Below are 144,179 nucleotides of genomic sequence, written 5' to 3'. Positions count from 1 at the left end.
CCAGAATGCAAGGTGTTGAAGGCAGTGCAGAAGCGGCTGGCCATCAAGTCCACGTGGCGTTGATATACCTCAATTGGCATGATCCAGAAACTGTAGCAAGAGGAAGGTGATTAAGCATGATGAACAAGAGCAACTAAGAAACTATTTAAAAGCCACTGGTTGGCGGGGAGAAACCAAGATGGCGGCATAGGTAAACACCAGAGTTTGCTGCCTCGAACAACCACTTCAAAAATACAACTAAAAGACGGAACGAACATCATCCAGAACCACAGGAAGACTGGCTGAGTGGAAGTTCTACAACTAGGAGGAAAGAGAAAAGCATACCGAGGCTCAGAGGAGGCGCAGTGCTGAAGTAAAATACTAAGGTTCGGAGTGCATGCTGAGCGGGCTGGCTGCTGAGGGCGCGGTTGTCGTTTTCAATCGGGAGGGAGTCTCAGGCTCTGAGCTCCAGTTCCTGGCGAGTCTCTAGGGACCCAGACTCATACGGGAGAAGCAGGACTATCTGGCATCGCTCAGAACCCTAGGGCAGCTTTCTCTCCATGGGGCTTGCAGTGATTACTGGGACACTGAGAAGCAGAGCCTCTGAGGGCAAGACTGAGAGCAGCCATAATTGCTAACCCCGCCCTGTTGATCCCGTGGGACCCACCCCGCCCAAGCCCTGCAGGGAGACTTTTGCTGGATAGCTTCAGGCAAAGGCTAGATTAGCACCTCCCTAGAGATCCAGGAGCCAGGAAGCCCAGAGGTCAGAGTGGGACCATCCAGTTTGCAGCTCTGTGGAACCATAAAAGACACACTCAGGTGGCAGACTCAGTGAGCACCAAAGCCCCATCGAAGCAAGTCTAGCCCCAGAGGGGTGTCTCCAGCACAGAAGTTCTCCCACTGCAGACACAGCTGATTCTCACAGCCAATTGGCCTGGAGGTCAATTCCTCCCAGTGATAACTACAACAATCAAGGCTTAACCACAACAAGACTGTGCACAAAGCCCACAAGGGGGTGCCCCAAGAGTGTCTACCTCAGGTAATTGGGATACTTAGTACAGAAAGGCACTCTATCTACAGTGAAGCATAAAAAATGCCGAGACAAAGAAACAGGACACAAACGACAGAATTGGAGGAAAGCAAACTGTTGGATATAGAGTTCAAAATCACACTTTTAAGTCTTTAAAGAACTGTCTAGAAGCCACCAATAAATTTAATAAGGCCCTCGAAAAGACTGGTGAGACTGCCGATAAATGTAGTGAGATCTTTAAGAAGACTGGTGAGACCGCCGATAAATGTAGTGAGATCCTCAAGAAATCTAATGAGACCCTCGATGTTGTGATAAAGGACCAACTAGAAATTAAGCATACACTGACTGAAATAAAGAATATTATACAGACTCCCAACAGCAAACCAGAGGATCGCAAGAATCAAGTCAAAGATTTGAAATACGAAGAAGCAAAAAACACCCAACCGGAAAAGCAAAATGAAAAAAGAATCCAAAAATACCAAGATAGTGTAAGGAGCCTCTGGGACAGCTTCAAGCGTACCAACATTAGAATTATAGGGGTGCCAGAAGATGAGAGAGAGCAAGATATTGAAACCTATTTGAAGAAATAATGACAGAAAACTTCCCCTACCTGGTGAAAGGAATAGACTTCCAAGTCCAGGAAGTGCAGAGAACCCCAAACAAAAGGAACCCAAAGAGCACCACACCAAGACACATCATAATTAAAATGCCAAGAGCAAAAGACAAAGAGAGAACCCTAAAAGCAGCAAGAGAAAGAAAATCAGTTACTTACAAGGGAGTACCCATATGACTGTCAGCTGATTTCTCAACAGAAACTTTGCAGGCCAGAAGGGAATGGCAAGAAATATTCAAAGTGATGAATACCAAGAACCTACAACCAAGACTACTTTATCCAGCAAAGCTATCATTCAGAAGTGCAGGCCAGATAAAGAGCTTCACAGATAAGAAAAAGCTAAAGGAGTTCATCACCACCAAACCAGTATTATATGAAATGCTGAAAGGTATCCTTTAAGAAGAGGAAGAAGAAGAAAAAGGTAAAGATACAAATTATGAACAACAAATACACATCTATCAACAAGTGAATCTAAAAATCAAGTGAATAAATAATCTGATGAACAGAATGAACTGGTGATTGTAATAGAATCAGGGACATAGAATGGGAATGGACTGACTATTCTTGGGGTGGGGGAAAGGGGTGTGAGGGTGAGTGAAGAGACTGGACAAAAATCATGCACCTATGGATGAGGACAGTGGGTGGGGAGTGAGGGCGGAGGGTGGGAACTGGGTGGAGGGGAGTTATGGTGGGGAAAGAAGAGTAACTAATGTAATAATCTGAACAATAAAGATTTAATTAAAAAATAAAAATAAAAAATAAAAGCCACTGGTTGGAAATCATGCAAAGGAAAGGACCTTACAGAGCACCATACCCTCAGCACTGGGCATGGGTGTATTGAGGACACAGTAGGCAGTGCTGCCCTCAAGGAGCTATAGAGCACTTAGAGAGGAGACAAGCACATGCACCCTGGGAGCACATCCACACAGTGCCATAGAGATAGGCCTTTGAAAACCATGAAGAAGAGTTGGTGGGAGCAGAGCCAGCTGAGAAGCATCTAGGGTGGCAAAATGAGAGTCATTCCCTCGCCTAACTTCATCACATCCTCCAACTATTCACAGCCATGCAACAGAGCTGCACCTTTAAGAAAGCTATACTCATCTTCTTTCTATGTCCAGTGTAGGGTACTTTGCTTAGCAGAGCATGCTTTATTAAGAGGAAGAAATGAGACTTGTGAGGTGAAGAGAAGTCTGAAGTCCTTTTTTTTAAAAAAAAAAAATTATTTACTTATTTATTTTCTCCCAGTGTTATTGAGATATAATTGACATGAGTCGACATAAGAAATACCCAAACCTATAGGAAATTTTTATAAGCTTATTTGAGCCAAGTTGGCCACAATTGCTGGGAAGCAAAATCTCAACAGATTGGGAAAATGCTCCAGAAAATTGCAATTTTACCACTTATTTTATACATTAGAATCAAAGGGGAAGAAGTAATGGGGCTAAATGCAATCCACTGGTGGTAGATTAAAGAGGCAGGAGAAAACAAAGCAGGAAACCTCTGGGATTGGAAAAAAGTAAAACAGATACACACTTCTTTTACATTGGTGGGTACAGGACAGTTAACAGTGAACATTTACAGCACATAGAGATGGTATGTGGGAGAACAAGATAACAATGAGGCATTCTGTGGTCTCTGCTCTGGTGGGAGATTGTACTCTGAGGGGTCTGGAAAATAGGGGCTTACTCTGAAATTCCAAAGATATGTTATCTTAGATGCAAAAAGTCAATAGACAAGCTCAGTTAAAGATTGACCTTTGTCAAGGAAAATACTGGCCTAGGACATGACTACCAGCCATGAGTCTCTTTTAGTCAGGAAGTTTTAATTTCGAACTATCGTATGTGGTTACTTTTTGTCTCTGAGTTCGTAAACCTGCTATGCAGGCCTCTCCTGAGCTTGTCAGGTTTAGTATGTGGCCCCTTTTTCATCTACACATGTAACACTGTATTAGTTTAAGGTGCACAACATAATGATTTGATATATGTATATGTTGCAAAATGATTAGCACAATAAGATTAGTTAACATCCATCACCTCACATAGTTGTAATTTTTTCCTTGTAATGAGAACTTTTAAGATCTACTCTCCTAGCAACTTTAAAATCTACCCTACAGCACTGTTGACTGTAGTCACATGGAATGGTCAATGAGGAGGCAGCTGCTGGGAGCACATGAACCATGGGAGCACATCCACACAGTGCAGTAGAGATAGGCCTTTGAAAACCACGAAGAAGAGTTGGTGGGAGAACCAGCTGAGAAGAAACAGCTCAGCCATTGACTGCATGAGCAGCCTTTAGGAGCATTCCTAGGGGCTGCTTCTCCAGGGCCCCCTCCTCCTATGCCCACTCCTGGGGTCTCCCTGACTTCAGAGAATGCTGTTCAGGTCATTCAAGACTGAGGAGAAATTCTGGCTCTGCTACTTGCCAGCTGTGTGACCTTGGGAAAGTTGCTTAAGACAACTGAGTCTCATTTCCCTCTCCAATGGGGTAATAATTCTTGTAAGGAAAATGCATGGCACTAAGCAATGGCTTGATGTTATAGTCATTTTCAATTACTGTCTCATTTCTTGGTCATGAAAATGATAATTCCCTCCTTCCCATTTCTTTCATTCCGCTATATTGAATAGCAGAGAGCCTTCCCCTGGTCAGATGGATTTGGCTCAAGTCATCATTTGCCTGCACTGGACTGTTATTGCCTAATGCCTGCCTTGTCTCACACACACACACACACACACACACGCACACACAAGCCCCATTAAGCACTACTGAATCTGAATCTTGGAGAGGTGAGGCCTGGAATCTATATTTTTAAAAGCTTCCATCCCTCATTAAGAACGTTGTACCTATTCAGACTCATGTCTCCTATGAGAATACTTAACAATATTGTTTGAAAATAGAGGAATTATTTTCTATCAGGCTATCTTCAGAGAATGCAGCTACCTCGGTGACAGCATAGGAACACATCTGAAAGGAATTTGTCCAGTTGGGGACTGGGCATTGCACAGGAGCCCACCATCAAAAACAATATTCTTGTTTGTTTTTTGTGATACAGTAAAACAGTCTAGAGTCAGGCTTGGGTTTGCTCCAATTATTTTTCTTTTGGGGGTTGAAAATAACCAAGGATCTCCCCCCACTTTACCTGTCACATGTGATTCATGTCTTTCTGAAGAGTGAAGAATGGAGGCCTGCACTGAGGAGGACAGGAGGGGTGCCTAACAGAGGAAGGAGGATTAGAGGCTGAGAGGGTGCTGGGAGAAGAGAGGCAGGGAGCAGGGGCGGGGACTGACTGTGAGCTGAATGCTCCATATGTTCAGTTCCCGCCGCGTAAAATTCAGCAAATCGGCTCTGAGGAAATAATTTTGAGACATTTCTAATGTCTTGCTTAGTGTCCTGCACCTTTAGTATGTGTGTGTGTGTGTGTGTGTGTGTGTGTGTGTGTGTGTGTTGGGGGTGGGGTGGTTGTACACTCAGAGTTGAAAATAAAAAAGCTCTATTGACTCCTGAATGGCTGAGATAAAGAGAACCACATGGGACTCATTGTCAGAAGTGAGAGCTCAGAAGCTTGCCTCCTTTTTCCCCTTTATTGTGCTATTCTCTTCCTTCCCCCACCCCTCCAAGCCTCAAAACGTCCTCCCAGCCCCCACCCAACCCCATCTTTCCACCCCCTCCCCCACCACCCCAATAGTCCAAAGACCCTCTTTTCAAGCTCCTACTGCCTAGGCCTCCTCAGTTGGGCCCAAGACCTCCATTCAGAGTCACTGGTTTGGGTAAAATCCCTTATTCACCTCCTACACACACCCCTGCCCATCAGCTGAGCCTCAGTTCAGACCTCACAAAGCAGAACAAAACCAGCCCATAGAATTGATGGTTGCTGCTGGAGCAGCTCCCTCCTCCTTCCCCCAGGGGTTCCTGCCCAGGCAGCTTCTATTCTCCTTGGATCCCTCCCGCCCTGCCCCCAACTCCTGCTGGATCTCTGTAGCTAACAACTGCACCCTGTTATTATTGTGCCCCCTATCATATTTATTCCCTTTCGGGGTTGATATGCACTTTTGTTGGAGGCAACCCCGACGCGTCTTCTGACATTTTAGCGCTTCTGTCTGCTGAGGGGTGATGACGGTAGTGGCCGCAGGGGCAACCCATGCTTCCAAGGTGCAGCAAGCAGCACAGAAATGAGGAAGGAGAGAACAAAACCCCAAACAAGGGGACTGGAGAGGAGAGAGAAGACATTGTAACTTGTTAGTGACCCAATGCCAAAGAGGCAAGGGGAGGGCGACGCTAATGAGTGTGATGACAGTTGTATTTAGGAGAGCGGTATTTCCCGCAGGGCTGCAAGGTGGCTAACTTTGTTACATTACAGCACTCAGCTAAACTTCCATTTTCACAAGTTTCCTAAATTTGGGGGAAATCAGAGAGAATGAGAAAGTGTGAAATCCTGGGAGACTCAAAAAGCGGTAACAACAAAAGGAGAGGAAAACAGGGAGAAAGAAATGAACACATTTTTGATGTCTTCATGTAACACAATTGAAAGCACCCAATAGACTTGGCAAAGGTCTCTGTGCCTTTTTAAAATGTAAAGCTTAGGAAATGTGATGTGAGTCCTAGAAACTGTAGTGATTAGTCAACTTACCAGATTCCTGCACATCCATTTCCATTAGGAATTCTGTGGTCATGAGTTAGAAGTAATGTCTGAAAGTATAGTTCCAATTAATGACGGTAGAGAGTGCTCAAATATCAATGGAGAGGAACCTGAGGGAAACACAGATAATTAATATTCACTTGACCCCTCCTCCCCAGAGAGCAGCATTTTCATTTCAATTGTACGTATGAGGAAAGGAAGACAGACAGCACGGTGATCCCCCCAAAGCCCAAGGTAGAGTGAGGGATCCAGAACATCTGGTGGCTGGACCCTGGGAAGCTCCTGGGAAAACCGCAGCCTTCTTCTTTCACTATCTGGTTTCTAGGGAAGAATGCATGTGATGAGGAAATCTGAACACAAAATTCCAACATATCCCTTTAGGAGGAGAGCCAGTCCAGCGCACATGAAGGGGACAGATTAGCTTGTGGGATTAGTCATCTCCAGACTTGGTTTTCTTTCCTTATAAGACAAAAAGAGGAATCTTGTGAAAAGGCAGTGTAGGGGGAGATGCTCCATGTCTTCTCTGACAGTGCTCTTCCACTTTTCTAAATAATGTGTTGTGTTCTTGGAAATATCCTTTCAAATTGCGTAAAGCATTTACAGTTGTAGGTGGCCTGCATTATACCCTCGGCTTTCAGATGGAGAAACAGGTTGAGAGAAATTGAATCTCTAGTGCAAGGTTACTCAGAGGCCCCGTGGTAGGAGGAGGCCTAGAATGCAGCATTCCTAGGCTGAAATCCACCCACCTTCCTGTAAGATCAATGTTATCCAACATGTCCTCCAACAGAATTTCCAACAGCTTATTCTTATTTTTATACCCAAGTTTTCCCATCTCCCTCTTGTGCAAACGTAAAAAGGTGCCCATTACACCTTTTATGGTCTCTCCTGAGAGAGCAAATCTAACATTTCTCACAGGTTTTACTTCAGAATAAACCCTTCAACCTTTACTTTATTCTCCCATCTTACAATTTCTCCTCACACTAGGCTTGACTCACGTCTATCCGCAGGCAGAAGCAGGATACCTGCCCCAATGTCCCTTTCTCAGGATTACAGGTACCCCAACTGGTATTAGCACAAAAAATACTGCTCCATGATATTTGTATAGTGCTTCGTAGTATGTAAAAAGGTTTCATACAGCCTTTCAGTTGGAGTTCACTACAGCCCTGAGGGTTTTACAGGTAAAGAAACTGAGTCAGGCTTAAAGAGGTTATGTGACCAAAGTCACAAAGCTACGAAGGTGTGTGCGTGTGTGTGTGTGTGTGTGTGTGTGTGTGTTTGGGGGCAGGGAAGTGGGGAGTTGATGGGGAGAATATGAGAACCAGGTCTTCTAGGATTCAGGTGCAGAAAGTTTTAAGCTAGTGCTGGAGAGAGTGACTGGAGAATAAATTTTCTGTTAGACTAATGAAGTTAACATTGACAATACAACCTCTGGAAATAATTCAGCCTCAAGAAAATCTGTAGGCATTTTTCAAGTCTTACTAAGGAACCTAGGATCACTACTTAAAAGTCACAAACACTGCAAAATATGGGGTAAAATGTAATCTATTTTGATGCATGGACTTGAGATCTGGGTGACCTTGAAATGTTCTGCCACTTTGTGGGCATAATTTATTCACTTAACATGTATAGTATAGGGGTCAGAAATATCACCCATTGTTAGAAAAGAGTGTGTCTTCAGTAGGTAGATGTTAGGTGAAGTGTTCTGAACTATTAACCAGGTCAGATAGCATTGTTCACATCATCTATCACATCATCTATGTCTTTACTAATTTTTTGTCTAGGTCTATCAATGGCTGAGAAAAGGGTATTAAAACCTCCACTGTGACTTTAGATCTCTCTTTAATTCTGTCCATTTTTGTTTTGTGTATTTTGAAGCTCTGTTATAAGGTGCATACTCACTTATTATTTTATGTCTTCCTGGTGAATAGACTCATTTATCATTATGAAATGTCCTTCTTTACCTGGAAATACTCTGTCTTTAAGTCTATTTTACCTGATATTAATATAGCCATTCCACAATTCTTATGCTTACTGCTTGATGGGTTATCTTTTTACCCAGTCACTTTCAACTTACATTATCCACTGAGAATCAAATGCAATGAAACTCCTGTTTACTTAAGAGCCTTTAGTGGATTTTAATAGTTTGAATAAAATATTAAAAGTATGACCATCTCTGGATGAATCAATAAGAAGAAATTTCTGAACTAAAAAGTTAAAATCAGGTGCAGATGGCCTAGTTGACAGAAGTGGCCAGTTCCCTTGACCCATGTTAAAACCTCATCATCTGAACTCTCCATCTCTTTCCCTCCCTCTTCTCATTCACACTTCCTCCTACTCTTATCACACTTCTGGTGGCCAACTTTTTCTCTTCCTCTCCTGAAATTAAATATTAGCCATGATCATCCCACCTTTATTCATGATCATTAAGTTTTCTTCAGTGGGACATCCCTGTCTCTCCTCTCCAACCAAAAGACTCAGCAGGAACTCCCATGGAGTTCTCTCTTCTCTTGGGACTTTCTCCTCAATGCTCCTTTGGTTTCCCTTTAAAGCCCTTGGTTTGGTAACTTTCTTGTATGCCTCTTGAACTAGCTCACATTTTTCATGCTCCTTTTTTCCTTGTCAAATCCCTCCTGAAAACTACTTCTTTTTCTTGTTCTCCTAGTTTTTTCCTTCTTTCCAGCCACATCAACTCAACTAGATGTCTCACTGTTTATTCAGTTTTTTGTTTATGTCTAAATCAGACAGTCAACGCCTTGAGGCTGGGGATTCATTCTTAGAGTTCCATGCTTTGCAAAATGCCATCTGCACTTACCACACTCTATAAATAATAAATAATCAGACCAAAGAATCAGTAAACTGGTGCCAGATCACTGATTAGCATAAGTACTCAACACATTGAGAGAGTTGCTGCTGCTGCTGCTGCTGCTGTTGCTGACACAAAACCTTTTTTTCCAAGGAAAACAGCACTGAAAAAAAAAAACAACTTGGAAAAAATACTTGGTCACAATTCAATTTGGACGAGGTAGAGGACAAACTAACTGTGAGAGGAAGGCTCCCAGGGCTCTTCTCACCCTCTCTCTCCTTAAATGAATTCCCATGTGGACCGAGAGCTCTTTAGGTTCCCAGCCCTTGGCACAGTGCCTGACATTGAGTAGCCATAGAATAGACATAATCTTGAATTGTTGATCTGAATCTAAAGAATTAGGAGAACATTTAGTTCATTCCAGTGCCTAGCTATGGATTTCTTCTTGAGACAGAGCCTCACTCTTAACTAATTTTTAGACATATCCAATTGCTATAGGATCTGGATTAATATGTTTAACCATATTGGATATTCAGAACATAGAGAATTATGAGTGGGGGGGGGGGGTAATGGGGGATAAGGACACATATGTAGTACTTTAATCAATAAACTAAAAAATAGAAGGAAGCAGATGGGGTACACACACACCACACACACACACACACACACACACACAGAGTCATGAACCACATAATGATGTTTCGGTCAAGGACCAACTGTATATACAATGGTGGTCCCATAAGATTATAGTGGAACTCAGTGACAACATAGCCATAGTAATATCATAGTGCAACACATTACTCATGTGTTTGTGGCAATGCTGTTGTAAAAAATACTACTGCACTGCCAGTTGTATAAAAGTATAGCATATACAATTACAGTACAGTAGTAGTCCATACCAAATAGGTTTGTGTAAGTGCATGCTGTGATGTTTGCTCAACAACGAAATCACCTACTTACACATTTCTCAGAATGCACCTCTGTCATTGTGGCACATGATTGTGTGTGTAATTTTCATTTAATATATATATGCCAAATGAAAAAAATATATAACATATATGAAAATGAATATAGTTCAATGAAAATATTTGATCCTTCAAGGGATATATCCTCAGCTACATAGAAAACACATTACAGAGGACTTGTACTGAGGGTCCTGGTGGGTGGGGGCTGAATTTTGTTTACTGACATTATATACTCCAGCGCTATGCCTAGGCATTTGCATTCTAGCTCGCTCTAGAAGCACATATGCTATACATTCTCATATGAGGAATAGAGTTGGAGTTCTCCAACCACTACAATGTAATGTTTAGGTGCTCTGGGCATTGCTCTCCTCAGCACTCACATCCAACAAGGCTGGGAATGGACATTCAGCACACATTTCCTGAGCTCCTTCTATAAAGCAGATTCTTCATGAGTAAGATGTGGCCTCGGCCCTTTAGGAAGACTATAGCAGGGCCCTCAAGTCCTGCATAACTTGGAAGGTTCTTATAATGTAGCATTGCTTTGGGTAAAATAGCTTTATCTTGGGAGATGAGGTTGAGGCTGGCATAGTTAAACTACACTGTGCCCCTGGGTTTGCATTAAAGTAACATATTCCACATTGATTAAGGGCAGCATAAGAAGTCAGCTGCTTACAGAATCCAAACTGAGGGACCAGAATAAAGATTCCTCTCTCCAGAATTCATTTGACCACACTAGGTGCCTCTAAAGTACCCCTAGCATTTCAGTTCATGGTCTGTGTATATACGTGTGTGCTAGAGAGCGAGAGAGAATTTGAGTTGTGTGGAACCAGCAGTGTGCTAGTCACTGTGAGAAGAAAAAGGCCCTGGTTTGTGTGTTTGCTGACTTCTGTGGTGTAAGTACTTCCACCATGGCTGATTTGAAGCTACCAGTGACTTGACTTAACAACCTGCTCAGACAGTTTCTGAATATTTTAAAAGTGACTGTCATCACCAGTGTAAGCTGACTCCAACATTCAGCTGCCTGGAACCTTCCTTTACCTTTACCTTCCTTTGTTTCTTTCTCACTTACTATTTGTCTCTTCTCATAACTCCTCAGCCAGAAAGAGCAGGCTTTCTTTTCATCCCAATGTATCACATTCTTATTCTATTATGGAGTGGTAGGCTTCTTGGCTAGAGGCATCATATAATTTATGATCCAAAACAGAACTTTTTTGAGAGTAAAAGGGAGCGCTCTCAATTATTCATCAGGACAATAGGAATAAATCAGGACTGTCCAAAGGACTGAAATGTATGATTACCACATGCATGGCCTAGTCTTCATCATCAGAAATTGTATCTTCTATAAAATATGGGAGATACTCTATGACCTGAGTTTTCTGTGCTTACTTCTCAAAGAAATTTAGAAAATCTTTCTCAACCATGCCTGGTTCTTAACCCTGTTTTCTTGTTAAATAGGCCTCCAATAGGGATGACTACAAGGAAACATCTGGTTATTTAATATTTTCTTACCTTTCTCTATTAATAAATATCCTTATAGGCCATTGAAAGGAGAGGCCCATCTTTGAAGTCAGACTGGGATACACGTTCAGGTCTGGAGTGTCAGTTTCGTAGTCAGTGGATTGAGGGACAGGCGGTACTGGACTTTAATGGGGTTACCAGCTCTTCCTGGTTCACCTGAAACTATCCTGATTTTAAACCTAGAATTCTGCATCCCAGGAACTCTCATGGCTCTGGGAAAACTGAGATGGTTGGTCAGCTTACAACCCTGCTGAACTGTTCAGAAGATCACACATCATGTAACAGTGCATTTCATCTGGATGGAGCTGCTGTCCTCAGGGCAGGGTGAGTAAGTGTTAGAGGACAAAAACCAAGCAATGTTTTCAGTTTTGCTTTGCTCTGTGTCCCCTCTGTTCTACTTTATTCCCAACTATGCAGAGCCACCACCTGTTCAGTAGACACATCTAGATGACGAGTTGGTCTTTTAAGTTGTCTCAGTAATGCAATTAATTATAGGTACAACATAAGAATTGTGAAGATTAATCTGATATAATCCTTCTTCCCCCACATGAGCCCCCAACAAGATTCCTTAAAGAAAACCTCTGTAATCCCCTCACCAAGGGAAGCCCACGTTGCCAAAGGTGGACTTGATTTTCCTGGGACATCGCTTGGAATGTTCACTGCAATCAGAGGCAGAGGTTCAAGCAAGCTGTGCACTCCATCCACCTCCCAGGGACCAGCACGAAACTGTTCTCTCACAAAGGCTTTATTTACACTGGCTTAATAAGAAGCTCATTCCTTAAAACATAGTGTGAGTTTAATGCCAATGACAGGGGGTGGATGGCAAGTGCAGAACCAAACCTTCTACTCCCTGGGACGGTTCAGCTGGTGTCATCGCAGCACAGGTTTCTCTCTGCAGCCTGAGAGGTGCAACCCTGACAGGTAGGAAACAGCCCTAGAGGGGCCTGCTTGGTCTCAGGGACTCATTCCAACTCTGACACCTCTGCCACAGCTGCCCCATTATACCAGGCAGAATAAATGACGCTTGCAGAGGCAGGCTTGAAATGACATCAACCTTTTTCCATCTGGAAAAAAATTGAAATCAGCATCGTTTTGGTAGTTTTGTAGGGAGTAAAGGTTGTGACTTAAGAAGTTATGACTTGGAACTCAACTTAGGACAAAAGATGCCTTTTTCCATTTGCACCAGATGGTACATACACAGCACCTTCATTATTAGCTCTTCAACCACACACCTCTTTTCTAGGTTGGCAGGCCCTTCGAATTCTTCTTAAAACAATACATATTCAATGTGCTGGGTGGGATTAATGAGCTTCAGTTCTTCCTTTAATTCCACCCTGCCCCTCCCTACTTATTGGACACAGCAGTAGGCAGAACAAGGATTGGGAGCCATCACAGTACCTGGTACATAGCAGGGATAATGAATAAGGCCTGGTTTTCTGGCCCTGGCTGCGTTGTTAACTAGCTGTGCGACCTCAGTGTCATTTTACCTCTTTGGCTCTGTTTCCACAACTCTAAGAAGCCCCTGCGTCTCTAAGAACCAATGCATTGTACGCTTCAGCGGCTTTTCTACCTTCTCCTGATTTCTTTGTGTTCCTCTCTGTCTCTCCCTAGAAAGTGGGTAGGCTGATGGGATGGCCCTGGCTGGGGATGAGGCGAGGATGGTGATTAAGATTGGCTAGGAAAAACCACAGGTGTTTCCTTCCTCCCCTTTACTCAAGTCCTATTTTCAACAGAAGCCTCCCCAAGACATTAGATGATTTTGCCTTCTTCTGGAAACTGACTTCACAGGAGCCTCCCAGTCCTATTTCATGTCAGATTCTTCCTAACTCCCAGTCTATCATCTCCAACTTTGGGAGATGGTAGCTGACAGCGATGTCCTGGTAAACTGGGTCTCCAAAAACAAAGTCCGAATTGGTATCATTCATCTATTTTCAGGGCAATTATGACTTTTGTGGCTGATTTCAATCTAACAGTGGTTTAACAATCTGCTCGAGAATTTCCTGAATAATTAACACTCTGTTCTCATGGGCTGGTATGAACTAATGCCAGCACACCACTGGCCTATATAGACTAAAAGTGGGAATCATACGTATTTCTTTCATTGGTCATGGTATCAACATAGCGCAGTGCACACAGTAGGAACATACATGAAACCCTTGATTGACTGAGCCTCTTCATGTCTTGATTAGTACAATCTTCCTTACCTTCTACTATAGACTGAAGAGTTGTATCCTTCTAAAATTCATACATTGAAGCCTAATCCCCAGTGTGATAGTATTTGCTGGTGGGGCATTAGGAAGGTGATTAGGTCATAAAGGTGATGTCCTCGGAATAAGGATTAGTGCCCTTTTAAAAGAGACCCCAGAAAGCTTTCTCACCCCTTTCTTCCCTGTGAGGACACAGTGAGAAGATAGCCATCCGTGAACCAGCAAGGGGGTCCTGGCCAGACACCAAATCTGCTGGCACCTTGATCTTGGTCTCCAGTTCCTCCAGAGTTGTGAGAAATAAATTTATATTGTTTATAAGCCATCTAGTCTATGGTATTCTGTTATAGCAGCCTGAACAGACTAACACAGTCTTCATAATCTTTCTTGTGGAAAATAATTGCAATAATTTATCAACCTGGTCTTGGCCCCTGGCCCTAATTCATTCTATTTATTGTGATTTTTTTTAAGGATAAAAATTAGTCCAGTTTTGTTGTTGTTCCTTTCTTCTCCTGGTACTTTGATTGTTAATGCACACATATATACCCATAAAAAAAAAAAAATTGACGCTTTCCCAGTTTGTATCTTAGAAAAGGAAAGGTTTTCTTAGAGCTAAATTTAAGCAGCCTGAACTCCACCACACACTGGAGTCTTATTGAGGTCCATGGCAGGTTGTGATTTATTCAAGGATTCCTTCTTGAAATCCCATCTCTGGAACTGACCATTAGGTCAAAAGAAAATTTTAGAGGCCAACCTATGACCAGCAAATCAGATATTGATTGCAGAAAGCTTTAAGAACTTAAAGACCTTCTGCTGTTGGACTCTTGTTTTAGTTCGTTTTGTTTAACTTTTGCTCTAACTTTGTTGTGCAAGCTCTCATTGAAGAGCTATGCCAGTTGTGGCTCTTGGACAAAGTGTTCCTTTTTTCCTGCAGGGATGTTTCATCGGGAGCCAGCCTTGACTTTTCTTTCAGCCATAATGTAAGCATGAAAATACTATGAAAATGAACAACAAAAATAAGGTTTTATGGCTTTCTCCAGCAATGTAGAAAGCCAGGAAAGGCAATAACAGAATTCAATCATTCATCTTCCTTTCCTATTAACTTGATTTCAATTTCTCTTCCAGAAAAAATATTTGACAAATTTCTTCATTAATGTGGAGTTGGAGAAAGTGCAATAATTTTGGCTCAGGTGGGTTCACACTGCTCTACCCTGGCAGTTCTGGCCCATGGAGCTTAATGTTGGGTTTATGATTCATACCAGGTTATACAGCAAAGACTTAATGAAGAAGGCAATAAGGTTGCTGAGTGGGGGTCCAAGATTGCAACAGCCAAAAGCAGACATCATAGGTCAAGGCTGAGGTGTGCTGGCAAAGTTGGGCAAGGACAAAACTGTATCCACTAATTATACTCATTCCCAGAAATACAATCCATTCTCCAAAGTGGAAAAATACAAGAAGGCCACTACAAATAGAGTGAGCTGTCAACAAATTAAAAGCAGTCATGATATTCACAGACTTCTGGGGTTAAAATGTTAGGTGGTTATTACCAATCAGATTAGGGAGCAGTGGTGCATTTACACATTCCAAAGAGGACACAGGAGATAATTCTGAGAAGACTTAGTCAGGGCCAGCCTGAAGCAAAATTATGTGATTTATCTTGGTTTCCCCTACTTCTGTTATTCTACCATTTATCTTGCTTCTCAAGTCTTATGACTCCCCACCCTTTCCAGGAGCTTTCTAACTGCACTCATTCATTGAGGCACTGAATTCTCATTAAAAATGCTTCCAGGAGAATGTTATATGGTGAATTTGATAATTTGGGACTCAGATTTAGATGTAAATACTGCCTTCCTATTGCTTTCTAGTCCAATAACATGCAAACTTGACTGCATATTTAGAACTTGGGAAGCCTTTTAAAATATCAGTCCAGCCCGGTAGAGTGGCTCAGTTGGTTGAGCATCAGCCTGTGCACTGAAAGGTTGCTGGTCCATTCAGGGCACATACCAGGGTTGTGGTTTGGATCTCTGGTTGGGGCACATATGGGAAGCAGCAGATGAATGTTTCTCTCTCTCTCTCCCTCGCTCTCTCTCTCTCTCTTCTCTGGTGCGGATTAAAAAATAAAATAGCCCAGCTAGTGTTGCTCAGTGGTTGAGCATTGACCTATGAACCAAGAGGTCATGGTTTGATTCCTGCTCAGGGTACATGCCCAAGTTGTGGGCTCAATCCCCCGTAGGGGGCATGCAGGAGGCAGCTGGTCAATGATTCTCTCTCATCATTGATGTTTCTATCTCTCCCTCCCTTTCCCTTCATCTCTGAAATCAATAAAAAATATTTTTAAAACTAAAATACAAAATAAAATTTTAATCCATTTCCCTCCCTCTTCACCATCCTCCAAGGAATCAGGGCAGTGAGGGGAAGGGCTGTTTGGATGGTGGGAGGCAGCCTGATGGCTAAGGAATAAAGTGAGGAAGATGCAGAGGTGACAGGTGAAGGAAGGCAGGTTTGGGATGGGTTAGGGTTAGGATCCACATTTTTCACCCTCTGAGACAAGATTTTCAAACATAAAAATAGGGAAGCTAGAAAGATCCTGATGTGTTGGATTGAAATTAGAAGTACTGGTATGAACTTAAAAATTTTAAATACATGTACATAGATACAGAGGTAGTTATAGATACATGTAGCAATAAGCACAACAAGTGCGCAGATCTTGGCTTTTAAATACCTCCTCCATTAAAAGGAGCCAAGTCTTCTTAGAGGAATGGCTATTTGTAGGGCTAGGGCAAGGAAAGAACAAGATGACCCCGAATCTTGTTGTAACAGAAAATAAATACTCAAAGAATGATAGGGACATGTCAATGAGGCACACAAGTCAGTTCGAAGGAGCTCTTACTGGCCAAGTTCAGGAAAACTTAAGAATCAAAATATTAATAAGAAAATTGGATGGAAACTTAATGAATATAAGAATCCATGAGTTCACACTAATATAAATAAATGTATAAATAAACAAATGAAGGAGAAGAGGATGACACCTAAGTGTGGAGGTTTGATGAAGGATAGTACGTTGGTTTAATATTAGAATATCTCCCCACAAAATACTAATCAAATACAAGAGGGAAACGGTGACCTCATAGTGGACACCACCAATAGTGAACAGGTTAGTATAATATAGCCTCCTAATATGATGCATTGGGAAGAGCACAGCATCATTTCTCCAAATTTTCTGCCAAGAATGTAAGGAAACATGTTGCATCCAAGTCAAGTGTCTTCCTGGTGAATGAGAGTCTGTGTTCTTTAAGACTGGCAAGAACACAGAGTCAGGGAAAGAGGGGGAACTGCTTCAGAATGAAGGCGAACAACGAGGCAATGGGAGTTCCTGGAGAAGAATGAGGAAACAGAACATTGTTGGGACAGTTGGAGAAATTTGAATGTCAGTGGATTGGTGTTGTGTTGATGTTGACTTTCAGACTGGGAAGATGGTATCATAGTACCACAGAACAGTGTTCTTGTTTTGTGGAAGTAGACATGTAGTATTTAGCTGTCATGGGTCAGGATGTCAAAAAAACAATGAGCTCTCTCTCTCTCTCTCTCTCTCTCTCTCTATATATATATATATATATGTATATATACACTTTTCTACAAATTAATCATGTTGGGAGCATGATTACAAACTAGAGGCCTGTTGTAGGAAGATTCCTGCAAGAATAGGGCTTCCTACGGCTGGAGCGAAGCAGAGAAGGGAGTGAAACCCGCTGAGGTGGGCTTTGCTCCCGTCTCTGCCGCCCGGCTTATTTCGCCCCCGCCTCCCTCCGCCGCCCGGCTTGTTTTGCTCCCGCCTCCACCATCTGGCTTGTTTTTGGCTGCCTGGCTTGCTTCGCTCCCAGCCGGTATATGCAAATTAACCGCCATCATCTTTGTTGGCGGTTAATTTGCATACCGCGCTGATTAGCCAATGGGAGGTGTAGCGAAGGTATGGTCAATTAGCATGTTTGGCTATTATTAGATAAGATATGTGTGCATATATGTATGCCTGTATGTGTGCCAGAGTTACTAGAATTAGGCTAAGTATATAGAGCCCTAGGGGAGTGATCCAAGAAATAAAATAGTAACTTCTAATATTATCCCCATCTTTACTTGTCATTATTTGGATCAAACACACACAGACATCATGGACCCATTCTACTCCCTCAGAGTCCCCTAAATAACCCTCTTTGGTTGTCATGTTAAAATGTAAGTCCATGACCCTACACTATCGTTCATTTATACTGATATATATCTTTTTGTTTTGTTTTGTTTTTTTAAAAAATATTTTATTGATTTTTACAGAGAGGAAGGGAGAGGGATAGAGAGTTAGAAACATCAATGAGAGAGAAACATCAATAAGCTGCCTCCTGCACACCTCCCACTGGGGATGTGCCTGCAACCAAGGTACATGCCCTTGACCGGAATCAAACCTGAGACCCTTGAGTCCACAGGCTGACGCTCTGTCCACTGAGCCAAACCGGTCAGGGCCTGATATATATATTAAAGATCCTTCAAAGCCACAAGTAGCATTCATCCACCCAGCAAATGTTTAATGAGCACCTAATAGGCGCCAGGCCCTGCTCAGGTTCTTGGGACACATCAGTGAACAAGAGGTAAGATCCCCTGCCCAGTGGCGCTCTACGTCAGGGTGATGATGATTTACGTGCATCATCCGTGACATCCACCACCTAAGTTGTGACCATGTCACAGCAGTGTTGATATATAGTTTTTGTTCTGACTCAAAAAAAAAGGAAACTGTTCATATTGTGCCTGCAGGTAGAACCTTTCCACAACACCAGGAACCTGGAGAGGCTCTTTAATGACAACCAAGTTTCCTTCATGATCCGCATGTGCTGTAATTCTTCTCCTTTGGGCTCTGGGGGACACATGTGGCCTTCAAAACAGTCAAACCCGTCTGACTGAACAGAGCCACATGCTCTGGAGTATCTGGGCTGGAAGTCATAATACTACGTCTTCATTATTACAGCTGCTAAGTATGAGGGCACGGAGGAAGTGCACACAAACACTTACAAATACTTGGTTACTTCTGACGTTACCTGAGTGTGACTCTGACAGGCCCTGCTAATGGGGCTTAACATGCTGTCAATTTAGGAGAGGTGGGACATCGACACCTTGGCAGTGCCGAGATGCGCCCTCTTCTCTGGGTCGGCTTAGGTAGGACCCCCAGCCTTGGCCTTGCGCCTGGCCTACCCCTGGTTGCCCTGGCATGACCCCAGCCTGACCCTGGCTGAGCCAGCCTCTCCCATATAAGAAATGCATGTTAGGGTGGTTGGGGCAGGGAAGAGGGGTGTTAGGTGAGAGGCTGAGCTACAGGTTTCTCTTACCACAGTGTAGACATTGTGGTTTTGTTGGAATCACATTCAGGTTTATGGGCACTGGTTTTTCTGAAAAACCCAGGGCCATTTGCCCAGGAGTGAAATGAGTTGACCCAGCTCAGCCACAAATGATACTTTGGCTAGAGATAAGCTCCTGTAGGGAAGGGGGAACCCCTCCGTCCTCTAACTGTATTTTTGTTTATTTATTTTTTAATTGATTCTTAGAGAGAGAGGAAGAAGGAGAGAGACACATCATTGTGAGACATTGATCAGCTGCCTCCTGCACACCTCCTACCGGGATCGAGCCTGGAACCCGGGCATGTGCCCCAGCTGGGAATCAAACTGGTGAGCTTCTGAGGCACAAGACGACGCCCAACCAACTGAGCCACACTGGCCAGGGCTCCCTTTTCTAACTTTAAAGATGGTGTGATAAGGGAGGAAGAACACTGGAAACCTGGGTTCTCCTGCTGCTCTGCCAATTAGCTGTGTGACCGAAGCTCTGTGTCTGTTTCCTCATCTCTAAATGGGTGGGGTGGGGCAGCTGACCTCTCAAAGTCCTCCAACATTCTGCAGTTCCATGCAGGCCTGTCTACATAATTTGTGTGGTTGGGTAGGAATGAAAATGCAGGGCTCCTTGTTAAAACTTCTTAAGAATTTCAAGGCAGCCACAGCCGAACATTGAATCAAACATAGGGTCCTTCTAAGCACAAGCCCTATGCACCTTCCCAGGTAGTGTGCCCACGAAGCCGGCCTCAACTCTATGCGCGTCCTATCACCACCCTTTGCTCATTACACCCAATGGGGAATCTGTTAATGCAGCGGGAAGACATGGGCTTGCAGTCAAAAAGCCTTGCCCTTTAATCTTAGTCCTGTGCCCTGGTGTGTGATCTTGGGTCACTCGCTTACTGCTCCTTGCCTCAGTTTCCTTGTGTGTGGGAAGCAGGGACAATCTCACCCACCTTGCTGAGCCCCACAGAGTTACATTAAACCGGGCTCCTTCTGAAATCGGGTTTCATGGAGCTGTTGCTTTTTAAGGCAATGTTGTGTGCTGCTGGAGAGATGGACTCAAAACAGACTTTCTTTCTGCCAAAAAATGTCACGAGTGGTTTTTTACAGCAACGGCATCTGCGGTGCTCTGCTCTCTGGACCACACACTCTACGATTTAGGAAGTCATTCCGTTCCCAACTGTAAATTATCTCTTGGGCCTGTTACTTTTTTCACTCGGTTCACCATCCTCCCACCCTTCCCCCTGCTATTCAGGACTGCATATGGGTTTTGAGAAAAACCATTTGCATTTCACATTTATTTCACGGCTATCATTGGTCTTGTTTACTTTTAGTTCACGTGGATCCACATGTGCAGCTTCCCCTGCTCTGGTGCAGCCAGAGATGACCCGGGTCTCTCTCAGCTCTAGTAAATATGCTGGTGGAGGTCAGTCCTTCCTATACAGGGTGGGGCAAAGGTAGATGTACAGTTGTTCATGTAATACAGTAATTAATAATAATAAAAATAACATCTTTCGTGTACTCACAACTGTACACCTATTTTTGTCCCACCCTGTATTCCTTCCTTCCTTCATTCACTCATCATTTTTTGAGCACTTACTATGTGCTGGCCATGTTGCAGGCACTGGGAATATAGAGCTGAATCATGACCTTTGAGAAGTTCAAGATTAGTGGGAGAGACAAATGAGTGGACTTAAAAAGCTTAAAATACAACATGGTAAATATTTTTATAAGGACTGTGGGGTGTGGGGTGTGGGGAAAGTGACTCCTGTGAGTTCAGTTTCCACCTGGGTGAGCCAGAGAAGGGAACATTTGAGCTGGGTCTTGAAGGGTGAGTAGGAGTTTTCACGAAAAGACATGGCCATCTGAAGGGAATCCTGGCACCTCACTGCTGCTGTGTCAGCCTTCATATTGTTTCTTGTCACTTCCCTGAAACGTGTGTCTCGGGACCATCCTCATGTTTTGCCAACTTCACACACTGGGCAGGCCGCGGCACACCATCCACCCCTTGTTCTAGCAGATGAGAATGTCTGCGGCTGAGGTCCCTTCACTCTCCTCTGTGCCTGAGTTAGGTGATTCTTCACTCCTCCCCCTTTCCTTTCTTCTCTCTCAGAGGAGCAGGTCCTTTCTCCTTCCAAAGCCATCCCACCTCCTCTAAGACTTGCTTATATAGTTTTTTCTCTCATAGCTTCAAAATCTCCCACTTCCCAGTTCCTTTCCCTCTGTCAACAAACAAGATCCAGTCTCTCCCAGCCTAAAACAAACAAAACTTCTGGGAGCCCTGCGATGCCCTAGAGCTGTGGGTGCTGACCACCTTCCAGGACATTGGCACAGGTGCTGAGGAAATGGGCTTCCAGGCATGACATGTTCACTGCTCCTTCACTCCTAACCTTCCAGCAGTCAACCCTTCCCACCCCCCCCACACACACACATTAAATCTTATCTCTCAAAAGTCAACAGACCTGCAAATGGAGGAATCCACAGGCCTATCTCCAGCCCTCATTCTCACCCACTTCCGCAGCATTAAAATCCTTGGAATGTCATTCTCTCTTGTCATTGTGCTTCCCACTCCTTCCCTCATTCCCTGGTTGCCTCCTTGCCTTCCCTACCAGCCCTTCTTCTCTTCCCTTGTCCCAGATCCCACCCCTCAGTATCTACACTGCCCCCTGGCATCAGCTTATAACCAACTCCCACACCCCATGTTTGGGTTCTGCTTCTCTAAGCCTCATTCATGAACGTCCAATGGTCTCCGTGATGTTTTTATGGGTGTGGTTTGCTGACACCTCAGCTGCTGAGCTCATTACCTTCTTCCCCACATCTTGATGGTTTGGTGAGTGATACTATCACCGTCCCAGTACCCAGAATCAGGATCTGAGTGACATTACTTATTCCTACTCCTCTCTGTCCCTTGGCCCATTTCCAGTCAGATATCAAGTCCTGTATGGTGTCATGTTGAAATGATTCCTGCTCTCTTTGCTGTTATCAGAGCAATGGTTTCACCTTGCTGTTGAGCTATTGTGGTTGCCTGATAATGCGCCTCCATTCTTTTCCAACCTGGATAGGTTAATCTTTCTAAAGCTTCACTCTGATGGTGTCACAACCCTCTTCCTTCCCGAATATAAATTCCCATTTGTCTCTGGATATTAACTAACTGTTTTTAAATCAACCTCTGATTTTTCTATTCAATTCAACAAATTCTTGTTTGATGTCTAGTATGTGCCAGCCACTTGATGAGGAGCTGCTGAAGTAAAAAGAGAAGAAGAGTGTTTGTCTTTAAGGAGTGGAGTCCAACTTGAAGACAAGACCATTGGGATAAGACGGATAATGAGGAGATCTAGAACGCAGAAAAAAAGCAATAACACTTACAGAAGGAAGAAATCACAGCATGTGTGTGCACGTGTGTGCATGTGCATGTGTGTGTGTGTGTGTGTGTGTATGTGTGTCTAGGGTTGTGAGTATTAGAGGTGGTGTTTGTGAAAGATTTTGACAGGAAGAAATGAGAATTGAATTTTCCAAGTGAAGACAACAATGTCAGCAACAGTGTAAAGATGGGAAAATCCTATGCACGTTTGGGAAATAGTGAGTAAGCCAGGTTTGCTAAAGCACAGAAGTCCAGTGGGGCCTAGTCTAGTTTACTCTACTTGCTAAGCACGAAAATCCACATCTTCCTTTAGGAGATAGATATTAATTGATATAACCTAGCGCTTTGGCCTATCTTTCAATAAAAACATTTATTTGAGTGCTGTGTATATTTGTTGGGACACATACACACACACACGCTCACACACGAGACCATGCTGAGCAGGCGAATGCGGATACACAGACCTTGCTCTTGAGGAGCTCAGTCTATTGGGAGTAGGGAATAGCTGCAACTTCGTGTGGTGAACACTATTAGTACAAGTGAAGATGTGTGCGGTACCTCTGGCAGCCGGGGGAGGGAAAGGAAATCGAGTTGGCAGGGATTGTAAGGAGAACTACATAGATAGGTAGCATTGGATTTAGGCTTTTAAGAACAAGTATGAGTCTGTCAATGAACAGGGGGAAAGTAGGGTGTTTTAGGTAAAGAAATAGGGAGAAAGGTGTGTGTGTGTGCGTGCATGCTGGGAGAGTGTGTGAAAATGTGTTCATAGGAAGGCAAGTTGTCTCTTGGGTCTCTTGGGCTGGAGCACTGCTTCTCAATCGGAGGTTATACCCTGGTGGTTCTTACTGGGGGTGATTTTGTCCCCCAGGGGACATTTGATAATGTCTCTAGACATTTTTTTATTGTCATGACCTGGGGAGCTCATCTAGTGGGTAGAAGCCAGGTATGCTGCTAAATATTCTACACAGGACAGCCTCTTACAACAAAGAATTATTCCATTCAAAATGTCAACAGTGCTGAGGTTTAAAAACCCTGGGGTAGATTATGGCAGTCCTGGAAAGAAGTGGCAGGAGATGAGGTTGGAAAGATTGGTCGGTGTTAATTTGTGAAAGGTCTTAAAGGATATGTAATATAATGCATCATTCTAGGAAGGTATGAGTTTTATTTTTATCCATTTAATTGTTTTCCATTTAATAATAGAAATGGTACTCATTTATATTATAGTTTAATATAAAGTGATAATGCTCACAAGTGATAAAAAAGCATTTTCTTTACAAAATTCTATAACTAAAGCTTTGAGGATATTTGAACAAAGATTTTCTTATGGAAAGGTATCCATTTGTATCCCCTCCCTGGTTACTAGCTAGATTCCTCTGTCCCTGCCATTCTTCCCATTCCCACCCCTCACCGCCCCCCCGCCCCCCACCTCTACCCAAGGCACTCAGGGTAAGTCCCTGTGCCTGCCGGCTAAGCTGACCCATGAAGTGCAAGGGCTGAGCTCTGGGTAGAGATGGACCAGTCTGTCTGAGACTGGAACCAGGAACTGGTCACTTGTCCAGAACTACAGCTGGGTACGGGTTCTCAGGGAAGGCTGGCTCTGGTCTAGGCCTAACGTTGCATGTTTGTGAACAGAAGGCAGGGATCACTTTTAATAGGGCTACATTCATGTTGGAAAAGCTGAATTCATGTTATCGTCACCTACTCCTGCATGATGAATCTCTGCCCCATCCCCAGAACTGGGTGTTAGATCCATTTGATGCTTAGGAGGTAGATAATTGGTTAGAAGTTACTTACAAACACAAGACCTCCTAAGTCTACTTTCAACCTTCTAAATGAAGGTATCTTCCCAGAAATCATTCCCAACACACAGGGAATGAAGAAGGTTATACAGCAGACCCTTCATTCTGATCAATGAAGACTATTACCAGGCTATGAGTGGTTTTCAAAACTTGGAGTTCAGGGAACACTTCCAAATACTGGAACTTTTGATAGCACACTTAAAGGGATTAGTAGAATTCATCACCATACTGTGATGGTATTCATGCACTCATTGAAGTTAAAAGAATATAACCTATGGGTCCAAAGAGAAAGGTCACAATTTAAGTTGGACAATTTTCCCAGCCTCTTACTAAGAAACGTATATGCCGAAGATTAGGATGGCTAGATAAAATACAGGATGCCTGGTTAATTTCTAATTTCAGAAAAATATTGAATTCTTTAGATAAAAGTATGTCTTATGGTAAAATCATTTATTTGAAATTCAAATTTAATTGAGCACCTGTATTTTTAAGTATATATTTCTAAATTTATTTCAGAGAGGAAGGGAAAGGGAGAGAGAGATAGAAACATCAATGATGAGAAAGAATCATTGATTGGCTGCCTCCTGCATGTCCCACACTGGGGATTGAGCCTGCAACCTGGGCATGTGCCTCAATGGGAATCAAACAGTGACCTCCTGGTTCATAGGTCTATGCTCAACCACTGAGCCACGCTGGCTGAGTGAGCACCTGTATTTTTCTTTGCTAAATCTGGCAGGCCTACCCCGAGAGAGTGCGAGGTGGGAATCTTCCGTTTACTCAGTCAGTATCTGTCCCCCTGCTCATCTGGGGTGAGCAGCTTGCCTCTCTGGACATGACTGTCGTTGAGGACGCACCCAACATGGCCCTCGGCCCAAGACAACTACTTCAGCTAGTGCTCAGCTGAAGAAATCGTGATCTGCTTTAGTGCTGGAGGGGGGAAGAGATGTTCTGAAGTGGACTTGCTAATAGATATTGGTCTCTGATGTGGTACATTTCTTAAGTATTTTCTCCATTTGATACATATTCACTGAACCTCTGAACTGTCCTAGGCACTTAGGATAGAATGAGGAACAAAACAGTTTCTTGTTAGGACAAGGAACTAAAAACTCCTTTTCTCACGGTGCCTCGGTGCTCATGGGGGCAGCTTGTGAATGCTAATGGGATTGACTTGAGTTAGATGTGACTCCATGTGTTGGCTTTGCCGCACTTGAGTACCTCGTAGCTATTTGAATACATCTGCTTACTGCCCTGATCGTGTTTTCTTATACACTCCTGAGGCAAAATTATTGCTATGCCAGCATCTGCCTTAGTAGATTTTACGAGAACAGACAGCAATAAATACTGGTGTGAAAAAGAAAGCTTTTAGGAGCCCGATTCTCAGGAGAACGTTTTGCTTTTTTGGCATGTGCCATGTATGTTTTTGTGAGTGGATGTGGGGCACAGATGACAGGTCTCTTGAAACTGTTGGATGTATAGAGACCACCTCCTTTCTGAGTGAACCCTAATTTTTTAAAAAAGATATATATATTTTTTCATGACCAGTTTAGTTGCAAAAGCAAACACTTAAAAGATTCTAGTAACAACTTTTTGGGCAGAAAAGATGGCCGCTGCTCGGAGCTTGGTTCAGCAGCAGACACTGAAATGTGGCTTGGCTCCATCCCTTGGCATAGTACTAGGGTGTTATGTTCCACTAGAGGCCTTGGTACCTTTCAGAAACTCGCCAAATCAGGCACAGACTTGCTGGCAGCCGCAGTAGAGGGATCTTACTGATCCATGCCCAGCTCTCAGGAGGTAACTGGCAAGAGAAAAGAAAGCAAAAACAAGCAACCAAATCCCTATACACCTTATAAATTTGACTTGGAAATTTTGCCTCAAGGCTGTCAAAGAGTAGAAATAACTATTCAATTTTCTCCAAGACCAGTTTTCTACATTTGGTCTTCAATGTAAAAAAAAATACTGCACATCCGATTATCTGAGTATCAACTTTATTTTATTTTATTTTTTTAAAGTCTAGCCATTCCCAGGGTTGGGTGACTCTGCTTCCTGAAGATAAACTCGGGTTATGCCACTCCTGCCCCAAGTTAGGCCTTCTTAGGTCCTGTGACCTGCTTCCACTTCTGGGCCAAGCCTTGAAATCATGTGCATCCACTGTGTCTGTGAGACATTTGTTTATCTGAATCTCCTCTTCCTGGGATAAGTAGATTGTCTCCATTCTGTCTGAGGCTGTGGAGCTGGGATTCCACCAGCGGGTTGGAATGTAGATTAGGTTCCTCTGGCTGGTTTGTAACTAAAACCAGAATGAGCAATTTAGAGAGTAATCTGGGTACAGCCTTTTGCCGCCCTCTGGTGGAAAAGGCGGGCATTGAACAAGCCATAATGACTATTTCCTGAGCAAAGGCTGTTAAGGTGTAGGTGATAAGGTCCACAGAGAATAATTACACGTAGGGTTATTTAGTTACACTAAAATGTGAATCTAAATGTTATAATAGAAAGATGTTAAATTAACAAAGTTTGAAAGATTGCTGTATGAGAATCGGATTTCTCAGGCACAGGGAGCTTTAATTCCACCCCCTTGGTTTGCTGGGAACTCATTTCTCATTTTTATCTCTAAACTCTTCCTTTTATTTAACCATAATTTTATGTAGCTCAAGATAATTATAATATTCTTTCAAGGGGTTATCTCTAAATATTTCTAAAAAGTGAAAATCAGCCAGAAATTTTTAATTTTAATATCCTTCAGATCTTAAACTGGGATTTATATCTCCACATTCATATCAAAATCCAAACCAAAATTCACTTCAGGGATTAAAATAATACATGTTAGTCTTATATCTTTTTTTTAAGCCCTAAAAATGTTAAAAGTCTCAAAAAGTATTGTCATGCCGAAGAATGCATTTTTAATTAAAATCTATGACAGAATACTTTTTAGAATCAAGGAAATTTTTGGAGATTGTGCATGGATTATTCCCACATTATGCATGTAAGTTTGACTGACCTTTCAACTGTGTCCCAGTGACTTCCAGAGCTATCATGTTTTTTGAATTAAGAAATTTTTAATGCCAGCCTAGTACCTGGTTCTTATCAGGCTTTTTTATTTGTGAATTAAATCATTCAGCATTTACTCAAGAAGCACTAACTGAGCACCTGGGTGCCAGCAGGAGGAAGGAGGACATTCCCTGCATGACGGTGCGTGCAGACTGAGCATCACTGTTTCAGGAACAGGCAGACTGGCCAGTATCGCAAAAGAGCTAGAGATGAAGTGAGATGGGAGTTCAGAGATGGAAGAGGTTAGTTTCAGCTTTGGGGGGAGGTGGAATGAGAGGCATCTGAAATGAGAATTAGATGAGGAATGTGATTTGGACATCACAATTATTCTACATTGCAGAAATCTAGAAATTTCTTCTAAAGGGATAATTTTTTTCTTAGGAAAATAAGTTGTAGACAGATAGTAAATGTCATAGAAATGACTTTCACCCATTCAGGGGACTTGTGAAAGTGAGAATAAGTGTTCAGATACTGTCAAGTTTTGATTGACATCTGCCCTTCATGTGTGGAAAGATTTCTTCTCTTCTCCTCGAACCTCTTCTCTCTCCTGACCAAAAGCAGGAGCTGCCCTCTGGTGGTCAGGGCGCTCTCACATGGGAGGAGCTCTGCTCAGCCACAAGCCAGGCTGATGGCTGCCAGTACAGCGGTGGTGGTGGGAGCCTCTCCTGCCTCCTCAGCAGTGCTAAGGATGTCCGACTGCAGCTTAGGCCTGCTCCCCGCTGGCAAGTGGACATCCCCCGAGGGCTGCCGGGCTGCCAGAAGGATGTCTGATTGCCATCTTAGGCCCAATCCCCTGGGGAGTGGGCCTAAGCCAGCAGGTGGTCATCCCCTGAGGGGTCCCAGACTGCGAGAGGGCACGCTGGGCTGAGGGACCCCCCTCTCCCCACCGAGTGCACAAATTTTTGTGCACCGGGCCTCTAGTAAAAGCATAATATGCAAATCAACCGAATGGCAGAATGACCAGTCGGCAGGGGGCAGGGCCAGTGAGCAGGCAGCACCAGGCCAGCCAAGGTGTGTGCCAGCAGGCAGACGGAGGGAACGGTGATGGGGGGAGGGGGTGGCAACCAGCGGTGGCGGAGGGGTGATGGGGGGGCCGGCACTGTCCCCTGATCACCTGTCCTATCGCCTCCCACAGAGGGAGGCCAGACTGTGGCTTAGGCCCATTCCCCCCCCGGACTGTGAGAGGACGCAGGTCGGGCTGAGGGACCCCTCCCACCCAGTGCACAAATTTTCGTGCACCAGGCCTCTAGTAAGATATAAGTAATTATTTTAGAAGCTCTCTGATTCCCTATGCCTTGAGCTAGGTGTTAAAGACCTGAGCTTGTCACTTTTGGGAGGCTCTCCAGTGCACTCAGACGCATCACTGCTACTTCTGGTCGCATAGTGGTCATCTGGTCTCATTAGGGCTTCAAGAAGCGTTTCATCACAGTCAGCCTCAGGTGAAGCATGATGTCACAGCATAGCATGGCTTCTCACATCCCGTTTCCCATTAGAAAGGAGATCACTACTGTGTTCAAAGCTAAAGACAGGGCCAATCCAACCTCAGAATCCCATTTTGAAGGGCCATTTCCTAGGACTACTTCTCGCTCCAAGTATCATATCAGTCAGAGTCCACTAGTTAAACACAATCATTAAGTATCTCACCAGAGGAAAGTTAATATAAGGAATTGGTTAAACATATAGATGCTTAAGAACAGAAAAGCACACATGCAACACTGAAGGTAACACAGATAACTGCTGGGAGCAGTTCCATACAACCCCTGGCGCTGGGGAAACAAGGGACAAAGTTTGGAGTTATGAGAATTTAGACTTTTGGAGAAAGGGATCTGCAGAATTGGGACCCAGATCTTTGAGGGCAGAACACCATCCAGTTGCTGCTAGTACCTCTGAGGGATCAATTGGGTCTGTGAGTGTGTCAAAGAGTTAGGGACTAGAGCCAGCTACCATTACCTGAGATGAAGAGCTGTGGCATGGCAACACTGTCCTAATGAGGGAACAAATAAGAAGGAACAAGTCCCCTCTCTCCTCTCCTGCCTTCCAACCTCCCTCTAGTGGTACATGTTGGTATAACTACCAGCTAGCAAAGACCATGTGGTATTACAGCCTGCCAGCCACAAAATCACCCAGTATAGAAGGGTGGGATTGAAGCTCAGAAGCCATAGCTCGATGGGCCAGAGGTATTTGTCTCTGAATATATTGGTACACACACACACACACACACATACACACACACTCCTAAGACTTTGGTACACACTATTTGGCCAAATATTTTTTTCTCATTACCGTAGCAATATATATTTATTTATTTCCTTTCAATAGAACATACAAATAAGCTCACAGAAGAAAAAAGATTCATCCTACTGCTGGAAAGATAATCATTGTTAACATTTTCACTTAGATCCTTCCCGATCGTTTTCTCAATGTACAGATATGTATTTTTTCATTATTCATACAGTTTTCTAAACTGCTTTAAAAAACGTTTTACTATATCACCAAAAGTTGCTCACATCAATATATATTTACTTACTTACAACAATGTGTTCAAAACGGATCTTAGAATGTGTCTTATGAGCCTCCTCCGGGGGTCTGGGTAGGGGGCCTTAATGGGAGGGCCCTGTGTTCTACCATATACTCCTATCCACTGAAATTCTGCTTTTACTTGTTTTTTTTTTTTTTTTTATGGATTTGATTTCTATGTAAGGTTTTGTGAGGCAAAAGAATTCTACTGTTAAAATATTAGGAAACAACAGATTCACAATGTGAATATATCATTTTCCATTTTCATGATGATAACAACAAAGGATCACTTTGTATGTAAAACTGTGTCTAAAGTGTAGTAACATGGTACAACATACTTTTCACTCTGTCTATTTGACAGTAGCTCAAAATTATTTTAACATATATTTCTTGAATTACTAATGAGATAGACAAGGTTTTGTATACTTAATAGTCATTTGTGTCTGTGGCAATCTTTCTTTGCAGATCAGGAAATTTTAAAGGGTGGCTCTACTAAAACCTTACTTTCTCTTTAATGTATATAGCCCTTGCCTCTTCCACATCCCCAGTTCAAGAAAGCTCTGATTTCAAATATCTACTGCTCATCTCCCTGCTCCCCACTCTTGGTACAAATCCTCCTTCACTGACAACACAGAGACTCCCTCAGCTCCCCCAACATATCCACATCTAAAGCTATCTTTATTTTTCTTCCTGGCTCAGAAAAGGAAGGCTTTTCAAAATTTAAGTCAACCCCTCTACCTAAGCACTTGGTCCCCTCCCTGCTTATCTCCTCTGGGACCTGAATGGTGCCTGGAAAACAGCTGGTACTCAAATAGTTTGTTGAAGAAGTAATGGGTCTTGCTCCACCTATTCCGCCCCTTTATCTCTTTAGTATGTCCATCTTTGCTCACTCTCTTGGCTCTTTTCCCTTAGCCTATATGTGATCAAATAATTTCCTGTCTGTGATGACTCGGCTCTAGTACCCAGTTATTCAGTTAAATTGGTATCTAGGTGTTGCAGTAAAGGTATTCTGCAGATGTGCTCATCAGCTACAATCAGTTGACTTTACATAAAGCAGATTATCAGGGTAACTTGGGTAAGCCTGATCTAATTAATTGAAAGGCCTGAAAGAAAGAACTGAAAGAACCGAGGTTTCCCTGAAGTCAGGGAGGAGGAAAAAATCCCACCTGTGGACAGCAGCTTCAGCTCCTGCCTGAGTTTCCAGCCTGCCCTTCCTCATGGGCTGCCCTGTAGATTTCAGACTTGACTATCCAGCCCCGACAATCATACAAGCAGTTTCTTTCAATAAGTCCCTTAAAATTTATATATATATATATATATATATATATATATATATATATATGTATATATATATATATATATATATATTAGATATATGTGTGTATATATATATATATGTGTGTGTGTGTGTGTATATATATATAAATTATCTATATAATAAAAACCCAAGCAACTGTTATGGCAGAACAACTGGTCACTATGATGCGCACTGACCACCAGGGGGCAGATGCTCAACGCAGGAGCTACCCCCTGGTGGTCAGTGTGCTCCCACAGGGGGAGCACTGCTCAGCCAGAAGCTGGGCTCATGGCTGGCAAGCGCAGGGGCAGTGGCAGGAGCCTCTCCTGCCTCTGCAGCAGCACTAAGGAGCAGCAAACCGAGAGGTAAGGAGCAGCATGCAGGCAGGCCATAAGGAGCGAGGGGTCCTGGACTGTGAGAGGGATGTCCTGCTGCTGGCAGACATCCCCCAAGGGGTCCTGGACTGCGAGAGGGCAGAGGCCGGGCTGAGGGACCCCTCCTCTAGTGCATGAATTTTGTGTACCAGGCCTCTAGTAGATCTATATATATCTATCTCCTACTGGATCTGTTTGGTGGAACCCTGACTGATACACTATCCTTAAAATTAGAACAAAACAATACCCTTCTTGATGCTGCATCTTGCTGTTACCATATAAACTGTTTTCCCTTCTCACCTAAGCTTTTGCAATCACAGGCTGAGCTATAGTCTCATTTATTCATCTGGTGAATCAGACATATTCTTGTGGAAATCCCAAGGGCAATCTCAAACTCAGTATTTCAAAAGTTATCTCATTATCACTGCCTAAATCCACTCATTTGAATGCTATCTCTTAAACTCAAGATAAAAATCTGGAAGTCAAACTAGATACCTAAATATCTAAATATTAGACATCTAAATAAGTCACACTGTCCATCTTCAGTGCCAATGTTTGAATTCAGGCCCTCAAGATGTCTTGCCTCAGCTTTTGTAATAGACTACCTCACCCCCAGCCCCATCTTCTTTAAATCTGTTCTCCAGCGCACTCTTCCTCTGATGCAAGGTGATTTAATTGCCCTGCCTCAGACTCGGTGACTCCTTTATCACCTACAGCAAGGGTTCCCCAACCCTGACCACCATCACAAGGCGCTTTAAAAAACACAGATTAGAATCCTACTCAGACCTAATGAATTCAAACTTCCAAAGTGGGAGCTGAATTATAAAAGCTATCCAAGTAATTCTGATCAGCCAGGTTCTAGAGCCACCAGTCTTCAGGGTAAAATCCAAAATCTGCCCATGATCTGACACCCCACTCCCAGCTTTACCCCTCAGCACACGTCATGCTCAGCAACACTGACAGGAGTCTTCCAACCCATGTTGATGAACCCCTGTCTGCCAGGAATGTTCTTCTTCCCTTATCTGCCTGGGAAAACCCTATTCATCCTTCAAAAACTTTATTCAAACATCATCAAGCCTCTTATTCAACCAGTGACTATTGACAAACTTGTGAAATTGTACACATTAAATATGTATGGTTCTTTGTATATCAATTATACTTCCATAAAGCTGCTAAAATTTACTGAGGTCCTACTGCATGCCAAGCTCTGAACAAAGCATTGAGACATAAAGATCAGTAAGCTATATTGGTAGTACTGCCTTCAGCAAACTCTCATGCTATTGGAGAAGGAGGCATACAAATATACATATTAATACAATAACGTGAGGTAAATTTTGTGAGTGTCTGTGGTAGCTGAATAATGCCCTTCCCCAAATAATGTCTACATCCTAATCCCCAGAATCTCTGTTACTTTAAAAAAAATTTTTAGAGAAACCAAGATGGCGGCATAGGTAAACACGGGAGTTTGCTGCCTCGAACAACCACTTCAAAAATACAACTAAAAGATGGAACGGACATCATCCAGAACCACAGGAAAGTTGGCTGAGTGGAAGTTCTACAACTAGGAGGAAAGAGAAAAGCATACCGAGGCTCAGAGGAGGCGCAGTGCTGAAGTAAAATACTAAGGTTCGGAGTGCATGTTGAGCGGGCTGGAGGCTGAGGGCGCGGTTGTCGTTTTCAATTGGGAGGGAGTCTCAGGCTCTGAGCTCCAGTTCCCGGCGAGTCTCTAAGGACCCACACTCATACAGGAGAAGTGGGACTGTCTGGCATCGCTCAGAACCCTAGGGCAGCTTTCTCTCCGTGGGGCTTGCAGCGACTACTGGGACACTGAGAAGCAGAGCCTCTGAGGGCAAGACTGAGAGCAGCCATAATTGCTAATCCCGCCCTGTTGATCCCGTGGGACCCGCCCCGCCCAAGCCCTGCAGGGAGACTTTTGCTGGATAGCTTCAGGCAAAGGCTAGATTAGCACCTCCCTAGAGATCCAGGAGCCAGGAAGCCCAGAGGTCAGAGTGGGACCACCCAGCTTGCAGCTCTGTGGAACCATAAAAGACACACTCAGGGGGCAGACTCAGTGAGCACCAAAGCCCCATCGAAGCAAGTCTAGCCCCAGAGGGGTGTCTCCAGCACAGAAGTTTCCCACTGCAGACACAGCTGATTCTCACAGCCAATTGGCCTGGAGGTCAATTCCTCACAGTGATAACTACAACAATCAAGGTTTAACTACAACAAGACTGTGCACAAAGCCCACAAGGGGGTGCACCAAGAGTGTCTGCCTCAGGTAATTGGGACACTTAGCACAGAAAGGTACTCTATCGACACAGCGAAGCATAAAAAATGCCGAGACAAAGAAACAGGACACTGTTATGCCCAGATTTCAGGATCCCCAAGAAACCACATCAGGGAGCCAGCCAGTCCAATGCAAAAGCATAAGAGTCTGTATTCGAGCTAGCTCGGCTCCCCCACCTTGCCGACGCAGCGACAGGAAGCAGAGAGAGATAACTCTGTGTGGAGATGGGTTTTATAGTCGGGGTTGGAGTAAGGGGAGGAGAAAGGACTGTGCTCTGCCGATTGGCCAGGTGCAAGTCGGTGTCTTGTTCCTGGGTGTGGCTAGCAGAGGCTTAGACTTCCGGGAAGAAGCTCCTTGCCAAGCACATGGCCAAAGGTAAGATGGAGGCCGTAGCACTTACCCTGGGGCAAGATGGACGGCGTAGCCCTTACCCTGGGACAAGATGGAGGGCGTAGCCCTTACCCTGGGGCAAGATGGAGGGCCTAGCCCTCGCCCTTTCAGACACAAACGACAGAATTGGAGGAAAGCAAACTGTTGGATATAGAGTTCAAAACCACACTTTTAAGGTCTTTAAAGAACTGTTTAGAAGCCGCCGGTAAATTGAGTAAGGCCCTCGAAAAGACTGGTGAGACCGCCGATAAATGTAGTGAGATCCTCAAGAAATCTAATGAGACCCTCGATGTTGTGATAAAGGACCAACTAGAAATTAAGCATACACTGACTGAAATAAAGAATATTATACAGACTCCCAACAGCAGACCAGAGGATCACAAGAAGCAAGTCAAAGATTTGAAATACGAAGAAGCAAAAAACACCCAACCGGAAAAGCAAAATGAAAAAAGAATCTGAAAATATGAAGATAGTGTAAGGAGCCTCTGGGACAGCTTCAAGCGTACCAACATCAGAATTATAGGGGTGCCAGAAGATGAGAGAGAGCAAGATATTGAAAACCTATTTGAAGAAATAATGACAGAAAACTTTCCCCACCTGGTGAAAGAAATGGACTTACAGGTCCAAGAAGCGCAGAGAACCCCAAACAAAAAGAATCCAAAGAGGACCATACCAAGACACATCATAATTAAAATGCCAAGAGCAAAAGACAAAGAGAGAATCCTAAAAGCAGCAAGAGAAAGAAAATCAGTTACTTACAAGGGAGTACCCATATGACTGTCAGCTGATTTCTCAACAGAAACTTTGCAGGCCAGAAGGGAGTGGCAAGAAATATTCAAAGTGATGAATACCAAGAACCTACAACCAAGACTACTTTATCCAGCAAAGCTATCATTCAGAAGTGAAGGCCAGATAAAGAGCTTCACAGAGAAGAAAAAGCTAAAGGAGTTCATCACCACCAAACCAGTATTATATGAAATGCGGAAAGGTATCCTGTAAGAAGAGGAAGAAGAAGAAAAAGGTAAAGATACAAATTATGAACAACAAATACACATCTATCAACAAGTGAATCTAAAAATCAAGTGAATAAATAATCTGATGAACAGTATGAACTGGTGATTGTAATAGAACCAGGGTCATTGAAAGGGAATGGACTGACTATTCTTGGGCGGGGTGGCGGAGAAAGGGGTGTGGGGGTGAGTGAAGAGATTAGACAACAATCGTGCACCTATGGATGAGGACAGTGGGTGGGGAGTGAGGGCAGAGGGTGGGGTTGGAACTGGGTAGAGGGGAGTTATGGTGGGAAAAAAGAGTAACTAATGTAATCATCTGAACAATAAAGATTAAAAAAAAATTAAAAAAATTTTTAATTGATTTTTAGAGGGAGGGGAAGAGAGAGAGGGAGAGAGCAGAATCTATGAATATATTACTTTACATTGCAAAGCAGATTTTGTAGATATTAAATTTAAGATTCAGAGATGGGAGATTATCCCATTATTTTGGTGGCTCCATGTAATCACTGGGGTCCTTTTAAGAGGGAGGTAGGTCTAGCCTCCATAGCATGAGAGAGAGAATGGAGGGAGACTAGCAGATGCTATGCTACTGAGTTTAAAAATGGGGCATGGAGACATGAACCAAGACATGCAGGTGGTCTCTAGAAGTTGGACAAAGCAAGGAAGTGAATGCTCCACTAGAGCCCCCAGAAGGAACCAGCCCTGCCTGCTGATTTTAGTCCCCTGAGATTAATTTTGGACTTCTGACCTTCAGACATGTAATGATTGTATTATTGTTTTAAATGACTAGTTTGTAGTAATTTGTTACAGCACCAACAGGAAGCTAATACAGAGGCCAAGTGTAGTAGTACATAAAGGGGTTATGGAGTGGGGAAGGAATGTTCTGGAAGAATTACTCGGAGGTGATGACACCGGAGCTGAGGAAGGGAAACTGCAGAAGTTAGTGTGTGCAAGGCACACAGGGAGCATGGGAAGTGTTTCAACAAGGCAATGCTACGTATATTTTTTTTTTTTTTTTTTTTTTTTTTAAATATATTTTATTGATTTTTTACAGAGAGGAAGGGAGAGAGACAGAGAGTTAGAAACATCGATGAGAGAGAAACATCGATCAGCTGCCTCCTGCACATCTCCCACTGGGGATGTGCCCGCAACCCAGGTACATGCCCTTGACCGGAATCGAACCTGGGACCCTTCAGTCCGCAGGCTGACGCTCTATCCATTGAGCCAAACCGGTTTCGGCCATGCTACGTATATTAAACGTTAGAAGTAATATCAACAATATTAATTCTGATAAATGTTTATTTGTATGCCAGGCACTGTTCTAACGCATTTATAATTCTGTGAGGTAGAGACTATTATCATCTTCACTTTACTATGGGGACACTAAGGTTTGGCGGAGTTAAGTAATTTTCCTGACATCACAGAGCCAGCAAACCGGCAGAGCTTTAATTAGAACCTTGGCAGTGTGTCTCCAAAACCCACTAACTGTCTCTCTGACACTCAACTGTGGGAGCCTTAACGACGTAAGTAAGGCACCATCAGTGTGGTTGAAGATAAATGAACTATTAGAAAGATAATAATGAGGTGGGAATCAGCAGGGCTTGGAATATTGTCTAGTCTTACATTGAAGATGAAATTGATAGTCAGCCAACGTTCCAGTTTCTTTGATGTGATTCCGGTTTTGCTATCGCTCCAGATAGAGGAGCCTTGACTATCTCAAAGTAAATCGCTCCTGTGTTACAACCTCTACTTTGCATAATCCTCTTTATTTCCTTGCTGCCTTTTCCCCTAATGTCTGAGGGGGAGTGCATACGCCAACTCAACTCTGGGCCTCAGTTTCCACATCTGTAAAAATGCATTGAAGTACTGTAGTTCCAACCTTGGTTGTGCCTTAAAATCCCCTGTGGGTAAGCATAAACCAAAAGCAGATTCCTCGCCCCATCTCCGAGATTCTGACTAATTCCGGGCCTGGGCTTTCCCCCAAACTCTCCCAGGTGATGCTGATGAGCGTCCAGGTTTCTACCTGGGTCCTTTCCAGCTCAGGGTTTGGTCCACGATTCCGTGAAGGCCCCGCCCCTCCCTCGCCCCGCCGCAGGCCCCGCCCTCTTCGTCCCCGATTGGTCTCAGCTCCCAGCCGAGATGGCTTCGCGGGTCCAGCCCCGCCCCCTTCCTCAGCCCCGCCCCCTCCACTCACAGCCCCGCCCCCACCTCTCGCAGCCCCGCCTCCCGCAGTCCCGTCCCCGCCTCGCAAGATGGCTGCGGTGCTGCGCCGCCCGGAGCCTTGGAACCGCGTGACCATCCCAAAGGCGGGGAGCCGCAGCGCGGTGACGGTACAGGACCCCGGCGCGGCCCTGGGTGAGTGAGGCGCCCCGAGTGGAGACCAGTCCGCAGGCGGCGGGCCGGCGACCACGTGCGCGGGGGCGGGACTTCCTGGGCCAGCGGGGCGCCGGGAAGCGGCGCGGGGCCGGCCCGGGGAAGCCTGGGCTGCGAGTTTCCCAAGGAGGCTGGGGGGGCCTGTGGCTTCACTGCGCCTCCTTGAGCCCACGCGCTGTGCCGAGGGGGCGGAGAGGGCGGACGCGCCTGGGAACCCCGTTTACCTTCCGTCAGTTTCCGGCTTTCGCTGGGAGCAGCGGGGGGAGTCCCCTAGGCACTCGGCTTACCCCGCGCTCTTTCTGGGTCTCCGCTTACTCATTTGTGAAATGGGGTTAGTCCTCCCTACCTACCCATCACCGGTTGCTGGGAGCATCTAATGATGCTGTTTTTTTATTTTGTAATATCCAACAAGTTACGGTGTATAATTACAGCAGTTAATCTAGATTTCCCGAGGCAGTTTCAATTTTAAGTGTTCTGCTCTATCATCACCCTGGTTAACTATAGTCATCATCATACACCCAGAAACTAGTACAGTGCCTGGCACACAGTAAGCATCAAGCAACGCATGCAAAATGAATAACTGCATAATACTGTTTGATTAGGTTTAAAATTATGGTCACTGACTATATTTAGAATAGAACATAAATAAGCTTTTTTTTTACTACACATAAGTTTAAAATTTAATCTGTCAAACAGCAGTATTTATACTAGTAGTTAAAAACAAACTTGGAAAAAGTACATGGCAGAATATATAACAAGCGATTAGTTTTAAAATGTCTTTTGTGTGTAACAAAATGGGGGATTCAGAGAAGTATACAACATGTGCCCCACCTTCAAGGTACTAAAGGTTAAAGGTGTAAGTGTGCACCAAATGACTGCAAAGTACTCCTGTGAAAGATTATTAAAATCCTGGTAAAATGTGATGCAGATATACACACTTGTTTAACAGACATTCTCTTGATTTTTAGACCATATAATCTGTTACTGTTTTCCAACTTCTTACATAATCATTAATTACATCCTTAGAGTTAAGGCTGATTATGTATTTGTTTTTGGTTCCTTTAAAACAGCGATTTTCAATCAGTAGGCCACAAGAATTTTTTGTTGTTGTTAATTCTCACCTAGGATATATTTCCATTGATTTTTAGGGAGAGTGGAAGAGAGAGGGAAAGACAGAGAGAAACACATCGATTGGTTGCCTCCTACATGAGCCCTGACCAGGGCTGGGCAGGAGCTTGGAACCAAGGCACGTGCCCTTGACCGGAATCGAACCCGGGACCCTTTGGTCCGCAGGGCAACACTTTGTCCACTGAGCCAAAATGGCTAGGGCCACAAGAATTTTTTTAAACATGTAATACTTGACTGTTTATGGGCTCTTACCTCTTTTCCCCTTAGATTGTCAAATAAAAAAAAAGACAATAGGCAACCCAACAATAGCTGTCTGGTGTGAATGAATCAAAATCATACCTATTTATTTGGTCAGTTAGGCAAAAAATATATTTTTTGGTGTGCCACAGTAATTAGTTTATGTGTGCCATGAGATGAAAAAGATTGAAAAAATGCTGCTTTAAAATGGATAAGGAGCCCTGGCCAGGTAGCTCAGTTGGTTAGAGCATCATCCCAATACCCGAAGGTTGCAGTCAGGGCACATACAAGAATCAACCAATGAATGCATGAATAAGGGGAACAACAAATCAATGTTTCTCTCTCGCCGCCCCGCGCGCCCCCCCCCCCCCCCCCCGCCTTTTTCTCTCTAAAATCAATAATTAAAATATCTTAAAAAAATAAGGAAAGATGCTTCCTTATTTTTATATAATACACTTGATGCAGAAATACATATTTAAGTCTTATTAAAATTCTCTGCTTTAGACCTTTGTATTGCAGCTGTACTTAAAGAATGCTGGCTTGTTACACTGTCACTGAAGAGCCAAACCTTAGATGCAGAAACAGATGTTCTATGTGCAGTCCTTTACAGCAATCACAACAGAATGGGCCGCCACAAGCCCCATTTGGCCCTCAAACAGGTAAGGAGGAAGCCTTGTGTTTGAGACTCAACATGTTTGCTTGATGAAGATGGAGATCACACTGCTACTTAATATTTTGTTATTTACGGAAACTGAGTCTAAACGTACAGATTCATGCTCTCTGGTTAATTTTCTACTCCCATTACTTAAGATAAAAAAAGATGACGATTTCTTAATCAAAGAATTGGGATCATGGCCTTTCCCTGAGTTTTCATGTCTGGGCAGCTTTATCTCCTTCTGAGTCTTTAATTCCAAAACCAAGTTTATCTCAGATTGAACAAATTTCTCCTCTTGGATTCCAAGTTGTGAATAATTATCCAGTCAGAAAAATTTGGTGTTCCATTTTCTCTGCTGCTTCCTTTTATGTAGCTGTGCCATCTAATTGAATCAGTCAAAACTGCCTCTGCTTCTGGCTGCATCTTTTTTTAGCCTTGTCAACTTTTAGTTGTCTTGCTATCCTACTAATATATTCTATAAAGCAAAGTAGATAGATCACCTACAACACAGCTTTGATTTTTAATGTTCCTCCATTGTCTCCTGAATAAAGACCAAACCTCATAGGTTGGTTACAGGATCCTCCATGATCTGTCCTATTCAGTTTTCCTAGCTCAGGCTTCTCTCTTGCCTTCATCTATTTTACATCCCAGGCAACCTGAATTCTTCACGAGTCCTCACCATGTTTGTTCCCTCACCCGAGCCTTTGCTTACCTGCTCCTGTATGTTTGGAAGGCCTTGTCCCCTCCATCTCGGCCTGTTAAAAGCCTTCTCATCCTCTAAGTTCCATTTCAAGTCTTCTCGCAGTAATCACTTCTTCCCAAGGGGTAACATGAGTGTTTATTATGGTAATCTCATTTTAAGTTGCATCTTTCTGATTAGTGAAGTTGAACTCCTTCTCTTTTTGTGATTATTGGCTATTTGGGCTTCTCTTACGCATTTAGCATGGTCTGTGTTGCAGTACAGGCATTTGTGTACATGTTTTATGTCCCTACCATCCCTTAGAGTAGGGAGCATGTCTCATGATGCTGCTACAATTAGTATTACTCTTACTACTACTGCCTTATATATCTGCTTAACATAACAATTTACAAAGAACTTTCATCTACTTTAAGATTTATTTTTTTCTACCTTCAAAAGCTAGATACTGGAATTACCTTCACCCTAATGTTCCCCAAAGGAGAATAGAAAATAGGCTTGATTCCTCTTCTGTGTGACAGTACTTTGAGTATATAAAGACTGTCCGCCCTGGCCAGTTTGGCTCAGTGGATAGCGCATCAGCCTGCAGATTGAGGGGTCCCGGGTTTGATTCCGGTCAAGGGCACATGCCTTGGTTGCAGGCTCGATCCCTGTGCCTAGTCGGGTGCATGCAGGAGGCAACCAATTGATGTGTTTCTCTCATCATTGATGCTTCTCTCTCCTCCCTTCCTCTCTGAAATCAATTAAAAAATATATATGTAATGTATATATACGTGTGTGTATAAATATATATATATATATATATATACACACACACACACACATATAACTGTTCTTATGTTTCTCCATGTTCTCTCTTCCTTGCTAACTTCTCAAGCCCCCTCCCCGCCTTTGTTTGAACCATAGCTCACTTACTATGTTCCCCAGGTGCTTTACCATCTTGGTTTGTCAGTACTTCTCTCAAAGGATGGTGTCCATAATTAAAAAATGAAAAAGAGCTGACCCTATAGAATTTAGGGATTGTTGCTGCCATTGTTCTGAAAACCATCCTGTTAAGAGAGTCCATAACTTTGATTGGATTTTTAGTAGCATATATGTAGCTCTAGCAAGATACTATCTTTGCCAGTATCAGTGGCCATCCAGATCTTGACATCCTTCAGTCTGGATGCAGTCCCATGCATGCCCTTTGTGTGGTATTTCCTTAGGACCACAGAATTCTTGACACATTTTGTGTAATGGATGGCTACCATTTTTCCTTTTTTTGATAAAAAATGCTATTGAATGCCTACTTGATGCTCAGTACTGAGTACAGTGGTGGGTAAAATAGACAAAATATATTGTTCACATGGAACTTATAGTTGAGAGGAGAAAGGCAATCAATCAAATGTCAGATGGTGATAAGTGCTATGGAGAAAAAGGAAGTGCTGAGGGGACTGCAATTTTAAATAAGGCATATCTATTTTAATTTCAATATTTAATAAATATATACATATATACACACACACTAATTGTAGATTTTTAGCAACTAGAAATTGGTTAGTGCTTATTTCCCAGCATGCCTTGCACATGTAGGTATTCAATATACATTTGTAAAATGAATAGAATGATCACTTTCCTCATTTCTGTGGCACTCACAGGCTGCTGAAATTTAGTAGTTAATTACTATTTTGTCTTAATAGTTTTACTGTTAGAAATCATGTTGCTTCAGAAAAATTATAATCTTGAGAATAATCTTATACTTACTTTGGTCTACTTTATAGCATCACACATAATAAATTCTTAGTTATAATCTGACTTGAGAAATTTGTTTCGCTGGATAAATTTTAGATTTTTAGCCAGAAGCAACTGCTTTGAGTTACAGATTTCTTTACCCTTAAAAAAAAAAAGGTATTCTGTGGTATTCAGCATATTTTCATACTTTGAAATTTTGGTTTTCTTTGCTTTGCTGGTCCCATCACTGGCATTGTCTGTATTATATACATATGAATTTGAGCTGCTCTTCCCCTTTCAGGTTGAACAGTGTTTAAAACGTTTGAAAAACATGAATTTGGAGACTTCAATTCAAGATCTGTCTGAGTTGTTTTCTTCCAAGTAAGTGGTCCAGTTGCCTTGTGAGAACTCTGTCTTGCTGTGATCTCCCTTTGGATTTTTTATCTCTTTGGTGATGGAATATAACCAATTATACCTCAGTTACACAAATGTTTTAATAAGAGGCGCTGGTATTTGTGGTAATCTCCTTTTGTTGGCTTGTGGGAGGGACTGATGTCACTTGAAATCCGGGACATGATAAGATTATATTGAAACATCAGTGTCCATGAAATTCAGTGAGTCCTATTTGAGCATAACTAGCTCAAATTGAGCTTAAAGCAACTTTGTACTTGATTGAATAATTTCTATTTCTAATCTAGTTCTTTCATAAATGTAACAAAATCCAAATTACTTTGGTTCTCTTTTCCAACTTTGTATATAAAAGTACTTTATGTTTACTAATGAAAGTAATATACTTTTCTATTTTTGTCAAGTGAAAATCAGCCTGTAGCTACCAAAGCATGTGTCATCCCCAGCCAACCAGTGGTAGAATTTGTGTTGATGAAGATTTTGGGAGCCTGCAAATTGTTACTTCGCTTGTTAGACTGTTGCTGCAAGACATTTCTGTATCCTTGAAGCAACTGAAATACCTATTTCTCAGTTGGAATTGTTTGGATAAATTTAGTAGTATTTCCGTTTGAAAGCTAGGGGGTCTGTAGGAGTTACAACCTATGGAATTCTTACAAATTTGCTTCTTATAAATTTGCTTCTTAGCCTCCTTTTCCCAGGAATTGCCTCATCCAACCATTGCCATAGACTGCCTATCTCTCATATGTATTATCCTAAGGACATTGACAGAAATTCTTATCTTAGAAACTAAACCTTAGAAACTCAGTTTAATAATGAGAGCTCTAGCAGAGTGTATACTACTATATTTGTAAGTTTCCATGAGTTAAATAGAACATGTTTTAAGGCTTTAATTCATCAAAAAAATTCTATTTCCAATCTAGTTCCTTCATAAACGTAACTTACAAAATCCAAATTACTTTGGTTCTGTTTTCCAACTTTAACTTAATTCTTCAGCTTGACTGTGAAACACCTAGGTTTGCAAGAATTCATCATTTTAAACCTTGTGATGGTTGGGCTGGTGAGCAGGTTATGGTATGTATGTACACGTCTTTGAAATCATTCATTTTTTTTCTCATCTCTTTAACTCAGCCTAGGTTTCTCACTGGTTTTCATATTTATTTTCCCAGGGGATGAATTTGTGGGAAGTTCTGTTTCATTTGATCAGAGTTTATGTGGGGTGGATTTGGAAGCTAAGTGTTTTACATCAAAAGATTAAGCTTTAAATCTGAAGGCAAGAGACCACCTCAACACTAAACAATTAAGCAAATGAAATCCTAGGACAGTGATGGTGAACCTTTTGAGCTCGGCATGTCAGCATTTTGAAAAACCCTAACTTCACTCTGGTGCCGTGTCACATATAGAAATTTTTTGATATTTGCAACCATAGTAAAACAAAGATTTATATTTCTGGTATTTATTTTATATATTTAAATGCCATTTAACAAAGAAAAATCAACCAAAAAAATGAATTTGCGTGTCACCTCTGACACGCGTGTCATAGGTTTGCCATCACTGTCCTAGGATTAGCAACTAGAATAATATAAAAAAAAAAATCATTGCTGTGATCATACAGCAACTGACCCATTTAAAGTGAAGGTCTTTCTGGGCAGGCTATTTCACTCAATTCTTTTTGCCTCTAGGTTTATAATTTTTAATGGCATGACCTTCCTTATGAGCTCCAGATTCTTTTTCTCCACCTGAAACACCACTGCTTTTTGAAATACAGTTAGTTGATATAACAACACTGGTAGTAGCTGCAAGGTAAAGAGACCTTCTCTTGCATCTCTCTATATTACTAGAGGCCCGGTGCACAAAATTCGTGCACTCAGGAAGGGGGGTTCCCTCAGCCTGGCCTGCGACCTCTCCTAGTCCGGGAGTCCTCAGGGGATGTCCGACTGCCAGCTTAGCAGGGAGCGGGCCTAAGCTGGCAGTTGGACATCCTTAGCACTGCTGCAGAGGTGGGAGAGGCTCTGTGAGCCTGGCTTCTGGCTGAGCGGTGCTCCCCCTTGTGGGAGCGCACTGACCATCAGGGGGCAGCTTCTTTGTTGAGCGTCTGACCCTGGTGGTCAGTGCATGTCATAGCCACTGGTTGTTCTACCGTTTGGTTGATTTGCATATTAGCCTTTTATTATATAGGATGAAACTTACTTGATGGATAATTGGACTCGGAACCTGCCCCATATTTGTAAAGAGACCAGATTTGGGGTCCTTTAGACAATTGGGATTGTTATCTCTAATTTAAATTAAAACTAAAAAAACACAAAAATTGTCTTTGGAGATTAAAAACCTTGCTTTGCTGTTTCAACCATAATATTTTAAATACTATTTCCAGTCATTCTGTTTTTCTACTTATTCTTAGAGGTAACAATGTTAAAATTGCTAATCATATTATTTTAAATGTCAAACAATCATTCTTGTCTATAATGAAAATAACTAAGTTTTTGTGATTACAACAATAAAACATACGTATTTCAAGAAATTTTAAAATGTAGGAAAAAATGTAAAGAACCTGAAATTTACCTAAAATCTCACCACCTAGATAAAACCAAACTTAGGATTTTGGTGCATACCTTTGAGACAGCTTTCTGTCTAGTACTTCATTTAGTTTTTTTTTTTAATATATCTTATTGATTTTTTACAGAGAGGATGGGAGAGGGATAGTTAGAAACATCGATGAGAGAGAAACATTGGTCAGCTGCCTCCTGCACACCCCCTACTGGGGATGTGCCCGCAACCAAGGTACATGCCCTTGACTGGAATCAAACCTGGGACCCTTCAGTCCGCAGGCCGACGCTCTCTCCACTTAGCCAAACCGGTTAGGGCTTCATTTAGTTTTAAGTAATATTTTGTTTTGTGTGTTTTAAATAATTGATTTTTAAAATATATTTTTATTGATTTCAGAGAGGAAAGGAGAGGGAGAGAGAGATAGAAACATCAATGATGAGAGAGAATCATTGATTGGCTGCCCCCTGCACATCCCCTACTGGGGATCAAGCCCACAACCCTGACATGTGCCCCTGACTGGAATTGAACCTGGTACCCTTCAGTCTGCAGGCCAACTCTATCCACTGAGCCAAATCAGTTAGGGCTTAAGTAACATTTTGTACTTGGGTTTTTCTATTAAGGCTTGACTAATCTGGCTATTTGCAAATATGTGTGATAAGGTTTTTTATCTTTAGTGGTAGGTTGATAGGCATTTATTTTCAGATTTGAATTGTGGTAATTATGTAATCTGCAAATTGTAATTACTGGTTAATTCATGATCTCCTATTTCTTTCTCTAGGGTTCTCTATAAAGGTGTTTTAAAAAGGCTGATTTCTTTATATGAGCCATTGTTTGGATTGCTTCAAGAGGTCTCAAGGATTCAACCACTGCCTTACTTCAAAGATTTTACCTTTCCTTCTGATATTGTTGAATTTTTAGGACAGCCCTATTTAGAGGTCTTTAAGAAAAAAATGCCTACAGCTTTTGCAGCAAAGGGAGTAACTAAATTGCTAAATAAACTGTTCTCAACAAAAGAGCAATCACTGAGATGCAGTGAAGAAACTTCACATAGGATTTCCAAAAAAGCTAATCAAATGAAGATCAATATACAGAATAACGTGGATCTTGGACAGCCAGTAAAGAATAAGAAAATCTTCAAAGGTAAAATGCTTTGATATAGCACATACTTTAAAAAAAAAGTTGAAATTACAATACATTCATGGGTTGTGTAGAAGAAATCCCATACCTTTTCATTTTAACACACATTGGTTGTCTTCAAAGAGGTATGGTAATACCTGTGTTTTCTAAGTTTGAACATTTAAATTATTTGTTTCTGTTGTTTCATATTCATATATCTTTGCTTGCTTCCTCTACTTCTTTTGTAGTAATTTGGCAAGAAATATTGTCATGCACTTAAGAATTTGTTGATTTGAAAATAGTATACCTAAGTTTTTGTATTTGATCTTTCCATCTCCACAGCAAAGTCATCAGAATTTGATGTGAGGGCGTTCTGCAAACAGCTGAAACACAGAGCTATTCAGGTTTGGCTTAATTTATTATAGCTTGATTTCTGCTAATGTATACAGTAGATGCCACTTACCAAGGACAGAGATTAAATCTTCTGTTTTTTATCCCTAGCTCTAAGCTTAGTACCATCTTAGTTCTCAGTCTGCTTAAGAATGGAGGCACTCCAAGGGATTTTAGTGCATCGAGTTAATTCCGTTAATAAAGTGCCTTCAGAAACATTTTACTGAGTTTTGCTAGAGCTTTAAAGTGACCCTAGGATCCATTGTAGGTGTGGATTATACTGTAGCTTAAGAGAATGGGCCTTGCAGTCAGAAATAGTTTTAGTCTTTTAGTTTGTACTAGCTGCGTGACTTTATGTAATTTTCTTGACTTCTTCATATCTCTATTTTCTAATAGTATGTACCTCATGGGGTTGTGCCATTTTAATGCAAGTAAAGTGTTCAGCATAGAGTCAGGAGTATGGTAGATACTTAATTGGTTCAGTGTCATTATTATCCTCCTCATCATGAGGCTTCCATTTCTTCCTGTCCAGGTTCAAACTTTAACACGACTCCTCTTTAGTCAGTGTCTGTAAATTCTTTTTGTTCTGGATCTAACAATATGTATGTCAGTGTCACCCTCTTTCATCTGGTATCTACTTGACTTCTGTTACCCTTTGTCTTCTCAAAATTGTTTTTTTCTGTTTTGCTTCATGGATTATTTCTTACATTCTATTTAAGAATTCTGTCATTTCTAATGTTAGAGTACTTTCTTGAACATTTATAAGGCTTCCAGTTTGCATTACATTATGTCCAATTCATGAGTTCCAGAGGGAGGAATAATAGTAATAATGGCTAATACATACTTATATTGCATTTACTCTTTGTCAGGCATTGTCCAAAATATTTTAACTCATACAATCCTCACACAAGTCCTGTGAGATAGGTGCTATTATTGGTTTCCATAGTTGAGGTGAGAAAACTGAGGTACATAGAGATCAAGAAACTTGCTCAGGCCACGTGGCAAATATGGGCAGAGCTGGGATTTGAATGCAGGCAGTTTGGTTTCATAATCTGTTCTTTACCCTTTACACCAGCCTCCAAAATAGTTTTTTCAGCCTTGTTTTAAGAACTGTGGTTCTCTGTGATCCTGATACTTGTGTAGTCCATCCACCTATTGCTAGGCTTTGAAGTTGGTTGGTCAGCATCCCTCTTATTCATGACCATCACTACCACTTTTTTTAGCAATTAGCACTAATATGCTCAGTTTGCTTTCAGATAAGACTTATTTAACAAATCACCAACACAAAGCATTGGTAGGTTTCTACTTTTATATTTTCTAATGGTTTTTATATTCTTGAGGATAAGAAATTTGGAAGAAAGTAAGCTTTGATGGAAGGATGGAAGCAGACCTAATATGGCATAATTTCATAAATAGTATAAGTTGATAAAATTCAAACTTGACTTGATACAGAAAGGTGGATTGAACAGACAAAGGTGCAACATCAAAAGATGGTTGAATTGAAATTGAAAATGGCACTTAGTTAAGCATTTTAACATATGTTCAGCAATCATCCCTGTCTTCATGTGTCTTCAGTAACATTTATAACCCGTCACTGAGGAGGGTGACTTGGGGTACATAAGGAAGTGAAGAACAAGTTGTGAGAGTCCAGTAGTACAGAGGAAAGGGGCTCTTCATTGATTTTTCCCCCATCAGATAGGCTTTGACCAATATTTAATCATGTGGAGTTTTATTCTTATGTGTGGGTGAAAGAGGTATGTGTTAGAATATTTATATTGTTTCCTGTGTGCAACTGAATTCAGCTGTAGATGGGATCCATTGTAGCTCAGAGGGGGACAAATTTTGTGTTAGGAGCAGTGAATAAAAAATTAAGTTTTTTAGGACAAAAGGAAGGTACAGTGAACTAAAAAAGGTTTCTCTTTTTTTAAAAAGACCGATTTTCAGCCCGGCCAGCATGGCTGTTGGTTTAGCATCGCCCTATGAACTAGGAGGTTTGATTCCCAGTCAGGGCACATGCCCGGGTTGCAGCTCAATTCCCAGTGTCACGCATGCAGAAGGCAGCCAATGATTCTCTCTCATCATATTTCTATCTCTCTCCCTCCCTTCCTTTCTGAAATTAATAAAAATATATTTAAAAAGACAGATTTTCAAATTTTGATAGTCTGAGTCAGCTTTTCTCTATTGTCATATATTTACAATTCAGTAACAAATCACCTTTCCATATTTCAGAAGGCCAGCTTTGAGTTTAAATGTCCTCAATCCCAACTAAAGGCAACGAAACATTCTTCTCAGAAAGTGACAGGAACTCCCTGTGCCACAACTTTTGTGCAAAGATTCCAAGAGGCTGAGACTTTCATACAACTTTCTGAAGAAATCCAAATGGCGATTCTGTGGTGCAGAAGCAAAAAACTCAAGGCTCAGGCTTCCTTTCTGGGCAATAAACTTCTTAAAAGTAACCGCCTTAAACATGTGGAAGCTCAAGGTTATAGGTAGGTATATTACAACAATTATGTTCCCTTTTTTTGTTGTCATTTAGGGCATAAGTATATACAAGTCAGCTTTCTTTAAAATGGAATGTCCAGTAGCCCAAGGGGGGCTAAAAGTGGAATATACTTAATCTGTAATTTTATTTGCTGCTTTTGTTGGGAAAAGTTATATCACTGGGAGGAGTAAACTTGGTTAATTGAATTTACTCATTTATACTTTTCACCATTCCATCCATTCATTCAGAAGCATTAGGAATGTCTGGGGATACAACTGTATGTGAAACAGACTTAATCCTCACAGGATGCTCGCTTTAGTAGAAATAACGGCCAGTCTTCCCACAGCTTCAGAGCAGCAGGATGAGTGAGTGAGAGCAGACGCAGAAGGTGCCTGCCTTCTACATGGGCACACACCACACTCTGAGGTCAGGGTCAGGTAATGTTCGTTCACAGGAGCTAGACTCTCCGTGTAGTGATTTCTTACTTTCATAGAACTGCCTAAGGATAGCATCTTTGATTGTGAGCCAGTAAGTACTGCTTAGACACTTTTTAGGGCTTTATTTCTTTGAAAAAAAAAAAAAAATAGATGCTCATGGTAACAATATCAACCACAAATGGCTATAAAGATCCTTATTCCCCCTTCACAGAGGCAGTCCTTCTGACCAGGTTTTAATGTATCCTTCAAGCAATATTCTGTGCATCCACTATAATTTCTTATCTATAGTTAGACATATATCTATTCAGGACTTTATAATGGTTCCCATTTTGTCTAAAATTTGTTAAATTTATGGAAAAAATATTCCCATTTTAGTAAAAAATTTGATATAGTAAGGGTTTTGTAACGAGTTTTGATTAAAGGATATGGGAGAAATTAAGTGTTGCTCAGGAATAAATTTCTGGAATGGTTTTCACACTGGGATCCCCACAAGGCCTGTCCATCTAAAAGGGATCTCCTCAGGGTGGAAACAGCTGTAGATGGAGAGAATTGTCCTGCTCAAGACTGGATTTAATGTCGGAGGTAAATGAGGAGAGATGATAATCATTAAAAGTTCATGAAAAGGATAACAAACTGGTATTTATTTGGTTAAACCATTATTTTGTATTTCACAAATATATAGTGTGTTTTGCTGATCTACTTCGTGCCCACAGTAATTGTGGGGTAGGCAGTATTATCCCCATTGTATAGGTGAGGAAATGAAGGTTTTTGCTCAGGGTGTTGGAGATCTATAAGTCAATTCAGATCCTCTGATTCTTCTGTTTTCATCCTTCCCATTTTTTTAAAATACATTTTTATTGATTCCAGAGAGGAGAGGGAGAGAGAGAATTATTAATGATGAGAGAGAATTACTGATTGCCTACCTCCTGCACTACTGGGGATTGAGCCCACAACTCAGGCATGTGCCCTGACCAGGAATTGAACTCTGACCTCCTGGTTCATGGGTCGATGCTCAACCACTGAGCAACACCGACTGGGCTCTATATTTCTATTTCAACTGGGAAATATATCTAGCCTCTCCTCACTTAAAAATCTCTGCTATATTAAGACAAGAAAAACAGTTTGGAGACAGAGATCATGAATTACTAACATAATGGGCTTCCACAAAGTTCTATATGTTTAAAAAGGAAGAGGGGAGGATGGTTGGGCAGGAAGTACAGACCCATGCTAATCTTTTTGAAATCTGACTACAGCTAACAGTGAGGCAGTTAGCAAGGTACCAATGCACCTTGTGGCAGTGCATCCTATTCAGAAGCAAAACACCTAAATCAGCTATTTGAGTTCTGAATTCCCAAACTTGAAGATGATATAGATGAATCACAAATTGGGTAGCTCAAGGCTGTTAGTTTTGTGTGCCAGAAGCCCTGTCTTCTCATTCTTTATATAAACTCCTTCACTTTTATTCCTTTTTTCTTGTTCAATTCCTGCTACAACAGGAAGTTGTTTATCCAGAAATGGATGAATGCACCCTCACAGACTTTTTTCTATTTGAGATACATCCTTTCCCCAGTTCCACTTACGTATTTTCAATGTATTTTACGTATTAATTACATTATGAACAGATTAGCAATTATCAGGAAAAAGCTCTGGCACTAAGTATGGAGGTATCTCACCACTAAGCAACCTTGCTAGGCAGTTGTAGGAGCTACTTTACTTTGGGACTATAATGGGGACATATTTGCCTACACCCTGAATGAGGGAAGTTGTGCTCTGAAAACACAGATTTGAGTTGAAGCTCCTATTTCCTTATTTTTCATCATGATTCTGGGGTTGTACACAAGAATGGGACTTAGATAAATTGTGTATTTTTCTGTTGCAAGTTGGTGAAAAGGAGACAAATTAAAAGTTTTTGAGAGTGTTTTCTCTGCCACTTAACAATCTCAAATTTTTCCTTTCTCTGCCCTTTAAAGTTTGCCCAAGAAACTAGAGTGCATGAAAACATCAATTTGCAACTGCCTTCTTCGTGGCTCAGATAGCAAAACTTCAAAGCATCATCCGAGACTAAGAAGATCACAGAATAAGTTTTTACTGAGACAGAGAAAACCACAGAGAAAGTTGCAGCCGGCGCTTTTAAAGGAAACTCAGCAATCCCCTCAAGGGACTCAGAGTTCTACAGATACCAGTAAACGGAGACTCTCACACCGTGCAGTTCATAAAACTAATGTCTACGCTAACAGTAAGCAACTCTTGAGTAGCAGAGCTTCAAATCCTGTCATACAAACTAAGGAGAAACAAAATCATGAAAATCTTACAGGAAGCAATGAAAATGAAAGGGATTCATGGACAATGATGCAAATAACTAAACATAATACATCAGGAAACATTAAGGAGACAGATGACATTGATGATATTTTTGCTTTAATGGGAGTTTAGATACTCATCTGTGACTTTTAAGTGATTAGCAAGCTAGTCCAGTGTTCTGCTGTTTTAAGTGGAACTCCTGAAATCTGGAAAGATCTGAAAGCACCATTTGGACTCAAGAGATTTACTGCAACATTGATAAGCAGTTCATTTCAGTTCAGTAAACATTTATAGGTTTGTGTCATTTCATTGGCAGATGTTAGACTATTAAATAGTCCAATTTGCCAGGTGTTAGGATGAAAAATCTATATCCTGCCCTTGAAAAGCAGCTATCCTGACTGAATCTGGTAGGTCCCTGAAAAATAGTAATTTTATGACTTACCTGGGAATAAAGACCCGAATACTTAGGTTTGCAAAAACCTACTCTGAGCCTATGAAAAATGGGGAGTGGAGGTGGGGAGTAGCAAGGAAGCACCTAATAAGACCAGTTTGGCCTTACTGGCTCCATTACAGATAAGTCCACTTCTGAACATCAAGGTTTGTAGCTTCTATGGTAGTGCTGTCTTGTTGTTACATTAAAATTGATCATTAAAGGAACTCAAAAGTTTTGCCAACAATTGTATTACTAGGGACAGGCGCAACCATTATTTCACTTTATTTGTTCACCTTTTCTCAGAAGAGGATATTAAAATGTTTTTGGAATTTTCCAAGTTTGTGGGATTATTTTGTTTTATTTATGGTGTGTGTGTGTGTCTGATTCTAGAAAGGATATACTGTAACGTGACCCAGGGTTATACATGAAATACAACAGGATAAAACCAAGTAAAAGTAGGTGAGAAAGGTAAATGAAAAGATAGAATTAGGAGACACAAAATAGACCCGGATATGAGGCTAACCATCTACACTAATAAAAGAGAAACATTGTAATTAGGGTACGACCGCTACCCTTCCCATTGGCTAATCAGCATATCCTTATGCAAATTAACTGTCAGCCAAGATGGCGGCCGGCAGCCAGGCAGCTGGAAGCGAACATGAGGCTTGCTTGCTCCAGGGACTGCAGACTCCAACGTTCCCCGCCTGACTTGCCGGCCTCTGAGTTGCAACTCTAAGCAACTATGTACTATGTTGCAAATGTAGAAGCTAAAAAAAAAATCCAGAAACCAGCTTTCAGAGCTGAAGTTATACATTGTTTCGATTATAGAACGGCAAACAAACCAGATACGAAGCCTCAGAGCTAGAGCCAGAGCTAAAGCTGGCCCAGAATAAAATTTAAAAAAGAGAAAAAAAAAGGAGTGGTTGGGAGCTTCAGTCAACAACCGCCAGCCTGCAAGCAGCCCTCAGCCCCTCACCCAGACTGGCCAGGCACCTCAGTAGGGACCCCCACCCTGAAGGGTGTGTGACCAGCTGCAAACAGCCATCATCCCCTCATCCAGGCTGGCCAGGCACCCCAGTGGGGACCCCCACCCTGATCCAGGACACCCTTCAGGACAAACCAGCCGGCCCCCAGGCCTCTACCCATTATAGTAAAAGGGTAATATGCCTCCCAGCACCGGGATCAGCGTGACAGAGGGCAGCGCCCAAACCCCCTGATCGCCCTGCAGCTCTGTGTGTGACAGGGGGCGGGGCCACAACCTCCCTATCCGTCCTGCTCTGTTCGTGACAGGGTGCGGCGCCCCAACCCCCGATGGGTCCTGCTCTGTGTGTGACAGGGTGCGGCGCCCCAACCCCCCCCCCCACCCCCCATGGGCCCTGCTCTGTGTGTGACGGGTTAGAGCCATAACCTCCCCATCGGCCCTGCCCTGAGTGTGACAGTGGTGGTGCCCCAACCCCCTGATGGGCCCTGCTCTGTGTGTGACAGGGGGCGGTGCCCTAACTCCCCTATCGGCCCTACTCTGTGTGTGACAGGGGGGAGCTCCCCAACCCCCTGATGGGCCCTGCTCTGTGCGTGACAGGGGGGAGCTCCCCAACCCCCTGATGGGCCCTGCTCTGTTCGTGACAGGGGCAGCGCCCCAACCCCCTGATTGGCCCTGCTCTGTGCGTGACGGGGTGGTGCCGCAACCTCCCCATCGACCCTGCCTTGAGTGTGACGGGGAGGTGCCCCAACCCCTCAATCAGCCCCACCCTGAGCGTGACTGAGGGTGGCATTGCAACCTCCTGATCCGCCCTGCTTTGTGCATGACAGGGGGCAGCGCCCCAACTCCCCAATTAGCCCTGCTCTGAGCCCGACCAGGGGCTGCACCTAGGGATTGGGCCTGCCCTCTGCCACCCAGGAGCAGACCTAAGCCAGCAGGTCGTTACCTCCCGAGGGGTCCCAGACTGCGAGAGGGCACAGGCCGGGCTGAGGGAGCCCACCCCCGCCCCGAGTGCACAAATTTTTGTGCACCGGGCCTCTAGTATATTTATAATTTGGGACTGTTGCTGTCACCCTACATTTGTATGTTGCTTGTTCAATTGTTCCAAGAGGGTAAATCTTACATATTTTCAAGCAATGGTGTGAAGTTTGAGGTAATTTTTCAAATGTTCTAGCTTATTAGAAAGGTTAATAAGCTTCTCTTTGTTAAGTAGATTGTAGCTTTAAGTTTTATGTTATACAGACACACAAAAAAAAATGAAACAGTGCTTTCGTATATACTGCATCCTTTTCCTCAGCCATCCTGTCATTTTCTTCTCTTTCCTTTCCCTTCTTTATCTGGCCTTGCTTGTTCTCTTTGTGCTTCTGCCCATTTCCCCTTATCTGTACTAATGGTTTTCAAACTTTAGGCTGTTTGAGAATCACCTAGTGGGTGGTTTAAAAGTGCTGATTCCTTGTCCCTTCTGAAGAGATAAACACAGCCACAAAATAAAGCCAGAAGTTTGCAATTTTAACAAGGAGCCCGAAATGCAGTCAGATGAATATTGGTTTAGCTTCCTTTCCCAAAAGTTGAACACCCTGATTTAATTCACAGTTCTTAATCAATCTTGAGTGACTTTTCAGTTTCTATTTATCCTAGCTTCCTACCAAGTGGTAGTAGCTACTAATGGCCTTAAAACATGGACAATAGCAAGATCTCATTCATGACAAGTCTAGAAATAGCCATCAGTTTCTAAGATTCGAAGATTTATGGTCCAGTCTTGCTTCTGCTTTTATTTGCTCATGACCACTGAGCTCATGACCAGTTTCCTTGGGCTTAGGTTTCTTCATCTGAAGTAGCATTATTGTTCAAGAATCATTTACAGTTGGGACTGATTATCCCTCATTGGAAAAACCAGAGTCAGTGAGTTGTCTTAGAAGGTAAAACTATAAAGACCTGAATGGACTATGAACCTAGCACTCTTTTCCATATTACTAATGTTCCTTGGAGTAAGTTTCATCATCTCCTTTTCTTATCTTGTGCCCCTTACAATTCTGAGAAAAATAGTAAAGCTTCATATGATAAAAGGTTCAAGTCTATAAAATGATAATTTATATATATTTATAAGGAATGTAGTATTCTATATCAGTTAATTTTCCAAACAACTTAAACTCAAATGTTTAACATTTTTAAAAGTAAAATCTAAAAATAAAACCATAACTTACCTAGTAAATTCCATTAGAAACTCCTGTAGTGCCATAGTGAACACCAATTTAACACTTGGATTGCGGGAAACGAGTTAAGTCGGCTCGCGTGAATTGCGCGTACTCCGCGGGAGCCGTCTTAACTCGGTTCATATAGATTTGCGGTGGAGTGCGGGAAACGTGTAAACTCGGGCCGATTGTAACTGCGTATTACCAAATATTTGTTTGTTTGCCGTTCACAAAGATACCTACCTGCGTATGCGAACCGTTTCATACCCATACTTCGAACCCATACTTCAAAAGATATAGGCATTTTAAACTAACTCTGATTTTGCGCGGGAAACCTAAATAATTGCCCGCGCCATCTTATATTTTGGCGGGAAATTCACCCGACACCGTAGTGTTAACCACTTCTGGTGGCATCAGAACAGTCAAGTCGTTTATAAGAATGGTAAGACTTCAAATCCTCTTGACCTTCTTCAGCTGCTGCCATGATAAACAATTTGGAGAAGGACTAGACAACTGTACCTTGCCTCCTGCTCCAGGGACCTCTCACTTCCTGCCTTTTGGCTTCTGACAAGCTGCAGAAACTGCTTGGTCCTTGGTGTATAACTCGGAAGAAGTGTGGGTCACCCTCTCTCCTTCAAAGACAATTCAGAGGCATCTACACTAATAAAAGACAAAGATGCTAATTGACCGTACCTTCGCTACAACCACCAGCCAATCAGAGTGACTATATGCAAATTAACCCAACCAAGATGGCGGTTAATTTGCATATACCGGCTGGAAGCGAAGACTGAAGACAACGTGGGAGCGAAGCGCTACAGAAGGGAGCAAAGTAGAGGTGGTGGAGACAGGAACCGTGCCAAGGCGGCGGAGGCGGGAGGGAAACCAGCCAGGCGGCGGAGCGGGAAGGAAAACAAACAGCCGTGCGGCGGAGCAGGAGCAAAGCCTGACTCAGCGGGTTTCGCTCCCTTCTCTGCTTCACTCCAGCCGCAGGAAGCCCTATTCTTGCAGGAATCTTCCTGCAACGGGCCTCTAGTATTTCATAAGGCTTCTCAGAAAGTCAAGATCAAGCACTAGTGCTTATGTGGTATCCAACTCAATCCATCCTTGATTAGCTTTCCTTCCTTCTGTTTCATTTCTCCATTACCCCTGTTCCCTGGGATCCCTTCCTAAATAAACTGCATGCAAATCTGGGGCTATGCTTTGAGAACCAAAGCTAAGACAAGCAGTAAAGTAACACGCAGATAGAAAGATGGTTCTATTGTCACCATATAATTTACTTTGCAAATACCTAAGTAAAAAGTCCTGCTCTCCCTCCCCCTTTTAAAAAAACTCTGCTGGTTAGGACAGACCAGAGCTATCAACTATAAAACTGAAAATACATTCAGAATTGAATTTTCTAAAAAAGCCACAAAATTGTTTTACAGCCTTAATTTTTTATCCCATGCTATTGCTATAACCTCCTAATATTCACCCTCACTTTGAAAAGCTAAGCCACTTACATGAATAGGTGAGTAGCAGCTTAATAAAAATCTTTTCCATTAACTTTAGTTCAAAGTAAGGCTTTATCTTTTCATTCTGAATCTTAATATGTTTCTAAAAAGTCCTATTGACTTTGTTCTCACCCTCTGCAAATCAGTTTTCTCAGTTAAATGTGTGTTTTTTTGTCTTTCACTAGATAAAGTGAAAAGACTAAGGATGTCTGACTGCCGCCTTAGGCCCACTCCCTGTGGGACATGTGGGACATCCCCCGAGGGCTCTCAGATTGCAAGAGGGAGCATGCTGGGCTGAGGACCTCCCCCCCCGACCAAGTGAACAAATTTTGTGCACCGGGCCTCTAGTGTGTGTGTGTGTGTGTGTGTGTGTGTGTGTATATCCCTAATATGCAAATAGACCGAATGGTGGAACAACTGGTCACTATGATGTGCGCTGGCCACCAGGGGATGTGCATGGAACAGGGCGGGCATCGGCCGTGGCAGGATGGTGAAGCAGGTGAGCAGGGGTGCCAGACCAAAGTGGGGCGCCGGTTGCTGGTTGCTGTCATCGGGGCGAGCCTCTGGTGGTTACTAAAAATTCTTTGCTCCCGCGCGCCACGGTCCTGCCCAGCGCTCACACCTGCTGCTGGTGCCGGCCCCAATCACTCCACACTGTCAGCGGGTGCGAATGGGGCCAGCGCCGTCAGTGCGTGGGAGTGGTGGCGGCAGGAGCGGGGCTGCCAACAGACAGGGGACCGGGGGCCACAGTGGGAGGGGCCGGGCTGAGGCGCAGAGGATGGGCCAAGACTTGCCCCTGTGCCTACCGCAGCCTCACAGCCCACAGTTCCTTTCAAGGTGCATGAATTCGTGCACTGGGCCCCTAGTATATACATAATAGACATTTTTTAAAAGATGAAGCCCAATAAATAACATGGCAAACCTTTCTCTACACAGTAGTAAATAGATTTTCATCTTATGGACTTCTATATGTTGCTCTTGTTTATCGGTTTGTTAAAATAGGAAAAACTGCTAGTATCTGTTCTAATGAACTGCATAATTCATCTATAAACCCTTCTTCCCCCAGGCACAAATTCATTCTTGCTTTGAGAAGATGTAGGTTTTAAAGCTGAACTGAATCTCTGCAAATTACAGATATGCAACATTTAAAACAATGTTGAAATGCTTGTGTTTAACTCCAGTTGGCATAAAAAATGTTGAGTCTTCAGCAAAGTTAGATGCCATTAATTAGTCTTAAGATTTCCTGTTATAGTTGCTATAAAGCATCTCAACAGATGGATTCCAGAATAGGTCATAGCACTGTGAAAAGAAAAGAAAAACCATTTTCTTCCTTACTTCAGAAGTAGTAACAGATCTGAATTCATCTAACTTAAAAAAACTGTTTACAAACTGAGTTTCATATATGAGAGGGAACATCTTAAATTGGGCTTTCCTCTTCCTGAGTCTCTAAATCTAGTGCTCCATACTATCTGCTCTATTACCTTCATGATTCTAAAAATTTCACCATTATCTACTATTTTGTTTTTTATTTGTCAGACTAAAAGTTGTTTCTGTTTTTCTAAATGGAGGACAATTGACATATAACATTATATTAGTTTCAGATGTATAACGAAGATTTAATATTTGTATATACTACAAAATGATCACAGTAAGTCTAGTTAACATCCGTCACTATACATAATTACAAAATTTATTTTCTTGTGATGAGGACTTTTAAGATCTGCTCTCAGTAACTTTGAAATATACAATACAGTATTATTTATAGTCACCATGCTATATTACAACCAGGATTTATTTTACAACTGGAAGCTTATACCTTTTTTTTTTTAAATATATTTTATTGATCTTTTACAGAAAGGAAGGGAGAGGGATAGAGAGTTAGAAACATCGATGAGAGAGAAACATCAGCCGCCTCCTGTATACCCGCCACTGGGGATGTGCCTGCAACCAAGGTACACGCCCCTGACCGGAATCGAACCTGGGACCCTTCAGTCCACAGGCCGACGCTCCATCCACTGAGCCAAACCAGTCAGGGAGGAAGCTTGTACCTTTTGACCCCCTTCATTCATTTCTCCCACTAGCCATCCCCCTCCTATGGCAATCACTAACCTCTTCACTTTATCTAGGAGCTTGATTTTTGTTTTTTAAAGTCCACATATAAAGGACATCATATGGTGTTTGTCTTGCTATTTCACTTAGCATGCCTTCAAGGTCCATCCATGTTGTCACAAACAGGCAAGATTTCATTCTTTTTTCATGGCCAAAAAGTATTCCACTGTGTATTTAACCACTTCATCTTTATTCATCCACTGACTGACACTTAGGTAGCTGCCATATCCTGGCTATTGAAAAAATGTTGCAGTGAACATGGGGGTACATATATCTTTTCGAATATGTGTTCATGTTCACTGGATAAATATCCAGAAGTGGAATTGCTAGAACAAATGGTGGTTCTATTTTTAAGTTTTTGAGGAACCTCCACACCATTTTTCATAATGGCAGTAAAAATTTACAATCCCACCAACAGTGCACAAGAGTTCCCTTTTTTCCACATCCTTTTCAACACTTATTTCAAGTCTATTTGATAACAGTCATTTTGACAGGCAGGAGGTGATATCTCATTTTGGTTTTGTATTTGCATTTCCCTGGAGAATAGTGATGTTCAGCATCTTTTCATGTATTTGTTAGCCGTCTGTATGTCTAACAAATGTCTCTTCAGATCCTCTGCCCATTTTTAAATTGTATTATTATCTTTTTTGCTATTGAGTTGTATGAGTTCTTTGTGCATTTTGGGATATTAATCCCTTATCAGATATATGATTTATAAATATTTTCTCCCAGTTAGGTAGCCTTTTCATTTTGTTGATGATCTCCTTTGCTTTGTAGAAGCTTTTTAGTTTGATGTAGTCCTAGAGTTTATTTATTTTTTTAATATATTTTATTGATTTTTTACAGAGAGGAAGGGAGAAGGAGAGGGATAGAGAGTTAGAAACATCGATAAGAGAGAAACATCGATTCAGCTGCTTCCTGCACACTCCCTTCTGGGGATGTGCCCGCAACCAAGGTACATGCCCTTAACCAGAATCAAACCTGGGACCCTTCAGTCCGCAGGCCAACGCTCTATCCACTGAGCCAAACCGGTCAGGGCCTATAGTTTATTTTTGTTTTTAAAATCAGATTCAAAAAATTATCACCAAGACCAATGTCAAGGAACTTACTGCCTATGTTTTCTCCTAAGAGTTTATGGTTTCAGGTATTACATTCGTCTTTAATCTACTTTGAGTTAATTTTTGTGTATAGTATATAGTAGTTTAATTTCATTCTTTTGCATGTGGCTGTTCAGTTTTTCCAACACCATTTATTGAAGAGACTGTCATTTCCCCATTGTATATTCCTGGTTCTTTTGTTGTAAATTAATTGACCATTATGCATGGGCTTATTTCTAGACTCCCTATTCTGTTCTGTTGATCTTTGTGTCTGTTTTTATGTCAATACCATACTGTTTTGATTACTACAGCTTTGTAATATAGTATGAAGTCAGGGAGCATGATGCCTCTAGCTTTGTTTTTCTTTCTCAAGATTGCTTTGGCTATTCAGGGTCTTTTGTGATTCTGTACAAATTTTAGAGTTGTTTGTTCTATTTCACTGAAAAATGCCACTGGAATATCTACCATTTTGCTTTTTATTTCCCAGACTAAACTGTTTGATCTTTTAGTTTATTCTTTTTATGACAAGATGTAATCACCTTGATAATTTAGACCTTTTCTCATGATTTTTAAAAAACTATCATAACCATTATTGTATCTGTTATTTATCTGTCTTAGTATATCCATCCATATCCATTCATCTATGTAGCAGCATTAAAGTGACTAGTTGGTTCCTCAGGATATATGGACTTATATGGAATACATTATGACTTTTATGGATATAGGTATGGCGTATACTTGTATATAAAATAGGTAAACTCTTTTCTCTTGCATTGCTAATTCCCTTCTTGATAAAGTACAGCATTTTGGACTTTTTGACCAAACCTGCCTGGTTCAGAATAGTCCATAATGATTCTTGGATTATAATTGGAGTTATACATATATAGTTTAAAGGAGAAATACAAGTTAGATAGTCCACACACTAACTATGACACCTTGAAATCGTTTGCAACATTTGTCAACTCATGATTCTCTTTGTCATTACAATCAGTTCTCATTTGCTTGGAATTTAACTACATAGAAAACCACAGAAGTGATCATACTGTGCCTACTTACATAGTTCTTACATTTATAACAATAGACTGATCCCAGTATCAATCTTTAGGAGCCTTTCACCATTTATACTTCTCCACTCAGCTGGGGCAGAGTTCAGACATGAAGGTTAGCTTTTGACTTTAGGCTTAAAAGCCAAGCCTCTCTGGATTACATGTCTACTCACATTTCCACCTTTCTCCTAACTTATTTTATAATAATTATTCTGTGACGAGGCCAATACCCATCTGGAAGGATGAACTGGGATTTGGTCATGCTAGTAAAAGCAAGGATTATATTTAACTCTACTTTCTAAATTGGGTTTAGAAAACTATAGAGCACAGCCTGCCAATTTCCTTTATGTGGTCACCGTGGTATAGTGAACACTGACATTCCTGAAAGTCAGCAGACTCCCATGTCTCAATTCTTGGACTTGAAGTGCTGTGTGGTTCTATAGTGTCCTGGTCACCTACGGTGAGTAGTTCAGGGGCAGCAGTCATTCCAGGGTTATGCAGCAGTGAATGCTGGCATAGCTAAAGAAGAGAACTTCTGCCCTGGCTGGTATGGCTCAGTTGGTTGGAATGTCATCCCATACACCAAGAGGTGGCAGGTTTGATTCCCAGTCAGGGCACATTACGAGGTGTGGGTTCAATCCCAGGTCGGTGCACATGTGGGAGCCAATTGATCCATGTTTCTGTCCCACATCAATGTTTTTCTCTCTCCTTCCCTTCCTCTCTCTAAAATCAAATTTTTTAAAAAGTTAAAAAAAGAGAGAAGGGAATTCCCCTAAAAAGTACTAGGGAATCTGATATTCTGGGTTGTTGGCCTGACCCTGCCATTTGCTCACTGACCTTTGACAAGGAAGGAAACTAACATCTATTATATTTTGTGTACTAGGTCACAATGCATTTTATTTGATACTTTAAACCACATTTTTACTAATGAGAAAAGACTCAAAATGAAATAAATTGCTTTAAAATCTATAGCACAGAAATAGAGGAACCATGCAAAACTATGGCCTCACTCTAAGGCTTATGCTCTTTCTATTACAGCCAATACCTCTTTGAACTCACTTCACTTCTCTGACTTGTAACTGTGAAATAGGAATGTTTACTGTGAGGCTCAATTAAGTGTTTTGAATGATCTAGTGTTATAACCTCCCCCACAACCATCAGTTTTCAGATAGTGCTAATTGTTCTTAAGTAGAGCCACAATCTTACTTAATTAGTCTGGTGGCATAGAGCTCATAGCAGTGTGGAACTACTGCTTGATCATTCCCTTGTTTTAAACACTATAATTCTGTTAATGTAGCTCAAAAAAACTGTGTTTTTCCCACGCCCCATTATGTTAATTCAAACTCAGCTTCCAATCAACTGAATTTTTTTTTAAAAAAAATGCTATTAGGCATAATTTGCTCATCTTATGTTTATGTTGCCTTTTTAGCTGAAGAATCACTTCCTTATTATTAAACTAGAGGCCCGATGCACTAAATTTGTGCAAGAGTACGTCTTCTTCCCCCTGCCCCCGCCAGCTGCCTGCACCGGCTTTCCTCTGACACCCAGGACACAGGCTTCCCTCTGGCCACCAGCAAGCACCCTGAACCCGGGCTTTCCTTTGGCCGCTGGCAGGCACCCTGGACCTAGGCTTACCTTGCAGCCCTGGCTTCATCCAGAAGGTCCGGTCTAATTAGCATATTTTATTATTATAGATAGTTAAAAAAACAGCTATTTTTCTATGATAATGCTCAGGGCTCTAAGAAGAATTAGGATTTCATTCCTGCCCCTAGGAGTTTCATTGTATATAGGGAACATAGACAAATGAACTGGATAAATACTCAAAATTAAGTAAAGGTAGAAGAGCATTTTGTCGGAATGAATGAAGAAGGATTTTGACAGATATGTTCATAATTACAAACAATTTAAATGTGATTTGCATTGGTAGGCAGTAGAATGACCGCTTAAAGGACAGTTCCACATATAATTGTTACTTGGTTTCATTCTTTTCTTAAAGCAACTCCCAGTGTTTTTCACAAAGAAGTTAAGAGTATGATTTTCTTTACTCAGAGGGGAGGGGACTGTGTCTCTGCAACAGTACAGGTTAGTTACTGTGCCCACGGTATACACTGAAAGTACAAATTCATGTTTCATCGCTAAACCACATCTAATATCTCAAAAACTGCCAGCTCAGGAAATAACCACTCCTTCTGCTACCAATACTTAATTCTAACTTATATGAAGCATTTCTTCTTTACATATGGTCCTTTTAAAAGAATATTTTTATCCCTCATAGCCTAAGTGAGTTTTCTACCATAAAGATAAGTTGTTTTTCTTTGGAACCAAGAAAGGGATGGTAGTATCTTTATTGTAATGGTTGTTCAGCTGATTCTAAAAAGGAAAAAGTTTTGCTCAAGCTAGTTTGGCTCAGTGGATAGAGCATCGGCCCGTGGACTGAAGGGTCCCAGGTTCAATTCCAGTCAAGAACACATGCCTGTGTTGCGGGCTCAGTCCCCTATAGGGGGTGTGCAGGAGGCAGCCAATCAATGATTCCCTTTCATCACTGATGTTTCTATTTCTCCCTTCCTCTCTGAAATCAATAAAAATATATTAAAAATAATAATAATAAAAAAAAAAAGTAAAAAGTTTTTACTTCTGCTGTGGTATAGGGTTGAGCTAGGCTGAGGAAGAAAGAGAATGAAAATGCCTTACCAGGATGATACAGCAAAATTTGCAGAAGGAAGAAATAAAGGGAAGGAAAAAATAAAAGCACTGATGGGCTGTACAATAAATCTTGGCTAAGTGCATAGTCTTCCAAACTTTCCTAATTTTAGTCAAAAGGCTGAGAAATGACAAGAAACATTGATTTAATACTAAAAGTTGATAGTATATAAAGCTATAAAAACAATGCAACTCTTACCTTACAGGAAACAACTGAGGAAAACATCCTTGTGTTTTAGTGTCAACAAATTTCTGGATCTCGAGCACCTGTTTTAAAAGACGTCCCTTGGAAGGTTTGTCAATTTTTGTTAACACCATCTGCAAAAAAACAAATGACTAAATGAGTTAATGTATGCAATTTATAAAGCATACACTATGTGCTTGCTGTTTAACTAATGGTGCTTTAACTACACAGGACTATACTACGTTTAATTCAAAATCAGTGAAAAGGACCCTGAAACCATATTTGCAACTACCATAAACCAAATGTTTCATATCATCACTCTATATCTGTGATCAAAGATATACGTTAGTATTGTTGGGTTGGGTTGATTCATATAAAATTGGCAATTTATAATCATTTTTGACATACAAAATGGTTCCATCTCACATGTAACCTAAAGGAAAAATTAGAAATCCAGCTATCTGTAGGTTGTATCCACTATTCCAAGTTTTATATAATTACATTCCAAGTAAGCCTAGAACTTACTAGGCTTACCAGTAAATAATAACATTGAATAATTTACTTATTCAAAGACAATTACATACTAGAGGTAAGGCCAAGACATGGTTGATTATAAAATCAATTAAAAAGTAAAACCTTGATGTATCCGATTTCCTTGGGGAGTTTCTATAAAATTAAATTTCCTGACTCATCATTCATACTTTTCAGTTATAAAAATGTAAATTGGCAGAGGGAGCGAGAAGCAAAAAGTGTGTGGTTTCTAATGACCTGTGAAACTCGCCAAATGGGAGTCTTTCCTTATAAAGGCAAATGCTGATATTTAAAAGGAAACATAATTCCTCTAGTACAAACTCTTTTTCAAAAAGGAAAGTTATAATTCTTTAAAGTTAAAACTGAAGAAAATATATGATTTCATAAACTGATACCTATGATACCAAATAAGGAATATTATCACTTAAAAAAACCAAGTTTGGCATTACTTAGGCATTTTTACTTTGTAGATTAAGTTTATCAACCCTTCGGCTCCTCAAAACTGTAGGTTATCACTACTATTTCAAAGGCTTTGCAAACCCGAAGAATTCCCTAACTATAACAATACAAAATAGTTGCTGACTACTAATGGTTTGACTTGCATTACACTCCAGTATTACATTTTAGTAGTTGTCTCACTTTTTTTTAAGACCAAATTTTAGCTAATGGGTTCTTCACTTTTCCTTAGGAACTTTAAGAGTGCTACTTTATTTGTAAAACTCACAAAGTAAAATGAATATGTATACCAACCTACTAATCAGTATTCTATTATAAAGCAAATAATAGAACACTGGTAAGATTTTCCCAGAAGAAATCCTGTGTTCTTTAAGAATACAGTATAAATCCTACTTGTGTGTGCTGGAGCCTGCTATGTTCTTGTAATGGTTCTTAAATTCCAAATTAGTTTAACAAATTTTCAGTTGCAGTTTTATTTACATACTGTTAAGTACTATCTGCCAAGCTGCTGTAAAAAGAGCTGCTAACATTTTGGACAAATATTCACATTGCCATTAAAATACAAAACAAAAACAACATCATAAAGAAAAGCACCTAGGAGCACTAAATAAACAGCTTTAAAAAACTACTTTCACCATACTTTTGAAAACTTAAAGCTGAGAAAAGGAAAAGAGAATAAAAGTAGTACAGGATTTATTTTATTAATGGCTAACAATGGTAAAGATTATACAAAAGGTACTCCTTTATCTCTTGAAGAGGTAAAACTTACTTATTCATTAAACACACACACACACACACACACACACACACACACACACACACACACAAACGGTATGTATTTCTAATTGTAACCAGGATTCAAAAGAAATACTTACTACATAAGGTAATGCAAACTCTTCACACATTTCTATGGCAATATTGTCTGCTTTCTGAATTCCGACAACACTATCCACTAACAAAAATGTTCTCAGCAAACTGTAAGAATGCAGAAATAAAGATTAATGGCAATATAAAATTCATTCCTTCCTCCCTCCCCGCCCCTCAAGCTATACTAATAAATTTTCCTTTGATTGATTTTCAATCCAAATTTAAAAACTTTTTTAGGCAAAAGGAATTCTCAGTTCACCAGGTCCATCCTACAGTCCAATAATTAACTAAATATTAATTTATTTCAGTAGCATGTATTATACATGACTCTATACTTGGAACTGGATACAAGGTGAGTAAGCCCCTTCCTCTAAAAGCCTGAACTCTAGTGAAGGAAAGAGACATGTACAAATATCTTGTATAAACATCTCATATTAATTTCTATGTAAAGCCACAAGAAAGATACTTAACACTTCTTTATACTTCAAAAGTTCAACATAAATTTTCCTATATATGTGCAAAGCTTGAAATACTTGCCCACCCAGGAAGACCATAAAAGGTAACATTTGCAAAGGATGTGATGTCAGGAGTACTTTAAGAACAATTAGAATTTACGAAATCTGCTTATATTTAGTAAATACCACATTAACCAACAATTTTCATTTTCAAAATTAGCCGTCTAAGAGTTTGGTATAAAAACATTAGTAAACTCTGCTGAAGTACTCTTTGTAGTCTCAATTTAGAAAAACATTTGAACTTCAGATTAAGCTACAGGAAAAAAACAAAGCATGCAGTAAATACCTTGGTTGTAAATGTTGTGTTGCAGAATATTATGAGAATAAAATGGACTTTCTAAAAGTCATTTGATAAAACTGAAGTGGTCATCATGTGTAGAATGCTCTGTTACCAAAAATATGCTTTTGGTTTAAATGTATAACTACTATAAAGCATTTTTCCCCTTACTTCTTTCGTTCCTTTAGATAGGTCTCTACCATATCAACAAAATCTTCAGGTGCTCGATAGCCATAACCTGGCATGTCCACCAATGTAAAATATTTTCCAACTTTGAAAAAATTCATTTTCTTTGTGTGCCCCTGATAAAATAAATAAAAAAAGTGAAAACTTTCTTCAAGTATGTTCAGTATATATTTTATATCTCAAAATATTTCCTATTCAATCATATTTATTAACATGTATAAATATTCTGTATATAATCCCAGCTATGCTGATAATTAAACAGGAAAAGAAGGTAAAGCTCTGGCTGGTGTGGTTAGAGCATCAGCCTACCCACTGGAGGGTCACAGGTTCAATTCCAAGGTCAAGGGTACATACTTTTGTTGTAGGTCTGATCCCCATGCAACCAATCGATGTGTCTCTCTCACACTGATGTTTCTCTCTCTCTCTCTTACTCCCCTTTCCCTTCCATGCTCTCTAAGATCGATGGAAAAAATATCCTCACTTCTTGGGTAAGGATTAAAAAAAATAAAACTAAAAAGATAGAAGTGGCTGGAGATATGCTTAGATACTACTTCTTTCCAATTCATAATTTTAAGATTATATATGACTTAAGAAGAACTTTAGATTCCATATTAGAAATATGTAGGCAAAATATTTTGGAGTCTTTCCTATTTCATTAGTTCTCAGTAAAAAAGTTAACCTGGTGTGACTATACTAGTCAATATTCTCTGATGAGTAATATATCTCAAATAAGAAATGAATTTGGCACAGGTTAAATTAAATACTGTTAGTCATACAACCATAAAACCTAGATGTAAAACCTGATAGTTTATTATGCCTAGAGGCCCAGTACAAGAAATTCATGCACTCAGAGGGGGGTCCCTCAGCCCAGCCTACGCCCTCTTGCAGTCCAGGAGCCCTCGGGGGATGTTCAACTGACGGCTTAGGCCCGCTCCATCTGTCGGACATCCTTAGCACTTCCACAGAGGTGGGAGGGGCTTCTGCCACTGCAGCTGAGCTCACCAGCTGTGAGCCAAGCTTCTGGCTGAGCGGAGCTCACCCTGTGGGAGCGTAATGACCACCAGGGTGTAGCACCTGCAATTGAGTGTCTGCCCCCAGGTGGTCAGTGCACGTCACAGCGACCTGCCATTCTGCCATTTGGTCAATTTGCATGTTAGCTTTTTAATATATAGGATGGTCTTTGATTACCTCCCACCTACCCAACCACCCACCATCAGGGCCAGGGAGGGACTGTGGGAGGGCTCCAGGGCATGTCCGATCGGCCGGACCCCAGCAGCAAGCTAACCTACCGGTCAGAGCATCTGCCGGTCAGTGCACGTCATAGTGAGTGGTTGAGCGGCTTTAGCATATCATTAGCATATTACACTCTGATTGGTTGAATGGCTGGACACTTTAGCATATTAGGCTTTTATTAGATAGGATTACCGCTTCCTTAAAATCAACATGTTTTGCATGTTTCAATGGATGGGTTTAAGTGCTTTCATTAAACCATTTTTTAAAAAGCATGTACAACACTATTAAACATCTGTGAAACTAATATTTATGTCGTAAGTGGATTATTCAAGATTTTATCTCTATGGACATTTATTAATCAGAAAAGGAAAGATTAAGATAAATAAGCAGTCAATTCTTTGAAACTTAGAACAAATATTTTCAGAAGAAAGGTGTTATAAATGGCGCTTAGGTTCCCAGTCAACTATGTATCAGTAAGAAAATGATTTTAGAATTATAGATGAGGAATGTCAGAAATACATTTCTTGCATTGTCCTCTCATAGCAGGAACCAAACACCTTGCCTATAAGAGAGAGTTTAGCTGGGTTATCTGGTGAGGCAGGGCAGGAGGAAGGGCAGGAGAATTAACGAATGACAACAATCATCAATGACAGAGCCAGGGAATCAACTTTATGAAGAAATTAGAAGCAAGAGAGGACTAGTGAAGTCTCTTGGAAGAGTTCCAATGCAAAGAAAGAGGGCAGTGAGCACTGGGTTGGTGGGAATGTTTTGCCATGGATAGATAGTAAGGTGAGAGGAACTGGGGGAAGTACTGAAGTGCTTAGATATTGGTAGTCTGCATCATTGAGAAGGAAACAGAGGAAATTAGAAAATGACAGAAAGCATGTAGGACACTACAGCAGACTGGCTGGGATAATAAGCACATAATTTGGCCTGGAGTAGACTGGGATTTGCCTGATTGGTGTATATGTATGAGTTAACAAAGTATAAAAGATTACAGGGAGAAAAAACCCCACTTTACAACTGTTTCCTCTGAAATCAATGTAGAACTAAGATGATCATTCTTGAAAGCAAATCTATATATATATATACTACTAAAAGCCTAAACAACTGTTCGACCGGTTGCTATGTGCACTGACCAGCAGGTGACAAACACCAGACTCACGGCTGGCAAGCACAGCTGTGGTGGCACAAGCCTCTCCCATGGGCACTCCCCCTGCACACCCCTCCCCCATCTGGACCGGGACTAGGGTCGGGACCAGCATTGGGATTGACTGGGCGCTAGCCCGTGGACGCTTTTCAGTCATGGGTGCACCAGTATCACCCTAGAATGGGCATGCAGAGACCGCAGTGGAGTGGCAGTGAGTCTACTGAGTGGTTGCGGCAGGTGCAGCGGGGGTGGGATGAGTGGGAGCCGTGCGGCACCTGGCCCAGGCTTGGGCTCTTCCCCGGCTGCCTGCCCCTTCACACACTACTACATCCCTCGGGGGATGTTGGACTGCCGGCTTTGGCCCAATTCCTGCAGGCCATGCCAAGGACCTCACCAGTGCACGAATCTGTGCACTGGGCCTCTAGTATAGAATAACAAAAGAACAACTCTTTGGAAAAGATTTTGACCAAGGAAGATTTCCTCAAGATACTGGCAAGACTACTAAAATAAATCCAGACATATTTCCTTTCCTTCAAAGAAATACAAAGGCATTGATGTAATCTCTTACTTTACTACTTGTTTGAAAGAAATCACTTTTCTAGAAACTTGGCTATTATCATTTCTTATATTCCCCCAACACTTTATTCATCTTCGTCAATTGAGAGATAGTTCCAACAGATTTGAAATTTCAACATACCGGGGTTTTGGAGACTCTGACTTCAACATCTGGAGCCAATGAAAACAAAGCCTTTATTAGAGAGGATTTTCCAACATTGCTTCTGCCTATAAAACACACCTTATACACAAAAAGAGAAGAGAAGCTGGGTGAAAAAGGTGAAGGAATTAAGCAGAAGAAAAAACCCGAAACAACAAACTCATAGACACAGACAACAGTATGGTGATTACCAGAGGGAAAGGGGAATGGGGGGAGTTGGAAGAGGTAAAGGAGGGATAAACGGTGATGGAAGGAGACTGGACTTTGGGTAGTGAACAGATAATACAATATACAGATGATATTTATATATCTCTATATATAAAAAGACTAAGCGACCATTACGACCAAATGACGAGTCGACCAGTTGCTATGATGCGCACTCAGACGCTCAATGCAGGAGCTACCCCCTGAAGGTCAGTGCACTCCAACAGCCAACCTCCCGTGGCTGGCCAACCTTCCTTGGTCCCTCCCTGTGGCTGGCTAACCTCTCACGGTCCCTCCCCCTGGCCGGCAGGTCCCAATTGGGACTTCGGGACTGGGTGAGATGGCCCCGATTGGCCCTGATCACCGGCCAGGCCTAGGGACCCTGCCTGTGCACAAATTCATGCACTGGGCCTCTAATATTACAGAATTGTACACCTGAAACCTATATCATTTTATTAACCAACTAGAGGCCTGGTGCATGAAAATTCATGCACTCAGGGGGAGTCCCTCAGCCCGACCTGTGCCTTCTCGAAGAACAGGAGCACTCGGGGGATGTCTGACTGATTGGCTCTGTGGGAGGTGACCTGCGGGCCAATCAGGGGACAGCGCTGGCCAGCGAGCAGATGGCCCCATCCCCCATCGCCCTGCTGCCACAAGTGGCCTCCCTCTGTGGGAGGCGACCGGCGGGGCAATCGGGGGACGGCACCAGCTGGTGAGTGGCCAGCCTGCCCCCTGATCACCCTTCTGCCACCACCTGTCACCGCTGCCCCCCCCCATTGTTGTCCCCTCCCTCTGCCCACTGGCACCTCCTTGGCTGGCCTGGTGCTGCCCACTCGCTGGTTCCAGCCCCCGCCAACCAGTCATTCTGCCGTTAGGTCGATTTGCATATTAGGCTTTTATAATATAGGATGTCACCCCAATAAATTAAAACAACATTTTTTAAAAAGAAAATTTTTTAAAGAGAAAACTCAATTTTTTAATTGAGTACTAGCTTAATATATGAATTTATTATGATGTATTAGCTGCAAAAACCTGTCAAGCTATTCACTCCTGCCTCGCCATAATACAGATGATAAAATGAGGCAGAAAGAGGTTAAATAACTGGCCCAAAATTATACAGCTAGAAAGTAAGAGAGTTGAAATTTGAACTCAGACATCTATATCCAGAACCTGTGCTTTTAATTACACTATGCTACTCAAGAATATCTGCAACATTTATTAAGCATCCTACATTTACAAAGTTTTTTGAAAATAGAACCACATTTCCCCACAAACTTTCAGAGTATAATGTAATTAAGAGGTTATTCCTTTCTCTTGAAATCTCTTCTTCCAATTAAGCTTTTCTCCTTTAGTGCTCTATACTATAGTCAGCTCAGGGCACACATAAAGTAATTACTAAAATTCTGCAACACACCAAAAAATACATATTATTTTTTGCTAATCGAACCAAAAAAAAAGTACAATTTTGATTCATTCACTCCAGATAGCTATTGTGTTGGCTGTTGTCATTTTTTAATTTGAGAATCTAAGGGAAAAGAGGTCAGTGCCCCTGACTAGTCAGGTATTATATGTTTTAAAAATTCTTGTAGCTCACTGGTTGAAAATCACTGCTCTATAGTGTAGAAAGGAACAAAATATTCCTGATAGTAACCATTAATACACATGGCTCTGCTTTCTAACATGGTATTGAAGGGGGTACAATACCAATCAGTGGTTCTAAATGAGGGCGTGTTTTGGAAATTTGTGAGAAAATTTTTGATTATCAACATGATCAAATGGCATTTAGTAGACAGGGGTCAGGGATGCTATATATTATGCAAAACTGTGGTCAGTCCTTCAAAATGAATTGATCTGAATCCTGCTTAAATTTCAAATGCTCTGCCAGATTAAATCCAAAGATAATCTACAGATAATAAAATTGAATTTTAATAAAACTGAATTTCAAAAAACAAATACTCAAAAAGTCCAATAATTTAAAAGCGATGCTATCTCAAAATTATTAAATGATATATATGCTCTTAAATTATAGTAGTTCTAAATATATTCGAAGAACATTTTCAATGCAGTGGTACAGTTACTACAAATACAGCGGATCCCTGAATAACATCCTTTCCTTCATGGTTGAGCGGATCCCTGAATAACACCCTTTCCTTCATGGTCGTTTTGTTATAAAGTTGATGAGAGAGAAAAAATCAATTCATGGGCAGGGTCACTGACCGTGTGGAGTTTGCATGCTCTCCCCATGTTTGTGTGGGATTCCTCCGGGTACTCCCACGTCCTAGCTGGTTTGGCTCAGTGGATAGAGTGTTGGTCTTGGGACTGAAGGGTCCTGGGTTCGATTCTGGTCAAGGGCGCATGACCAGGTTGTGGGCTTGATCCCCAGAAGGGGGCGTGCAGGAGGTGGCCAATCAATGATTCTCTGTCATTACTGATGTTTCTATCTCTTTCTCCTTCTCCTTTCCTCTCTGAAATTAAAATTTAAAAAAAATTATTAAAAAAACTAGTGGCCTGGTACATGGATTCGTGCACATTGAAAGGAAATTAATTAGAAGAAATATTTTAATATCGCTATTCGCCCTTTCTCTGTAATAGAGATGTCAACCAAATTCACGATTGACAATGACAGATAGAAGCATATGCATGCAATTGGCGCCAGTGAGAGCTTTATATGTATCATGCATATGCGAGTCAACATTTATTTTTATATTTATTTATTTATTTTAACGTTTATTTTTTATTTTTCTAGATATATTTTATTGATTTTTTTTGCAGAGAGGAAGGGAGAGGGATAAAGAGTTAGAAACATCAATGAGAGAGAAACATCAATCAGCTGCCTCCTGCACACCCCCCACTGGGGATGTGCCCGCAACCAAGGTACATGCCCTTGACCGGAATCGAACCTGGGACCCTTCAGTCCGCAGGCTGACACTCTATCCCAGCCGTGGGCAAACTACGGCCCGCAGGCCAGATCCGGCCCATTTGAAATGAATAAAACTAAAAAAAAAAAAAAGACCGTACCCATTTATGTAATGATGTTTACTTTGAATTTATATTAGTTCACACAAACACTCCATCCATGCTTTTGTTCCGGCCCTCCGATCCAGTTTAAGAACCCATTGTGACCCTCGAGTCAAAAAGTTTGCCCACCCCTGCTCTATCCACTGAGCCAAACCAGTTAGGGCAATTTTAACGTTCATTTTTAAATTGCCACTGTGCGTCATATGTACCGGCTGGCCGGTAAGATGGATGTATGGTTGGTCACTTAGCCTTTTATATACACAGAATATATACAGATAATAGTAAGTAACTTCAATTTGTGGATGAAAAAGGGCCACATGCTAAGCTGACTAGCTCAGAGAAGGCCTGCCTGGCCGTTTTGCAAACTCAGAGACCTAAGTCACAGAGGATGGTCTGAAATTAAACTTTAAGTTGAAAGCAGTTTTTGGTGGATAGTTATGTCCTAACCCGGTGTCATCCCTGACAAAGATCAACTCTGACCTTAACTGAGCGTATGTCTTTCTGCATCTAAGATAGTGGTTCTCAACCTGTGGGTCCCGACCCCTTTGGCGGTCGAACGACCCTTTCACAGGGGTCGCCTCAGACCATCCTGCATATCAGATATTTACATTACGATTCATAACAGCAGCAACATTACAGTTATGAAGTAACAACGAAAATAATTTTATGGTTGGGTCACAACATGAGGAACTGTATTTAAAGGGCCAGAAGGTTGAGAACCACTCACTAAGAGAACATACCTCTGGAACGTCAGGGTAACTTGTAACTTCCCTTTTTTCCTGCCTCCTCGGGGCACAATCAGTGTGCCAGGGAGCAGACCACAAATTCCCTGGCTGTTACTGTGTGTTAACTGCTGACTGTCAGCTATCCTGTACCCACCCGAGTAAAAGCCGCATGTGTCTCCCACTTCACTTTCCTCCAGTCCCAGGTTTCTCTGCTCTGCCTTCTCCCACCGCCCCCATCTATCACCACTGAGGGCTCCTCCTTAGACTGCATTGTATAAAACAAGGTGAAAAACTGCCTTTCTCAGGAGCGTTACCTCAACACATTGCTATTCTGCTTCCCGGCAACTGTCCCCAGTTTGGCTTAAACTCTCAGAAACTCTCCACAGGCTTGAATGTTTCTTACGTTAACAAATTAAATAGGGAAACATTACAAGGATAATTTTTTGAACACTTAAATTTTGTCTTTGAAACCTGTTAAAGTCTCCTATACTCGTTACCGAAGTAATTAAAACTAGACTTGCTTCTTTAGTTAAAATAGTTGTATGCTTCCACAAAGTTAGAAAGGCTCTCCCGTTCTGTGACCACAAAACCCCGTCGCCAGCCTCCAGCCCGGGCGGCCAGCGCGCTCTCACCTCCGGGCGGGGGAGGTCGGGGGCGTGGTCCAGGCGCACCGCCGAGCTGACGTACTCGATGCGGTTCCGCGGGGTGGCCGTGAAGAAGCTCTCCGCCCTCGCGATGGCCTCCAGGCTCGGGTCAAAGATCCTCAGTTGAAGAAGGTCGGGCTTGGCGTCAGGGAGGAGATGCCGCTGGAGTTCCTGTAACGGGAACACGAGCTTCGTCAGTTCCATTTTTGGCAGCTGCAGAACCTCCGTGAAGGCGTGGGACTTGCTGTAAGCTCGGCTCAAGCGCCCCAGCGCGGCGGGCATCTCAATGAGCCTGCCCACGCCCGGCAGCAGCCCGGGCGCCGCCATGTTTCTCTCCCAGAAGCCCCCGCAGCAGGACCTCATGCCTAGTGTGTGGGCTGCGCGTGCGTGACCCCGTCCCTCTACGCCTGCTGGGAATTGTAGTCTCCTGTGGCCTCTCCTTCCGGTCCTGAGGTCTGCCTGGAGTGAGCTGGAGGCAGGTGGTGTGTGGGAGGGGAGCAATACCCCAGGCGCAGTTCACACCTTGATGACGGGCCTTTGACTTGTTTGCCGCTGTGGGAAGACTGTTGACTGATTTCCAGTAGTCAAAAGACACATCTGGCTGTGTGCCCTTAAGTCTCAAGGGAAGAAGAGAACGTGTGAAGTTGTGGTAGATTTCAGGCCCGTTTACTCTTCACAGTTTCGGGTTGACTCACAGATCTTTGACCTGGACGTACACATCACTAGGAAAAACAGTTTTGCACACAAAAGTCCTGGTGACAAAGTGGTTGAAACGGCACCTGGTTTACAGGGAAGAGACAGTTTATATTTCCGCCCTCTCTTTAGCTGCAGGAAGTGTTACTACATTTTCGAGATGTCTTACAGAATAAAAGCAAAAACGGTTTTGCACGGGTGTCACAGAGTTGTTTCATGGAAGTTACATAAGGACAACTTATTTTAAAAGTTTTTCTCAAAGCAATTCAAACTCATCAGCGCGGGAATGGGAGATACATGTATCACGATGAAATGAATACCTAAAAAGTATTCCTGCTTAAAAGATTATATAAGTCTTCAGAAACATCAGCACCAAATACCACGTGCCGGGGTGTGTACAGTGCGATTGAAACTTCGTGGCCCATGCGCAGAAGTCGGTATTTTGTGGAAGAGCCACACTCAAGGGGCCAAAGAGCCCGCATGTGGCTCACAAGCTGCAGTTTACCGACCACTGGTCTAGTGCCTCAGCAGGGAGGTCAGGATGTACTTTGCTAAACTGGTAGCCAGGGAAGGTCAATACATTCAGTACATGACTTGAGAAGTTACTTTACACACATTCTTCAGAATCAGAATCAACTTTTAATGCTGAAAACTGTCTGACCTAAATGCCATAGTTACACTCTGTCATGTTCATCTAATGAGAATGGAAGAACAGAGGTAGAACAGTGGTGGGGTCTTACCATTAGGACCTGATCATCTCAGTTCCTTCAGTAATGTCTGCCTCCATAATGAATGGTCACTGGGTCCAGAGTTATCTCAATATACATCCAAGTCCTAAAAGTATCAGGTTTATGGAATCCATGTACGACATTAAAGCAAATGTAGGCCTGGATAGGTAAGCAGAATCAGGGACATCAGAGGCCTGGATAGGTAAGCAGAATCAGGAACATCAGAGAGTCAGCAAGCATAGCATGCACAGATTAACTCTCATCCTATCCTAGAAATGCTCTGACAGAAACAAGATTCTGGGAAAAGTAACTTCTAGATGCAGAGAGGTAATGGATTAGATCACAGTAATTTACACAAGACCCTCTCCTGTCATATTTTTCCGCTTCTTTTAATAACAGTTATTAACATTTATTGAGTATTGGCTATGCCAGAATTAATCTGGGTGCCAGGAATAAAATACAAGAAAATCATGGTCACAATCTAATTGGACCTCAAACTCTTGTATTGGGAAGAAAATATTGGGAGAAAGAAAAGAGGGAGAGGCATTTTATGAATGAGAGTAATATGGGAAAACTTTCCACATATAACTTAAATTGCTTTAATCTTAATAACTACTGTCAGGATGAATGCTTTAAATTTAAAATACATTTAATTCTATTTTTTCTTTTAAAAGATTTATGTTAGATATCACCTAACATGTTGACACAAATTTATGGAACACACATACAACATAATATATTACTTGCCCATGTAATTTCTAGTTAGGCTATAAATTGTTATTCTGAAAATTTATTATTTTACCATCATTCAAGAAACAACAGAGATATATGTTCTTTTTTAATTTTTATTTATTTATTTTTAAATTTATTTTTAATCCTCACCTGAGGATAGGTTTTTATTGATTTAGAGAGAGAGAAAAGAGAGAGAGAGAGAGAGAGAGATCTATTGGTTGCCTCCCATATGCCGCCCCTCCACTATCAGGGATCAAACCCACAACCTGGATATGTGCCCTGACCAGGATTTGAACCCTCAACCTTTAGGTGCATAGGACAATGCTCAACCAACTGATCTACACTTGCCAAGGCTATTTATTGATTTTTGAGAGAAAGAACCATCTATTTGTTGTTCCACTTATTCATTCATTTGGTTGATTGTTGTATGTGACCTGCTAGGGGATCAAACCCACAATGTTCGTGTATCGAGACAATGCTCTAACCAGCTGAACTATCCAGCCAGGGCCAGAGATATATTTTCTGTGATCCTCTTCTTTGATAGCTTATTAAGTAATTTAGTTTTACTGTATATTATATTAACGAACCTTTAGAAAATATTTCTAGCCCTGGCCAGATGGCTCAGTTGGTTGGAGTGTCGTCTCATACACCAAAAGGTTGCAAGTTTGATTCCCCATCAGAGCACATAACTAGGTTTTGAGTTAAATTCCTGGTTGTGGTGCGTAGGGGAGGCAACCAACTGATGTTTCTCTCTCTTCCTTCCTTTCTCTGTAAAATCAATAAAAAAATATCCTCGGGTGAGGATTAAAAAAAGAAAAAGAAAAATCATTAACTTCAGAGAGGGTTTTTTAAGCTTTCTTTTAAGGTTGAGCCTGATGTACTAGCAGATTTCTCTAAAGAGATCTGGAGATTAAATATCAGACAGTGCTCATGTGTAGGAGGTGAGTTCTTAGAATGATTTGGGTTTGGAGGAGGAGAAGTGTAGTGCTTCACTTCCCCAAAGGTTATTTTTCTCACTAGAGAGAAAAACAATTGTTTTATGTAGCCATGTTTTATCATTTGTAATTGTGTATTTGATCTCTCTGCCATATTAATCTATTAAAATATGTTAGAACACTTTTCAACTTGTATTTTTTATTCAGTTTTTTTTTTTGTAGGAAAAGGGCATGGATTTTGCTGTTCTCACTGATAACATTTTTTAACATTGTAATTATTATTACCCTTAGGCAAGGTTATTTTATTTTATTTTTTTTGTTAATCCTCACCTGAGGATATTTTTCCATTGATTTTTAGAAAGAGTGGAAGGGAGGGGGAGAGATAGAGAGAGGGAAACATTGATGTGAGAGGGACACATCTATTGGTTGCCTCCCACACGCGCCTGCAACTGAGGTACATGCCCTTGACCAGAATCGAACCCACTGCCCTTCAGTCTGCAGGCCAACGCTCTATCCACTGGGTTAAACTGGCTAGGGTTAGGCCAAGTTATTTTAATGGACAAGTTTACTTTGTAGTATGCCTGTAATTTATATCTTTACTAGAGGCCCAGTGCACGATTTTGTGCATGGTTGGGGTCTCTCGGCCTGGTGGGTGATTGGGGCTGATTGGAGCCATGGGAAGTGGGCAGGCTGTGGAAGGTTGGTTGTGGGAGTGCACTGACCACCCAGGGGCAGCTCCTGCATTGAGTGTTTGCCCCCTGGTGGTCAGTATCGGGCATAGTGACTGGTCGACCAGTTGTTCGGTCGTTTGGTTGCTTAGGCTTTTATATATACTGAGTGGACAGATTATTATGACCACCCCATCAGTACTTCATTAACACTTCCAAAAATACTGAATATTGAAAACTTTCTAAGCAAATACTCTCAAGGTTTTATTATTATTATTATTATTATTTGCATAACTAATTCACTTCATTGTACTGATGGGGTGGTCATAATAATCTGGCCGGTCATAATAATCTGGCCACTCAGTGTATATAGATTGCCTTATTGGCTGTAAATGGTGTGCTTTCTGGGCATGCTGAGTAGATGAGATGGCATTCCAGAGGCAGAGGTGTTGAGACTGTTTAATTTGCTCACAGGCAGATTGTGTCAGGGGTTCCCAAGACAATTCCCCAAATTTGGTAATTCATTAGAAGAACTCACAGGTCTTGGCATGTGATCATACTCATGGCCATTTATCACAGTGAAAGGATATGCACAAAGCAAAATTGGTGAAGGGAAAGGCACTCAAGGTGAAGTCTGGAGAAAACCAGCCCCAACCTTTGATGAGTCTTCTCCCAGTGGAGGTGCACAGGATGCACTTAATTCTACCAGCAACAAGCTATAACAGGTGAGAAATGTCTTCCAGGAACTCTAGCCTGAGCCTAGGACTCTAGAGTTTTGACTGTGGGCTGGTCATGTAAGCACACAGTGCCTGTGTGATGGGCTCTAGTCACTGAAATTCCAGACTCTCAAGGAGAGCAGGTGTTCAGCATAAACCACATTGCTTGTGCAAATAGAGTAGATATGGTGAGCTGCTGTTGTCATTTAGGGCAAGTTTTCTAATCAAAGTCTCAGATGTCGGCCAATGGTCACTCGTATAAGCAAGCCTTTCTAAGTACAGCAGTTGCAGGCCTGCTAGGTTAACTCTTTTCTGCATATAAGTAAAATAATTTTTAAATGAAAAGGTTCTCATCTGTATTTATTATGAGATTGTATACTTGTAGGAAAGTTATATTCCAGGTTCTGCTCTAATTACAAATGATTTCTGTGGAGATTTTTGAGAAAAGTGGGATAAACCTGCTTTAGTCATGTTAATGGAAAATGGCAAAACTAGAATTCTTTATAAATTAAAATTTTGGCAGTTAATAAAACTATTTAGTTTCCAAGTGTACAATTTTATGACATGTCATCTGTATATTGCATTATGTGTTTACCACCCAAAGTCAAATCTCCTTCTGTCACCTTATATTAATTAATCCTTTACCCTATGTTATCCCCTTATACCATGTCCCTCTAGTAACCACCATATTGTTGTCTGTGTCTATGAATTTCAGTTTTACATCCTACCTATGAGTGAAATCATATGGTTCTTAGCTTTTTCTGACTTATTTAGTTTAGCATAATATTCTCAAGGTCCACCCTGTTGTTCCAAAAGGCAGTAGTTCATCTTCTTATGGCTGAGTAGTATTCCATTGCGTATATGTACCACATCTTCTTTATCCAGCCCGCTATCACAGGACATGTCAGTTTATGTTCAAGAAGGTTATAATCAAAGCTGCTGCATCAGCTCCCTGTAATAAAGTGCAGAGTCTCTAGAGGGCAATTCAATGAATGTTAGTGATTCAATGGGTAGGAACAGCAGATCCTCAGTTGACTAGGTGAGCCCTGGCATATTTAGCTGGAGTTGAGTGGAGCTAAGTACTGGAATATTCCCACCAACCTCTTTACTCACCCTTCTCCATAGTCTGGACAACAAATTAGAAAATATATTTTTTGTGGTTACTTTTAGAAAGGAGTAATGCCTGGGGTAGAGCACTCAGTAGTTTACCTGATAGGCAGGATCTCATGGGTACAGGGCATAGAAGGAGTGGTTGAGCCTGGAATGTAATGCCAGATGGTCTTCATGCTGAGATGTACCCCTCTACTTCCTCAACCACTGAGTGTAGGGCCTAAACCTACACTCTTCTCCCTGCTATCCGTTATTTGCCAAGGTAACTAACTGATTTTACCATGATAATAGGAGCTCACAAGGGCACATTATAAATACAGAAGCAATTAAAAAAAAAGATAAAAACAAAAAAAATCATGAGTAATCAGAATGAATGGATGTAGTGGACAAAGAATTTAAAATAAAAACAGTAAGTATCCTCAGAAACATAAGGGAGAATATAGGAAATATGAAACAAGAAACTTCAAAGAAGATTTGGAGATCTTAAATATCAATATAATATTGTTGAACTAAAGATCGCAATGAACAGATTTAATAATTGAATAGCAGAATAAATATATGTTGCCAAAGAGCAAAATAGTGAGCTGGATAATCAGGTCAGGAATCTTCTAGGAAAGCATTAGGCAAAGGTAATAAGATAAAAAAAAGTTAAGAACTATGGGGGATAGAAGAGGGAATGTTAATATCATATTATTGGAATAACCAAAATAGATAAAGGAAAGTTAGATTTCAAAAAATAATGATTGAAAATTTCCAGAATGAAGGATGTGAGACCTTAGTTTGGAAGGAATCATACAACAGAATAGATGAGAGAAACTATACCTAGACATATTAAATGAACATTTTAGAGCACTAAGTTGAAAAAACAAATGCTAAAAGTTTCCAGAGGGTAAATGTAAGTCAACTACCAAGCAATAAAAGTCAGACTAAATTTTCTGAGTAACAGCACTGGATGAATGAAAGGAATAAAGTAGCATTTTTAAAGTGTTGAAGAAAATAAACATTAAGCTTAGTAAATTTTACTGTTGACTAAATAAGCCATGGCATACAAAAGCATATTCTAACAATCTAGAACTAAAACTCTAGACCACTGCTAGTCAAAGTGCTAGTCCAAGAATAGTTTATCTGTCTAGATGAGATAAAGAGCTTGTGCAAGAATATAAATCAATACACTGCTTCTTTTATTGAGAAAACCTTGCTAAGAAAAAAGAGTCAGCTGGACTAAACTGTGCTTACTAATTCAGTAGATTCACACTAGAATAACTTTCAAACTTCTTTCTTCAGTAAACTACCAAAATCAGAAAACCACCATCAAATCCAATGAAGTCTTCATCCGATGCTCTGAAGAGGGACAGTTTAGCAGTGGTTCTCAACCTTCCTAATGCCACAACCCTTTAATACAGTTCCTTATGTTGTGGTGACCCCCAATTTCATTGTTACAAATTGAACATAATTAAAGCATAGCGATTAATCACAAAAACAATATGTAATTATATATGTGTTTTCCGATGGTCTTAGGCGACCCCTGTGAAAGGGTTGTTCGACCCCCAAAGGGGTCGCGACCCACAGGTTGAGAACCGCTGGTTTAGAATGAGGGCGGACATTTCACATTAAGCATCCTGACTTTCAGGAAATGAGATGAGGATGGCAGAATTATCAGTCTGTAGATCCACACTCTAAAAAGAAACTGCTGCTCTTTTGAGGGATGCCATTGCCAGGGTGACATTGGGAAGTCCAGATTGCACATCATACTAGTAACCAATTTTTTTTGTGGGGGTGGGGGTGGTCAGGCCCAACAAGTCTCTGGGCTTAAGGGAGTCAAGTCTATTCTTAAAGTGGAGAGGGAGAAAAGGATATAGTTTTTTCCACACCACAAAGTGTTTGTGCCAAGGTGGCGGACGTGTGTCAACACCATCAAGAGATCCCTCCTCCCAGGAACCAAGAGGAAGTCTCTCAAAACTAGAAGGGAAAGGTGTTTTTTCCCATGTCAATTCAGCTTTGGAAACATTCTATTAGTAATAAAACAACAGTAAAGTGTTCTGTGCGCTAACAACATAGCTTACAAAAATTAAAACAAAATTCTGCATTTTTATAAAACTTGATAAAAATGTATTTCAAACTGTACAGTCCCCAGAAATACACAATTATCAAAAATGCACACACTTCACTTGGCATCTGCAGCTTTCTGTGCCCGGTCTGTTTGGGCATCTTCGTTTTCTGCAGGGTTATTCCCATCCTTGCCAGCATCAGCTTTCCCTTTTCCCCTTTGGGTACCTTCTCTCCTTTGCAGGGGCCTTTTTAGGAGCAGGTTTAGCAGATAACCTGGCAGATTTTCTCTATGGTTCCCCCTTCATCTTGGTTTTATCTCCTTCAGTCTTTCTCCAGGGCATGATGAGGTAGGTCACCATCGCGGGCCACAGGTACTGCTCCGGGTGATTGATATTTTAATGGGTCTCAATAGACTGCATCATATTGTTTTCTAAAATTACATTTCATAATTACCTAGTTATTCTGCAGAAAACTGTGCAGAGATAAATACATTAAAACAACTTCAATGGAAATTTAAAATTAAAAAAAAAATTATTTCCATTGCAGTAAAAGAAAGATGTAGGTGGCGTGTATATTTCAGCAAAAGGAGCTTATCTGTGGTTATTCAGTTTGTCAGTCTTAAGTTATTTTTTTTTACTCCTAAATAATTTCTTCCTCCCGATGATAAAAAAAATGTACATTTACTGTCTGTGCTAATGACTAAGTCTATTGTCATGGATTTTGTGAGCAATTATGTTTAAAACATATCTGTTTAGACTTTGTGGTCAATATGGTGAGCATGAATGCCAAAATCATTTTGAATTAGGTTCTTCATTTTGTTTAAAATATTAATTATATTTACAACAAGCCAAAGTAGCCTTGTGGAAGGTGCTGTTGCTAACTATAAAATAACTGGCAACAAGACAGGCTTTTTTTCTTTTTAATGATTGACTTTTACTGGAAGAAAGTATAAAAATGGCAGAATTTATAAACTAGGATTGAGTTGTCAAGGTTTTCTTTTGTTAATGGAAATAAAAGAAACATGGTCACTACTGAATTTGCTGTACTATTCTAAACTTAAGATTCATTTCTTAATGCTTGGGATTTTGATGTCTCAAAACCAAACCTATGGAAGTGCTGTATTTGCATTAGAAAAGCTCAAAATACTTAATCTGCACTTTACGGTATAAGTCTTATGCTGTCTAAATTCATAAACAGAGCAGCCCCGAACCATATTTTATTTATACAATCCTGTTGAAGAATATAATGTTTTTTAAAAAGTCTGTATCTTTCATCTCTGACAAAGCTTTGTAAATCTTTTTAGAGTGCAATTTTCAAAAATTTTGTTTTTCCAAACAAAATCCTCCCAAACATATGGCACCCACGTGCTGGCTTTGTGGTGGGAATGCTTATCAAAGTAGCAATGGCCGCTGCCAGCACTTCTGTCTGGAATAAAGCTGCCCCCCAGCTCTTGCCCTGATGCTGGACAATTCAGTCCCTCCCTGTATGTCTCTGGTGCCTTTCAAGCTATCCCAGCGCTGAAGCTCAGAAGCAGGGAGTGAAAGTAAATCCTTAAGTGGACCCTTAAGAGGATCTGCCTGGGGCTCCAGACACCCTCTGTCTACCTCAGTTTCAAACCCTGCTGGTTTTTGCAGCAAGAAATTACGAGGACTTCTCTTTCTGGCACTGAAACCCTGGGCTGGAGGACCTGGTGTGGGGCTGGGAGCCCTCAGGAATAGCTGAGATATTCCTTCCAATTTTTATCTGCCACATGTGGGTGTGGGACCAGCCTGCTTTCCTACCAGTCTCTATGTGTCCTCTTCTTTATATCCTTAGTTATACGACTTCCATTCAGCCAGATTACAGGCAGTTCTGAATGATGGTTGTCCTGTAGTTTAGTTGTAATTTTGATGTGGTTGTGGAAGGAGGTGAGTACCTCATTTATCTACACTGTCATCTTGACCAGAAGTTCCTGAATACTTGTGATGACGGTAATAGACAAGGATAAGTAAACAAACTTATAAAGTATGGTAAGTAGATAACTGGAAATAAGATGGCTAAAATAAGGCCTACTACCACAGCAATACAGTAAGTGTAAATAGTTTAAACTAACAAATGACAGGTTTCTTATATTGGTAAAAAACAAAACCAAATGAAACAAGGAAGGGGCAAGGTTCAAATCCAGCAGATAATTCTATATGCTGTTTTTGAGACAAAGTTTAGAATAAAAATATAAAACTCTTTAACTTCTTCTTACAAACTGTTTATTGCAAGCAAGAGGCAGCTGAGGGAATAAATATCCAGAATGTAAGAAAATTTCACATATTACCTAAAAATATAATTAACTCAAATAGAAAGAGAAAAGGCTAGGCAAAGTATATGAATGGTCAATTTTCTGAGGGAGTAATGGAATTTTGTAGAAAAATGAAAAGGACTTATGGCATAATTATATAATGACTTATGAATCCAAACCAGATGCACCATCAAGAGAACACCCACAATTATGTAATAGTAATTACATTTGGCCACCTTTAATATTTTGCCAACATTTGGTCTTATACAATACTACATTTACATCAAAAATCTTTTTTTGTTTTTGTTTCGAAGTTATATTTGTTAAGGTAGGAGGATAGAAGATATTTTACTTTGTTATCTTGTTAACTTTAAAATATTTAGATATATTCCATCTACACTCTCACCTTGGCCCCACAAATATTAGAGGACAGCCTGATAAAGGTGGAAGAATAATAAAAGAATATCACAGCTGGCCTTTGTACATGGAAGACTCTACAAGTGCAGCAATGGTTAAATGGTGTATTAATTTCTGTTGCTGTTGTAACGAAGTAGCACAAACTTAGTGGCTTCACAGCAGCACAAGTTTACTGTCTTATAGTTCTGGAGGTCAGAAGTCCAAAATAGCGTTAACTGGGCTAAAAAATCAAGGTGTTGCAAAGCTGTGCTCCTTCGGGAAGCTCTAGAGGAGAAACGTCTTCCTGGAGGCAGCCTGTATCCCTTAGTTCATGGCCCCTTCCTTTATCTTCAGAGGCAGAGGTGAAGCATCTGTCAGCCCTGTCTCTGACTCTAACTCTCTTCCCTCCCTCTTTCCTTTATGAGGACCCTTGTGATTGCATTGGGCCCACTCAGAGGATCCAAAATAATCTCCCCATTTCAAGCTCACTGACGTAGTCCTATTTGCAGTCCCTTTTGCCATGTAAAGTAACATTGTCACATGTTCTAAGGATTAGGATATGGACATCTTTGGTGGGGGACATTATTCTGTCTATCACAAATGAAATGTGGGAATGGAAAGGCAGGTAGAAAGCAGAGCACTTAGGAAAAGATTTTCACCTTAAAAAAATATCATTTTGTGCTATCATTTAAACTGTTTTTGCCAGGAAGATAGTACTTTTATAACAGCTATTTACAAATATATTTTGATCCCTCAGTCATTTTTAAATTTATTTTTTTTGGAAGGCGAATTTTACATTATGCATCTCTTTGCCTTGTAGAAGTATTATTTTGATAGCCTTTTAAAATCATTTGTTTAAATAATCCCATTTAATAGAGATAAAAATTGGTATATGTAGAGCATAATTGTGTTACCTAATATTTGTACTTGAACAAAGGGAAATTTTTTGGAAGTATAATAGTGGAATAAAAGACTAAAAATAAGGCAAAACAAAACAAAACAAAAAAAGCAAGCAAAGAAAACTTGGGAAGTATTTCATCATGTCTCTTCCAAAAAGCTAGATCCAATCTGGGCCTTGAGTCTTATTAATTCTGATATCCCAGGGGCCAAGGAGTTAAGTTGTTATTAGCTTCCAAATGGACCTAAGACAAATATTGAGTTAAATACCTGATGAAATATTCCTAGGAGAACTTAACTCTATTGGCCAGTAGTAATAGTTTATTTTTTCCCTCTTTTCCTGATCCCCTTGTATCAGCAAACCAAATTTTAACAGTCATAAAACACATCACTTTAAAACAGAAATTATCTAATACATGCCCAATAGACAAAGATAAAAGCAGCCTACTTGCACATAGCTGCCCACATCCCTGCTCCTAAAAGTATCTCCCAAGAAATTCTAATGGTCGGGATGTCCTCCCTTTGGGTGGAGGTGCCCTTATAGTGAGTTACCTTTTGTTTGTTTGAGGATTTCTTTCTTATTTATTTATTCATTTATTTATATCTTTATTTTTGAAAGTATTACATATGTTCCTTTTTCCCCCCATTGACCTCTCCCACCCCAGCCCCGCCCCCCACCTCTGGCTTTCACCACCCTATTGTCTGTGTCTATGGGTTATGCTAGTGATCCCACTTCTAGGAACATATACCAAGAATCCAGAGACACTCATCAGAAAGGATATACGCACCCCTATGTTCATAGCAGTGCAATTTACAATAGCTGAGATTTGGAAACAGCCTAAGTGCCCACCAATAGATGAGTGGATTAAGGAATGGTGGCATATCTACACAATGGAAATACTACCTGGCTGTAAAAAAGAAAGAACTCTTACCATTTGCAACAGTATGGGTGGACCTGGAGAGCATTATGCTAAGCGAGATAAGACAGAGAAAGATAAGTATCATGTGATCTCACTCATTTGTGGAATCTAATGAACAACATAAACTGATGAACAAAACAGACCAGAGACACAGAAGCATTGAACGGATTGATAGTGCTTTACGGTTGAAGATAGAAGCACGGCTGCTCATATTCCCACTGCCGTTGGTTCTGGGGTTCTTCTACTGAAGAACTGGGGTTTACCGATCAACTTGTGGTGCAAGCTCATTCCTGGTTCATTCTCCCCACTGTTGCTACATCGCCAGCAGGAACTCAGTTATAACTGTTTTTTCCTTCTGTAGGAAAAATCTGTTAGAAGCAGGGCACCACTTCTTATAGGTTTGATTGCTTTATCATGTTCAGCCAAGTAAAATATAGAAACACTAACTCAAGAAAAAGAGATCTTATCTACTTCCTTTTCTCGATACGGAGCATTGATCATGTAAACATTTTCAGCAGTCTTATAACCCCTTTTCTTTTCCAAAGGTGAAATAATCATAACAGTATTCTTTAAAAAATTCCCCTAGACATACTTTCAAATTATATGAAACCATTCCAAAATCATTAGTAGCATATTAAAAAAATAAGCAGAATTAAAGCATATAAGAAAGAAAGATCGCTAATAGGAAAATAGTCACAAAAACATACCTTAGATAGATATTAATGCAGCATGAACTCCCTTAAGAAAAAATATATTAATGTAAGACTTCTAACTTTTAAAGTTTTTAAATTTAATGTATAGAATATGTGAGCCTTTATGTGGCATTAACATAATCAGTGTTATAAGTGACCAAAATAAACAAGGATTTCAATAGAACAGATGGAAGAAAGTTGTTACAAAAGGGAGCAGCTACCAAATGCAAGAGTTCTTCAGCTTCTAGTATCTGTTTATCTTTTTGCTGCTGCCCACAAATTAAGTGACATAGTGATTTATTTTAAAACCATGCTTTGAAATAATAACTTTAATTTTTTTCCTAACTCAGTACAGTGGAAATTACTGAAATGATCAAGTTTAGAAAGTATTTTAAAGGAGAAACCAAAGATTTGTTGATGGATTGTGAGTGAAAAGGAAAAGTGAAGAATCAAAGGATGGAACTTCCATATCAGATAGACATTTAGAACAACTCTCCCAGACAAGTAGAAAAGCTAAAATAAATAAATAAACAGACAAACAAATAAATAAATCTATATAATAAAAGCTTAAGTGACCTTTAAGGCAGAACAACCAGAACGACCGGTTGCTATGATGCGCACTGACCACCAGGGGACACATGCTCAATACAGGAGCTGCCCCCTGGTGGTCAGTGCGCTCCCACAGGGGGAGCTCTGCTTAGCCAGAAGCTGGGCTCACGGCTGATGAGAGCAGCGAGCCAAGCGGTAAGGAACAGCGAGCAGGCGGGTGGTAAGAAGCGAGGGGTCCCAGACTGGGAGAAGGATGTCTGCTTGCAGGCTTAGGCCCACTCCCTGCAGGGGTCCGAGGGGTGCTGGACTGCAAGAAGGTGCAGGCCGGGTTGAGGGGATACTCCCGCACCCCCCAGTGCACAACTTTCATGCACCAGACCTCTAGTAAATAAATAAAATATGCTGGAAGGTATCAGGAAATTCTCAAAATAATAAAGAATTACCTGGTCTCAAATTATTTCTATTACTTGGAAAAACAAAACACAATGCCTAGGACAGGAGAAAACCAGACTTCACAAGCCACTTTAAATATTGGAATCAGAAATTATTTATTTATTTATTTATTTATTTATTTATTCTTTATTGTTGAAAGTATTACATATGTCTCCCGTTGGAATTAGAGACCTTAAAGTATTCTCTTTATGTTAAAGAAGACAAAAGACAAAGGGAAATATTTTGATGGAACAATAGAAATTATAAAAATGACATCAGATTTGAAAAAAAGAATCAAATAGATATTCTAAAACAAACGCAAGATATTCAGTAACCAAAAATAGGTGGCAGAACTGAAATTTAAACCCAGGAAATTCAACTGTAGGGGCCATAGCCTTAACAGCTACTTTCAAAACTAGGAAAAAATTATGACATTCTTAAACTTCCAAATTTAACTAGAGTTCAACCAACTTAAACTACTGTCTAGTTATTTATTAAAAACATACATCATCTTATAAAAGACACCATGGTCAAATACATAATTTGGGAACAAAATTTTTAAGCAACTGATATAATAAAATCTTAATAAAATGTCCACTGAATATTGAATGAAATTGCAGACAGATAATTTCTATGACTGACATAATTTTTATGTTTCATATTCTTTTACTAGAAAGTTGCACAAAAACCATTTTATTAATTTAATACTGTCCGAAACACTTAAGGTGATTCCATTTGGCTATTTCTTTTTAAAATTTCCTTCTTGACTCTAGTAATTAGGGCATTTTGGAGATCAGATGATACCGGTCTTTTTTCAGAATACTTTGCCTGAATGTTAGTTTCTAGCCAAGGTACATGACTTGGCTTTTTATTCTTTTCAATTCATTTCTGTAATTTTTTGGACTTCCCCTTTCCAGTTGTCACTCAGAGATGAAAACAATATAACTGCCTCTAAAGTTTTTTTTTTTCTGTCTCTGTGTGTGTGTGTGAGAGAGAGAGAGAGAGAGAAAGAGAGAAATGCGATTTATTACTGAAGTTGCCAAATCACCACCAAAGACTCGCAGGTTTAAGGGGTGTCTATAAGTAATGAAGAGTCCCAAACATAAGTTTGGAGGGAGGGGAAATGGAGAAATGGATGGTGGGACTCCCAGTTGCTCTTTCTTTTCTTCTTCTTCTTCTTCTTCTTCTCCTCCTCCTCCTCCTCCTCCTCCTCCTCCTCCTCCTCCTCCTCCTCCTTCTTCTTCTTCTTCTTCTTCTTCTTCTTCTTCTTCTTCTTTTTTTTATCCTCACCCAAGGTCATGTTTATAGAGAGGAAGAGAGAGAGAGAGAGAGAGAGAGAGAGAGAGAGAACTCAACCAATGGAGCCACTCTGTTCAGGCTGTCCTTCTGCTTTCTAATGCCACAGGAAGAAGGTTCTTTTCTGGCCAGCACACTTCCCCCTCTCCATGTCCAGTTTCTCTTTGGGGGTAAGGTGGGGTAGGAGGATGTTGGAAGAGGATGTAGTGTGGGTGGGCCCCAGGAGGGGGATGGGTGCTGGAGTGGAAGCAAGGGTTTCCAGGTTCTCATGCATCTTAATGCAGAGCTCCTCCAAAGTAAAATTTTCAACAAGATTTCTACTTATTAATTTGGTCTTAGGAATGAAAGATAATTGGTTGACTGGGATACCACTGTACTTGAGACCAGAATCAGAGTGGCCCATTTTCCAGTATTTATCCACATTGTGAGGTACCACCTGACTCCCTTCAAGAAGGACTTTGTTCCAGGGTGGATCGTATTGCCGGCAGTTCAGAAAGACTTCTATGGATTGCCTCACCCAAGATCATGCCCCTTTCCTGAGCTATATGTAATAAGTGATAGATTCAGGAGTATTAAGATATGGCCATTTCAGCTCAACAGAGGACATCTCTAAAGGGTAGTTCAAACTCCAGATCTCCCCAGGGGTTAGCTGAGCCTGTTATAGGCCTACCTTATAGTTTGACTTCTCCCTCTGCCCACTCTAGTTTATGTTTCTTTAGTTCTATAAGAAATGATTTAAGATTACTCCTTAATAACCACTCTTCACACTAAACTCCATTTCAGGGTTTGCTTCACAGGGTACACAACTTATGACAATCTTCTTCAAATTTATCTGAATCAAGGCATTGAATCTATCTTCCATTCGTTAATCTATCCACCTATCCACTCACCCATCTATCTCTTTACTATTTTTATTAAACCATCCTGGCATTTCAGAAGACTCATTCTTCTTCTTATTCAATAATATTTCTTCAAGTTATAATATCCACACTACTGGTATTTATCAGGTAGCCAGTTGTTTAACTAGTTTCCAAAAGATATAAATAAATGTGCAAAGTTTAGCATGTTAGCATACTTTGTGATCAAATTCTCAAAGTGAAGCTGTTAACATTAGCTTTGGTTTCACCAAATTATCTGCAGGGGGCAGCAGAGAATGCTCTTAAGGCAAATACAATTAGAGAAATGCAGTTTCTTTTTCTTTTTCTTTCTGTCTCTCTCTCTTCAAAACAAACAATGAAGTTGTAAGAGTGCTCAACTAGAAGAAAAAGTGAGTGAATAGATGAACAGATTTAAGAGGAGTGAAGAGTGTGGAACATGCATCGGAGACAAGACAGTTAAAAAAATACTTAGTAAAGTAATTAGCCACATACCTAAGAAACAAACTTTGGAGTGAGATTTCTTGGGCTTGGATCCTGTCTCCACCACTTATTAGCTATATGATTGGACAATTTATTTAACCTCTCTAGCTTCAGTTTCTTCAGGTTTAAAATTTTTAAAAAATATTTTTATTGATTTCAGAGAGGAAGGGAGAAAGAAAGATAGAAACATTAATGATGAGAGAGAATCGTTAATCGACTGCCTCCTGCACACCCTCCTCCTGGGGATTGAGCCCACAACCCAGGCTTGTGCCCTGACCGGGAGTCGAACTGTGACCTACTTCTTCAGAGGTCGATGCTCAACCAGTGAGGCACACTGGTCAGGTAGTTTCTTCAACTTTAAAATGGTGACAACAGTTATGTTTACTTTATAGATTTGTTGAGAGGATTAAATGAGGCCATATTTATAAAGTGCTTAGAACAGGGCCTGGGTGTTAAGCTAAGGGATTGATTATTTAATATCGATATGACCACTGAGGTCTAAAATTGATATTAGGTAAAATATAAGCTGTGGTTAATAATTTCTTTTCTCCGGTTTTGCTTTTAATTTGTTATTGCCCACATTTTTATTTTTAAGCATCTATTTCTAATTTGTTCTTTTTATACAATCTGTGAATTCATACTGAAAAGTATGATTAACCTTCACCTGATATATATTTTGTCTAACTTTCAAAGGAGAATTATGGAGGTGATTTGGCATCAACTGTATATTGAAAGTGGAAAATTTCAAGGTAAATATCAAAGATACAGTAGAATACAAAAATAGATATATACATTTTTGTGAGGCTTGTTTAGGTTACTCGTTAGTACAATTAGTGATTGTGTAGGAGATCCAGGATTTCAGATATGTCTTCGGAGTGTGGGTCTATGAAGATTGTAGAGAAGTGAATTGGAGAACAGGAAACTAGGACCTGGCCAGGAGAGCGGCCGTTTTATGCAGTCATTAAATTATATGCCTCTTGGGAAAATCATTAGTTTCATATCTCTAATCGTTGTGCTATGAGGGCAGGGAGGAAAGCAAACTAGAGTGGAGTGTTGTAAAGTGTGAGCTCCTTGAAATTCTTCATGTTGTTAGGCATTGTTCTTTCACTTCTTTGAAAATGTTACATTAGTACTTGGGCAGCATAAGGATAGGGTAGATTGAGGGACTTGGGACAAGTTTGCAGTAGTGTGTGTGAATATGCATGTGTGTGCATGCTATGAGAGGCTAAGTCAGGCCACACACCTAAGAGAGTTCACAGAAAGTAAAAATGACAAGGCAAGTAAGTATTGCCCTATTTTTTTGCAAAGGCATACACCCAGAAAATTTAGCTAAGGTATCAGAGGCAGGCGAGTATTTGAGTTCTAGGCAGTCAAGACTCAAATTCAGGAGTTGGAAGAGCAGGCAATGGAGAACAAGAAGTCAGGAATAAAAGACTGTTAGTGTCTGAGCAGTAAGGATTCAAGATCCATGTAAAGCTTCTACATAAAGGGGAGGTATACCAATGGCAAGATAGCAATTTCTTCTTCTTCTTCTCCTTCTCCTTCTCCTTCTCCTTCTCCTTCTCCTTCTCCTTCTCCTTCTCCTTCTCCTTCTCCTTCTCCTTCTCCTTCTCCTTCTCCTTCTCCTTCTCCTTCTCCTTCTCCTTCTCCTTCTCCTTCTCCTTCTTCTTCTTCTTCTTCTTCTTCTTCTTCTTCTTCTTCTTCTTCTTCTTCTTCTTCTTCTTCTTCACAATTTTTAAATATTTTATTTTTTATTTTATTGTTTAAAGTATTACAAATGGTAGTACATATGTCTCATTTTTTTCCCCATTGACTTCTCCCCGGATTCCCCTACCCCCCTGCACATGCCCTCAGCCCCCACCTCCCATTGTCTTGTGTCCATTGGTTATGCTTATATGCATACATACAAGTCCTTCGGTTGATCTCTTTTGTGGAATATAAAGAACATTATAAACTGATGAACAAAAATAAATACAGAGGCAAAGAATCATTGAACAGACTGTCAAACTACAGCGGGAAGGCAGGGGAGCGTGGGGTGGGGAGGGAGGTTTAGAGATCAACCGAAGGGCTTATATGCATGCATATAAGCAATGTCCTCTAACTGGTTTAAGGTTGCGGCTAAGTCTGAATCTGACATTGGAGACAAAGATATACATCTGACTGAGAAAAATTTACTTCAAAAGCTTTAAACCAACTTGTGAGTAAGTCAAATGTGCAAATTTGGAGGCATTATGTTTTAAAGCAGCTCTAAATTACTAAAGCTGACCAAGCCCTTTTGTTTTGGCCACCACAACATTAACCAGCAATAACATTGTTTCTTTAGTCTTTTCTGTGCCCTCACTCATAATTGGTAGTATTAAAGAGGAGTTAGAAGATTAGTGGAGCAAAAATTTTCGATTTCTGGTTTGAGCTGCATCTTTCTTTTGATCTTGTCTTGCTCTTCTGCTCTTCATTTTGGGTTCCGGTGCCCAAGGGGCACATCTAAGGAGAACCAGGCCCCTTTAGAGTTTTCATAGACGTGCATTAACTAGAAAAGCACTTTTTTCTCTTATTATATTGACTCTCATGGTATATCTTTGGTGGATGGTTATGCTAATCAACACTTGGTCCCTTTATTGTTCTTCCAAACACCTGCTCTCCTTAAGAGGTAAAGGTGGGGGTTGAGAATTAGGGTGAAGGGGATAAAGGATGGGGGGAGGAAGTCTCATCCTGCCAAATCTACTTCTAGAATTCTATAGTTTTTGACACCATTCATTTGATTGTTAAACTGCTGATGGTAGATTGTGGTCTGACCTGAGATAAGTGCATGGGAGAATGTCTGTGAAAGTTGTTGCCTGAAATTTCAAACCAGAGGAGCTGAGTGGGAAAAACACAAAGCTAGCAAACGAGCAACGTGAGTTTTACTCCTAGCTGTGTCACCAAGTCATTCTGAGACCTTAAGCAGGCCACATGGCCCTTCTGTGCTTTGGTTTTGGCTGACATTGCACAGGCATTAAAATAAATGGTCACCAAGAAGTTCTGATGGCATAAAAAAACACACTCATGTAAGGATAATATAAATGGGGAAAAAAACAGGCTACTGATTTGATTAAGAAACTTGCCCAGTATCATCTGACTAATAATTGCCCAGCAGAGACTCAATGTTAGGTCTACCTGATATCAAAACTCATGGTTGTAACTACTATGAACTTTAACACCAGTGTGATGGAAACCAGAATGCTATATTTGAACTGACATTTCATCACTGATTTTCTGACAGATGGTACAATTTTAGACATCAGGAAGTTGTTTTTGCTATAGTCCACATTGTCACATAGCCCATATCTTCAAGTATTCCATGCCCTCAAGCACCTGGTCTCACTGTGTATTATTGGTTCACTGAAAGGAAAGCTGGAGAAGAGGAAGGGGGAGAATATATATAGTTTACTGTTTGGCAAGAGGAAAGATGAAACTGCTAACTTACAGGAAAAATATTGCATGTTGTTTAGTCTTTTTCCTGTTTACAATGTTTCCTTCCCCTTCCTGGAGAGTTTTGCCTTGGAGTAGGAAATTCTTGGCACATAGAGAATTTATTTCTTCCAAACAATCCAAATGCACATGAACTAGCACTTTAAGGCAGAGGTTTTTTGTTGTTGGTTTTGTTTTTTTGTAATTCTCAATTACAGCTCTGTGACAACTAAAGATGAGTACTTATTTGTAATTTGGTTCAAATGACCAGTCTAGTTCTTCAAAAGTGAAAATGAATGGAAATAAGTATGAAATTGTAATAGAGTAATGTCCCCCCCCCCCCCCCGCAATCTGTGACCTAAATTCTGAAACTTGTAAGTAGGTTAATTTATATGTAAAAAGGGAAGTTGCAGATATGCTTAAATTAAGGATTTTGAGATGGTGAGATTATCCTGGATTATCTGGGTGATCCAATATAATCACAAAGGTTTTTATAAGAGGGGAGTAGGAGGGTTACAGTAAGAGAGTGTGACATTGGAACAGGGGTTGGGAATAATGCAGCTACAAGCCAAGAAATGCTGGTGGCCTCTAGAAGCTGAGAAAGTCAATGAGTAGATTCTCTCACTGTGTCCAGAAAGAACATGGCCCTGCTGGCACTTTGATTTTAGCCCCATAAGGTCCATTGCAAACTAGATTCATTTGTGTTACTTTAAGTCACTCAGTTTGTGGTAAATTGCTACAGTAGTGATAGGAAAGTAATATACTTACGATGCATCTAGAGTTATAAATATTGTAGACAGCAATTTTATGCAAAATTTTTCAAGGGAAATATTTTATTACAAACTTTATTACTGAGGCTGTCCACCCCTTCAATTTGGAGAGAGCTTCTGAAAGTTATCATGATTGGGAAGTTTAATAGGATGGGCCCCAAATAGATAAATACTCTGTTTTGCTTTTTAATCCACATTTAGACAAGTCCGTTTATCTTGGGCACGGTCAATGCCTTACTGTAAAGTTTATCTCTGTACAGCAGAAGTGAGAGGAGAACCAATGAGCTGAAAGATAACTCAATCAATCTGCTTCCTCCGTCTTTGCTTCAGTGCTTCATACAGGAAATCTATTGCTGTGTCAAGTTCCAGAGAAGAGTTTCTTCTGCTCCAAGTTACTAATCAGTCAAAAACACATAGAGTTGAAGGAAGGGGCCAGGAGGAAAGGAGTGTCTGGCTGCTGATGGACTAAGAGGATTCAGCACGGAGAAGTCAGCCAGAGAGAGCCTCACCATGCCCACAGCTCCTTTTTCACCTATGTGGAGGACAAGGGCTGAGTGAAGGGCGGAAAAGAAGAGAACAGAAATGCCCTGCTCTTGGAGAACTTCTGACCTGCAGTTACTCCTGATGTTGACTGTCTTCTTAGTGGCTGGTAAGTTTGAATTGTCTTTGGAAGAGTTACAAGAGAATGACTGGTGAGAAACCTGGTCTCAGATTTTCCGCAGCTTTCTCTGCCTTTCTTATGGTGCAGTGCAAGATAAATACACTCACAGATATGGGGCATGGGGTTGCTCCCAGATTTATTTCACTTTATTATCCTTATTTTCTTCGTTGTTGTACTTATTTTACTTTGTATCTTACTAAAGTGTACTCATTTCTATGATTTACCTCATTGCCCATTTTCTTATTTTTCCCTTCCCCCTTTTTTTGAATGAATACATTAAATACTTTCTAGTAGCAATCCAAGTCATCTGGGCCCTCTTTATCTTCTTCTCTTTTTTTAAAAAAAAATTAAAATAATAATTTCAATCCATTTAAGCCCATATTGTTAATGTAAATTAGGAAATTTTATTGCTTTCTAGCACTTTCTATGACCAGGTGCTTTTTAAAATATAATATACTCAGAGTTTGGTGGTGCATCTGCAATGTATGTCTGCGTTTAGCATTAAGATGTGCAGGCTGTAAAAGACACTCTCTGTGCCAGAGGACATACTCGTCAACGTCTAGGTTGCTGTAGGTGTTGTAGAAGACTTGGGACTATTGTGGGGGTGTCCTGGTTTCACTATAGAGGGTTGGTAGGAGTTGATGTGGGAGGGAGCTTTTAGGTTTCGCTTTTAGTAAAGGGAGCAGTGGCAAGGAAACAGTGTAGTTAATTTCAAATTTTGTAATTTGATAATTGAAAGAAGAAAAGGTATTTTTTTCTCATATGAGTGACTTCAAAGTATTGCCTATCTTCCAGCAGAAAACTCTGTTTTCCACATGATAATCTTACTGGTGAACACACACAAAAGAACCATACTGTACTACTGTACCTTCCTGTGCAGAATTTTCACATACTTTTTCTCCTTTGATCTGCAAAGGAACTCAGCGAAACAGGTATGAAAAGCATTTCTCCATTTTACAAAGATAGAAACTGAAGCTTAGAGAGGTGAAATGATTTGTCCAACACTAATAGTATGTGGCAGAGTCACCCCATATACTATTAGTGGGTGCAACTACAGTGGGGCCTGGACTTACGAGTTTCATTCGTTCCGTGACGGAGCTCGTTAAGGAGCTCATTAACTCAAGTTGCTCTGTCAACTCAAAGCAAAAAATCGCAGAGAGACGGCTCGTATCTTGGAAAAACTCGTTAGTCGGGACACTCGTAAGTCAAGGCCCCACTGTATAAGCATCACTAAACATTTGAATAGGCAATTTTCCTCAATATTTAGCCGTATACTTTTCACACCACTATTTATAGCGCCACTGAAAAAAAAGTTAAGCCAATATTGGTTATAAATTTAGTGGGATATTTACTTACAAAAAAATTCAGTGATCTGAATCTTTCAATAGTTGAGATCTTGTTGGAGAAAGCTAGTACAGAAACCTGTGCAGAACCCAACTTGTCAGAGAAGCCATTTGCATGATGACAGATGGTTACTACATTTAGTATAGTGAACACATTATAAGATACATAAATGCCAAATCACTATGTGGTACACCTGAAACTAATATGACATTGTATGTCAACTATCCATGAAGTAATAAACATTTCATTCCCCTTAAAAGATTAAAACATAATTGATAATTTTGAATTTTAATGGTTTAAAGGTTTGTGTTTTAAAACTATTTCTAAGCACAACTAAGGATACTACATATATCAAATACTTGAAGTCTGTGCTTCAATAATTATAAACTTATCAAAATGTTTAGAATCAAGATATGGAAAGCAAATTCTGTGCAGTGATTTGGCATAATAGATTCACCATGAAATAATTTAGAATAATGAGAAGCAAACCACCTGGAGCAAGAATTTGCCTTTATCTCTGTTACTACTTTAATAGCTTTGTATGTTCTAACAAAACTCACATAAGGGTCACAATCAGTTAATCATTTCCAGGAAGAAACAATGTTGTTCACTCATGAACATTGCGCAAACAGATTTGAAGTTATTTTTAGGTAGAGTTTATATGCCTTGTCTGTTCAAAAAACCTAGAAATACTGCCAAACATAAATAACTTACTTTAATATACAACATAAATTCAGCTAATGACTTCAATGTATAAAACATAGCACTTAAAAAATCTATTTACTTTCATCTTTACTAATTTGCTTATAAATTCAAGCAACATGGCAGTGGGTAGACAAAGTTTATTCAGAAAATACCTGAGGGGAAAGATTAAAACATCGTAAATGGTCCAAACTTGCAACTTTGTCTGGTCTCCTTTCTTTGTATTCCCTTCACCCCACACCACTTCTTCCTCCTTATTTTAGCAAGTTATCTTCTAGTTTTTTCTTGTGTTCAAATTATATTTTGCTATTCCAGTTAATACAATTCTACCTTTTATAAAAGTCACTGATGCTGAGATTATGTGTGAATTACTGAAAAGAAATTTTCCCCTTTTCTTCCTTGGGCTAATTTTGACCATTTATTATTATGTTCCACTAGGGGGCAGGCAGTAACAAGAAAAAGAGTTATAATCAAGACAGGACTGATAGCTTCAGCAGGTTTGCAAAAATGGAACAAGCGATTAAAAGCAATTGTGAAATCATATGGTACTTAAAAAAAAAGCAATTGTGAAAAAGAAGGGGTTTGTCCTCATTAATTTCAGTTCTATCTTCCTTTCTTGGTTTGTGATAGTTGCAAATTTACATATTTTTAGGTATGTTTTCTCTAAACATCCATGCTTAAACAATTAATAAATTAATCAAGAGCCATTGTTAAGAAGACTGAGTGTGTATGGAGGGTATGTGTTATCTGTGAATAGTGCCTAAAAGTTATTAGCAGACTAAATTAGAGAAATCAAGCTAAGATGACATTTTAAGAGAACTTTAAAAAAATCTTTATTGTTGAGAGTATTATAGATGTCCCCCTTCCCCGCCCTGACTCTCATTGCCTCCCTCCACCTGCTTCCCGCCCTGGTCTAGGCCTCCACCACCCAATTTTCTGTGTCCATAGGTAATGCATAGATGCATATACCTTCTTTGGTTAATCTCTTCCTGTCCTCCTTTCTGCCTTCTGTGTTTATTTTTATTATTTCTTAAATTTTATTGATTTCTAGAAAGAGACAGACAAAAGGAGAGGGAGAAATATTAATTTGTTGTTTCATTTATTTATGCATTCATTGGTTGATTCTTGTATGTGCCCTGATTGGGGCTCAAACCCACAACCTTGGCATAATGGGATGCTGTTCTAACCAACTGAGCTACCCGGGCAGGGCAAGAAATTGTCCATGAATCTAGTAAAACATGAGAGAAATTACAGTGGGATGGAGTTGTCAAAGACTTTGTGGAGGAGATGGGTCTTGAGCTGGACCTTGAATGATGGGTTTGGGTCGATGTGGAAAGGTAGAGATAGAAATAAGGAGGAGCAGATGTGCAGTATGAATGAAAAAACAAGTTGTTTTGGGAAGAGAAAGAACTCTTGCTTGATAGAATGGAGATTGTGTGTGAAATGATCAGAGACAATAAGGCTGAATTTCAGGAGTCTTTGATAACTAAACAGAGGAACTTGGATACTGTGCAGTAAGCACTGAGGAGCCATCTCTTGTTTTGTGAACAGGAAAATAATATAATAAAGCGACATTTTTAGCGAATACTGTGGCAGCCGTGTCCCCTTCAGTGGGAGTGGCTTTTGGTAAAAGACTAGTTTTGCAGAAGGAGTCAGGAGCTCATACTCTTGGGTTTTTATTTTAGAAAGTCCTATGTTTCTGCTGTGAGACATTGGTGGCTGAGAAGAGAAGTTTCTTTGCAGAAGAAGATGTTAAATTCAATGCAGGGAGGGAGGAGAACTAGGAAGAAAATTCCTGTATGTACCTGGAAATATAACACAATCTAGGATTTGTGAATCATTCATGGAGTGTAGGATCTCACAAAGGGAGTCTTCACAGAGATAAAAATGGTAGAATAGGCACTACATATTTTTGTATTTGGGTCCTAGGAGCAATAATTATTTCTTTCCTCTCAATAACAGAGAGCAAGATCTGAGAAGAGAAGGCAAGGCAATTTTTAACCTTAAATAAGAAGAGGAAAACTTTTTAAAAAAAATCCTTACTTGAGAATATTTTTCCATTGATTTTTAGAGAGAGTGGAAGAGAGAGGGAAAGACAGAGAGAAATATGGATGTGAGAGAAATACATTGACTGGTTGCTTCCTGCATACGTCCTGACCAGGGCCTGGGCTGGAATAGAACCCGGGACTCTTCATTCTGCAGGCCAGCGCTCTATCCACTGAGCAAAACCAGCTAGGGCAGACAACTCTTTTGAAATTGAGGAGTTAGATGAAGAGTTAAATATAGAGATTCTAATAGTTGAGAATAGAAATAAGGAGATGAGACAGTTCCACAGTCTCACAGTAGATAAGTGCCTCCCAATAACTCATAACTATTTCAGTTAATGTTGCTAGTCAATAAAATAACTCGGTTGTCATTTGGTTTTATGTTTTATATAAAAAATCAGATTGCACAGTGACTAAAATTCAGTAATCATTGATACACTTTTCCTCCTTGTTTTCAGTGACACACATTTGGTAACTTCTGATTAGGATTAGGGAGATCTGTGGTTATGAAATAGCTTTGTATGTTCTAACAAAACTCACCTAAGGGTCACAATCAGTTAACTGTTTGCAGGAAGAAACAACATTGTTCATGCATGAACATTGAGCAAACAATTTAGAAGGTTTTTTTTTTAGCTAGAGTTTATATGCCTTGTCTGTTCAAAAAGCCTTGAAACAAGCTGAACAACACAATCCTATGTGTGTTCATGAAAAACAGTATAGAAAAGTACTAGAAACTAAGCTGAAAGGGTTTAGAAGCAAATCATTTTCTTTAAAAATAGCTGCTCCTTTGAGTTGTTGATGCTGTTGCAGGCTCTCTAGGAATCAAACTCTGAGATAGAGTTTTGAGTAGAGAATGTTTATCAGGGAGGACAGTTGGAAGAAACACCTGGAAGGGCAAGTCTGCAGAGGGAGAAGTCCATTTGCAATCTCAATCCTTGACGCCTCATCTGATCCCCACCCATGGGAAGCTGTTGAGTTAGAATGGTCTTAGAGAGGCCCTCCATTTTATCAATGTGGCTGGGCCTTTATACCTTCATTTCAACCAGTCATTAAATGTGGGATATCCTGAGAAGGGTCTGACTTTGGCAAAGTAATTGAGTTGATCTCTGAAGATGCTGATAACTGAGGGCTGTCTGCCGATAGTGCTACTAGCAGTAGCAGCAAAGAGTCATTCCTTCAAGGAGATTCTGAGTGCACACACTATGTCCCACCAGAGCTGCTATTTCCATGTTCTTCATTGCTTCCTGAATTTCTGAGTTTGTCTGGTATTATTTCCCTTCAGCTTAAGTAATTTCTTTTATCATTATTTGTAGTGTAGGCCTGCTGGTGAGGAATTCTTTTAGTTTCCTTTTGTCTAAATATGCCTCATTCTTGAAGCATATTTTTGCTGGATATAGAATTCTGGCTTGACTTTTATTTTTCAGCATCTTAAAGATGTTCTTTCACCATTTCTGATGAGGTCAGCAGACATTCAAATTACTGTTTCCCTGGTTATAATCTGTCATTTTTCTCTGGCTGCTTTCAAGATTTTCTCTTTCTTGTTATTTTTAGTACATGTTATATGTCTATGTATTGTTATTTTCATATTTAACTGTTTGAAGATTACTGAGATATTTGAATCTGTATATTTATGCTTTTCAGCAAATTTTGCAAAATTTTCAATTGCTATTGCTTCAAATAATTTTTCTGCCAACTTTGTCTCTCTTGTTCTTCTAGAACTCAAATTTAACATATGTTCAAAGAACTTTTGCTATTTCATCACTGGTCTCTGTGGCTACTATGTTTCTTAATCTCCTTTTTCTCTCTTTTATTTAGATTGGATAATTTTTATTGGATATATTTCAAGTTTGCCAACAATTTTCTGTCTCATCCCCATTCATCTGCTAGGCCCACTCAGGGAATATTTTATTTTAGATATTGTATTTTCAATTTTAGAATTTCCATTTATATTTTAGCTAGTTTATTTTTCTCTGTTGTGATTTTTCTGTATTTTCATTCATTGTGAGTATATTTTCCTTTACATCACTGAGCATAGTTTAATATCTGATTTAAGGTCCTTGTTTGATAATCCCAACATCTGGATCACCTTAAGTTTGGTTTCCCTTCAATGTTTTTTTTTTTTCTCCCAAGAAAGAATGAGCCACATTTCTCTAGTTCTCTGTATATTGAACAATTTTATTTGGATATTGAATATTGCATCTTAGAGACTCTGGATTTTGTCATATTGCTTTGTTGACCCCACCCCCTCCTCCAGAAAACATTTAACTTGGTTGGACTCAAATGGCTAAGTCTTCCTCTTGGACAGTGCTTTTACCTTTAGCTAGTTGGCTTCAGGTGTTTCCTGCCACGTGTGGCTTAGAGTCAGTGAGAGAGTTGGTAGAGTTTGGAACTTTTTCACACAGAATTTGGAACGCTTTCTTTCTCTCTCTGCCTCTCTCAATTTCCAGAGACCACGGTTGCCCCAAAATTTGTTCTCTTTTTCTTCAGAAAACTGTGGGTTTTCTAGTAGAGCTTTAAAAAGTTCAATGTGGTTCTAATTGCAGCCTTTCTTGAGACTAAAAGTGGTAAAAATGGGAAAAAAATGGGAACCCAAGCCCTCAACCCTGAACCACTTCTTTCTTCCAATAATTGACATTCTTCAAGAATCTTCTTGCTTTTTCCACTCTCCAGTGGCTTCAGATAGTTGTTTTTATATTTTTCCAGGACTAATAGATGTTTTTTGCGAGAGCTTATTTTGCTATAAAAGAAGTGGAACTTAATCATTGTGCTTTTAAAAAAAATATTTTTATTGATTTCAGAGAGAAAGGGAGAAGGAGAGAGATAGAAACATCAATGATGAGAGAGAATCATTGATCGGCTGCCTTCTGCACATCCCTAACTGGCTCACAATATAGGTATGTGCCCTTGACTTGGAATTGAACCTGGAACCCTTCAGTCTGCAGGCCGACACTCTATCCACTGAACCAAAGCAGCTAGGGCTAATATTGTGCTTTTATCAACTAATATTGATTTGGCTGGTTATAGTGTTTTTGGACATTGAGATCAAATGTGTTATATTATTAAATGCCTTTTTGCTTTTTAAATTTCATTCATGAATTGAATATCTTGGTATTTATTTATTTATTTAATTTATTATTATTATTTTCTATTGCTTTCAGAGAGGAAGAGAGAGATAGAAACATCAATGATGAGAGAGAATCATTGACTGGCTGCCTCCTGCACACCTCACACTGGGGATCAAGCCCATAACCCAGGCATGTGCCCTAGGCTGGAATCAAACCCAGGACCCTTTAATCCACAGGCCAATGCTCTATCCACTGAGCCAAACCAGCCAGGGCAATATCTTGGTATTTTTTACGTCCTCAACAAAATCTCACTCCTCTTTCCCCCAATTTCTAGATTCTTATATATGTTTTTGTTCGCTTTAAAAGTATGTCATGAGATATAATTGTGTCATCTTTAACAAATTGCTTACTCTCTTTAGGCAGTAATATCCTCATTTGTGTAGTGAAGGAAATGTGTGAAACTATGGAGAAGTATAGAGCTTTCACAAAAGAAGAAGTTTAGAAACCTTCAAATTAATCCTTTTATCTTACACATAGACAAATAAAGCCCGATAGTGTTCAAGGAATTATTAAGATGTTACCAAACTTTTAGTGGATGAGCTGAGCTTGAAACTCCATAGCACCAAAAAAATAGCAAGGAAAAGAGACGTGGCAAGTACATGTGGGAAAATCTGTGACTTTTAGATCTGATGCACCTAAAAAGGCGGAAGGCATTGGAATAGAAAGAAAGGACAGCTACAGAGTTGAGATTTCTGTTTAGGAAAAACAAGTCAAAGTTAAAATTTGGGTCAGTTGTTCTGTTAGTCAATAAGTAAGGGAGTGTCTGTCATGTGTCAGACACTGTGCTTCATGCTAGGATACTTGAACAAGACAGACACAGGACCTGCTCTCATGGAACGTAGAATCTTCTAGGAAAGATACATAATAAATCATTGAAAATAATTAAATTTTACATACTGTGCGAAGAGAAGTAGAGGGTGGCATAGAAATACATAATTGGTATATTTAATCTGCTCTGAGGGCTAAAGAAGACTTACCCATGGAAGTGCTGTTTAAGATGAAGATGAACAGAAACAGATAGCAAGAAGAGTTGGAAAGATGAACATTCCAGACAGGTTAAACAGCCTGTATGAAGGACAGAAAGAGTTAAATTGTGATTAAAGTGGTAAAACAAGGAGAAATCAACTGTGTAGAGGCCCAGGTGAAGTTCTGGTGGTGGGTAGAATAATGGAATACAGAATAATGAGAAAGAAGAGCAGGTGAGATTTTGGGGAAATACTGCACTGAGATGCCCGAGGAAACAGGCAGGCTTGCTGAGAAGGAGGCAAACAGGGAAAAGGATAGGGTAGTGGTGGTCATGAAGGAAGGGGTTTTAGAAGAGGAAAGTGGTTAATAGCATCTGAATGTGCCAAGGAATCTAGGAACACAAGCACTGAAGAAAGACAAAGTGTGACGCGATCCCTTCAAAGTTGTGGTTTGAATTGGAAGGGTGTGGGAGCCACAAGATTGCTGGTATCAAGGAGAGAGTGGGTGGGGAGGAAATCGAGGCTGTGGGCACAGACCACTCATTCCAGAAGTCTGGCAGCAAAGAATGGATTAAGGGTAGCTAGAAGGAGAAAGCAACATCTAATCCCCACCCTCCTCACCCTCAAATCAACATAGGAGAAACCTGAATGTGTTCAAAGAGTACCATTTGAAAACATTCAGCGATTCGGTAGAAGTGTTTTTCCAAACTGGGTGTGTACATATGTAGCTTTAAATTGCTTAGTGGTTTCTTTTTGTCCTTTCCATTTTGTTAATTTACCATGAAATACTATCTTTTCCCAAAGCTTTATCTACTACATAATATAAGAATATCTAAATATATGATGCATTTTGTAGTACTGACAAATATTTGAAAAAATATCCAAGTAGTACAACTTGGTAGATTCAAAATAATGAAATCTAGTTATTTTGATTCTCCAGAAAAATAATTCTATCTTATTCTTTATTAACTACCTCCCCAAAGGTTGTTTTAAACTAGTAATTTAAAGCAGGTTGACAGACAGAGTTGCCTGTAGAGCCTAAAATATACTGTGATGCCTGCTCAAGTCTATTTAATTGGTCTTTTCAGAGTATAGATTCTGGGCATCTTTGCAGATGATTCTAATGGAGCCAGGATTAAGAACACTGTCCTAGGTCTTTCTTTATCACCCAAACTGTCACTGTTGTTCCTTATACTCAGCACATGGCTGCTCACCTTCTGGTTTATCCATCATCCAGTGTAGGCATCTTTACCTCCCCCAGACAACAAGATTTCTTAGGGCAGAGATCTTGCCTGCCGTTCCCAAAGCTCTGCACAGCTACCTGATGCTGAGTAGGTATACTCAGAAAATGTTTGTCAAGCTAAACCTCTTCAAAATGTCTGTTGCGTCTCTAACCACTGTTTCCCTTCCTGCGCCTCTCTCAGAGACCGAGTATCAGTCTTTTCAAAAGCTAACATCCATTTTGCTCCCAGCACCTCTAGGATCCTGCTTTACCAATTAGCCTCCTTCATTTTTGTAATGCAGCGCACCCTCTTTCAATCTCCTGTGTTCTCTATTCTCAAATAACCCTCTCAGTCTTCATAGTTCCAGCTTTATCCCATCTCTTTCCAGTTTGACATGAAAGGAAAAAAAAAAACACACATCAAATCATTCTCCAATATTTTCTAGGTCAAACTTACTGGAAGAATAAGCCCACACTTGCTGACAATTGCTTCTGCTTGGGCCCTTGCAGTCTGGTTCTGCGCCTCTCTCTGTACTGACACCACTATTTCACGGCTCCGAAAGGTCTCTGACCACCTTCTTGTCAGCAGATCATAAAGCCTCCTAGTCCTTATTTTAAGACTTTTCTTACATAATAATTCCTGTTATGGAATTATTCCTAAAATTTCCTCTTTCCTGGTGTAAGGAACTGCATTTACTTTCTATGTTTTTCATCGTTTTGTTAACTTCATTTCCTCCAAAAGATTCCTAATTTTAAATGTTTTCAAGACTGGCTTTGTTTCCCCCGCTCTAATTTCCACATCAGAGAGTGCAATTTGGCAGCCCTGGGCTAGATCTGGCTTGCAGACACTTTTAGTTGGCTCATGTAATATTTTTAAAAATTTGAACTAGTTTCTAATTTTTTTTTAAATTGGGAGATTTTACCCCAAAGCCTTGATTTAGTGTGTAGGATTGCTGTGAGGGTTGGGTTAAATGATGTATATAAAACACTTAGCACTGTGTTTTAATTTTATAAACATTCAAAAAATGGTACCGTAATTATCATTTTGTGGTTTTCAAAGCACTTGCATAGATATTATTTCATAATATTTAATTAGCCCCTACAGATGGACTTTTTGGTTGTTTACATTTTTTTGGAATGAAAAACTATGCTGGAATTAATATCCTGTACATATATCTTTGCATATTTGATATGCATATATATTCACCATATATTCATTAAACACCTTGATCCTTGTTACCACTAATATATGTTTGTACACAAAAAAATCTGTCTCCAACAATTAGTTTTGGGCTATGTGATAGTAATTCCCCAAAGAAACCCTTCAAAAAACAACAAAAGAAAACCCCACCAGAAAACAAAAAAGCAAAAAATCTAGCTCAACAATATGGCTTTTATTAGCTCTGTGTCCTAACAAACTGATACAGACTTTGTGATTATCCTCAGGGAAAAAAAATTAGGCCCAGCAATATGGTTTTAATTAGCACCGTGTAATAACCAACTGATACAGACTCTGTGATTATATTGCTTTGGAAAAGATCAAATTTGTTACTTATCATAATTCTTTTTGATTTCAAAATTTTATCCATACATTGATCATTATTGAATGCTTGTGTTTTAGAACTTATTACTTTTCTTAAACATTTCTCCTTTTCATAAACTAGAGGGGTGTTTTATTTCTCTATGTTGTATCTGAAGAGTATAATTATAGATACTAGCTAAGTCAGACTTCAACATATATATAAAATATTTTGTCAGCCTTCCATATCTTTGGCCAATATTTTCAATTAGGTTGTACCTCTCTTTTTTTAAAAAAATGATTTATATGTTTTCTTTATATTTTTTGGAGTAAAGCAGCCTTTTGTTTATCATTACTGTTGTGAATATTCCACAAAATTTTGCTTGTCAACATTATTTTATGCATATTTTTGCCTACAAAAATTTGAAATTCTTTGTAGAGTTAAATTTCTCAATATTTTTCTTTATAATTTCTATGTTTTGTGCCAGGGTTGCAAAAGTTTATTCACTTAAGATGACAACTGTCCCAGTTTTCCTAGGGCTTTCCTGCTCCTATGTCTCAAGAAACCCCTCAGTCCCAGACAAACCAGAATTCTATTACCTTATCTAGTGTTTAACATAAAAAAATTACCTACATTTCTTCCAGTACTTGTTTACTTATTTACTTATATTGAAATCTTTGATTTATTTGTTATATTTTTATGTGAGAAATGAGACAGAAATTTGGTTTTATTTTATCTTATTTTTCTAAATGGTTAGCTAGTTCCCCCTAATATCTCCTATCAATGATATAATCATCCTTCCCCTTACAAACTTGAATGACCACTTTGATCAGATACTAAATTTCTACATGTGTAGATGAAGCAACTGAGGTTCAGAAAGTAATCTATGCAAGATTATAGAGGTAATAAATGGAAGAGCCAAAAGGTCAATTTTCTTACTCTAAAATTTTGGTGTTTTTTTTTCTATTTTTGTCTCTACTAAAACTGGGTTTCCAACCATTACTTTGTTTACTGAACACCTAACTAGGTGTTGTCTTCTACTAAATGAATGTCTTTCAAAATGTAAATCACTTTCATAAATTAAAGTGTTACAACATGAAATATATGTTGTGATACCAGGATCAATTGTTGACACTGTTTAAAAAATAGGTGTTAATTGTACTTTTTGTGTTTCTTGGTATTTATTATTTTAAGTTTTTTATATTAACATAAATAACATATTGCAGAGTGTATGATATTCATACATTTCAAAGAATGATTATATAGTGAATATCCATGTAAATTAAAAAATAAACTGACAGTTCTTCTCCAATTATACCCTCAACCTCTGGTCTAAAGGTAGCCATTATCTGATTAGACAACCATTTTCTTTGGGGGGTAATTAATTCCTGTTTTTCCTTACATTTTACCATGTATGTAATAATAATATTTGTTTTGACTTTTTTGTATTGTACAGAGATGAAATCATAATGTCTATATTACTTTATAACTGCTTTTATTTACTCCGTATTATGTTTGAGATTTGCCCATGTTTAAGTTTGTAGTTGTAGTTCATTAATATAAATAATTTTTATCCTAGAATTTCAGATGTTTGTAAAACAGTGTTTTTTCTCTGGGAAAATTCTGGCTCAGAAAGAACAAACATGATTTAAAATTCTCTAATATTTGTGATAGATCTTTTACTCAAGTGCCATATGAATGAAAAGCACTAGTTGGGAGACTGATCATCATCTAAGGCAGAAAACAAAACATTTCCTTTACTTCCAATATTTATCATTAAATTAATGCTAATCTTCAAGTAGCTTTTGTAGAGAAAAAAATCATGTGTCTCATTCCAATTGAAATTCCTATTTGCTATTTAGAAAATAACAGAATTTGAGAAAAATTGGTGATGCTTTCAGTTATTCATTCCTACAGGATACTGCTTTTTACTTATATAAGAGAAATAAAATGATAAATTAGGCCCACTTTCCCCAAAGTTACAAAGTTCGTGGATATTCTGGCTATCATAGATTTCTACTAATTCCCACATCACTATGTGAAAACCACTACATTAGAGGCAGAAATATAATTAGCTTGTCTAAATTACAATTCATCTTATTTTCAGGAACTCTGAAAAAAGTAGACAATTTATTTCCATAGCTTTAACTGGGAAATAATACTTTTATGTTACCCTACACCTACAATATGCTGTTTTAGAAAGTGTAGTACAAATATTCACTAATAAAATGCTAAGGCTGATATTTTTAGCTTTCTGGAGCCAGAAATTTAAAGTTCTTAGCACTGTATTGGTTTTTACCACACTGGTGACTAGAAAAAGTCATGTGCTCAGTGTAACCAAATAAAAGTTGTTTTGGCAATGTAGTTTGAATTTCTGGGTCTTTGTGTGATTAAGATCTCAGCCACAAAGCTCTATTCATTTTTAAGTAAAACCTTGAATCTTTAGGAGAGGTGTACTGCTTCATTTTTATGGGTTTAAAACCTCAGTTTGTAATGTTTTGAATACCTTTCACAAGTTATTCCTTAATTGTTAAGTGAGCATGATAGTCTGTGTTTTGTAAAGGGCAGAACTGGACTGTGTAAATTCGTTTGATTACCTAAAATGATTCCTTAAAGAAGAAGCAGAACAAGAAGTAAAACTCATATCCCTCATATTTTCCTGCTATTACTTAATCCATAATGGTCCAGATCTGTATTTTTTATTATAATTTATATAGTTTTGAAGTTTGAAAGCTTGTAACACCAAATGAAGAGTGAAATAATTCTATCATGTGGTTTTCCTTATGTAAAATATCAAGATATTTCCACAGATTTCAATGTGTTGAAATGTATTTTCATGTTGTCTGTGTTGTTTTTTAAAGTAATATGTTCATTAAAAATTAAATAACAATAAAGATGACAGATAAGGATGTGAAGACTGTAATAAGCAATACAGTAAGAATGACTTCAAATTATTTCAATACTAGCACAGAGGCCTCAAGTCCTGGAGAAAAACATATTAAAAAAAGTGTTCTACATTATTGTCTTTCACAGCTATATGGTCACTTTATTAGAGCATAATCAAATACTGTATGCTACAGTTTTGTTCTAATTTAATGGTTACTTTACCTTAGAATTCTAACTCTTGACTGCTTTATTTTCTCTCCCCCAAACATGAATGAAAGGGCAGACAACCTTTAATATTTTTCGTTCCCATTTCTATGCATTAGAAATAATAAATAAATCTAAGCAGGTATATTAACTTTTAAAGTATGGCATAATCTATGTTCTAGTTTGGTTAAACACAGTTACTGAATCAGGTGTTCTTGGGAATGGTGAAATAGCTGAAATGCCTATCTCTAACTATTTTAGTCAGTAAAGCACAGCAGAGCACAGGATTTACAACTGATAAAACTGTTTAACATCACAAGAAAAGCATGTGCTGTTTCTGAGAGCCTTTTCCCTTCTTAATGGAGGGAGCCTGGGGAGTATGGGTTTGCACAGTCATCCCAGACCATGTCTGTTGCGTGGGTGGCATATGCTTGCTCAGGCATATGACAGTGATGACTTGGGAAAGGAAACTTCTGGTGCTCGGAGTGAGTAAGAGGTTTCATTAGTGGTAAAATCACAAAACATCCTTACTTCTGATGATGATTTTGACTTGGCTGGGAAAGGGTTTTTTCCAGAGTTAAGTGTTCTTGGGTTTGTATTTTGTTTTGTTTTTTATCTGTGAATGCAGGTTCACCAGCTCTTTCTTTTTAAAAAAAAAACAACATATTTTATTGGTCTTTTACAGAGAGGAAGGGAGAGAGATAGAGAGTTAGAAACATCGATGAGAGAGAAACATCGATCAGCTGCCTCCTGCACACCCCCTACTGGGGATGTGCCCGCAACCCAGGTACATGCCCTTGACCGGAATTGAACCTGGGACTCTTCAGTCCGCAGGCCGACGCTCTATCCACTGAGCCAAACCAGCCAGGGCTTCACCAGCTCTTTCAATTTCTGTTAATTTGGATAGAGTGTTTATCCTGGTGTACTTCTTAGGATCCATACCTTGGTCTCTACTCACTGCAGTGAGACCTACTTGCGTAAGAATAATTGGGCAATTTGGCCTTGGCCAAATTGTTTCATCACTGAGTCTTCATTTCTTTATCTGTAAAATGAAGATAATAATACCTGTAGGATGAAGAGACTGAAATAAAAAAACATGAAATTACCAAAAATCTGTTCCTAGTGTAAGTGCTCAAAAATTATTATTTTAAAAGAACATTTTATTAAAGAAAATGGCAACCAGAGACCTGGAGAGTATTATGCTAAACAAAATAAACCAGTCAGAGAAGGACAAGTATCACATGATCTCACTCATATGGGGAAACTAATTAGCAAAATAAACTGATGAACGAAATAGATCCAGAGACATAGAAGCATAGAACAGACTGATAACTCTCAGAGGCGGGGGTGGGGGTGGTAGAGGGGTTCGGGGTGAGAAGAGATTAATAAAAGAATTTATATGCATCTATTCATACACCTAATGGGTGCAGACAATAGTGTGGTGAAGGCTTGTGGGGATGGTGCGGGGGGGGGGGGGGTTAGGGAGTGGAGGGGGGGATGGAGGAATTCAACGGGGGAATAAAAAGGGGACAGCTGTAATACTTTCAACAATAAAGATAAATTAGAAAATAAAATAAATCTATAAACAAAAAAGAAAATGGCAACCAAGAGGGCCACTGTATTCAAAATTTATCCATAAAAACATTGTGCATTAAAATTTACCCTAAAATGTTTCCCATTGCTGGTCAGAAATACTCACTGTAGATGCCCTAGAAGTATGTCGCTTCATTGTGAACATTTTCTAGGAGTTTTCACAGTTAAAGCCTGCCATATGCAGTCTGAACTCGAATCCCACACCCAAGTTTTCTCAATTTATGGCAATAATGAACTATCTGTAGTTCTTGTAAATCTCATGTAACTTTATGCTTTCTTGTAAATGCCATTCTTTCTGTGTGCAATTTTCTTTTTCCTTCTCTCTTCCTGGAAAACTACTCATTTAAGATCCAGCTTCAATATTATCTAGTATTGTAGGAGGTCTTACCTAATCTCTCACCCTTGCTCTCTTAGACGAAACCTCTCTTCTTTTTAACTTCTGAACATCATACATACTTCTATCATTACACTGAAAACTTTACATTATAATTTTTTATATGGCAGCTTCCTTGCTTGGACCTTAATTTCTTGGGAAGAAGAGGTGTTGTTTACTAGGGTGTTTTTATGTCTAGCAAGCACGTTGCCAGTAGTTGCTGCTCAAAATATGTTAATGGCAATTCCCACTTAGAGTTTGCCTTATAAAATTTGAAGTTGATAGATACTTGTTCACATAACGTAATTTCAATAATATTTAGGAAAATCATTTTTTGTTCCATACCAGCATATAATCAACTTCTAAACTTTTTTGTACTAGTCACTGGTTCTTAAAGAGTCTGTAATAGATAGTAAAACCCTTTCTTCCACAGAAATAGACTAAATGCATATAAGCCTGGGAGAAGAAATACTCTGATTTGGATATCAAGACAGGAAGTAGTGAGAAGCATTCTGGGCCTAAAGTAGGAGTATAACAAACAGGCAGGAAGATCTGGTCACAAGTTCATACTGGGGAACAGTTTTTGAGACTTTTGTTTGTCTTTCATAATTTGTGTTTTCATTGGCAACTGCAATCCAAAGATGCTGCAAGAATGTGAAAAAAATGTGGTTTTAATTAGGAGTTAAATGCTAATATATGTATTTCTCTCTTCACCCCATTTCAGAGTGCATAAGTGCATCAAGCAACTCAACACAGCAACTGGGTAAGAACAATTGCAGTTTGGGTAATGCTAGTTTTTAAATGATAATTCTAATAGAAGAGTACTTGATGCTTGTATAGATTTTACGTTTTAAAATTTTGAATTGTATATGCATTTATAGACTGCATTGTCTAAAATAATAGTGCTTTTTAAATTTTTTAAATTTTTTTATTGAATAAATTATAACATATATGTCCTTATCCCCACTGTACCCCCATCCCTCCCCTACTCATGCCCTCACCCCCCGGTTGTCTGTGTCCATTGGTTAGGCCTATATGCTTGCATATAAGTCCTTTGGTTGATAAAATAATAGTGCTTTTTTGCCCTGGCCGGGTGGTTCACTTGGTTGGAGCATCATCCTGTACACCAAAAGGTTGAGGGTTTAATTCCTGTCAGGTCACAGTCTAGGTTGCGGTTCGATCTCGTCAGGTGTGTACGGGAGGCAATCAATTGATGTGTCTCTCTCACATTGATGTTTCTCTTTTTTTCCCTTCCTTTCTCTCTAATAAAGTAAAAAAAAATACATATTCTCCAGTAAGGATTAAAAGAATACTGCTTATGTTTAAGATTGTTGGTCAATTTTTCATTCTGAAATTATTTCTGTGCTTATTTAGTACTAGTTCAAGAATGTGATCACTAAACAAAAACGATTTCCAAAGTATTTTTCATTCAAATTTTTTTTTTACTTTCATAAAGGTACTGTAAACTTTAATTTTTTTCTTTTTCTTTATTGTTGAAAGTATTACATAGGTCCTCCTTTTTCCCCTATTAACCTCTTCCAGCCTGCTCCCATTCTTCCTCCCTCCTCAACAACCCCCCCCCCCCAACAGACAGGCCCTCATGACCCCATTGTCTGTGTCCAAGGGTTATTCATATATGCATACAAGTTCATTGGTTGATCTCTTCCCATTCACCCTCCCCTGCCTTCCCTCTGAGGTTCAACAATCTGTTCATGCTTCTATGACTCTGGGACTATTTTTGATCATTAGTTTATTTGGTTCAGTAGATTCCACAAATGAATGAGATCATGTGATACTTACCTTTCTCTGACTACTTATTTTGCTTAGCACAATACTCTCCAGATTCATCCATGCTGTTGCAAATGGTAAGAGTTCTTTCTTTTTTACAGCAGTGTAGTATTCCATTGTGTAGATGTACCAGTTTTCTAATCCATTCATCTGCTGATGGGCTTTTAGGCTGTTTCCAAATCTTAGCTATTATAAATTGTGTTGCTATGAACAAAGGGGTGCATATATCCTTTCTGATTGGTGTTTCTGATTTCTTGGGATATATTCCTAGAAGTGGGATTACTGGGTCAAACGGGAGTTCCATTTTTAACTTTTTGAGGAAACTCCATACTGTCTTCCACAGTGGCTGCACCAGTCTGTATTCCCACCAGCAGTGTACCAGGATTCCCTTTTCTCCACAACCTTGCCAACATTTGTCAGTTGGTTGATTTGTTGATGATAGTCATTCTGACAGGTGTGAGATGGTACCTCATTGTCGTGTTGATTTGCATCTCTCAGATGATTATTGACTTTGAGCATGTTTTCATATGTTGCTTTGCCTTCTGTATGTCCACTTTGGTGAAGTATCTATTTAGGTCCTTTGCCCATTTTTTTGATTGGATTGTTTGTCTTCTTTTTGTTAAGTTGTATGAGTTCCCTATATATTTTGGAGATTAACCCTTATCAGGTCTATTGTTGGCAAATATGTTCTCCCACATAGTGGGGGGTCTCTTGTTATTTTGATGATGGTTCTTTTGCTGTGCAGAAGCTTTTTATTTTCATGTAGTCCCATTTGTTTATTTTCTCCTTACTTTCCATTGTCCTAGGAGATGTATCAATAAATATATTGCTATGAAAGATGTCTGAGATTTTGGTGCATATGGTTTCTTCCAGGACTTTTATGGTTTCACATCTTACATTTATGTCTTTTTATCCATTTTTGAGTTTATTCCTATGTATGGTGTAAGTTGGTAGTCTAGTTTCATTTTTTGCACATACCTGTCCAATTTTCCCAACACCATTTAAGACTCCATAAAAAACTATACATTTAATAAATGAATTCAGAAATGTAGCAGGATACAAAATTAACACCCCCAAATCCATAGCATTATTATATACCAATAGTGAACTCTCAGAAAGAGAAACTAAAAAAAATACCATTCACCATTGCAACAAAAATTTAAGATACTTAAGAATAAACTTAACCAAAGAGGTAAAATACCTGTACTGTGAAAACTACAGCACATTGAAAAAAGAGATAGAGGAAAACATAAACAAATGGAAGAATATACCATGTTCATGGATTGGTAGAATCAACATCATTGAAATATTCATACTACCCAAAGCAATCTGTAGATTCAATGCAATCCCTATTAAAATACCAATGGCATATTTCATAGACCTAGAACAAACACTCCAAAAATTTATATGGAACCAAAAAATACCCTACATAGCTGCAGTAATCTTGAGAAAGAATGAAGTTGTAGGAATCACAATATCAGATATCAAGTCATACTACAAAACCACTGTACTCAAAACAGCCTGCTACTGGCACAAGAACAGACATATAGATCAATGGAATAGATCAGAGAACCCAGAAATCGACCCAAGCCACTATGCTCAATTAATATTTGACAAAGGAGGCAAGATCATTCAGTTTTTAACACATAAGTTATTACTATAAAAAACTTAAAAAATAGGTCTTAGTAGATGTTAGTAATTCATTTTTTGTACCCCCTATCCAGCCCTAAGATCTCCCAATCTTTTATTTGCCATTATAGTTAACTTTTTTCTTGTATTTTGAAATGTTACTTTTGCGATATGTTATATTAAGCATTTCATGGCAAAATGATTCCAATGATTTCAAAATATATTCTTGGATTTAAATATCCTTTTAAATTATACTCAATTTTTCACTATCCAGAAAAATTACAGAATAAACTATATTTACAGTCAACTACAGAATAAAATAAATAAAATAACTATATAACCTATAAATCTTGGGGGTGGGGATAATGCATGAGTGTAGTGGGTTGAATGGTGGCCCCCAAAAGATATGTCCATCCGAAACTTGTGAATGTCATTATATTTGTTAAAAGAATCTTTTGAAGAAGTAATTAGGTTAAGGCTCTTGAGATGTGATCATCCTGAATTAGAGTGGGCCCTAAATTTAATAGCCAGTGTCCTTAGAAGAGAAGACATAGGTAAGAAGGTCATGTGAAGTGGAGGTAGAAACTGAAATAATATGTCTACAAGCTGAGGAGCATGAAAGATTTTTTTCAGTGACCAAAACCTGAAAGAAGCAAGGAAGGATTCCTTGATGTCAGACTTCTGGCTTCCACAAATATGAGAGAATACATTTCTATTGTTTTAAGTGATCAAATTTGCAGTTATATAAAAATTAAGGCAGTCAAAGAAATGAATATTATGAGTAATTAAGTTACTTTTCTACTATAAGTATGTTTTATTATTATTATTTTTAAAAATTTACCTTTATTATTGAAGGTATTACAGATGTCCCCTTTACTTTTTTTTCCCCATCGACCCTTTTTATCCTGTACTCGCCCCTCCCAGGCCTCAACCACACTATTGTCTGTGACCATGGGCTATGCATAACCTATATAATAAAGAGGTAATATGCAAATTAACCCTCATGCCCTCACAAGATGGCTGCCTATGACCAGGCCAGCAGGGGGGTTAGTGAGGGACGACCAAAGGACTGAGCAGAAGACTGCGTGGAGTGACCAGGCCAGGTGAGGGGGGCAGTTAGGGGCAACCAGGCCAGCAGGGAGGCAGTTCTGGGCAACCAGGCTAGCAGGGGGGGCAAGTGAGGGGTGACTAGGCCGGCAGGGGGGCAGTTGGGGGTGACTAGGCCAGCAGGGGAGGCAGCTAGGGGTGACCAGACCGACACCCAGAGGGAGTTAGGGGCATCCAGGTTGGTAGGGTGGGCAGTTAGGGGCAATCAGGTCTGTACACAGAGGCAGTGAGGGGCGATCAGGCTAGCGGGGGTGGGGGAGGTCAGTTAAGGGTGACCAGGCAGACAGGCAGGTGAGTGATTAGGAGCCAGGGGTCCAGGATTGTGAGAGGGATGTCTGACTGCTGGTTTAGGCCCTATCCTGAGGATGCACGAGTTTTGTGCAACGGGCCGCTAGTATGCATATAAGTTCCCTGGTTAATCTTCCCGCCACAACCCTCTATAAATATGTTTTAAAAAATAAAATTCACATTTTTTTCAGTCTATATATAGGTACATGGTGAAAGAGTTCATTAGACTTCTGATATTAATAATATAAAATTATAATATTTCTAAATTTAAAAGAAAATTTAGTTTCATATAAAGAATTAAAGAAACAATACAGGAGCACTGATCAGAAACTTTGAATGTTTGTTGTACTCTTTGGTACTGTATTCAAAGCTTCAAACAAGACTGAACAAGAAGGACACTTTCTATTTTCAATGAAATCATGATACTTGATATGAAATTGGTATCTATAGCCACTAGATGCCAACTGAGACAAAAAAAACTAAAGGACTCATATATTAACAACTAATTAAGTTTAAAAAGCATATCCACTATTATAAAAATAATCAGAGGGATATTTGTGAAAATAAGCATGAATTTTTTTTCTCTTCTAAAAACTATCATCTTTGAACACTTAAGAGAACATTTTAACTTGTGAATTTTATCTCTGGTATGAGAAGTTGCAAGGATAATTTATTGATTTTTCCTTCTCAGAGTATTCTTTGGAAGATGGTGGATTTTGCTTGATTGTTGGAGGATTTGGTATCTGGGTTGAGAGGCAGATTTCTCCATGGGTCTCCATTCACTGGAAAACCTTTATTAAGCAGAAGGTTTTGCCCACATTCCAGCCCCCTGGGAGATCACTGAAACTCAAAATGTTTGAAGACTTCATTCAAGTCAATCATGAACACACCACTTAATGCAAAACCAGGCTCTCGTAACAGACTCCTATTAGTTTTCGGACACATATTAGGCACATCTGCTAAGAACTAATGTGCCCAAATTGCCAACATTCCAAGACAAGTTTGCTAAAATGAGAATCCACTGAAGTGCCAACAACCTAACAGTTTAGATCAGCGGTTCTCAACCTGTCAAGGGTCGAACGAACCTTTCACAGGGGTCGCCTAAGACAACGGAAAACACATATATAATTACATATTGTTTTGTGATTAATCACTATGCTTTAATTATGTTCAATTTGTAACAATGAAAATACATCCTGCATATCAGATATTTACATTACGATTCATAACAGTAGCAAAATTACAGTTATGAAGTAGCAACGAAAATAATTTTGTGGTTGGGAGTCACCACAACATGAGGTACTGTATTAAAGGGTCACAGCATTAGGAAGGTTGAGAACCACTGGTTTAGAGCATGAAGGATATTTGCTTTGTCACTAAAATAACAATTTCTATGGTGCATATGAAGTAAAATCCAAAGGATAGAAGAAAAACATTTAAATATCCCTTTAAAGACATCAATTAAGGCAGAGTTTTTGAACTTTCTATTGACAAGAGCCTATGCCTTTAAAATAGACAGAAGTTCTCAAAGCTGTAGAGTCCAAATGCCACAAGAGGAAACCCTCATCTACACAGTAACCTTTGTCTATCAGGGCTGCCATCCCTTCCTCACCAGACAGCTACCTTAGCTGGGAATGGAGCAGGGCACATTGTAGTTTTCTCTTCATGGGAATCCTACTTGGTGCTCTCCATCCTTGGCACACTTCACATAGAGTACGGGAAGGACGGCAGGAAGGGAGGGCAAAAGTTGCTAGTTTTGGCAAAAACAGAATAGGAAATTTATTTAATTTGAGGAAGAATTTGTTAGTAGAGATTTAGTTTATTTTTAAAAGGCAAAGTAAGCAGAAGAAAATAGAATGTTTAATAGGTGTTTATTGTTTTAAATTGTGGTAAATGCAAGAAGTCAGAACAAACAAAACACTGTACTTTAAATCAAGAGTCAGCAAACTATGGCCCATAGGCAAAATCCAGCCAGCCACAAAGTGTGGCAAAAAGGGGGACACTTGCAATTATGTGAACATTAAAGTTTTTTAATTAAAAAAATAAGAATTTAGCTCATCTGGTAGGGTTCAGTGGTTGAGTATTGACACATGAACCAGGAAGTCACTGGTTCAATTCCTGGTCAGGGCACATGCCTGGGTTGCAGGCTGGATGCCCAGTAAGGGGCATGCAGGAGGCAGCTGATCAATGTTTCTCTCTCATTGATGTTTCTATCTCTCTATCCCTCTGTTTTCATCTCTCTCTCTCTCTCTAAAAAAATATCAATAAAAACATATATAAAAAAGAAATTCATTATCAACAAAACAATGTAAATAAAACGTTATTGGAACAAGGCCACACCTATTTGCTTAAGTATTATATGTGGCTGCTTTTTTGAGGCAACAGCAGAGATGAATACTTACAACAGAGACCATAAGGACGGCAAAGCCTCAGATGCTTATGTTATGGCCCTCTATGGAAATGTTGCAGATCCTGATTTTTCTCTTCCAGGACTCTTACCCCACCTTACTTATACCTCTTATTCCTAATAAAACTTTAAATTTTCCTCTTGATGCTTCCAAATGGCAACTCCAACTACACCATAATCAAAAGTACTCACATCCTAATTTTCTTCCATTACAAACACAGTCTTGGTTGGTGGTGAATTTGAAAATGGAAGGAACTGACAGACCCTAGAACCCTTGGAAGCTGGGTGTGGTGGGATGGGAGAGGTCTGGAAGGCTAAGCTATATTTCGTGCTATGGATATTAGAGCTTTAGCATCTAGACCAGGGGTCCTCAAACTATGGCCCACGGGCCACATGTGGCCTGCCTGAAAAAATTTATCTGGCCCACCGGTTGTTTTTGCCGCCACTGCCTGTTGCTTAGCAGCCGACTAGTTTTTTTTAAAACTATAGTCCGGCCATCCAACTGTCTGAGGGGCAGTGAGCTGGTCCCCTGTTTAAAAAGTTTGAGGACCCCTGATCTAGACTATCTAAGTCATAGCTTGATCTGGGTAAGCCCTCTGTGGTCAGCTCTGACCTCTTATCTGTTTCTGGAACAGATTCTTGAGCCTAATATAAACTAAATATAATAGAATCTCAATAACAGCCTGCCTTCATCCCAAGCCCATTACAGCTGCCTAGAAAAAGGCAAATTATTTCAGAGGCCTGTTGCGGCTCATTTCTAAGCTCTTTACCGAATTTCTTTGTTTATTTTAAAATGTGGTAGAACTGGGTACAAAATTAGAATGGGGAGCAAGAGTATATTTTTATAAGCAAAGGACATGTAAATGCTTATTGAGTGGTTAAACACAGGAAGAACTTTTTTTTAGGACCTTAAATAATAAGAAATACTTAAAAAAAATTTGCTACAAAACACAAGTTTTTCAGAATCAAAGTTGAACTAGATTAGGACTACTTTGATTGTCTGAAACTGTAAAACCCAAAGGAAAATATGCATAGAGGTCTTGGAATTATGGAATTAGACATTTTATCTAGGTAAAGACTGTCACCTCTCTCTCTCTCCCTCTCTCTCTCTCTCTCTCTCTCTCTCTCTCTCTCTCTCTCCTGCTTGCCCCTCTTCTGCTTTTATTTTCCTCTTCCCAAAGTAGACATAACAGGATTGTATGTGTGTGTTATGTGTGTGTGCATGTGGAGGGAGAGAGGAAGAAAGATTTATTTTAAGGAATTGACTCATTTGATGATAGAAGCTTGGCAAGTCCAAAATCTGCAGGGTGGGCCAGCAGCCTAGAGGCCCAGGAAAGAGTTTCAGTTCAAGTCTGAAGGCAGTTTGATGACCAAACTCTCTTTCCTAGGTCAGTCGTTTTTTTAAGTCCTTCAACTGGTTGGATGAGACCTACCCACATTATGGAGACTCATTTGCTTTACTTAATGTTTACTGACTTAAATGTTCATCTCATCTAAAAGTGTCTTCACAGAAACATCTAGAATAATGTTTGATTCAATATCTGTGAACCATGGCCTAGTCATATTGACATAAAATTAACCATCAGAGTAGAAAAAATGGGGAAGGAAGAAGAATGAACTATTCTTCTTAGTTCTGGTCCAAAATTCTTGAGGAAGTACTCTAATTTGTTCAGGCAGGTGATGTGCTCATCATTGGGCCGAACAATTTTAATCAGGAGTGGTGTCTGGAGAAAGGATTGCTCATTTGAGGTGCCCCTGATTGGCAAATCTATTGTGCTAGGGGAGGGGTGGAGGCAGGTTTACCTTTTACAAAATAGTAGTGAAGTACAAAAGAAGGTGTTTCATAAGTGAGAAATCATTGATCAATAGCTTATGAATGTAACTTTAAGATATTAACATATTTTTTATTTAATGATGGAATAACTCATTTGTTTTGCAATGCTTTTTAAAAAAGATTATGTATCTATTTTTAAAATCCCCACCTGAGGATATGTTCCCATTGATTTTAGAGAGAGAAGAGGAAGAGGGAGAGAGAAATATCAATCAGTTGCTTCCTGTATGTGCCTGGATGGAGAAACTAACCCAAAATCTAGGTATGTGTCCTGAACAGGAATCAAACCCACAACCTTTTGGTGTATGGGATGACACTCCAACCAACTGAGCCACCCAGCCAAGGCTGTTTTACAAGGCTTTTAATATAAGTTAGTTATGGTTTACTTATATTCTATCATGTTGCACATAAATTTTAGTGGAGAAGCAATGGCTTCTTTCATTTAAGTACCTAAAATTGATTTCATTTACCTTTCTCTGAATATTTTTCTAGTTTCATCTAGAAACCGGAACTCTTCACAACCTCCTGTAGAAGGTAATATATGTTTTGTTTTTTTTTTTTTGTGTGTGTGTGTGTGTGTGTGTGTGTTTGTATTTTTTCCCCTAGAGACCTGTTCTGAAGGGATTGAGTATTGAACTTTCTTATAAACATAGTTGATGGTCTGGTCTGAGGGCCAGCCTTGTGCCTAGCTGAAGAATATGCTAATCTGAATGCTGTGGGGTGAGGGATCCTGAATGAATCTGCCCCTTCATCCCCAAGGCAGTTAAATTCCATTTGAAAATTATGGAGCTTGCTCTATCAGGCACTGTTCTAGGCTCTTCAGGGAACACAAAGATGGGCAAGATGAGTAAGACTATGAGAGAGCCCCCAGGGAGCTCAGTTTTATGGGGGCTCACAAACATGGGCACAGCTGTCATATCAAGTGTGCCAGGAGTCTACAGGAGGGAGCTGTTAGCACCAAGGCTCAGAGAAGACTTCACAGGGGATGTATCATGGGAACTGGGTCTTAAAGGAAGAGGATTATTATAATAAAAATTAAAAATATTTATACATTCTGAAGAGAAACACTAGAGTAAGGAGTATTATAACAGACAAAGAAGGTTGTGTTGGTCATGCCAGACCACAGGAACATGTGAGAAAAGACACAGAAATGCAATTGTGCTTGGTGTTTTCTTTCTGAAGTGGGGGAGCACTGTAGCGAGTGATTGATTGGAAGATGATTCATTTTGTAAAAGAGGGATTTCAAAGCCACACAAAGGCACTTAAATGTTTTCTTCAGGCAGTGAGAGATCTCTGAAGGGTCTCAGAATTGACTGAATCACATTTGTGTTATAGAATGACTAGAGGCCCGGTGCACAAAAATTTGTGCACTCGGGGGGGAAGGGGGGTCCCTCAGCCCGGCCTGTGCCCTCTCGCAGTCTGGGACCCCTCAAGAGATAACGACCTGCTGGCTTAGGCCTGCTCCTGGGTGGCAGAGGGCAGGCCCAATCCCTAGGTGCAGCCCCTGGTCGGGCTCAGAGCAGGGCTGATTGGGGAGTTGGGGCGCCGCCCCCTGTCATGCACAGAGCAGGGTGGATTGGGAGGTTGCGATGCCACCCTCAGTCACACTCAGGGTAGGGCTGATTGGGGGGTTGGGGCACCACCCCCTATTACACTCAAGGCAGGGTCGATGGGGAGGTTGCGGCGCCACCCCCTGTGATGCACAGAGCAGGGCCAATCAGGGGGTTGGGGCGCTGCCCTCTATCACCCACAGAGCAGGGCCCATCAGGGGGTTGGGGCGCCACCACTGTCACACTCAGGGCAGGGCCGATGGGGAGGTTATGGCTCCACCCCATCACACACAGAGCAGGGCCCGTGGTGGGGGGGGATTGGGGCCCACCCCCTGTCACACACAGAGCAGGGCCGATCAGGGGGTTGGGACGCCACACCCTGTCACACACAGAGCCGCAGGGCGATCAGGGGGTTTGGGCGCTGCACCCTGTCATGCTGATCTGGTGCCAGGAGGCCTCACGGCTCCGCTGATCCCAGTGCTGGGAGGCATATTACCCTTTTGCTATATAGGATAGAGGCCTGGGGGCCGGCTGGTTTGCCCTGAAGGGTGTCCTGGATCAGGGTGGGGGTCCCCACTGGGGTGCCTGGCCAGCCTGGATGAGGGGATGATGGCTGTTTGCAGCTGGTCACACACCCTTCAGGGTGGGCGTCCCCACTGGGGTGCCTGGCCAGCCTGGATGAGGGGATGATGGCTGTTTGCAGCTGGTCACACACCCTTCAGGGTGGGGGTCCCCACTGGGGTGCCTGGCCAGAATGGGTGAGGGGCTGAGGGCTGCTTTCAGGCTGACTGAAGCTCCCAACCGCTCCTTTTTTTTTTTTTTTTTCTTCTGGGCCAGTTTTAGCTCTGGCTCTAGCTCTGAGGCTTCCACTGCTGGTTTGTTTGCGTTCTATAATCGAAACAATGTATAACTTCAGCTCTGAGATCCCAGCTGGCTATATTTGTTAGAATGTTTCAAACTGCCAGCTCAGAGGCCGGCAAGTCAGGCGGGGAACGTTGGAGTCTGCAGTCACTGGAGCAAGCAAGCCTCATGTTCGCTTCCAGCTGCCTCGCTGCCGGCTGCCATCTTGGCTGACAGTTAATTTGCATAAGGATATGCTGATAGCCAATGGGAAGGGTAGCGGTCATACGCCAATTACCATTTTTCTCTTTTATTAGTGTAGATGTAACTGGTTGCAATGTAGGGTATGAATTGAAGACAGGAGAGTTTTGAGACAGAGATAGAATTAGGAGGCTTTTGCAGTATCTGGATGAATGGTGATGGGGACTTAAGCTAGAGGATGGTAGCTGGGTGAGACTGGGAGATATTTATGAACAAAGGATTCAGAAAAGATGAGATATGACTGCTGGTTCTGGAATAAAGATGAGAATCTACCCCCTATCTCCTCAATGAGGTAGAAGGTGAAATCACCTAACTCAGTGGTCAGCAAACTGCGGCTCTTGAGTCACATGCAGCTCTTTGGCCCCTTGAGTGTGGCTCTCCCACAAAATACTGACTTCTGCGCATGGGCCACGAAGTTTCAATCGCACTGTACATGCGCGCCTGCATGTGGTATTTTGTGGCAGAGCTACACTCAGGGGGCCAAAGAGCCGCATGTGGCTCGTGAGCCACAGTTTGCTGACCACTGAACTGTCCTAGCTGATCACAGCAGTGAATGGAGAACAGTAGTGTTAGGTGCCAAACCCACTGAGTGTGAGGGAGTGAATGGCTATTATAAATTATCACTACAGGCATTGAAAAGAAAAAGGAGGGAGGAGAAAGAATAAAATGATAGCAACATAAAATGATAGCAATTCCATTAGAACTATCATTATAAAGGAGAAGGGTAATTGACTGTAAGTTATATAATGGAGGAAGGTGAAAGAACATAGAATATTCACCATGCTTAGATTTCTCACCATTTGAGTTAATACTCTGAATACTTGGCCCTGCTAAAATTCATATGTTTATATGATTACCTAGTACTTTCTTTGAAAAAATAGAGTCATATCTTGAGGCTAAATATTAGGCAAAAACATTAGGCCTTATAGTGTTTACAAACTAAAGTTCAAGCTTCTGAGAAATTAAGAGAGCCTTCTAACTTGCCTCCTCACCAGTCTCTTTTCTTTCTAGTTTTATCTTCAGCATCTTTCCCTTGTGCACATGTAACTTACCCACATCTAACTCTAGTGGCTCCCAACAAGCCAAGTGTTAGGTAAGAAACATTGTACATTGTGGTGTTTCAGATAATCAGATTTGGGACTGAAATAAATGTCTTTTTAAATTTAATATTTAACTGCCTCTCAGATCAGCTTTAAAGTCCTCATCTAGTTAAGTGATCTTTATTTGGCTGTGAAATTCAAAGGCTTGAGTACTTCACAGAAAAGGCAGGTGACACCAACAGAGGAGAGAGATTAATGCAGAGTTTAGCAAAAGCAAGCTTCATTCACATAAAAATTTTGCCCCACGACATAGCTCATGTTAAAGTGATGAAATTCCTGACACTTTTGTTATAGGTGAGCTGTAACAGGTACACCAAGTCACCTCTCAGCAAACCCCTACCAGTCATGGACACATCATGTCAATTTATGGGAAAAATGTGAGCTTCCTTGTTGGAAAATACTTGCAGGTCTCAGCACTTAATTTTTACTTTAAAAAATGAACAAAAGGAGTCAATTTCTATATTTAATCCTCATAATTAGAGTGATTATATGGCAACAAAATCCGTGAAAAAAGTTTGTAGTTGATCTCTTTGGGAGTATGTCCAATTAGAAGTAAGGAAGGATGAAAGGAAAGAAGGAAAGAAGGAAGGAAGGGAGGGAGGAAGGAAGGGAGGAAAGAAGGGATGAAGGAAGGAAAGGAGGAAGGAAGGAAGGAAGGGAGGGAGGAAGGATGGAAAGAAAGAAGGAAGGAAGGGTCTTTTGAATTTGCTGACTTTCTGATTCTGAAAAAAAAACTTTACAAATTTCTAGCTTGCTCAACTTGAATGCCATCCTAGTTATTTTTTATAACACTTTCCATATTTATTTTTGTCTGAAGTGTCACCTTTGGGGATAGGCATTTATATTTAATATTACTGATTTATTCTCTCTCATCAAAACTTAGAAGGACATAACCACATCACTAATTATTCCATTTTCTACCCCAAGAAGCATGAGGTATAACATAAATATGATAGACTCAAACCAAAAGATTCATTGTCTTTGTCTTTTATTTTTTTAAAAATATATTTTATTTATTTTTTTACAGAGAAGAAGGGAGAGGGATAGAGAGAGTTAGAAACATCAATGAGAGAGAAACATCGATCAGCTGCCTCCTGTACAACCCCTACTGGGGATGTGCCCGCAACCAAGGTACACGCCCTTGACTGGAATCGAACCTGGGACCCTTCAGTCCACAGCCTGACACTCTATCCACTGAGCCAAACCAGCTAGGGCATTGTCTTTGTCTTTTAGTTGAGAATTGCATTTTCTTGTGTGTTTTTTCATAGATATTGAAACCCCTAAATTAATTTCAAAATACTTAAAAATTTTTTCACACATGTAATAGATACTGTTTTTTAAATTAAATCTTTATTGTTCAGATTATTGCAGTTGTTCCTCTCCCCCCCCCATAGCTCCCCTCCACCCAGTTCCCACCCCACCCTCCACCCTCACCCCCCCGCCACTGTCCTCATCCATAGGTGCACGATTTTTGTCCAGTCTCTTCCAGCATCCCGCACACCCCTTTCCCCCCCAAGAATAGTCAATCCACTCCCTTTCTATGCCCCTGATTCTATTATAATTGTTATGCCCAGATTTCAGGATCCCCAAGAAACCACACCAGGGAGCCAGCCAGGTATGATGCAAAAGCATAAGAGTCTTTATTTGAGCTAGCTCGGCTCCTCCACCTTGCTGACACAGCGGCAGGAAGCAGAGAGAGAGAACTCTGTGTGGAGAGAGGTTTTATAGGGGGGGTTGGAGTAAGGGGAGGAGAAAGGACTGTGGGCCCTGCCGATTGGCCAGGAGCAAGTCGGTGTCTTGTTTCTGGGTGTGGCTAGCAGAGGCTTAGGCTTCCGGGAAGAAGCTCCTTGCTGAGCACATGGCTGCCCCAAAATGGAGGACACAGGGTAAGATGGAGGGCGTAGTCCTCACCCTTTCAATAATCACCAGTTTATTTTGTTCATCAGGTTATTTATTCACTTGATTTTTAGATTCACTTGTTGATAGATGTGTATTTGTTGTTCATAATTTGTATCTTTACCTTTTTCTTCTTCCTCTTCTCAAAGGATACCTTTCAGCATTTCATATAATACTGGTTTGGTGGTGATGAACTCCTTTAGCTTTTCCTTATCTGTGAAGCTCTTTATCTGACCTTCAATTCTGAATGATAGCTTTGCTGGATAAAGTAATCTTGGTTGTAGGTTCTTGGCATTCATCACTTAGAATATTTCTTGCCAATCCCTTCTGGCCTGCAAAGTTTCTGTTGAGAAATCAGCTGACAGTCGTATGGGTACTCCCTTGTAGGTAACTGACTGTCTTTCTCTTGCTGCTGTTAAGATTCTCTCTTTGTCTTTTGCTCTTGGCATTTGAATTATGATGTGTCTTGGTGTGGTCCTCCTTGGATTCCTTTTGTTTGGGGTTCTCTGCACTTCCTGGACTTGTAAGTCTATTTCTTTCACCAGGTAGGGAAAGTTTTCTGTCATTATTTCTTCAAATAGGTTTTCAATATCTTGCTCTCTCTCTCTTCTTCTGGCACCCCTATAATTCGGATGTTGGTATGCTTGAAGCTGTCCCAGAGGCTCCTTACACTATCTTCATATTTTTGGATTCCTTTTTTTAATTTGCTTTTCCGGTTGGGTGTTTTTTGCTTCTTCGTATTTCAAATCTTTGACTTGATTCTTGCGATCCTCTAGTCTGTTGTTGGAACTCTGCATAATAGCCTTTATTTCAGTCAGTGTATGCTTAATTTCTAGTTGGTCCTTTTTTATAATCTCGAGGGTCTCACTAGATTTCTTGAAGGTTTCACTATATTTATCGGCTGTTTCTAGAAAGTTCTTGAAAAACCTTAAAAGTGTGGTTTTGAACTCTATATCCAGTAGTTTGCTTTCCTCCATTTCTGTCATTTGTGTCCTGTTTCTTTGTCTCCGCATTTTTATGCTTCCCTGTGTTGATAGAGTGGCTTTTTGTGCTAGGTGTCCTATAGGGCCCAGTGGCTCAGCCTCCCCAATTACCTGAGGTGGACACTCTTTGTGCACCCCCTTGTGGGCTATGTGCACAGTCTTGTTGTAGTTAAGCCTTGATTGTTGTAGGTATCACTGGGAGGAATTGACCTCCAGGCCAATTGGCTGTGAGAATCAGCTGTGTCTGCAGTGGGAGAACTTCTGTGCTGGAAACACCCCTCCGGGGCAAGACTTGCTTCAGTGGGGCTTTGGTGCTCACTGAGTTTGCCCCCTGAGTGTGTCCTTTATGGATCCGAGGAGCTGCAATCTGGATGGTCCCACTTTGACCACCGAGCACACTGGCTCCTGGATCTCTAAGAAGGTGCTAATCTAGCCTCTGCCTGAGGCTACCCAGCAGGAGCTCAGCTGTGAAGCAATGCAAGTTGCTGTGGGGCCTTGGACCAGCTGCAAGTTTTTTAGGTAATTTTCAGATTGCAAAGGGCCAGGCCTTTCATATGCAAAAGCTGGTGCACAGCTTGAGCGGGGTGGGGGTCCCAGGGGATCAACAGGGCGAAGGAAGCAGCTATGGCTGCCCTCAGAGGCCCCGCTTCTCAGTGTCCCAGCAATCGCTGCAAGCACCTCTGAGAGAAAGCTGCCCTCGAGTTCCCACCAATGCCAGACAGTACAGTTTCTTCCTTATGAGTCTGGGTCCCCTGAGACTCGCCCAGAACTGGAGCTCAGAGCTTGAGACTCCCTACCGATTGAAAAAGACAACCGTGTCCTCAGCTGCCAGCCCTCTCCGCATGTGCCTCTGTACCTCTGTACTTTACTTCTGCACCGTAGCTCCTCTGAGTCTCGGTATGCTTTTCTCTTTCCTTCTAATTGTAGAATTTCCACTCAGCCAGCTTTCCTATGATTCTGGATGATGTTCATTCCATCTTTTAGTTGTATTCTTGAAGTGGTTGTGCTAAGCAGCAATCTCCGGTGTTTACCTATGCCGCCATCTTGGTTTTTTTCGTAATAGATACTGTTTACCTAATAACATAATATAGGAGAAAATCAGTTAATCTTTGAAAAAGGTTTAACATGTTATATACATCTTGTGAATGTTTAATTCTTTAAGTTTCATATTTTTGGAATAGGACCACCAGCAAAGTAATGTGCTAGTACAACTTTATGTAATACTAGAGGCCTGGTGCATGAAATTCGTGCACTGGGGGGCGGGGCTGGTGTCCCTCAGCTCAGCCTGCACCCTCTCCAATCTGGGACCCCTTGACGGATGTCCGACTGCCCATTTAGGCCCGATCCCACACGTTTAGGCCCGATCCTAAACAGGCAGTCGGACATCCTTCTCACAATCCAGGACTGCTGGCTCCCAACCTGCCTGCCTGCCTGATTTCCCCTAACCACTTCTTCCTGCCAGCCTGATCGATGCCTAACTGCTCCCCTGCCAGCCCTATTGCCCCCAATTGCCCTCCCCTGCCACCCATCTTGTGTCCACATGGGGGCGGCCATCTTTGACCACATGAGGGCGGCCATGTGTGCTGGAGTGATGGTCAATTTGCATACCGCTCGTGGCTAATTAGCATATCTGGGCTAATTAGCATCTCTCTCTCTTATTATATAGGATGTTGTGGGAAATATAACACATGAAGTTCTTACCAAGATTTTCTTTTTTATTCTTTGTGTATCTGTGTGTGAGTGCAGTTGATATTTCCCTGCCTGTACTGGTGGATACAAAGGCTGTGCTCTCTTGCCCTCCTATCCTGTCAACAAATGTGCTTATAACAACATGGGAAATATTCGTCGGAGACAAGCCTCCCTGTATCAGAACCCACAGGAGAGACCCAAACAAGATCTCAAAAATAAACTGCACTGACGAGAGAATGACCTGGCTCTACAGACCTGACCAGATTCCTGCCCTTCAGATTGACCCAGTGGCCATCACTCATGAAGGGTATTACAGGTGTACAGTGGCAACACCTATTGGGAATTTCCATCATGGATATCAACTCCAAGTGTTAGGTAAGGAACATTATACATTGTGGTATTTCAGAAAACCAGATTTTGGACTTAAAGGAATATCTCTCTAAATTCTATGTCTAATGTGTTAGGACTATAACATTTTCTTCATCTCTGCAGTGGCCCCTGAAGTGACTCTGTTTCAAAGCGAGCATAGAAGTGCGGTGTGTAAGGCAGTTTCAGGGAGGCCGGCTGCCCGGATCTCCTGGACCCCAGAGGGAGATTGTGTCCCTGCGTATGAATATTGGAGCAATGGCACAGTGACTGTCCAGAGCATGTGCCACTGGGCAGATGGCAATGTGTCTATTGTGTCCTGCTCTGTCTTCCATGAGACTGGCAACTGGAGTCGGTCCATAGAGCTGAATCCAGGTAAGTAATTCTAGTTTTGTGTTTGATTTTCCATTCTTTCAGAGGAGTTGTGGTAAGAAGGAAAAAGGAGTTTGTAGAGAATTTCTCTCAAGGACGTTCTCTCCACCTTCTGTGTTATCTCCTCTTACACCAAGTAAGCGGGATATCTAGAAGAATAATACAGAAATTTGTAGTAAGGAGCCATATTTTAAAAGAAAGATATTTTTTAATCATTAAAATAAAAAGTATTTAATGTTCACTTCTATCTAGTAGTAAATTGGCTTGAGTAGTGTACTTTTAAATGAATATCTATAGTAGAGGGGTAAATAATAATCTTAAACAATAAACAAAAGCTTATACTTTTACTAGAAAGATAAAATCACCCATAACTTTTCTTCACAAAATTTTAGTGTGGTAGAATTTTCTTCTCTAGGCTCTTTCTAGAATTTCTTAATTATATTATTGCAACATCTATGGCTCTCCACTTTTACCTCTCCATCCTCGGTTACATAGAAGCAAATACATTCAAATCTTTAGGTGTTTTTTTTCCCCTGTGGTAAATAGCTTAATTTTTCTAAATAATATGCCCATACTGATATTTCTTAAAATATCAACTTTAGACATTATGTGACCACTTTCTTTTATGGTTAATGAGGATTTCACTTTACCTTCCTTCCTTTTCTTTTATAATAATATATTGCAATTTTGGTTAAAGTAAATAGCCATTTGGTTAAAGTAAATAGCCATTATTCTGAATATGTAACTTTGTTAAGTGCTAAATCAAGAAATAAGCTCAGACTTCCTTTTTTTGATTTATTATGTAGTCCATCAGTCCCATTTTTTCTTGAGACATCCCTTGAGGCTTTACATGCTGTTGCTCTAATTTGGCCTGATTGGCTGCTAGACCTGCTGCACAGCTATTGTCCTGGACGTTCTCTTTCCCTGGATCCTCTGCTGGATCCGTATCTATTTAACCTGAGTTCCTTCTCCCTTCCAGACATTTGCTAGTTTCAATCTCTTTCTTTCACACGTGAGGCATTCCTTGACTCTTTGGTAATCCTTCACTGTCCATTCATTTCAATGCCTGCATTCAAAAGTGAGCTGATTGGAAGCTCTGCTCTCTGTGGTTGAGCTTGTCAAATAGCTCATTTCAATAGGGTGAAAAGGTGGTAAATGAATTTGTTTTTTTAAAAATTAGGGATTCCTTACTTATCTGAAGGTCTTTTCTCTGAGACTGTTCAGGTTCTGCAGAAAATAACTCCAGTCTCTTGTTTTAGAGGGATAACCCTGACTGCTATCAGTGTTTTGGGAGCAGGGAAGAAGAGAAGAGGTGTGTGTGTGTGTGTGTGTGTGTGTGTGTGTGTGTGTGTGTGTGTTTGTGTGTGTGTGAGAGACTTCCCTTTAATACCTCTCTGCAGTCTGGCACCTCATCTCCGCCCTCCTTTATGTCTGGATCCTTGACTCTGGAGTCTCACCAGTTCATCTTCTCTGGGTAAAACTTCCTGCTTTTTGCTGGTTGGGGAAGGTGTAGTGACCTGCTACACAGGGTAGGGAGGAGACATGGTAGCTACCTGTTCTCAATGCAGACTTTAAAGAAGCCTCCAACTTTTAGCCCACACTTGCCCAACCCTTTTCTCTATATTTAGTCCTTCCTATTTTAGAATTTTCCTGAAGTTCTATGGGCACTAGGGTTGTTACTTATTTTACTCTGAATTATTTGCCATTCTTCTGTCTACTTTTTAAAAATCTAAAAACAATTTGAAATCTGTCATCTGCTCTTGACTTCATCCATGTTTTCCTTGTCTTTGCAATGTATACTTTAAAAAATTTCTTTACTGTTATTTTCGTAAGTTTTAAGAAGGGAGAAGTGACAAACGCATGCGTTTGAACTGCCACTTCTCAATATCCAATCTTAAAGTGCGATTTGTTTTTTATTTTAAGGAGTTTAGCAGTATTTACTGAGAAGAGTAATTGCACCCTGTTTATGAATGATGTCCAACCCTCCACTAGTACAATATGATGTCGTATTTATAGAATCTCAGAATTGAAGGGGACAGCGAGGCCACTCCCACACTGCGCTGGGAGCTCCTGCATCTTCCCTGCTGGGGACCTTCAGCCTCTCCTGGTCTACTTCCAGTGAAAAGAGGGGGTTTCAAAACAATGTTATTTTAAACTGTAAAACCAAATGTTTCTTTATCTAATGAAATACCAAGAAATCCAGTGTTTAAAAACAAACAGATCTTGTAACATAGAAATCCACTCATGAAACCTATATGTTCATGTTGACCAATGTCACCCCAATCAATTTAATAAATAAAATAAAAACCCCTGACAAACTGTTAAAGGAAGGTAGAGGGACTGGATGTCAGCCTGCTCAGCCTCCACTTCATCTCCCTCTGCTGCTCCCAGCCCATTCACCCAACACCAGGAGCACAGCCTTAAAACCACTGCCTGGCAATTACTTTGTTGACTTGTCCTCTGTCAGACTGAGCAGTACATTGCTGCCAACAGTTAATACGTAATTTAAAGTTGCTGCCCTATGTTCATTTTAACTTCAATGCCCTAGTACAGTGGTTGGCAAACTCATTAGTCAACAGAGCCAAATATCAACAGTACAACGATTGAAATTTCTTTTGAGAGCCAAATTTTTTAAACTTAAACTATGTAGGTAGGTACATTGTTACTAACTTAATTAGGGTACTCCTAAGCTGGTCTTTCCTAAAAACGTCCTCAATCTGATTGAGGTACATTCGCTGAGGTTGACCCCTTCCAACTCTCCCATCCACACTCGTCTTGTCTTGTATACTTGTTTCAGATAGACGAGTGTGAATGGGAGAGTTGGAAGGGTTCAACCTCAGCGAACGTACCTCAAAACAATGTACCTCCCCCCCTCTGCATATCCCGAGGCCTCTCCTGTCGCCCTACAGACCGACCGACTGACCAACAGAACGACCGACACCCCCCACTTCTTCTAATGCCACTTCTTCAAAATAGACTCGCCCAGGCTGAAAACCGACTTCTGCGCATGGGCCACGAAGTTTCAATCGCACTGTACGTGCGCGCCCGCACGTGGTATTTTGTGGAAGAGCCACACTCAAGGGGCCAAAGAGTCTCATGTGGCTCTCGAGCCGGGGTTTGCCAACCACTGCCCTAGTAGAAAGGTGACTTCAAAATTAGGGTTATTTTTCCAACTACCTCCATTACAACTTCCTGCTTATTTCTGAATCTTGGAGATGAGAAACAAGGCTATTATTATAACACAGAGATCAACATTTTATGTTTCTGCTATAGCAATTCACCATTCACAAATCCTTAGGGCAACAAGATCCTGACATAAGATGATGTCTTACTAGAAATCCTAAAGTCTTAATTGATAAAACAACTTTATTATAACAATTATAATGGTTAATGGGTCAGAAGTGTTTAAAATAAAAACACAGAAATGAATTTTATGTACAGTGCAACATCATTGAAATATATATATATATATATATATATATATATATATATATTAGTATAGGAACTTTATTTTAATAAATTTTTATTTTTTAGAGTAGTTTTAGGTTCATAGCAAAATTAAGTAGAAAGTACTGAGTTCCTATATACTTCCTGCCCCAACACATGCACAGCATACCCTCTATCTACATTCACACACTGCAGTGGTACATTTGTTATAAAAAATGAAGCTACAGTAACACATCATTGTCATCCAAAGTCTGTAGTTTACATTAGGGTTTAGTCTAGGTGTACATTCGATGAGTTTTAACAAATGTATGAATGACATGTATTCACCATTGTAGTACCATACAGAGCAGTTTCACTGCCCCAACAATCCTTTATGATCCACCTATTCAGTTCCTTCTTCACCCTAACCTCTAGCAACCGCTGACCTTTTTACTGTCTCCATAGTTTTGTCTTTTCCAGATATAGTTGGAATCATGTCAGAGTGGACTCTTCAGGTTGGCTTCTTGCACTTAGGAATATGCAGTTAAGATTCCGTCATGTCTTTTCATGCCTTAATAGCTCATTTTTTAAATGCTGAATAATATTACAGCATGTATTTTTGTGTCTATACATACAGGTGCCAAAACATCAAAAACCTTAATTATTCTATATAGCATCCTTCCTATTATTATCGTGGTTATCATGGGATTCGTTTGGCTTTTGAAAATCATTGGCTGCAGGTATTGACTGATTTTTTTTCTTCTTCAGTTTTATTGGGCTAGCAGGGGGTCAGGAGTAGGATAAAATTAAGATGTTAACATCATTTCTCCCGTATTATGAACGTGTTAGACTTGGACTGTTCTGAATGATGAGAGGGATTTGTTGGTTTACCTAGGCATGCAAGCATAGTGAAGTAGGCCTTGTGAGGCAGGATTTTGGGAGAGATTGTGCATGCTAATATACTACTTGGGAAAGGAATGACCATAATTCATTTCATGTACCCAAGAGGAGGTGTCACATATCTTTTATTACAGCAAACTCCTGTTGCATAATTTCACTCCCTTTCCCTAAATCCAGAATTATCTTGCTTGGGTGTATTTACTATAAGCAGTATTATTCTTCACTCATTTCTGAATGTTCATTTCTGATTTAGTATGGCTTCTATCAAAATGAACCATAATTGTCAATAGTATACTATTTTGTGTTTTCATTTTCAATCTAAATGATAATATTTATTGCAATTTACTCCAACTTATTTTTACAGAAAATATAAATTGAAGAAAACAGAACCTACTCCAGGTGTTGAGGAGGTAAGATAAGATCTAATCGAATATTTGCAAATTTTAAGGCTTGTAGTTTGAAAATATATCCACATAATTTTTAATTTGCATCAATATTAGTGTTTTAGTTGAAAAGCAAAAATTCTAATTTTATAATGCTAATAGTGAAGTGTACTTACTTTGTTAATTATTTACCAATTACTATTTATATACCACCCTAAATCCATATTTTCATTTCATAAATTGAATCTTACAAAACACATAATGCTTGCTTCATTCAGACTGATATCTGTGGAGAAACTGAATTGGCGTTTCCTTCCAGTGAAACCATCTCTAATTCTTGTCTTCCCTTTTTTAATACCGTCATCATTTCACTCTAGCCCAAGCTTAAAACCTATCCTACTTCTTAATCTCTTTTTGTTTGTTTGTTTGTTTGTTTTTTAATACTCACCTGAGGATATTTTTCCATTGATTTTTTAGGGAGAGTGAAAGAGAGGGAAAGACACAGAGAAACATCGATGTGAGAGAAACACATCAATTGGTTGCCTCCTGCAGGAGCCTGACCAGGGCCTGGGGTGGGGAGGAGCCTACACCCAAGGTACAAGCCCTTGATTGGGATCAAACTTGGGATCCTTCGGTCCATAGGCCAATACTCTATCCATTGAGCCAAACTGGCTAGGGTTCCTTAATCTCTTATAACCAGTAATTTACTAAGTCCTTGATGCTCTGCTATGAAATACTTCTCATATCACTTCCGTTTCTCCATTCCTACTTTCATTCAACCTTTATCATCTGACACCAAGATTTATGTAATAAATAAATATTTTTAATAAAAATTTTAAAAAGTCTTGTTCTATGGTCATATAAGCCCAGAGATACAAATATAAACCCTATTGGTTGATAATAAAGCTATGGGCACCTATTACAAAAACATAGGTCATTATTATTTTTGTTTTTTTTAATTGATTTTGATTTTAATATTTTCTTAGGATGAAATGCAGCCTTATGCCAGCTATACAGAGAAGAACAATCCACTCTATGATACTACAAACAGGGTGAAGACATCTCAGGTGTTACAAAACGAAGTTGATGGGATGAATATCCATACTTTATAAATTACTGGAATCTAAGACCAGGAGAAATGAATTGAGATACAATGCAGTCACTGTTTTGGTTTTCTTAGAGTTGTAGAAAGGAAAACCTGTTTTGAAATTAGATTTTCAAATATTCTTAGAAGATAGAGATGTTCTAAAGGATTTGCATTTATATCCTTATACAATTGAAATTTTAGAATCTCAGTTGCTAATAGCTAGTTCTCTGAAGAACTGATATTATTACAAAGAAAGCACATGCTTATGATTAAATATTCAAATTGTTCAGTACAGTAGGTAATGAAAACTGGTTCCCTCAATAAATAATTCTGCAGAAGGAACATTCATGAACAGGTTTTATGCATTCTTTCAGAAAATTTCTGTGTGCCTATGATATATTTATATACCCATGGTATAAGTGAATATTATATGTCTATTTACATATACATACATATATTCTTGATGATACACAAATGAGAAAATGATACAATGCTGTTCTGTACTTATAGAAAGCTAATAATATAATATGTCTTGGTAAATCTTTTATCTTTTATCCACACAAGCAGAGCTACCTCATTCTTCTTAATGTTAGATAACATTTCATTGTATGATTGTGTTGTAATTTAACTAACCACAACTCTTGTGATGGACAGTTAGATTGTTTTAAGTTTTGTTTATTTGTTTGTTTTGCTATGATAAACAATACCATACAGAATGTTTCTTCTGGATATGTCTTTGTAGTTGAGTATATTTATAGAGTAATTTCCTTGAGTGAAATTTCCAGGTCAAAGGGTTTGTGCATTTTTAATATTGATTGATATGTCAAATTAAATCTATTTACATTCCCTCTAACTGTATTTGAATGTGCCTTTTCCCATACTGTTATTTTAATATCTACAAATTCCCACTTTTTATTGTTAATCAACAAGTTAGCTAATCTGATGCAAAATTATAATAAGAACTAGAGGCCGGGTGCACAAAAATTTGTGCACTCGGATGGGGGGCGTCCCTCAGCCCGGCCTGTGCCCCCTCGCAGTCTGGGACCCCCTCGGGGGATGACCACCTGCTGCCTTAGGTCCGCTCCCCAGGGGATTGTGCCTAAGCTGGCAGTCAGACATCCCTCTGGCAGCCCGGGAGCCCTCGGGGGATGTCCACTTGCCAGCGGGGAGCAGCCCTAAGCTGCAGTTGGACATTCTTAGCGCTGCTGAGGAGGCGGGAGAGGCTCCCACCACTACCACTGTATTGGCAGCCGTCAGCCTGGCTTGTGGCTGAGCAGAGCTCCCCCTGTGGGAGCGCACTGACCACCAGGGGCAGCTCCTGCATTGAGCATCTTCCCCCTGGTGGTCAGTGTGTGTCATAGTGACCAGTCATTCCCAGTTGTTCTGCTGTTAGGGTCAATTTGCATATTACCCTTTTATTATATAGGATAGAGGTCTGGTGCATGGGTGGGGGCTGGATGGTTTGCCTGGTCAGCCTGGGTGAGGGGATGAGGGCCATTTTCAGGCTGGCCACACCCCCTTCAGGGTGGAGGTCCCCACTGGGGTGCCTGGCCAGCCTGGGTGAGGGGCTGATGGCTACTGGAAGGCTGGCCAAGCCCCCCAGTGGGGACCCTCACCCCATGAGGGTGTGGCCATCCTGGGTGAGGGGCTGATTGCTGTTTGCAGGCTGGCCACAGCCCCCAGCTACCCAAGCTCCCAGTGGAGGCTGGCTGGAAGGAGGTATCTGGGATTTATTTAACTTCTATAATTAAAACTTTGTTGCCTTGATCCCACTCAAAGCCTGGGTTGGCCCTGGCAACCCATGTTTCCAGCCCCTCCTTGAGTGGAGGCCACAGGGGCCTGAAGCAGGTATCTGGGATTTATTTATCTTCTATAATTGAAACTTTGTAGCCTTAAGCGGAGGCCACAGCCAGCCAGGGCAGGCAGGAAGCTTGGCTTCCTCCATTGCTGTGGCAACCAAGCCTCCTGCTTGCTCCTGCTCCGTGGCTGCTGGCCGCCATCTTGGTTGGGTTAATTTGCATATAGTCGCTCTGATTGACTGGTGGGCATGGCTTAGGGCATAGCCGAGGTGGGGTCAATTTGCATGTTTCTCTTTTATTAGATTATATCCTATATAATAAAAGGGTAATATGCAAATAGACCAAACAGCAGAGCAATTGAACAACCAATCAAAGCGTTATATATATATATAGTAATATGTAAATGAGGTCAGGACTCCATAATGGTCACGACCAGCTCAGGAGGAGGGGCCAGGTGCAGCCCCAAGCCTGAGAGAACAATATGTAGGCATGGCCCAGAGCCTGAGAGATCAACACAGAGGGGGTGCCTGCTCTGAGCCTCCATGGTGCAGCTGGGGGCAGGCCCCCAGCAGACACACACACATCCACACACACAGGGGGCGCCTGCTCCGAGTCTCCATGGCCAGACTGCAGCTGTCAGTAGGACCTCCCCTGAGGGCTCCCGGACTGTACAGGGGACAGGCTGGGCTGAGGGACTCCCACCCCCCAGTGCATGAATTTTATGCACCAGGCCTCTAGTATTATTTAATAAACCAGATTTATATCTATCATGTTTATGAGAGAGAGAAAGAGAATGAGAATACAGTGGGGCCTTGACTTACAAGTTTAATTCATTCCGAGACCGAGCTCGTTAAGAAGCTCGTTAAGGAGCTCGTTAACTCAAATTACTCTGTCAACTCAAAGCAGAAAATCAGCAGAGAGACAGCTGGTATCTCAAAAAACTCATTAGTCGGGACACTCGTAAGTCAAGGCCCCACTGTATGTATAAGGACTTTGGCTCATTATATCTCTATGAAGATATTGATGTCTAATATCTAATGCTTAAGAATCTTGAAGATAAACTGGAAATGTGTACTTTATAACATATATCCTATTGTGATGTATTTATCAAATAGCAAATGTTTATTGACTATGTAAGTGGCTAAATAAGCATACAGAGGACTTGGAAATCTATAAAATAGGTTCTATATGCTAAGAGGATGGCCCTGGGGTGATATGACCCTCCCCTCCATTTTCTGTGGAATAAAATGTCAGTACTATATATACTAATCATTTTAAATATTATTAAAATATGTTTTATTTATGAAAAACTAAGTCTGTTTCTCCACAGCAGGAAAAACATTAAAATTTTTCAGCATGGTAGACATGAAAACAAAATCCATTCATTCTTCAATTGTGCATTTGAAACATTTTGTTATTTTGTCTTATTAAGATGCTTTCCTCCCTCCAGACATTTTGGTTACTCTAGGCTTTATCCTTAAAAGAATTTTTAATCTATTTGTAAAAAAACTTATATAATAGCACTTGGCACATGATATTTGACCAAGCCATTTTGATACCGTTTTGAGTTAGCCCAAAACCCCAATTCATTAAGTTTCCCATATACATATTACCAAGCAGTGTAAACAATAGCTACCATAACCTGGTCTTGACCTTTTCTTGATTCTTCAATCATCTCTAGTTGGAATGAGGCCCACAGCTAGTTAGGTTAAAAAAATATCTGTTTAAATATTACTGAAAAACAAAACTGTGTTTACATCTTAACTTTATAATGTCAAAATAGCCATGTCAAATGACACTATAGAAAAGACTTCAAGGTTTTTAAATGCTTTTTTAATTCTTTATTGATTAAGGTATTACATTATGTGTCCTTATTCCCCATTGCCCTCTCAACCCCCTAGTGTCTGTGTTCATTGCTTATGCTTATATGCATGCATAAAAGTTCTTTGGTTGATCTCTCCCCCTCCCCACCACCTTCCCCTGCCTTCCCTCTGAGGTTTGATGGTCTGATCGATGCTTCTCTGATTCTGGATCTGTTTTTGTTCATCAGTTTATGTTGTTCATTATATTCCACAAATGAGCGAGATCATGTAATATTTATCTTTCTCTTACTGACTTATTTTGCTAAGCATAATGCTCTCCAGGCCTATCCATGCTGTTGCAAATGGTAGGAGTTCCTTCCTTTTTACAGCAGCATAGTATTCCATTGTGTAGATGTACCACAGTTTTTTAATCCACTCATCTGCTGATAGGCACTTAGGCTGTTTCCAAATCTTAGCTGTTGTAAATTGTGCTGCTATGAACATAGCGGTGCATATATCCTTTCTGATTGGGGTTTCTAGTGTCTTGGGATATATTCTAAATTATATACCACAGGAAAAAATGTATTAAAATCTTCCACTATAGGGCTGCTAAGTGTAGTTGAACATCAGAATCATGTGGGGGGGAAAAATTACAGAAGTCTCCTTTATCCATGGGGACATGTCCTAAGACTCCCAGTAGATCCCTGAAACTTCAGATAGTACTGAATCCCAGATATACTATGTTTTTCCTCTATGCCCATGCATTTTCATGTAAAAGAAGCACTTTATGGCTTCTCTTTGGCATCTCTAAATTTGGAGAATTACTACTCTTGTGCTTTGAGCCCATTATTCAGTAAATTAAGGGTTACTTGAACAAAAGCTCTGTGTTACAAAGGCAGTTGATCTGAAAACCAAGATGGCTATTAAGTGACTAATAGGCAGGTAGCCTATCCAGTCTGGATACACAGGAAGAAGGGATATGCCAAGAGGAATGGAGCAATACAGTTTAAAATTTTATCACTATTCAGAATAGTGTGCAATTTAAAACTTATGAATTGTTTATTTCTGGACTTTTCTATTTAACATTTTTGAACCACAATTGATCATGGGTAACTGAAACCAAGGAAAGCAAAACCTTGGATAAGGGGGACTACTGTATATAGACTCCACGAATCTACGTTAGACCAACTGAATCAGAAAAATCTACAGATTGGACAGGTGTATCATTTAGATCCTCAGTCAGCATAGGCTAAATTGAGTTAGGAGTGATAAAGATTAATTGTGGGAGGGAGGTTACATTTATTAGAGATTAAAGGGGCAGAATGTAGGCTATGGGTGGAAAAGCCTCGACCATGAAGCTGATCTGAATGACACCCCGAAAGGGAAAGAGGGGAGGAAGCAGGATAGAAGAAGGAGAGCCTAAGATCACTATATAGACTGTCAAAGTCTTGGCCAAACCAACGACAAACCCTGGAGCAAAGATTGCTTCTAAGAAGAGTCTTTCACGAGCAGAAATGGCCAAGTCCTGATACTTCATCAAGCTTAGTCATTGGCTGGGAAGAGGTTGACCTCAACTCAAAAGCTGAAACGTATCCTGAAGGTGTTAACAACTTGAGACCATCAGCTAATTACACTCCTTGCAGCCAAAGGGTTAGTTATTTTTTCTCACCACCTTGGCTGCCAGCCCATCCTTTCACTGGTTAGTATTTGCCTGGTATGTCTTTATCTGTCTCTTTATTTCCAACTTTTATGTGACATTTTATTTCAGGCACCTTTACTATACCTTTTATAAATATAGGTAGCCAATTTTTATTAGCTATTTGAGAATTTTAACTTTTTAAAAAATATATATTTTATTGATATTTTACAGAGAGGAAGGGAGAGGGATAGAGAGTTAGAAACATCGATGAGAGAGAAACATCGATCAGCTGCCTCCTGCACACTCCCCACTGGGGATGTTCCTGCAACCAAGGTACATGCCCTTGACCGGAATCAAACCCGGGACCCTTGAGTCCGCAGGTCGATGCTTTATCCACTGAGCCAAACTGGTTAGGGCGAGAATTTTAACTTTTAATAAAAAGAATTTAAGCCATGAACATTTGCTGTGATTACTTACATATTAGTTATATTTCTACAATCTTATTTTATATGTCTCATTTACTATGTTTTCTACCCCCGCCATGTTTTATTATTTTATTTTATTCTGCTTTGCTGGAATGGTTAATTTCTTTTCTTTCTTTCGCCTCCAGTAGTTTACAAATTATCCATTGTAACACACATATATTAATGACTATGCCTCATTTATGAACACATAAAAACAGCTTTGTTATGACATAATTGATACATTTAAGATACACAACTTGTTAAATTTTGCAAAAATTCAAAGTGTACAATTTGTTGTTTGACATAGTTTTACACCTGTGAAACATCAACCCAGTCAAGATAATGAACTTAGTCATCACCCCCAAAAAGTTTTCTTATGTTTCTTTGTAATCCTACCCCCAAATGCTGGCAGGATGTGAACATGTGAGGGTGAATGTACAGGCAGGTGAGGCAGAGGCATGTGCAGAGGGGGTGATGCTAGGTCGGAGGTGCCTGAGAAATGCCAGGTCAACATTTAGATCAGGAACAGCTGGCATATTTTTTGGTGCCTGTTCCTCTCCCCATCTGAGCAAAACAGAAGTCCAGGGCTTGTGTATTGGATGTACTTGACGGATTGAAGTAAAAATTTCCCTTTGCTTTAATTCCTACTTCCAGACTGACCACTAACCCCAGCCCAAGCATACTTGGAAGGGGGTCATATGAGTGAAGAACTAATTGTATTATGGTCTTTTTGAGTGCTTTAAACTCTTAAACACTTTCTATGTTGGTGTTTTCTGTATCACAATGCATACTTCTGGAGGGAGAGATCATGTCTGGCTTCTCTCATAAACCACACAACAAATCATGAAACAAATATACATAGACACACACACACACACACACACACACACACACAAAATATAATACAAGGGAAGTGAAACTACCCATGAAAAGATTTTGGTGTCTATCCTGGTTCTACAGCTCTGTCATTAACTGTCTTAGGATAAGGTACTTAACTTCTCTGATTCTCCACTTCATTATTTACAAAAATGAATGTAATTTATATGCCTCATCAGAATTGTTTTGACACTGTCTGGCATATAGCTCAATAGATTACAATAGGATCTGAATATTGAGTCAAATGTACATGCTTCTCTGGAAAAAAATAAATGTATAAAAACACAAACCAGAAAGTTCAGTCATTATCAACTCAACTCTCCAAACAGGAAATGCTTCTTCTTAAATTACTAATGACCAAAAGGTAATAAAGTGCAGGAAGAGAGAAGGCGACTTCTCATCAATGCTTACGGGGCAGAGCAGGAGAAGTAAAAGGGCACGGGTAGGTATATGGGCTGGTGGAAGTAAAACACCGAGGTTAAGGACAGAAAAATAAATAGAAGGGAACTCCCTTTGGAAGATGCCTTAACTCTTAAGATACATACTGTTCACATTTTTTTTCTCGCTTTCATAGCTGGTAAGTCTGTTGGGAAAGGTGGAGGGAAGAAGGGTGAAAGGTGTTGAGATGAAGTAAAGAAAACCATGATGAGAAAGATGCTTTAGCTAGTTTTCAACCAGAATTTCCCTTGTCTTTAAAATGCTCAATTTTATTCTTCTTTTCTAGTTCCCCTGGCTAACAGTTTTAGAGCAGTCCTTGTACGGGGACCCACATTCTGCATTTCTAACAAGCTTCCAGCTGTTGCTGGTCTGTAGATCACACTTTGAGTAGTAAGGCTTTAGGACAGTGGTTCTCAACCTTGGCTGCACATTAGAATCACCTGGGAATCTTTTTAAAATCCTGATTCCTGGGCCTCATCCTCCGGAAATTCTGTTTCTTTGTTATGGGGTGGGGTCACGACATTAGTGACAAAGAAACAGAATTTCCGGAGAATGAGGCCCAGAAATCAGGATTTTAAAAAGATTCTCAGGTGATTCTAATGTGCAGCCAATGTTGAGAACCACTGCTTTAGGAAGTCCTGTTCTTTAAGGAGAGAGACTTGTAACAATTCTTAGACTATATCTTTGTGTCATTTGCAAAAAAAAAAAAAAAAAAAAAAAAAGAGTCTAAAGACAAATCCACACAATAATGAAAAGGTCCTTAAATGTGGGTTTAGGCCAGTGATGGCGAACCTTTTGAGCTCGACATGTCAGCATTTTGAAAAACCCTAACTTAACTCTGGTGCCGTGTCACATATAGAAAATTTTTGATATTTGCAACCACAGTAAAACAAAGATTTATATTTTTGATATTTATTTTATATATTTAAATGCCATTTAACAAAGAAAAATCAACCAAAAAAAATGAGTTCGCGTGTCACCTCTGACACGCATGTCATAGGTTCGCCATCACTGGTTCAAGCTATTGAGACCACTTCAGGAGGTTTTTTGTCTTTTGTTTTTTTCACTTCACTGTGGAGGCAAAGTGATGTAGAAAAAACATGGTTCTGAATCTTTGCTCTGTCCCTTCAGAGGCAGATTCTTTATCTGTAAAATGGGGATAGCCATTTCTCCCTCCTAGAGCATTAGTTATTATTCAGTCTAGAAGTGCTTTGCACATAGATGTTCAATGGATATTAGTTTTCATACCTCTTTCCTATCTTATTTTTTGAAGAATCTGTTTATCTATCTATCTATCTATCTATCTATCTATCTATCTATCTAAAGAGCCAGGGGCCATCGCAACCAAACCGATGATCGAACAGGCTGAGTGGGGTGACCAGGCCATCAGAGGGGGCAGTGAAGGGCAACCAAACAACTGACCAACAGGCTGCGTGGGGTGACCAGGCCAGCACAGGGGTTAGTGAGGGATGACCAAACGACTGAACAGCAGGCTGTGTGGGGCAACCTGGCCAGAGGGGGGGCGGGGGGGGTGGGGG

At 40.3% G+C, this 144,179-nt stretch overlaps 3 protein-coding genes and 1 pseudogene across 5 annotated transcripts; 2 read left to right on the top strand and 2 right to left on the bottom strand.

The window, feature by feature from the left end:
- The first annotated feature begins 37,443 nt into the window (after positions 1-37,443).
- NEPRO (nucleolus and neural progenitor protein) lies at positions 37,444-53,018 on the top strand. 2 transcript variants are annotated; one of them, XM_070406191.1, is made up of 9 exons: positions 37,444-37,546; positions 39,434-39,588; positions 42,293-42,372; positions 42,804-42,935; positions 43,393-43,470; positions 45,722-46,083; positions 46,402-46,463; positions 48,679-48,938; positions 51,339-53,018. In XM_070406191.1, the coding sequence occupies exons 1-9, from the start codon at positions 37,444-37,446 to the stop codon at positions 51,799-51,801; spliced, it is 1,695 nt and encodes a 564-aa protein (XP_070262292.1). In that variant the 3' UTR covers positions 51,802-53,018. The 2 variants fall into 2 exon arrangements, with proteins under 2 accessions (XP_070262292.1, XP_070262293.1); XM_070406192.1 differs by lacking the exons at positions 37,444-37,546; positions 39,434-39,588; positions 42,293-42,372 and having other exon boundaries at positions 42,853-42,935; positions 43,413-43,470.
- A 2,276-nt stretch (positions 53,019-55,294) lies between these two features.
- GTPBP8 (GTP binding protein 8) lies at positions 55,295-74,747 on the bottom strand. Its single transcript, XM_070406193.1, has 6 exons — positions 74,409-74,747; positions 69,812-69,910; positions 66,717-66,847; positions 65,762-65,861; positions 63,915-64,033; positions 55,295-58,062 (listed from the first exon to the last, which is right to left on the bottom strand). Exons 1-6 carry the CDS (start codon positions 74,745-74,747, stop codon positions 57,987-57,989), a joined length of 864 nt encoding a protein of 287 aa, XP_070262294.1. The 3' UTR covers positions 55,295-57,986.
- Positions 74,748-82,166: 7,419 nt separating this feature from the next.
- LOC139002157 (non-histone chromosomal protein HMG-17 pseudogene) lies at positions 82,167-82,392 on the bottom strand (annotated as a pseudogene).
- Positions 82,393-95,426: 13,034 nt separating this feature from the next.
- On the top strand, positions 95,427-138,785 carry CD200R1 (CD200 receptor 1). 2 transcript variants are annotated; one of them, XM_070403555.1, is made up of 8 exons: positions 95,427-95,729; positions 112,445-112,483; positions 121,263-121,304; positions 129,147-129,464; positions 129,582-129,830; positions 133,891-133,993; positions 134,518-134,563; positions 135,523-138,785. In XM_070403555.1, exons 1-8 carry the CDS (start codon positions 95,663-95,665, stop codon positions 135,646-135,648), a joined length of 990 nt encoding a protein of 329 aa, XP_070259656.1. In that variant the 5' UTR covers positions 95,427-95,662; the 3' UTR covers positions 135,649-138,785. The 2 variants fall into 2 exon arrangements, with proteins under 2 accessions (XP_070259656.1, XP_070259657.1); XM_070403556.1 differs by lacking the exon at positions 121,263-121,304.
- The last annotated feature ends 5,394 nt before the right edge of the window (positions 138,786-144,179 follow it).

Source organism: Myotis yumanensis, unplaced genomic scaffold (assembly GCF_028538775.1).
Source record: "Myotis yumanensis isolate MYYU_CA2020_CCGP unplaced genomic scaffold, mMyoYum1.0.hap1 SCAF_2, whole genome shotgun sequence".
Taxonomy (NCBI): Eukaryota; Metazoa; Chordata; class Mammalia; order Chiroptera; family Vespertilionidae; genus Myotis; species Myotis yumanensis.
The sequence above is the reverse complement of the archived record's forward strand: the minus strand, read 5'-3'. Positions and strand labels throughout refer to the sequence as shown.

Coding starts and splice junctions, on each gene's coding strand:
- NEPRO (XM_070406191.1), top strand. CDS start 37,444: ATGGCTGCGGTGCTGCGCCGCCCGGAGCCTTGGAACCGCGTGACCATC. Junction 39,589..42,292: donor CCCATTTGGCCCTCAAACAG/GTAAGGAGGAAG, acceptor TTCCCCTTTCAG/GTTGAACAGTGTTTAAAACG. Junction 46,084..46,401: donor GAATAAGAAAATCTTCAAAG/GTAAAATGCTTT, acceptor CCATCTCCACAG/CAAAGTCATCAGAATTTGAT.
- GTPBP8 (XM_070406193.1), bottom strand. CDS start 74,747: ATGGCGGCGCCCGGGCTGCTGCCGGGCGTGGGCAGGCTCATTGAGATG. Junction 69,911..74,408: donor CCGACCTCCCCCGCCCGGAG/GTGAGAGCGCGC, acceptor TTTGTGTATAAG/GTGTGTTTTATAGGCAGAAG. Junction 65,862..66,716: donor TATCTAAAGGAACGAAAGAA/GTAAGGGGAAAA, acceptor GCATTCTTACAG/TTTGCTGAGAACATTTTTGT.
- CD200R1 (XM_070403555.1), top strand. CDS start 95,663: ATGCCCTGCTCTTGGAGAACTTCTGACCTGCAGTTACTCCTGATGTTG. Junction 112,484..121,262: donor CAACTCAACACAGCAACTGG/GTAAGAACAATT, acceptor ATATTTTTCTAG/TTTCATCTAGAAACCGGAAC. Junction 129,465..129,581: donor ATATCAACTCCAAGTGTTAG/GTAAGGAACATT, acceptor TCATCTCTGCAG/TGGCCCCTGAAGTGACTCTG.